Source organism: Desmodus rotundus, chromosome 8, assembly GCF_022682495.2.
Source record: "Desmodus rotundus isolate HL8 chromosome 8, HLdesRot8A.1, whole genome shotgun sequence".
Classification (NCBI taxonomy): domain Eukaryota; kingdom Metazoa; phylum Chordata; class Mammalia; order Chiroptera; family Phyllostomidae; genus Desmodus; species Desmodus rotundus.
This window is the reverse complement of record NC_071394.1, coordinates 6,056,354-6,200,532: the sequence shown is the minus strand read 5'-3', so window position 1 is coordinate 6,200,532 and position 144,179 is coordinate 6,056,354. Positions and strand designations below refer to the sequence as shown.

At 45.1% G+C, this 144,179-nt stretch overlaps 2 protein-coding genes across 3 annotated transcripts; one reads left to right on the top strand and one right to left on the bottom strand.

The window, feature by feature from the left end:
- Positions 1 to 51,397: 51,397 nt before the first annotated feature.
- On the top strand, positions 51,398 to 120,312 carry EFR3A (EFR3 homolog A). Of its 2 annotated transcripts, none has more exons than XM_053929418.1 (23): positions 51,398 to 51,617; positions 71,874 to 71,950; positions 74,584 to 74,711; positions 75,922 to 76,072; positions 78,715 to 78,836; positions 82,626 to 82,775; positions 83,369 to 83,506; positions 86,722 to 86,800; positions 87,670 to 87,805; positions 89,347 to 89,514; positions 93,774 to 93,888; positions 94,831 to 94,882; positions 96,668 to 96,840; positions 97,281 to 97,356; positions 97,990 to 98,151; positions 98,771 to 98,902; positions 99,999 to 100,066; positions 101,007 to 101,134; positions 106,236 to 106,327; positions 111,375 to 111,423; positions 112,540 to 112,643; positions 113,145 to 113,194; positions 117,550 to 120,312. In XM_053929418.1, the coding sequence occupies exons 1-23, from the start codon at positions 51,608 to 51,610 to the stop codon at positions 117,653 to 117,655; spliced, it is 2,466 nt and encodes an 821-aa protein (XP_053785393.1). In that variant the 5' UTR covers positions 51,398 to 51,607; the 3' UTR covers positions 117,656 to 120,312. The 2 variants fall into 2 exon arrangements, with proteins under 2 accessions (XP_053785393.1, XP_045060879.1); XM_045204944.3 differs by having other exon boundaries at positions 71,874 to 72,015.
- A 535-nt stretch (positions 120,313 to 120,847) lies between these two features.
- OC90 (otoconin 90) lies at positions 120,848 to 143,268 on the bottom strand. Its single transcript, XM_024572069.2, has 14 exons — positions 143,223 to 143,268; positions 140,135 to 140,200; positions 138,886 to 138,942; positions 136,767 to 136,941; positions 134,409 to 134,521; positions 132,417 to 132,545; positions 132,219 to 132,260; positions 131,477 to 131,527; positions 129,456 to 129,503; positions 127,662 to 127,715; positions 126,532 to 126,648; positions 125,375 to 125,546; positions 123,904 to 124,010; positions 120,848 to 121,519 (listed from the first exon to the last, which is right to left on the bottom strand). Exons 1-14 carry the CDS (start codon positions 143,266 to 143,268, stop codon positions 121,218 to 121,220), a joined length of 1,479 nt encoding a protein of 492 aa, XP_024427837.2. The 3' UTR covers positions 120,848 to 121,217.
- Between the last annotated feature and the right edge of the window lie 911 nt (positions 143,269 to 144,179).

Sequence of the window (144,179 nt, the reverse complement as noted above, 5' to 3'; positions counted from 1 at the left end):
TTGTTTTTTTTTAATAATTGGGGAATGGAAACCTTGGGAGCACCTTTATTTTGTTTTTTTTGGGTTTTTTTTGTTTGTTTTGGTTTGGTTTTATTTCAAAGTCATTTAAGTTGGCAGTAGAATTCAGGATTATCTTGAGAATTCCACTTACCACAGTAAGGCACCTAACCCAACTGTCAGAATTATGGAAGGATGCCTAGAGGAAGTGGCATATGAGCAGAGTTATAAAGAATTAGTAGGAATGACCCAAGAAGAAAATAAAATGCAGAGTAAAGTTCCCAGCAAAAAATAAAGGAAGACAGAAAAAAAAATACAGGCTGGCTGAAGTGAAGACTCAGAAAGAGAAGAGCAGTGAAGGATGAGGCTGGAAGACAAGAAAGGACTCAGTGGTAAAGGTCCTAGCAAGCCCTGCTCCACCTCCCAAACCTCATCCAAGTGCATTTGGATGGATGAACCTATGTTAGCTGCAGGTATGTCTGACATGGAAGCTTTTAGCTTTCGAGCCTCCACAGGAGAGCGAGGTCTCCTAGGAGGAGGCTGGTTGCTGCCAGTAAAATGCATCCGAGCCCAACACACATCCCAGAATAAAATGTCACCCTTCTCCTTCCCATTATCCTTCTGTGTTCTCTTTTCTCTCGAATCCCAATTCACATACTCATTCTTTCAAAATATATTGATTGAGCACCTTTTCTGCCTGGAGCTGTCAGGTACGAAAAAATACCAAGATAAATAGATTAGCGGTCACGCACCTGAGAAGTCTAGAGGGAGAAACTGATATGTGATGTCAACAAATAAATCACAGCCACCCTGGTCTATTACAATAGAGGTTGTGGGGTTTGGGACATATTCCTCCGTAATTTAAAACCCAACTTGTAGTGTGGGTATAGAATCTAAAATAGTCGCACTCGTGGAAGCAGAGGGGAGAACGGGGGTGGCCAGGGGCTGGACAGAGGGCGAAGTGAGGAGAGGATGGCTGAGGGGGTACAGGGTTGCAGCGAAGGCAGCGTAAATGGGCTCCGAGATCTCCTGTAGCATATAGTGCCTACAGCCTACAGCACTGTATCGTACACTTAAAATTTGCTGAGAGGGTAGCTCTTGTGTTACATGTTCCTGCAATAATAATCATACTGCTACTAATAACCATAGAAAAAAGAGGGCAGGAAGAAACTTTCGGAGGTGATGGATGTTTATGGTGTTGATGGTTTCATGGGTATTATACATATTTACCTGCAAGTTCATCACATTATATACATTAAATATGTACAGCTTTTCACATGTCAGTCATAACTCAATAAAGTTGTTTGGGGGGTATTTTTTTTTTTTGGTTGTTGTTGCTAAAATCCAACTTGGCCTTTTGGTTCTTGGGCCAGTCATTAAACCTCTCCAGACCTGAGTCACATTTTTAATCACATCTTTATTCTGTCTCCTAATCCTATACACCTCAAAACAACAAAGCAATGACTTTAAACTGAATGACTTAGGTCACTTCCCATAGAACACATACTGAGAGTGACTGTTACCTATAAAATCCATCAAGGTAGAATTTAACCAGGAGACACTACACCGCCTGACCTAGAAGTGATGGAATTATCTTTCAATACCCAGTTTGATTGTGGAACAGCTTCACCTACCTGGTCAGAGAAGAGTCAACTTGTGAAGGACTTGGGATGCTCTATCACCTGCTGTCTTCAGAGCTGAGCTATAGCTTTACTTCCTCTAAAGACAGTGCCCCACCGTGCTCCTCACCCCTGCCTCTCACGTGTATGCAATAGGACGGGCAAACACACGACACGTCCTGTGTGGGGAGCACAGCACTCCCCTAGGCTCTTTTGTAATAACGAAAATTGGGTCTCCTGATTCCATTTTCAGATCAGTGCGCCGAGCCTCCGACAGGTCAAGGGTCTCACTGATACCTCGCAGCGTATGCAGAGCTGTGGACAGAGGTACATGTGTTTATCTAGACAGAGACTCACCCAAGGAAGAAGCCTGTCTTGTTCTTCCCCAAATCCCCGTAGCCTGTCACACGTCCTGCAGGTGCTCGGTGTGTGTGTGCTTGGAAGAGAGCTGGCACACCTCTCCTCTAAAGCCTGCCTTAGGGACGGTTTCACTTACATCACCGCGAGCGTGAGCGTGACTGTTATTCCCTTTTCCTGCAGCACAATGCTGTAGCCACTCGTCACGGGGGCCAGTTCAGTTACTGAGCAGCAGGTTCGGGTGAGTTATTTGCCTTGGTGTATGTTTCAGTTCCTGAGATTTATGGGGTGTGCTCAGAAATGCACACAGGGGAAGGAGGGAGCCCTATTAAACTGTTCTGCGGCTGATTGCAGGGGAGAGGAGATAGTTGGAGGTCAGAAGTTGGCAGGGGCTCGATCGCTCCTGAAGTCCAAGGCCCTGCCTCCGTGTCCTTCGTGTGGCTGGGATGGACCCAGGGTGAGTGCCACGCATGGCTGGATGGGACCAAGGGATAGGCAAGTGGGTTTTACTACTACCTTTAGAAATAATCCTTATCTGGACATCAGAGCAGATGCTCCAACTTTGTACCTAACAGACCTCAGTTCAAACCCCAGCTCTGCTGGACATCCTCAGGCAAGTCACTGATCCAGTCTGAGCCTCCATTTTTTATCTGTAAGATGAGGGTAAGAATCCCTTTTTATAAAATGTATCATAATGAAACTTAAGTGAATGACATATTTAAAACACATACCCTGTTTTCATTCATTCGGTATTGGTTGATCACCAGCAATGTACCTGCTGGGTAGCCAGAAAGGACAACCTTCCTTTAGCTGCTCTATAAGTCAGCTCAGGCCATCATAACAAAATGCCATCGATACTATAAATGGCATACAGCCATTTGGCATACAGTATTCTGATACTACAACAGAAATTTATTTGCCCCAGTTCTGGGGTCCGGAAGTCCAGAGTCCAGGTGCTGGCTGATTCGGTTCCTGGTAAGAGCTCTTTCCCTGGTTTGCAGACGACCACCCTCTCACTGTGTCCTTACATACTGGACAGAGGGAAATCCGGTGATGCTCCCTCTTCTCGTAATGACATCAGTCCTGTTGGAATAGGACCCCACCGTAATGACCTCCTTAACCCTTATTTACCTCCTAAAGAGCCTATCTCTAAACACAGCCACATTGGGGGTTGGGGCTTCAACATATGAATCTGGAGGGGATGCAATTCAGCCCACAGCAGCTGCTGTTTGGCAGAGCTGAGAGTGGGAAAGAATGACGCTACAGGTTGCACAGGCAGTTGGTGGGAGCAGTGCCCTTCCTTGTCCACGCGGCAAACTCCCACTCAGCCTCTCACACCCACTCTAGTGTCACCTCCTCCGTGAGGACTCCTCTAACCTCTCACCTCAAAACTAAACGCCTCCTCGTCTGAGGCCCCAATGGACTTCTTTTCCATATTAATTGCATAATGTTTCACGTTGTGCTGTATAACTGTTTACTTGTTTGTTTCCTCTATTAAATTTGGGCTTCTTAAGGGGAAGAACTTCATTTTATTTATTTCTGTGTTATCTGGGGTTATAATAGGGGTTCAATAAATAGTAGGTAGATAGATAGATAGATGATAGATAGATAGAGAGATCGAGAGATAGATAGATGATAGATAGATAGAGAGATAGAGAGATAGATAGATAGATAGATGATAGATAGAGAGATAGATGCATGTATGGATAAGTGGATGCGTAGATGGGTGGATGAATGTTGTGCCAACAGAAAGACCAAAGACAAACACAGGAGATTCTGAGACTTGAGTTTCCCAAGCAGGTAGATGGTGTCAGGGAGCCGGAGCAATGAGGAATTGCTCTTGCTTCTTAAATTGGGTTGTAAGGCAAAGTCTCGATGGGGGAAGGAGTTTGTCAGGCCATAGCACGAGGGGAAAATGGAGACATAAGCTGGCTCACAAGAGTAGCAAAGAAACAAAACCAAAGGACAGGGTCAGCTACAAGGTGGAGTCTTCACTGTGATGGAGCCAGTGCCCCACTGGCCACGCTCGGGGAGCCTTGTCTTGAGGCTCAATGGTGGATGTGGGAGGCCTCCGACTGGTGAGATGCATATAAGAGAATACCTTTTGATTCTATTTAACCCTCATTAACAACTTCGTAAATTTGCAAGACAGGGATTATTATTAACCACAATTTTCAGATAAGGAAACTGTGATTCAGAGAAAGCTAATGTGTTGCTTAACGTTACACAAAGAAGACGAGATTTGAACCCTGGGTCTATATTAGTTTTCTAGAGCTTCCATAACAAAGTACCACAGGCTGGGTGGCTTAAATAACCAAAACTTATTTTCTCACAATGCTGGAGGCTGTGAGTCTGCGATCAAGGCATTAGCAGGGTTGGTTTCTTCTGAGGCCTCTCTCCGTGGCTGGCAGACGACTGCGTCCTCACACAGTCACCCCTCTGTGGGTTCCTGTCTCCGTCCTAATCTCCTGTTCTTATAGACACCAGTCAGATTGGATCGGGAGGCTGCCCTAACGACTTCATTTTAATTTAATCACCTCTTTAGAGACCCTGTCTCCAAACACAGTCACATCCAGGGATACTGGGGGTTAGAGCTTCAACATAGGGATTTTAGGGGGACACAATCCAGCCCACAACAGTCTTTAAGGTTCTAAGCCTGTGCTGCTTTTTGTCTCTGCCAAGTATCTCACAGAATGGCACAGTTACCTCTCTACAAGTAACACCCAATGGTGTGAATCTTCCCAATATCAGCGCCCCGGAGGTCTGGGTCCCTGCTGGCACAGCCAGCACCAAGGAGGCATGGCAGAAAAGTCACTCTGACCTAATCAGCAGAGGACAAGCTCCCTTCTAAAGCAGCGGGAACTCTGTTTTCTGATAAGCAATTTGAATTCAGAAAATAGACCTTCTTCAATGAAATCAAAAGGGACCTATTTGAGTGCCTCCCCAGTAAGGGTTGCTGTCTGCTTCCTTGACAGGTAACCCTGAAGTCAACACAGTGAAGCCAAGTTGAAGGGCTCCCTTCCTGCTAGGACAGTGAGTGAGGTGACAAATGCACCAGCCATCCCCCACCCCCGCCCTGGGTGCCAGCATAGACCTGTCGCAGGTAAGGGATAAACAAACATCCCTTTATATAAATGTGACCCCAGTTTGTCAAGCAATTTTTCAGTTTGATTACGTTTTCAATTAAGTTTTATTCTGGACACTATTTGGAAGTGATACCTGCGGTCCCTGTAAATGAAAAACCAAATTGCTCTGGCAGATTCAGATATTTCCTATGCTGACAAAAAGATAAACACAGCATGTATGTTCTGGATGTGAAAACCATTGCCTTTGGGCAAAGATATTTTACAGTTCTTCTCGCACATCTCCAGCCCTCTTAATCCCAGTGCACACACGGACATATGCTCTCTTCCCATGAACTTAATCCCAGTGCACACACGGACATAAGCACTCTTCCCATGAACTTAAATTTGTATTTCTGGTTGTGGCAAACAATTATTTTTCTTTCTTGAAAAGTTGTTCCAAGTCCTTAGACTGAGAAAAGGACCATAGTAGATTGGTCTGTCTCAAAGACAATGTCTGGGCTTTTTACTAGAAGTATGAAGAGAAGAAAGGAGTAGATTGGAGAGCTATTATTCAACTCTCTTTTTGCACCCCATCTTTATGACCACTCCCGATGAAAGCTAAAAAGAGGATCGTGTCCCAAAATAATAATACTATCTCTAGTTTAATGAGCATTTACTATGTGCCACCATGGCACTAAATTCTTTACACTTTCACATTTAATCTTCACAATTCTATGATGGTTGTGCTGTTATTAGGCTCATTTTTCAAGGAAGAAAACGGAAACTTAGCAACTTTCTCAATGAAGCATCGATTGTGGTTATACCTGGGGTGGGTAGAGTAATCATGCTCCAAAGGTAACTGTTTCTTTATCCTCGGAACTTGCAATATGTTATTTGCAGGGTAAAGGGGATTTCACAGATGTGGTTAAGTTAAGGGCCTTGAAATAGGAAGAGTATCCTGGTTTTTCTGAGTGGACCTAATGTAGTCAAAGGTCATAAAAGCTTTCTACTTGCTTTATCTCATTTGATCCTCCTTGAAAGAGGCAAAAAGGAGGCAGGAAAATCAAGAAAAGGGATGTGGCAATAGAAGTACAGGCCAGCGGAATGTGCTTTCTGGCTTCAAAGAAGGAGGGAGGTACCACAAGCCCAGGGATGCAGGCAGCCCCTGGAAGCTGGGAAAGGGAAGCACACAGAGTCTCCCCTAAAAACACGCCATTAATTTCTCCCCCAGGAAGCACAGCCCTGCCAACACTTTGATGTCAGCTTCGTGAGGCCCATTTCATACTTCTGACCTCTAGAGCTGCAAAATCATAAATTGACATTGTTTTAAGCCACTGAGTTAGTAGCTGTTTGTTGCACAAGCAATAAGACACTAATAAGGTACCTGCGCAGCTCTCTCCTCTCAGGTTTACAAGTTGAACAGAAAAGAACATCCTTCTAGGCTAGTTTGAGGCCTCTGGTCATGAAGGGTTTCCACTTGCTTTATCTAATTTGATCCTCCCAACAAGCCTAAGGGTTAAATGGAAGATCTGCTGGGTCTTCAGACCAGCAGTGATAGTATTATGTCGCTGGCATGGAGGAAGAGGAGGGTTAGTTGGAATAAAAGATGAGAAAGTCTCAAGTTGCTGAACTATGGCTTTCTTTAGAGCAGAGTCTACCCAGACCATGGCCTGACACAGAAGAGACACTCGATGAATGCTGAATGGTTGGATAAGTGGGTGGATGGATAGATGGATGGGTGGATGGATGACAAAGTGGGTGGAGCTATGACCCACCCCATACAATGAGATTCTGGGTTATGTTACCCACCGAGCACTCTGGGAAATGCAGTGGAACAATGAGGAGCCATGGCTGGGCCTGACCTGGGCAGGAAGTGGAGCAGAGGGGCCTTCCCACAGAGTGATTCAGCCCGCTGTAACCATAGGCCATTGTGGCTTGAACTCTGCCTAGTCAAATGATCCAACTTTTCCACTATTAGAAAGAAAATGTAAAAATCTTGGAAGGACACAAGTCGGGCTGAAGGAAAGGACAGTATTATTACTCTTTTTATCATTGCATTACTGGTTATGATGATGGAGAGAAGGAGGAATGGAGCCTCTGATACCCACTGATGTTAATAAAGAGGAAGCACGTATTATCATTCCATTTCAAGGAAAAGCTTGCAAAGCTCATGGATGTTAGGTAAATTGCCCAAGATCGTGCAGCTAAGAATTGACAGAACAAAGATTCAAACAGGCTTTCTAACTCCAAAGACATACTCTTTGCACCGTTCCCAGCAAATTAAGTTGAGGAGGGTTCGGGTTAGGTGATAGGGGCCAGTCAAAGCAGGTCACGCAATAGGCAACCACTCCTCTTGTCTTCTCAGCATCAATTTCTTTTCACAGAAATGAGCTCCTAGGTCCTCCCAAGGTGCAATGTTTGATGCTATTTATGCTTTTGCATCCAGTATATTTCCCCAACTCCATCTCCTCGGAATCTCCTGCTATGTATCATCAGAAATAACCAGTATGGTAAAATGCAGTGGAAAACTTCAAAATGAGATTTTAAAAAATATAACGGTCTACCAGAGAACACGTCAGTAATACCGCTGACTTATTGAATCAGTAGGACAGTTTATCAGGCCCTTCCAAAACCAATCTGAGCATGAAAGAACAATAGACTCGTCTGACAGTGTAGTTTGGACTGTTTTAAGGTCCTGGCCTACTTTGCCTCTCCAACTGTAAGGAGACATCTTCCAACAGTCTCAGGTTGGACCCCTGTGCTCAGGGTCGCCCTCTGGTGGATGGAATGCTTCCCTTCACATGCAGGCTAGGGCGAGGATCTGCCTCTTAGTAAAAAGTCATAAGATTTTCAGCTTTCCATTCTTCTTCATCCAAACCCTCAGTCAGATAATCCAGATTCATTCTGCAATTCATCCCCAACGCATTGCTAGTCCAAGCTGGCCGTAGGGTAAACCCGTGTTCAAAGAGGGTCCACGTGTTAAGGGCAGGAACTGAGAGTAAATTATTTAGAAACATTTGAAGCAAATGAATGTGTCACAGCATCCTAGTGTGTGACCATTTCCCTAGAAATTCATTTTTTTAATTGTAAAGTACAACAGTGTTGGTTCCCAGACAACTGGAACTTAAAAGACAAACAAACAAGCCCAGTCCTACACTACAGTCGTTTAAAAGCACTGGGTAGAGGATACCAGTACGGAATTGTAATGTTATGGAACAATTGCTACAATGCGCAGTTCACTCGGCCAATGTGGTTCATCGGCCATTACAATGGAGGGCGTGGAGGGGGATAGGCCCCAGGCTCTGGAGTCAGGCTGCCTGGGTTCAAATCCTTGCTCTCACACTTACCAGCTAGGTAACCTTGGACAAGTTCCTTAACTGTTCTCAAGTTCGGTTTCCCTACCTATAAAATGGACATATACTAAGAGGACTTCTGTGGTTGTGGGGAAACCCAGAGGAGACAAACTGTCTACACCTAAGGTGGCACGTGGTAGGCACTCCATGGTTCATGGTAAGGAGGAGGAGAGCAGCATTCTGCCAGGTGCTAGTTTGGTGATTGAAGAACCCGTAGCCGCTACCCACTGCAGGCAGAAAAGGTAAGCGAGTGAATGCAATTAGTGGGGAGAGGGCTGTGGGAACAGCACGTGGGCACATGGGGATGAGGGTGGAATTGTTGGGGTTTTTTAGCTTCAATTTACAGATGAGAAAAAAAAATGAGTTTAAAGAATCCAGTGACTTGCCCAGGGACTCAGGTTTCACAGGAGCCAGGTTTGCCTGACGCCAAACTCCACATCCACCCTCACATAGCCCACACAGGCACTGACTATTTTACGTATTCCATCACCACCCTGTTTGCAGCAAGTAGATTTGGATCTAGTGACTTTGTCCACAACTCACTCTCAAGTCAGAGAGATGCAAACACCAGAAAGGAGAAGATGACGGTGATGCGTGTGTGTTTGGTCATCGGAGTGTGGTTGTGCATGAACACATGTGTGTCTGTGGTGCCCTGTGTTTGAACACATCCTGGCAAAGGGAATGGCACCCGGCTGCACACGTTCCGACTGCATGCTGCAGAGGAGCTCAGAGACATGCTGCATGTGCCTGGGTTCTTTTCTTAATGGGATAGAGAGTCCAGTGTCCCCAGAAGAAGCTGAAAAGAGGTACAGACTTGGAAAAGGATGACAAAAAGACAAGCTGGGACACATTCCAAGAAGGAAGTTCAGTCGACAGTGGCAGGGTTCACTGCAAATCCCTGGAGGCAGCAGAAAAATTTTGCGATATGGGAACCATTGGGACCCTGGCTTTCCAAGCTCAACTCTGGTCCTGACTCACTGTGTAAACTTGGAGATACGACTTCACTTCTCTCAGACCCTGTGGTCTTTATGGGTGAGCCAAAGAGACAGGGGAGGACTCCTGGTCCACTGGTGAGCTGTCTGGTCATGACCATGGAAAAGTAGAGGGATTCAGAGAAGGTAGAAACCATTTGGAGCTGTGGTTATCAGAGACGCCTTCTTGGAAGAGGTGGCATTTGCAGGACTGGCAGGACTCGGACACCCAGAATAGAGAAAGAATGCTCTATATAGAGATCACCACACAAGGAAAGTCAGGGAAACTGAAAAGTTGTGTGCAGAAAGCAGAGAAGAGCTAGACCCTCTGGGAGCAAAGGATGAGAGGGATCCAGCAACCCAGGAGACTAGATAAGGTGGAACCGGATGCCAGGCCATTGAAAGGGCCGATGGGGAAATTTGCACTCCAAGAAGAGTGGCACCATGCTGCCCAACCCCAGCAACAGTGTCTGCACTGCAGTCTCTGAATGCCATGCACACAAAATGCAAGGGAATGGTGAAGGTGCCCGCCAAAGCTGCACTGCAGACACCTAGTAACAGACTGTAGAAGGTCCCTGGGGCCTCACTGAGCTCCTACTATGCACAACACTGTGACCCAGGCCCATGTTCTAGACCCTCGCGAGTGTGAGGCACATGCTGCTGCAGCCTTGGGAACCAGGCCCCCTTAGTCCCACCCCACTGCACCCCTTTCATCTGGCTGTCTTCCCTCTTTCTTCTCCTGCTCTTGATTATGGCTTCTCCCACCAGAAAGCTTTGTCTGACCCCCAGGCTGAGCTTACCCTTGCAATCACGTGACAGACTTGTTGTTGCACCCCTGCTCAGTGCCAGGCACTGTGTTACACACACAAGAGCTGCCCTTTGTGGGGGCTCCCTCGGCGCCACGTGGTCCCCCATACTGTAGCACTTACCACACTGAGTTGTGATGGTGTAGTTATCTGTCTGCCTCTTCCAGACTGTGAGCTCCTTGAGACCAGAGAATCTGTTTTGGTCAGCCATGCCCCTCTAGAACATCACCGGGTACGTAGTCGGTGTTCGTGAGATGTTAGCTGACCTAATGAGTGAAGAAGTGAATGAATACATAAATAATGCTCAAACGTGCATTCTGCCGGAAAACGTAGAGGGACAACACTGGGACTGACTGAAGTGGGAGATGGAACGGAGCAGAAGCAGACAGACTGTCACCTTCGTCTCAGGGCTCCAGATTTGAACGTAAGTGAGGTGGAAGGGGCCATTTTGACCTTCCTCAAATTACTTCTAAGATGCACATAAGCCTGAGTGGCAATATAATGCAGTCCTCAGTCTGTGGTGTGGAACAAAGGACTAAAGTTCTTGGCTGTGTGTAATGGGGAAAAGATTATGTTTGCAAATCTGAACTTTAAAAAGCAGATAAATAACATGATGTTAACAGAAAAAGGGAGTTTTCCTGTTGAGGATGGCTGAACTAAGCTCAATTTTTTTCTCTACCGTTTATTACTTGTGGGATCTTGAAAAATTACTTATCTCTCTGTGGCTTAATTCCCTTATCTTCAAAAAGAAGAAGACAATAATGGAACCTAGTAAAGAAGTTTGGCGTGAAGATTAAATGAAATCATGCATGAGAGGGCCTGGCTGGGTGCCTGGCTCCCAGTAAGTCTTCAGTGGATGGTGGCTGCAATGGTGATGATAACAGTTAAGATGGAAAGGGAGGACGGAGGAAGAGGGACAGAAAAAGAAAGGAGGAGGAACAAAAGTGGAGGAGGAGGGTCATAGAGTTGTGCTGACTGTGTAAGATTGTGTATTTCAACGTGCCTAGCACACGCCTGGCACATAAAAGCATCTCAGTACCTGTTGGTCATCTTCTCCTTCCTTCTTCCTTGAATAGGTTACAAGACACCCCTCATGAGACTGGGATCCCCAGAGCAAAAAAGAAACAGATTTGTCAAATGGTTCCATCAACAAAGTACTGAGACACAGGCAACAGCGCCACCTACTGTATGGAGGCACTTCTGTTCCTCCTAGGGCCATTTCTGTTGACACTAGAGGGGAGCTTCAAGCTCAGGGTTGTAAATCAACAACAACAGCAACAAACTATGAATTGATCTATATATAGATAGGGTTTGTAGATAGAGAGAAAATTGTAACGCTGAGCGTGAACATACTGAACACGCTGAAAAAATTGCCAGTAGCGCCCTGGAGTCCCTGCCATGTGAGCATGGTGTGAATCGCCTGCTGGTTCCTCCCCACAAGCCCATCGAACCGTAGGGCACAGTGTGCTCCAGGCCAAGGCCGGCCCTGCGGCTGCTGCAACCCTCGCGCACCCTCCCTGCCCCCATGCCCTGGTGTTAGCCCCGACCTCAACTCGGATTCAGCCCTGAAATTGACAAGCTTCTTGCAATTGCGGAAGTAAATGATATTCTACTGTTCTTGCTTAAACGGTAATGTTTATGTGAACTAGCTTGCTTTTCATTAATATATTCTTTCTTTAAAAAAAAAACCTATTACTGCATTTATTTAATTTATTTCCTTTTCTCCCCACACCTACTCATGTTCACCCAAACACACTCCCAATGGACAACTGTACATTTTTGTCTAAAATTGTTAAAACACATCCTTTGGCATATACGGGTTTAGTCAGTGGACTAAGTGATAACCCACTTGGTCGTTTTTGTTCTGCCTCCCCCTTGACGTCCACCACGAGGCTGTGTGCATCTCAGGAATGAGCCCACCCAGGCCTCATTCACCTTTGTGTCTCAAACACTGTTGAACAACCTCCACATCGAAATTCTCAAAAAAAGAGCATATGAATTCAAATTCTACAATGTTCCAAAGATCTGTAGGACACACACATGAAATGTTTGCAGCACAATTCAAGACGATTCCGTTATGCCTGCTGATGTGAAGGCATTGCCCAAACTCTGGACACACTGGACCCTGAGAACCAATCTGGGCTCGGATAAAAGACCCGAGGAGCACGAGGCAGAGCTTCGGTGCAGCGCAGGTGGATGAAGGTTCGGGCTCCCTTGGAAGGATATGGTTTGGTATTGATGCACACGGAGTAGACAGTTTTTGTAGGAATTGATTTTGAATGAACTCATAGGAGTCGATTTCAAGGAGTCTGGAGCATAGCGGTCAGCCCGTGCAACCTTGCTGAGTCTGAGCCGGTGAGACGCTGGGAGTTAGGCAAAGTCCAGCTGCACCATTTACCGCGTGTGACACGGAGCCTGGTCGAGTCTCTGGGCCTCCAGACCTTATGCGGCAAAGAGGAGTAGGGTTTCCGTTTTACCGGACTGTTGTGAGACCGACCTAAGAGGCGCTGTGAGTGTGGCGGTGAAGACAGTGGGTTTGGGGTCCAGCAGACCTGCACCTCCACTCACTAGCCAGAGGATCAGGGGCAAGTCGCTCAACAGCTTACATCAAACACCCCCTGAGACTGGAGTTGGGGTTACTGGGAAACTGAAGGAACTCACAGAACCTGAGACAAACTTGTTGGGGCCCGAGAGGGACTCTCAGCTGGGAGGACTGGGAAGCTTTCTTCCCAGGGCAGTGCCATAAAAATGTGGATTCCACTCTAAGTTTCCCATTCCCACCAGCAGGCATCTGACAGGCTCAGCTTTGGTTTCTCTTTCCCTAGAGGAATCACCATGGCCCAGGGCTGTGGAGTGGGGAGGGAAGGGTTAAGGAGCCACCTCATCAGAGTCAGTGCTATGGATGCAGATCAAATGACAGAAATCATCTTGCTCACTCCCTGGACATACTGGAATTTAATATATTATTATTGTGCGATGGTGTTTTGCAAAATGTGCAGACAGGAGCTCCTTATTTTTCTGCATGCTTATTGCATCGCGGAGCCTGTGCTACATTCCACAGACGAGACAGAAGTGTAAGAAATGGCTGCCTTCGGGGATCTTACAGTCTTGATGAGAAACAATGACAATACGTGATTAAGGGCTTGTTTTTATGACCCTGATCACAAGCGTCAAGAGAGAAGGTGAAATGCTTTAGAACAGAGAGAGGAATGGTGGTAAATGAAAGATAATTCTGAGAAAGACAAATAAAAGTTTTATAAGAAAAGTAATTTGGGAAAAAATTGATTTTGAGGCTAGACTGCAAAGGGATTTTTCTATTCCATTTCCTGAGCGGTCTCATACCCATAACAAAAGCAGACTTATTTATAAAGCCATTGATCGCCTTGTGTATATAGCTAACAACATAAAATAGGAAGAAGTATACTCCATTTCGACAACTAATAAAGAAAACATATTAATCATACCTCCACTACTCCCTCTGGATCTTTTCTCTTCTCTCTGACTCCCTGTCTTGCCAGGTGATTTCATTTTATTCCTACAAATAAAGCAATTTGCATGGTTTGAGTTTGGTTTTGTTTGCGTTTTACTGAGAAATGTCCTATACCTCCACCATCAATTACCTTGAACAAGATCATGAGGATATTTAAAAATACGTTGAAGAAAAATGAACCACAAACACACACACACACACACATTGTGATCAAACTGTAGTACTAGGAGATAAAGGAACGTCCCCGCTAATCTAATCCAGGCTCTTTGCCTGTTTAGGACGTGGCAATAGGGACATCTGTTACCGCGATGAAAGAGCTGCATTCTGATCATGCACCAGCCTATGGGTTTTTCGCTAGGGCTCTGCCGCTCACCTCCACTTTCTACTCTTGCTCATGTAAGCATTTCAGTATTGCTGCACCCTGATTTCCTGCCATGAGAGGCAATTTCATAACAAATGGCCGTGCAATGTGGCAAGACCGAGAATAGCGTGGACATGACATCTTCAAAGGAGGTGGCTGTTCTATAGTCAGAGACTGGAGGTATGTGTGCACGTGTGTGTCTGTGTATTGCAGTGAGGCTGATTTATAGCTCTTTGTTCACAGAGCTAGTTGGTCCAGGGAGAATAATTCTGACCCTGTCTTTCCTTTATTCTACCAACAGAAAAAACAGCCAACATTTTTCATGGTTTACCCTAGGTATTTCATACCTATTAGCCCAGTAAATCTTCAAAACAACCCAAGAAGGTACATATGATTATTATCACTATTTTGTAGGTGAGAAAATTAAGACACAGAGAGGTTAATAAAATTGCCCAAATAAAACAACTGGTGTGCTTTGAAAACAGAATTTGAGCTCAAGTCATTTGACTCCAGAGTTCTTACTCTTAATTCCTTCCCTACACTTGCAGAAGGGATTTTGGGGACCCATTTGTACACACACCAGAACCCAGGGGATTAGTCTAAAAAATCTAATTTAAAATACAATGACAAATTAAAATATTCACTTGCAGATCCCTGGCTCCAGACAAGAGGGCTACACAGATCAGCTTGATCTGACATTGTGACTCTGAGCTTTGCTTGCCCCCGCCCCCTCACATCCCATCATTTCCATCAATGAACTCCCAGCCACATTGCTGGAAAACTGTTATCCCACCCTATCCGCAGAGCAGTGATCTCATTTAGGGCATAGTGGACCTTTGTGGGTGCTGTAGTTATTATCATTATTACATGTTTATGAAGTGTTCATGATGTTATTCTAAGCGCTTCGCCTGCATGATGTTATTCAAATCGTGCCACAGCTCCACGCGGATTACTACCACTATCCTCACAGCACAGGCTGAGACACCAAAACTCAGTGTTTGAGGAGGATGTGAGCTTGCAAGTAAAGCCCACTGTTCAGTTCCCAGTGCATAAGAAGCACCCAAATATCAGCTGTTGTTATTCCCACTATCATTCTACAATAGTTTTTCATTATTGAACGTTTTTACTGTCGCTTTAGTATTCCTACGAGCTGGTCTTGACACAGCTCATAGAAAGTGTAGCCCAGATTAGAACTCAGATCAATATGCTTCCAAAACCTATGTCCTTTACCATCTCAGAAAGTCTCTGTCCGGAAACCAGCAACCAGGACAATGAGAGTTGGTATATCTGAAGAATAGTTAACAGACAGTGTGTATTCAGTGGGGTGTAGATAAGACTTGGGGAAGGGGAGACAATGTTCTGTGTATTCTCTGTTGCGATGGAGGAACTAACTGTGGCCAGTCGTCAAAACATCAGAGACACACATGTTGAACCTGCTTCGGGTGCATGGTCACAGTCCATTCTGACCACTGATGAAATGGGACATGCTTCCCAGTAGTCCGTGTTCCTGTCCTCGGCAAACCTAAAGCAGAAGACATACAACCATCGTCAGAGACTCTGGGAAGAATTTCCATAAGGTAATGCCACAGAAGAGTCAATGTCAACTCTCCCTTACCAACCTGAAATTCTACAATTCATGAAGGCCCCTGTGCAGACCCCTGAAAACTATGATTCATAAAGACATCGCCTTTGCCCCTACCCAGGCACCCAGTCCTAAGCCTTTGTCTTTGCTCACCTATTCCACACCTTTCAAGTCCTCCTAGGACCTGAGAACTTAACTGATAAATTAGTGGTGCTAATGTATCTGGTTTTCCATGGACCAGTATATCACTCTTTCTAGTGAAAATAAACAAAACCACCAAAAATCTTAATTGAACAAATAAAGTATGTTTATTAAAGAAAATTAGAAAATATAAAGAAAGAGAAAAAGATCATTCACCCCCAACACCTGTGAATATGTTAATGCCTATGTTTCGAGACCTTTACTTTTTAATGTTGTATTTTAAAATATGAATTCTTGAAATACAGACATGGCTGTAAATACAGGGCTATTCTGTAGAGTGACGGGCTGGATGCTATGCACCTTTTCACTGCAATACAGCAAAAACTGAGCACTTAGTTCTGTGCCAAGCATGCTGTCAGTCGCTAGCAAATAAGTCAAGACCCCTTCTCTCAAGAAGCTCACTGTCTAGCACAGGAGACCAGCACGAAAACAGAGCCTAATAAATGTATGCGTGTAATAAGAGTTGTGGTAACAACAAGCACAGTTAGGTTTACTCAGGCTCCTAAAAATATCAATGGCCATGATCATACAAATAATGGCCATAATCAGTAACTAACAGCATTCCGAATTTTTACATTTATTTTAGCTGATTTCAGCCTTAAAACAACCTTGAGAATCGGCAAGCATTTTTATTTTTAGCTTCATTTTTAAAAGGAAACAGAGAAACAGACCAGAAAGACTATGGGCTTTTGAGCCAACCAGACTTCCATTCAGCTCCAGAATCTGGCTCTGACCTCCGCTGTCGCCACAAGCCGGTCGCTTAATGTATTCGATACCTTTCGTGGCCGGTCTCAGGTTTGTGGGCAGTGTCTGCAAGTACTCCATAAAACGCAGCTTTTAAGGCCCATGGAGGCTCAGAATAAGTCAGCGACTTGCCCAAGGTCACACAGTTCGTGAAGGGACTCTGCAGTCTCTGATTCTAATCCTGTCTTCCTCTGCACCACGCCAGATACAGCACTTAGGTAACCATCTATTGTGGGCAATGCACATGCCCGCAAGAGAACAAGTACTGTACCTGTACCTCTATCTATATCCACAGATATAGATGCATTTTACACATTTGGTTTTTCTTCTTAAGCGTCCAGGGTGGGGGGGTGGGGGTTAAGTAAAATTTGTCTGATATTTTCCCCAGTAAAACTTTGCTACCCAGATCCCTAGTCCATGATGGCAACACTAGAGACTACAATTACAGGAGGGAATTTAAGGGGCTCGCCTACCTGCGGCGAAATCTACAAACCCTACAAAGTCACTCTGCTCTTAGGACGTGGCCCATTTTCCTTCTAAGCAATGACTCCATTCTCCCATGGACCAGACTGAAGAGCCCACCAGAGACCTCTGATGACATCAGCTTGGCATCCATTTCAGTTGGATGAGCAGTGAGTCCCTCCTGCAGAAGATGCTCACCTTCCTTAGCCCCATTTAAAACTCAAAACAGAGCTGATAAAAAAAACAAAGGGCAGTAATGAAGAGGAAACTCGGCCGCCGGGGGAGCTGCCTGACGGCCGTGAGTCAGCAGGGTAACGGTGTTGTGTGAGGTGGAAACAAAAGGCTGCAATGAGCCCGAGCATCCGAGAACAGCCACAGAACCTGGAGCTTCATGAGACTGTCGAGCACTCTTCTCACAAGAAAAAAAAATTGTTTTTCTTTTGTCCACAATCAGAAATACATTCTAAGGTTGCTACCAAACACATACACCTATAGTAAATATAACAAAAATTTATGAGATAATTGCTACCCTTACTGCATGTGATACATTCTAATATCACCTATTCTGACACATTCTGTTCTTTTCAACTTCCCAATGAGTTAATTTCTAAGAGGCTAATAGGTCACGAGATGTAGTTTGGGGAAAAACGAAACTGCGGTGGAGAACATATCGTTCAGTCCCCTATGCAATGCCCACACTAACTCTCCTTTGTGCCAGCGTACAGTACTCTTGGAGAATGTCAAAGCCATTCAAGAAAGTTAAGTTTACAAATAAGGTAAAACAACAATAATAATATTCACCAATAAGTTTGAACACTTACTATACACTAGGCCCTATGTCCGAACTCCAAATTCATGTACTATTTAATCCTCACAACAACCCTTCTATGGTCCTATTACCACCTCCATTTTGCAGATGAGAAAACTGAGGCCTCCACCAAAGGTTAGCTCCTCCCCACAAGGGGTCATCTAATCACTTGGAGCTCAGCTGTTTGCAGCTGAGAGGCTATTGGGGACCAAGGTCTTTTTACATTTTGCTTTTCCCCTTAGATGTCATTATGCCCTGGCATGTAAGCCCATTCTAATTTCACCCTGCTTTCTGTACCAGGAGGTTCCTAGACGTACAGACCCAAGGCTGGTCTAGATGACACCCTTGACCTAACAAAACGTCCCTAACATGGTGTTCTGGTTCAGTCCTCTCATCCCTCTCCAGAGTGTTGGCTCTTATCGCCAAGGTCAAAAGTGATACAGCAGCTCAGGGCCTTATAATCTGACTTGGATCTAGAGCAGAAAGAGAAGAAAGGGAGAGAAAGGGTTTCTCTTCATTGTTTGCATTTGTAAAACCTTTTTTTCCTGAAAGATCTCAAGATTCTTCTGTTTATGTCATTGGCCGGATCCCAGTCTCAAGCTCACCTGGGACCCATCGCTGTTATAAGTGCTCATCCCCTGAGGTGGGCATATTGAAGCTTGTACACAACCGTGATTCTGTTCATGGGATTCTGTACCCATGGCTATTGTAAAGGCAACTAATAGTGTCTGCTACATTGGTTTTTAAGGTCTGAATCTTATGCCTTTTCCAACCAGCTTTCTTCTCACTGCCTTCCAGAGTTGAATTTAAACTTTACTGAACTTTTCTAAAGTTCTTTCAGTGTATCATGGACTACTAATCTTAAGTCCTTTACTTTTGCTTTTCCCTCTGCCAAGACCATTCCTTACCTTGTCCTGACCCTCTTATGCCTTCATAATCTCTGCCCTTCTTCAAGGCCTTGCATAAGAAGTCCTCTCCTTCAGGATACCATGCCTGAGTAAGGTCTGGGTTAGGTGCCTCTCCTTCCTTGTTTGGCTGAAATTTAGAGTTCAGAGGCCTGGTCTGCCATTACCTTTCTTGTGCCCCCAGTCTCTACCAAGGTACTTGCAGTCATTGGTGGTTTTATAAACACTTATTGAATGAATGGGTAGCAGTCACAGTTATTAAGTAGAAAAGGCACTGTATTTTAATATCATCCATTTTGAGTATGCACCAGAGACTTTATCAAATAGTCACAACCCGCATAACAAAATGGCAGGATGTATTCATTCTGATTTTACTCAATTGGAAAACGAGCTTTAAAGAGATCATATTACATGTACAAGGCCATGTAGCTTGTGAATGGTAGAGACAAGATTCAAATCCTAGTCTGATTCTAGAGCCCAGAGATTTTCTATGCAACCACACTGCTGCCCAGTAAGAGAAGCATCTATTCAAAGTCCTTCTGTAGCCCTAGTTTGGGATGTGACCTAGAGTAGGGGTTGACAAATGTTTTTTATACTGGGGCAGATAGTAAATATTTTAGGCTTTGAAGGGCGTATTATCTCTGTCATAACTAATCCCCTCTGATCTTGTAGCTGGAAAGCAACCATAGACAATACATAAATGAACAACCATGATAGTGTTCCAATGAAAAAGTATTTACAAAAGCAAGTAACAGGCTGAATTTGTTCGCAGGCTGCAGTCTGGGGACTCCTGAGCTTGAGTAACTCAGTTCCCATGACTTAGTTTTGTATTCTTCGCCAATAAAACTGGACGATTTGGATTTGGTGCAAGTAAGGTGATATTCTACTCTGAGACTCCATTATTAATTACTGTTCTGAAGCCAAGAAAACGTCCAGGTACACTCATTTTGCTAGTGATAGGAAGGAAACAACGTAAAGTTTTATTTAATTAAAATATAAACATAAAAAAGTAATATGTGCTCTGAAAAAAATATTAAAAAGGAATACACAAAGAGTGAAGTGTTTAGCCAACGTAAACTAAAACCACAAAGAAATGAAACAGTTAGCTATATACATATTCTCACGTAAGGATTGTTTGCTTTGGCAACTATACTCTAACGAACAGCCTGAAGCCTCTTTGAAAATACTCCTTCCATGTTTAGCCTCTACCATTTCTTAGAATGTAAGTTTCATAATTCCTCTAGTCCTCGAATGTTGATTCTTGCTTTTAGAAGTTTGTAATTAACACATGTAGACATCATTGTGAATAGGGGTGTTCGTTATAAATCTTTAGAAATCCATGAATAAATATTCATATCATAAGATCATTGTATTAAACAAGATAATGTGCCTGACACAAAACCTGACAGAAAGAAGGTGTTTCACACATTGTGGTTGTTGTATTATTGATATTAACATGGTTTTAATTTGATATTGATGTGAGTGATTCTTAACTGGGGGCAATATGCCTCTGGGGATATTCATTCGGCAATGCCCGGAGACATTTCTGACCATGACAACCTGGGGTGTTTCTGGCATCCGGGGATGCTGCTGAACATCCTCCAATGCCCAGAGCCGGCCCCCATCACAAGGAGTGACCACTATGGTCAATAGTGCCAAGTTGTGCAGAAGTCTTGCACCAGAGCAACCTGTGCCTGGCACAGTTCCACACAACACAGAGTAGGTTGTCAACGAACGCTTGCGATTGAATGAATAAATGAATGAATAAGTGTATGGATAAAGACTGCCACTATTGTGGTAATAGTATGCTTCTACCTTCCACTTTGCTAAAGAAAACTGGATCCATTGAGCCCATTCTATGTAGTTGACAGATACATTTGCCTGCTGTGACCCCATATGTACTGTTCAAAGTTAAGCCTCCGATGCATGACAGGGATGACACACACGAGGTGCTAATAGATAGTGACTGAAGGAATGAGTAATCAAAGAATAAATCGAAAGTAGTTCCCTTTGCCTGTTTTACTAAGTTCATTCTTCCGACCATTACTGATGGAGCCCCTCGAAGTCCTGGCTCTGTCCTTGGTACTGAAATGATAGGGCTTTCCTTCTCACCCTCCATCGCACCCCATCCCTCCCTCAAGGACGGGGTTTGCATGTTCGTGTGAAATTTCATGTCACTCTCAGTTTTTCCACAAATGGGAAAAACTCGTAAAGTAAACCCCAGCAGCAAAGTACCGCCCTGCTTGCTCCACCCTGACAGGTCGCATGCATTTTCATAGGTAGAAATAATATGTGGAGGTAATTATGCTGAAGGAGCTGAGGCCGAAAATGCAAGAATGGCCACTGAACATGGAAATGCATAATAACTAGAGAATTCCCCTGAGCTCCAGGCAGCAGAGGACACTTTGACCCCCCAGGGATGAAATAAGTGTTGTCTGTTGATGGAAGAATTAGTTACAACAGAAGGATTTTGCTTCCTGTTTTGTGTTTTTGTTTTTGTTTTAAGCCATTGCCCTAAAAGAAGAAAGAGACATTTAGAGAATCATCACCTCTCAAATTTACCATCTGGGAGGTTATGTCTTTGCCAGAAAAATATTAACCTTGGATTTATTAACACTTGGGTGCCTACAGATGCAGGCATAAATCTATAAACCCTCGAAAGTTTATGTAAGATTATTTTTCATGTCTCTATTTTTTGATGTACAACTGTGATCAGATTCATACCCCCCCGAATAGTTAGTAACCACTTACCTACCATTCTAGAACACTTCAATTATATCAATTAATGTTTTTGACTACTTAATATATACTAAGTACTATACTTAAGAATTATACATATATTCTCCTTTAATTGGAAAAATAACCCTATGAGGTAGGCAATTTGTTGTATTTCTAGGCAAGAGAGCTGAAGCATAAGGAGAGTATTGAACTTGACTGCGTACAGAGGGCGAACTCCAACCTCAGCAGTTCTGCCTCTAACTCCCACATCAGCTCCTTACCACAGCTCAGTGGTGCCACTGTTGACATAGTGAATTCCACCCTGACAATTATCTGTGTGGCTTTGGGCAAGTTATTTCACATCTGTGACCCTCAAAGTCTCCGCCTATAAGATGGAGTTAGCCATCTCATCAGGTTGTCATGAGGAGTGTACACAGCCTCACACAGTGCGTGGCACATATGAAACAGGCAACGAATAGTAATTATACTTCCATAATCCCAATCTTTAATTTCCTATTACGTTATAGATAAAGAAACCAAGTCCCAGAGATGGTATGTGACTTCCCCAAGATCACAAGGCCAAACAATGACCATTCGAGGACAATATCCCAAGCCTTCCATCTAATAGTTAAGGGTGATTTCGGCTGCACATCATCTCATCCAACATCAGGGAGCAATCCCAAGGCGCTTGTGCTCAACCCTAACAGAGGCCATGGAGTAATAAATAAGTAACTCCAGTTGTGACAAGAAAGGGTGATCCTTAGTCCAAATATCAATCCAGATGTTTACGAGCCTTTTAAAATGACACTGAGCTGCTACATTTCTGGTTCTTTAATTTGTTCACTGGAAGTTGATCTGCATGAAATAATAGAAGGGAAGAGAAGTTGGTAAAGGAGAGACTGAATCGGCATTCTGTCTCTTTGTAGGAACAATCCTGACGAGCTCACTACCCAAGACATTCATTCTCTCAGCAGAACAGCGTGCGAGGATCCAGCAGCCCAAGGTTTTGACAAGAGATAAACCCTGGCTCCCGGCTGAGCAAGGTGTCTGACCTTGAGCAAGTGTTTTAGCTTCTCCGACTCTCACTGCTCTCAAGTGCAAAATGAGGTGAAACACCCACTTGGCATTGTTTGCAGAAGAGTCAGATGAGATTATGAGACATTTTGAAAACAGCTAAAGACAGGCTCTGAAGTTTAGCAGGCATAAGTTTGAATCCCGATTCCATCACTTATGAGTTTTTTGACTAAACAACATGCTTCACCTCTGTAAACCTCATAATCCTCATCTCTAAAATAGGAATAACATTGAGCTCTCAATTGTAGAATTGTCGTGAAGATTAAGTGAGCTAATATGCGTGTAGAAAAGTTGGTGACTTGCCTGGCAAATATTTAGGTGTTCAACAAATGTTAACTCATAAGTATAGTAACTTAGTCCATAATGTTGTACTGAGCAGAGACTACTGCTGACTTCCTCTGAATTGATCTATACATTCATTCGTCAAACATACATTAAATAACTACTCTACGCCAGGTTTCATGCAAGATTTTGCACACCGCCTTTAAAGATGGGAACAAATACTTGGAAACAATACAGAATTTAAACGGGAGTAAGAAGTGTCTTAAATATTTGAAGAATTATCACACAAAAAGAATTTAATTTTCATCTCAACATCTCCAGAGTGGAAAATGAGGGCCAAGTCAAGAAAAATTAGGAGACAGAACATCTTCATTTTGCATAAGAATTTTTTTTCACAGATTAGCTCCATTTAACAATGGGGCAGTTAATCTTGCAAGGTAATGAGCTTCCTATTATTAGAAACAATGTATTTTATTGTCTTCTACTTTCTGCCAATGGATATACTGGGTTTCCAAATATGCTATGACATTCTCAGGTCTCTGAGACTCGCATGTGCTGCCGTTCCCTCCACCTAGAATGACTCTCCCCCACCACACGTAATCATGGCCATTTCCCAGTGAAGGTTTGAAGTGCTTAGGATCCTTCCCTAAACTGATCCCATTCTCTGTAATCCTGTAAGAAGTTGTTCATACTCTATGGTAGCAATTCCATTGTTTTAATTTTTATAATATATGCCATCCTTGTCTATTTTGGGAACCAGGATTGTGTCTCTCTCTACTTTGCATCCCTTTTGGGCTGATAGTCTGCTGGCACATACAATCTTCAGTCAGTAAGTGCTAAGTGATCATCAGTAATTGCTATACCCTGAGAACATCAGAGAAGAAATGCTCTGAATCATATTAGATCTTTTTATATATGGTCTTTAGCAGTCAGGATGGGCTAGCTTCCTACTGAGAAACACACCGCTCAAAATCGCAAGTGTTAAACCCTGTGAGTTTACTTCTCACTCTTCCAGAGTTAGCCTCAGGCCGGTTTTCTCTCCAGAGACGTGTGCTCCGTGCCGTGCCTCAGTGGTCAAGGATGCTCATGTTGTGACTTTACCATCCCAAAGCAAGGCTTCCCCAATCTCCACAGCCGCACACACAGAAAGGAAAATCCCAAAGATACTTTTCCCCCATATTCAGAAGTAACATGCTTCACTACCACTCACATTTATGGCCAAAACTGACTCCATGGCCTCATCTAACCTCAACAGGGGACTGAGAAATATAGTTTTCATTGGTCTAGATGGAAGGATAAAAAACAGGATTTGTTGAATTCATAAGTATCATCTCTTCCACATGGTCATTGGGAGAGAGTATAAAATAATTTTTAGAGTGCTAATAATGTTGACCATTCTTCAAAAACAATATCTGTGAGCCTTTTAAAGAGTGTACTAAATTTTATGCAAATTTCAATATATCTATATCCCTAAATGTTGTGTAGCAGTTAAAAAATTATGTTAGAGAAAGGTGTATAAAATATGAATACAAAAGTGTTATAAAAGAATATATCCAACATGCCTTCAGTTTTGTCAAAGAGTAACAAATATGTACATATGTATAAAAAATAATTATACCACTTATCTCCAGAAGGTGGTATTACATATGTTTCCATTTTCTTCCCTGGTTTTTTTGTACTCCTATTTTTTATGAGAAAGAATGATTACTTTTGTTATCATTTTAAAAAGGGGTTTTTTTCTCCTAACTTACCAAAATAACCTACAAGTTGAGACAAGAAACTATTAAATCACTCAAGAGTGGAATTAGCTTTCAGTGTTTTTCGTCTGGATACTCCTGGAGATTCATGAAATCTGCCCAAAGACAACAAGGCTTTTTGCCTTCTCCTAAAGCGATGGTTCTGAAACTAATGCCCAGTAGAGTTCAGACATCCCATGTGAGAAGTGCCAGCCCTGAAGTTCAGAAGAAGAATGACCAGGTTATGAAAACAGTGCAAGCACAGGCCAGACTGAGCGCTGAGCGAGGGAGGGAGGGGTCCAGCAGAGACCATGCAGTGGGTGGAGAGGCTGTCAAAGCCATCCAGGTGGGCATGTTGAGAGCCACGTAAAAGGTCAGGAGCTCAGGTGTGCTTTCAGACTAGGGAACAGAACACAGCAGAAGGTGGAAGAGAAAGCAGAAAAAAGAAGGGAAGAGACTAGAGAAAAATAAGAAGACAGAATACAATAAGTCATAAATTATGGTAAGGGGATAAAGGGAGGGGAGACAGGAGGGGAGGGGACAAGGGGAAGGAAGGGGAGCTAACAGGTAGGACTATTTAAATCAACTACACCTCAATTCAGATATTGTTCTGCCTCTTATTACCTGACACCTTCATTTTTACACTTAACCTCTGTTCCTCATTTTTATTTGATTTACATACTTGTTTTTAATTCAAATAATGCATAAACATAAAAAATCCAGAAGTTTCACACAGCTAACAGCTGTCCAGCTTCTCTGTTCTGTGCCTAAAGTTCTGGACCTTTAGATTCAGAAGTTCAAATTCCATTTCCAGGGGAAGGAAGCAGAGGGAGAGAGAGAGAACAGGTTATTATTAGCATAAATATAACCATCTTCTTTTTTTATTAACTTAATGCCAGTCTGGGCAGGGTGTGTTGGAACCTGAAATAACCTGATCAATGGCAGAATGGCCTGGATATTGTCCCATGAATGAGCCCAGTCACTTTGGGTCAAGGTACCAAGCTGTGGTTTCTACCAGCACGAAGTCTGGAAACTCAGCAGAAACTTTTGCTACCCTGGTGCCTGGGGATAAGGGTTCCCTGGTAGGCAGGAGACACAGAGAGTCATATAGTATAGGTTTCTGTGAGGTTCTTGCAGAAGGTACCCGAAAGGTCCACAGACCTGGCTTTGGAACAGGCAGTGAAATGGACAGTTATATTAGGGGCAATGTGTTTTTTCTCTGGAACGATGGAAAAATAAATCCCTTAGCAAGAACCCCAGGAAACCTTATTACTTTCATAAAATATTTTTTCTTTCCTTTTCAATGCTTGGTAAAGATTAAAAACAGAAGACAAATTTCACTTCATTACATGTTTTTATGTGTGTGAACCAAGAAATTCTATAAAGATTCAATTTAAAAAATCAATGAGGTTTCTGAAAGTACTATGCAATCTTAAGTCCCCCCACCTAGAATCATAATTTGGGGGGATACACAGAAGGCTTGCAGAATTGCTAATTAAAGAAATCATATTTCCCTGAAATGGTTCTGAATCATCACGTCTAGGGGCTGGAGAAGGGACACAAGAGATCATTTTGCCTTCTCCCAGCTCAAACACTAAACCAGAAAAATCCTTGTCTGTTCTTTTCCATAAGCCTCCAGAAAAGAAAAGAATTTTCATGCTCCCTTGATCGTGCCGCCAGTTGGTGAGTCACTGAGTCAATAGGCATGGAGCATTTTTTTTTTTTTAGCACCCAGTTCAGTATTAATTGGAAAGAAGAAAATTATTCTTGGCATAAGTTGAGCAAGGAGAGTCGAGGCATCTGGGACTTTGGCCTAGTAGCTTCTCAAGCCTCAGTCCTTGCTGTTCCCACACTGAATCATTTCATTAGCCTCCATTCCTTCAACAGAAAAGTGGGGATAAAACACTGCCTAGCTTACATGATTGATGAGAGGATTACAAGAAAGAACAAGGGCTTTGACCAAGATTTAGATCCTAGCTTTGCTCTTTTATGCTGTGGGTGATAAGGTCAAGGCTCTTAATACCTTTCAGCTCAGTTTCCTCATTTGAAAAATACCATGAATGGCTGTTGTGAAAATTAAAGATAATGTACACAGTGTAATGGGCACGCATCTAATAAATGAGTTACTGTTATTGTTGAAAGCATTTCATTGACTGTGAGCTTCTGTATACATTTTAGGAACCCCATGCTCCACCCAAAGCTTCATTGTTATCCCATGGAATTGGTGTGTTGAGCTGTCTCTGTCTGCTTGGGAATAAACACGAAAGTTTTCTTTTTCTCCCATCACAGCCTCTTCCCCACTCCTCAGTTCTCACCGCCAGGGGTGCACCTCATAGTTTCTTGCTGCTGGTTTCTTCAAAGCCTAGGATGGGGCAGCTCAAGTCTGGTTACAGTGCAGAGGAAATTCAGACATCTTTGGATGCCAAACAGTGGAAGGATAAGGCAGCTACACTATCAACTCTCTACCTGGCAGTTCTTTCCCACTCCCTTTCCACCTCCTCAGGTGGACTCAGGCCAGATCAGCAGGTCCACTGCCTAAGCAGGTGCCCAACCAGCCCATGAGATGCTAGTAACTGTAAGTTGACTGCAAATTTCTCAATGGCCTTGTATTTCCTGACCCTTTCGTCTATAATGTTGAATCCATCTAGGATATGCCTGCTAGGGAATTAGGTTCAAATGTTGGTTTTAACCTATTCCCTGCCTTTCAGACCATGTGGGTTTACTTTTCCTCTTCTGACTCAACCCAGAAACAAAAGAACCCTAGCCACTTAAACTGTTTAAACTAGAGGAACTGTTTGTTTTTAGCTAACGACTGTTGTCACAACAAAAATATTAAACACACAGCCAAGCTATGTCCCCACTTGTGACATGAAATGCTGGTGTCTTTGCCCACACGACCAGTTCCAGGCATTATAATACAGGAGGTACAATGTCTGCTGTCCATTCCCCGCAAATGCTGCATGAAAGGAAATGCAGAGGCCAGAGCCCTGGGCAGAATGATAGATGGACTTGCATCCCCTAACACCAACACCCCAGGCAATGTCTGTATCTACATCTTTGATGTCATTTCTGCAAAACTGCCTGGCCATCAAACAAAGCGACCCCCAGCCAGTTATTCCCTGATCATCCCAAACACGTGGCATCATTTTCTCTCATTTGCTAGCAAATGAGGAAGGGGTCATCAGTCAGACAGCAGAGAAGCCAGCCCTGTGGATGCAGACCCAAACCGAAGGAATCCTGTCCTCCTGGGTTCCTAGCCTTCTGCAAAGAAATAAGTTAATATTTACCATGCAGACTGATCATTTTCATGATAAGGGTCAAGCACTGTGCCATGAGGGCACAAAGGAAAAGAGTCTTTGTTAGTTGGGGCTTCAGAGGAGACTTGCTGAAGGGGATGATGCCCCTCAGCACTGAAGGACCAGTAGGCACTCCCTGTGTGAGGACGGAGGCCGGTGAGGGCAGGGAGAGCATTCACAACCAAGACTTCTGAGGCATGCAGCCTACGGCATTCTTGGGAAAACTCCCGGTAGTCGGGTGTTACGGAACTGTAGGTGAAGGATCAGGGAGAGGTAGTGGTGGGAGGTTGAATCTATTTGTGGATGCTAAGTTTTATGACTGTATCTTTATATTTAGTTTAATCCCCAGCTCCAGACCATGAGGCTTTGCATCTTCTGTATGGGGTTTGTTGAAGAAAGAGTAGCAATCCTAACCACCTGTCACATAGATAAGAGATGTTTCTTTCAATTAGGAAAACACTTAGAAAAAAAGAAAACTGAACATTTAGCAAAGATAGTTTCTGTTGTACTTCCTTCTGTCATTAATGAGTCACCTTCCAAGGTCCCTTATGGGCTATTTCTGATGGTCTCTGATGGTTGAGCGCCCAGTCTCAGAGTGTTGCCAAGAAGAACTCAGAGGCCAGCAGTCTCTTGGTGAGGTGACATGCCGATCTCCCGTCTTTGACTCAAGTGACTCCAATAGCTTTCGTGTTTGGTCAGCTTTTTCGTGAGTTTAAAATTGGGATGCCATCTCTCAAGGGGCCACTTATTAATTTGTTAGTCCAAGTACATAGTGTGAGGTTCCTTCAAATAATACAAAGAGGAGGGGTGGCAACATTAAATGCACTAGGACTGACCAAACATTGCAACAAAGGCAAGTCATTGGATTAATACAATAATTACTTTTGCTTGCTCACCTCATAGTCCAATAGAGCAGACAGGGAGCTCTGTTCTACACAGTCATCTATGTATCCAGGCTTCTTCCATCTTGTGAAACAACCATCTTCAACGGTTGGTCTTTAAAGTTTTCGTGGAGGGGAAAGAGAGCATAGAGGATCCCATGGACAGGGGTATTTGGCTAGGCATGGCATGCATTTCTTCTGTATGTATTCTCATGGGCAAAACTCAGTCACGTTGCTGCCACCTAGTCCCAAGGGAATCTTGGAAGTAGGTCTTTCTGTGTGCCCAAGGAGAAAATTAAACAGTGCAGACTGATAATGGCATTGTTTCAGACACATTCAGAAGGACAGAAAAAAGCTAGAGTTGACCACGGCCTCGTGTAAAATTGATTGCTGGCACAAGGGAGCAAAGAGAAAATATGGAGCTATTACTCTTTTATACCTTTGTCCCGAACACTTTCATATTCACGTGGAGGCTGCTTCCACGTGCCGAAGTCAGGATGGACATACCATCTGAGGCATGGAGAGTGGCCAGTGACAAACTTGGGTACCTCTGCACCTCGATATTCATGTGTGTGAGCTGAGCACTGGAAACAGGCCATGCAGAGCTAACTAGAGGAGGAAGTATGGAATCTGGTAAGCTCTAAGAGTCTGTGAGTTTGCTAACAAATCTTGTAGTCTGAGAAATGGCCTTTAATATTTTCCCTCTGAGTCTATACTTTTCAGATTGTTGGCAATTTTTTCCCCATATAACAAGATGTCACTTCCCTAAGAACACTTGGCAACACCCATGTCCAAGGACTATTCCTCACTGGCCAAGGTTGCGATAGAACCAAATTAAATTTGGGAGAAAAAAATGTACCTTTTTTTATCACCCAAGAGCAAATATATACCTAGTGACAGAGCCCGTATAACATTTACACGTAGACCTAAAACATTAGAATCTTGGGTGAAATGATAGCAAATGAAGAAGGAGATTTTGATTCATTACATCAGATTCTTGCAAAGCTTCACAGACTTTTGAGCTAATTCTACATTTTTCATATTTACCGTTTCATTGCCTAGCTATATAAAGAGAAGAATTTTTTCTTTAAGGTTCATTAGAAATGGCAAAACATCTTAATGTGAAACATTAGATATTATACTGGAATATAAAGCAATAGAATCATTTGGGGAAAGATATTATTATATCTCAAAAAATACCTTTATAATGCTGGTTTGGGGGTGGTTTTAAAACTCATCTTACAGTCATCCTTTTGTGTAGGAATCTGGGGTCCCAACTTTTTTTCATTTTCTATGCTAATCATTTTTTTTCATTTCCTGTGCTAATTGTAATTGTTAATATTATTATCTTGGCAAATAGGGTAACACAAGTCACTTTCTGATAGTGTTGGTATAAGGATCAAATGAGGTAACACGTACCTAATTACTTTTACATAATAAAACAGCCCAGCTGTTACATCACGTGGTCTTGTGCAGGCAGACATGTCCCGCTCTCCACTGCCCTGCATGCATCCCCCTACAACAGTCTTCTCCCCTGTCATTGTCTGTCACGCAGTCAAGAGCCTGCTGTAGCCATGGGCTTGTGGTAGGTTGGGCAGGGGATGCTGCAATAACATGGTTAGACATGCGCAATAGATGGGCCAGGCACAGGCGGGGCATGAAGACCAACTCATGCCCCATGTGAGGACAGACAGGATGTTCTCACTGTCTTTCTTCCTTAGGCAGGAAGACACTGAATAAGTACCTCTCAGCCCGCTTTCCTACGTAGGCCCATAGGTGGACAAAGAGACGGTCATTTCCATCCCAGCTCCAGAAGGGTTGGAGACAATGCACCTGATTTGGTCTGCGGCGTTCATTTCACCCATAGGAGGTCATGCGATTAGAAAGAGCATGATATATTTTGGACCATCACTACCTATTTTCTAATGTTCTCTTTCACCCTCTTTGTTCTTTGTTCTGCCTGGGCTTGGTTCATGAGACAGACTTACCAACTCTCCATATACCTGGCTGGATCGTGGTGCAGATCCAATCCAGAGGCAGGCCCCAATGTTTAGACTTAGAGGCAGGGAGGAAGAGAAAGAAAGAGAGAGACTTACTTGAAGGAATTGGCTCACATGATTACAAGAGTCTCAGAAGCCCCAGGTTCTGCAGTCAACCAGCCAACAGTATGGTCACATGTAGTTCCTGTCCGAGTCTGAAAGCACGTGGACTAGGGTTGTTGAGGGTGTGAGTCCAAGTCCAAAGGCAGGAGAAGATGGAGGTCCCAGCTTAAAGACAGGAAGAGAGAATTCTTACTTCCCCTGCCTTTTACTTCCATGTCGGCCTTCTGCTTCATTCAGCCTATGAATATGAAAGTTAATCTCATCCAGAAACCACCCACAGACATACGCAGGACGATGTTTAACCAAACACCTGGGCACCCTCTGGCCCCATCAAGTTGACTCACAAGACGAACCGTGAAAAGTCACAATCTCTAATTCTTTACTGGGGAGTTACCCATCCGACATTGTGAGATCAGTATTGTGAAGCACCTCCTCTTTTATCAAATCCTTAACATCCTCTCCGTGGAGCCTGTGCCTTTTCCTCCAGACAGCTCCTGGCAATCCCCTAGCTTCCCTCTGCGTTTTCTCTATATTGTTATTACAAATGATCACTGAGGTCTAAGAATGTGCTTTGGAGAAGAACAGAACTTAAGACCGGCTGAGAAAAGACAGCCCTGGAAGACTAATGGGAGAGAGGGGAGAAAGCTGGATATGCGCCCAAGAGTATTAGGACTTTTTGACAAAAGTAAGGGAATTCACAGGAAGAAAGAAAAAATAGAGAAGGAAGTAAGGAGAGCAAGGTAGTAGGTAAGTGCCACCCAAACTTGCATGAAATCAGAAAATTATCACCATGGAATTGGTGGATTTTTTAGGGCAAGGAAGGTATGTACAGAGGATGCCATGAGCTGCATGGACATTAAATCCCCATAGGAAGGACTCGAGGGTCATAGGCCACCATTCATTAATTACATCAAGGGCACCAGAAGGCATGCCCGTGTGTCAATCATTGTTTTGTATCCCAGTAGAACTGTCTGCACTTAGAAGGTGAAGAAACTAGGCAAGACATTGGAGGCGGGTCTGAGGGCTCTGCAGCGCGGAAGCAGAGGGACCCTATACGTGTTCACTGATGTCCTGGTTGAAGAGAAACAGTGCCACCCAGTGTTCTAAAACCAGTGCCTGTCTAGCTAGCTGTTTGCATTTGTCATGACTGAATTTGGGAATCTCTTTCAGCTAACACATATTTTGGGCTGAAGTATAACAGTTGATTCACTGTCAAGTATAAATGATGCAGTCATTCATTTTATGCTTTGAGAGAGGGAGAGAGGATGGATTGGGAAAGAAAAGAAAGAGGGTTAAGAGGGTGTTGAGGGTTCCTATGATGGGTCAGGATTCAGCCCTGTGAAGACAGTAGAGAGAGGCAATCAACACCGAGGGCAGGTCTCAAAGGCTTCTCATTCTGCAGAGGGCTATCATTCATTTGGGCAAGGATAAACAGAAAGTAGTGCCAAGCTATCACTTTTGCTAAGGCATATGGGGTCTGGGGGCATCTATGTAACAAACCCCACAATAGAAGCAAATGTCAAGGCCAGTGGGAACACAGAAAGGAACAATTAACTTGACATGTACACTAAAATAAGACGCTGGCCAATCATGGTTCTGATCCCAGCCCTAACATTTCCGTGTTGTGGGTCCCAAGACAAGCAGCCTTAAGTCTCTCTGAGCCTCAGTTTCCTCTGTGAAAATGGGGGTGGTAATAACAACCACATCACACTGCCAGGATTAAATAACTTAAGGTATTACAAGAGCCTAATGTCAGGCTTAACACCCACCAATACTCACCCAAGGTGATTTCCTATCATAGAAGAGACTCAGGGCAGGTTTCATTGGGAAAATGACTTTTGAGCCAGATCCCTAAGAAGTAAGAGTCCCATTTTCTTGCCTGAAGAACTTGTGTCCTCTTTCACTGAAGGACTAGCTCAAGATTGCTGTGCACGGGGCAGTGGGGACCCAAGGCAGCTATCCTTCCAGCCAGCCAGATGAATGACTCATTGCAAGAGGTCAGTGGGTGACAGCTGTCATAGACAGATCACCCAGACAACCCCAAGAATGTGCAGGTCACCCCCAGGAGGAGAGAGCAAGCTCCTTATTCCCAAACACTTTTCTCTGCAGGCTGGAAACTCCAGTCTGAGGCTGAGTCCCTGAGGCTGTTTCATAGGCTGTGGCTGGAAAACTGTGGTTAAGGGAGGTATTTATTACAGAGAGCAAGAAAGGCTATTCTTGTACTTTATCAGGGCAATTGCAGCCTTTCTGCCACTAAGGGATTCAGAATGCATTGTTACTGGAGAAGATTAGGCTTACTGTATCCCAAAGATACCTGCTTCATGGCACCTATTCTCCTGGCTGGCGAGCAACATGCATTTAAATATTGCTCAGCTCTAACGCTGGAATTTGCAGATTCTTCCAAGTCCTGATCAACAATCACAGCAACACTTTAGGTGAGAGGAAATCGTTATGTGTGGCAAAAACAAAGACTTCTTCCCCTATACAGAGCTAAAGGCAGGATGTTTCTGCACATCTTTATGCCTCACTTACAGCGCCACCTGCCGTTTAGAAGTAAGCAATGTCCTACTAGGCGATACTTCCCTTTAGGAGTCTTTTTTAAAAAAAATTTATTTTTATTCAATTACAGTTGTGTGCCTTTTTAGGAGTATTTTGAAATCAATGCTCTATTCACCAGTGGAGAAAAATAGAGATCAGCACTGCACCAGGCACTAGAATATACCAAAAGAAGTAAAAGTGACACATTTAACCAAATAGGCTTTTATTTCATGAGGGTTGGGGAGGGCAGGGAAAGACATCAGAGCAAAGAAATAAATCTGAGAATATGTCAAAATTAAATTTTACTCAGTAGGAAAATAATAATTGAGCCCAGCAATACTATGTGCCTAGCATTGGTAGGTGCTGGTGATACTGCTGTGCTGAAAAGGATACAATTTTTGGCTTCAAAGAGCCAACCTCAAAACAGACCATTGAAGTGTGGAGTGATTAAGTAAGAGATCAAGTTATAAAGAATATGGGAGGGGAGGCTAGGGACCTTTGAGAGTTTGAGAATGGGGTCTAGGGAGTCTCTGAGTGGAACCTTTAGAAAGCTAGCCAAGTAAAGGCAAAAAGAGAAGGGAAGCAGTGTTCAGGTTGAGGAGTTTAATAGATATATTTAGGGTTGTCAGCCAAATCTGGGGCTGACCCAAGGAGCTGCTTACTTCACAGGTGAGGTGGGGCCCCCAGCTGCACGGCTTGTCCTCAACCGCCCCATTTCCCAGCCAGCGCAGAGTGCACTAAGAGGGAGCACCTTACCCACACGGAGCTGGGGATTTGGAACAGGGACCCAGCAGCCTCTGGTGGGGAAGAAAGGTGACACCTTACCTAGGGAGGTGTGGAGAAACTGTGATGTGTCGTGCACAAAAGCGGCAAAGAAATCCAGTCTACAGCAGAAAAACCTAGCTCCATCCCCGTTTACCCGGTCTCTGCTGCCACCATCTCTCTGTCCTGCATTATTGTGACAGAACAGCCTCCTGACACATGTCCCCACTCTGCCCTTGGCCTTCTCGGTCTATTTTACAGCAGGGGGTGATTCCATTCAAACTGTAAGCAGATTGTGCTGCTCCTCTTCTCAACGGTCTACCAGCTTGGGACCTCAGATGGAAAGCTGAAGTGCTTTCAGTAGTTCAAGAAGCCCACGTGACCTCTCCCAGTCTCTGATCTAATTCCTGCTAAGTAATCTTCCCTTTTACCACCCCGCGCCAGCCTCCCTGGCCTCCCACAGTTGCTCAGACATACTGCCTCAGGGTCTTTGCATCTGCTCTTCCCACAGCCTAGAATCTCTTCCCCCAGAGATCCGTGTAACTGACTCATTGACCCTCTAGGATTCGCTCACATATCAAGTTTTTAGTGAAGCCCTTCCAGATTGCCCAGTTAAAAAGTAAAACACTGTGTAACATTCTCTACCCCTTGTTCCCCCTTTCTCCTTCTCCATAGACCTTATCACCATCTGAATAATTTCCTTATTTGTTTTGCTTATTGTCTGGCTTTGACAACGCCGCCACCACCACCAGCGTGGGAAAAAAGATTGTAATAAATTAATTAGCCAATTAATTAACTAGCTACTCCATTGAGACTACTAACTAATTCATCTGGTCAGAGTCCCAGGTCTCCTGCCACCTGGCCTTGGCCTAGCTAGACAGAGCACTTGCCTTTGAAGTTCGGCCTAACTGGGTGCTGGGCCCACACCTGTCATGCACTGTCCACGTGGGAAGCGCTCGGTCAGTCCTCTGAGTGTCACATTTCTCACCTGTGAGGAGGTTCGTGTTCCCTTCCTCAGGTGGTTCTTGCCAGGACTGACTGCAAGAATGCACACACAGGGCCTTGTGTAGGGCCTGGCCCTTAGTAATCAATGTGTGATAAATGATCCCTACTTTTCCACAGGAGGGGACAGACAGGAACAGCTGGGGATTTCTCGGGCCCGCAGTCAAGCGGCTGCCGTCTCCAAGCCCCTGTGAGTGAAGAATGAGTTGAAGGTGGCATTCTCATGCAGCTGCTCAATGGCCATTTCTGGTGCATCCTTTTATGCCTTTGTAGCAGAACCTTGATAAATTGGAGCTATTTGGACCTTGTCAGAAAAAAATGAAGGGCACAAGTTTAGTATTTTGTGCACCCCATGCTAAAGTATCCTGAGTGTGTGTGTGTGTGTGTTTTATTCTTGTTCTCTGTCCAGACTGTTTACACCTCACTGAAGTGGATAGTGAAATTTTATAAATAGGGATACAATGTCACAGCGTTACAAAGACTTCCCTGTCTCCCCCCCCCCTCCCTCTCCTATAGCACTCATCAGTATCTGAAAATGTCTTTTTCAGTTACATGCTTTAATGTGTACCTTTCTCACACACTAGATTATGATCTCCTCGGGGGCAGAGATCCCCTGTTTTTCTTTACTCTTGCATCTCTGGAACATAATCGGTGTTTAATAAACACTTGTCAAAAGAGAAATGTAAAAGGAGACTAGGTATTTCTGAAAAGATTTGACCAGCCAGAATCGGAAGGAGCTACCACAAGGCTCAGGTAATATGCTTTTCTGAAAAATTACCAGATTATTGAACATCTATTAAAATCCTCAATATATGCTTTTCTGAAAAATTACCTGACTACTAAGAATATACTAACTTGGTGGGGATACCTTCTTTCCCTCATTTTCACTCCCCATCATCAAGTCCCCCTCTGGAGAGCAGAAAGAAACTTTTTAAAATCATCCCTGAATCCCAACATGCTCAGTGAATTCTCTTTACGCTTCTGCTGAATTCTTGGAGGTGTTCATTGTTAAACTATGGTCAGATTTCATTGTCATTGTTTACAGTACAATAACACCGTAGCAATATCTACAAATACATGGGCAGCCTAAAATATCTGTGTACATGGTTTGGAAAGACATCTTCAAGAGTATCCTTTGAGATCGCCTTCAGAGTAAAAATGCTGTGGGGCTGTATTCTCACTTTAGTGGTTTTATTCCTTATTTTTATTCACACAAAGGTAAGAACATATTGATGACAGATATCCTTGGGCTTTTGTACTTCTGCAAAGATGTTCCCATTGAGTTCAACAGCTCTCAGTGAATCATTATAAGACATTCTGCTTTTTAACTCCCGGAAAGCACGCTAGGGCAATAAAAGATTTTCAACATCTTTTTAACATTTCAACCATCTCTCCTAACACATGCCAGCTGCCTGGTAAGAAATGCAGGGGTTGGGGGGGAAATCTCTATTATGTACAAAAAAATTTAAGAAGGAAAGCATAGTAAATGGAAGGAGGAGATAAAAATTGCTAAAGACTCCCTGTAAAGTTTTCATCAGACCCAATTTTGTTGAGAAGAGAATAATGAGCTTCTATTTTTGGAGGTTATGATAATCAGAAATTCTGACAACACTGATTTCCTGCGAGGCACCAGAAAGGCGTGGGCTCAGGTGCAGGGATTGGGGAGCATCCGGTTCCCATCCCCATGAAAAGGGATTCCTGCTTGACTAATACACCAAATCTCCCCATCTGAGAGCTCACGACTGTCCACTCTGTAGGAACTCAGACACAGATTACCATTTATTTCCCCCATAGTCTTCGGTGGTTAAAAAAACATCTGCTCACCGATATGATGGGAAAGCCTCTCAGAGGACATGCCGACCACATCCTTCTTTCCATCAATGCGGATGCTGAAGCAAAGAAAGATTTTCCCAAGTTCAATCAACAGGATGGACCCTCAAGATGGCAAGGAGCCTCTTTCTCTTTTAGTTAAAACAAGAGACTAAATTAGCAGAGTACAAAACATGATTTAAAAAATCAAATTCTATCACTGTACGTGGGAGACTAGATTCACCCATACGCGCATACAGAGTGTGGCAGTTAGCATGAGAAGGATGGTTATTTTCAATAGCATTGACCATGGGACTGGATGTGGGGGATGAGGAAGATTGAAGTTGCAGATTTCCAGGAATCTGATAGGTCAACACCTTATGACCTCCACCAGCCAAGAAAGAAGGTGGGATCTCATTTTCATAGTCTCCTTCGCAGCCAGACTTACTCATGTGACCTGTGCTCCACCAATCAGATGCACCAATATAAGATATTCACTCAAGAGTGAGGGGAGGAAGCCACCAGCACATGGAGTTTATTTTTCCAGAGAGAGTTGGGAATGAGGTAGTGGAAGCTCAAGCACACAGAGGCTCGCATCCTGCATCAGCACTCGGGCAGGACATCAGCGGGTTCTGCTGTATCAGCTTTGCACCTGCAGTTTGTCACTGTTCTGAATATATAGCTTCTGTTGATGTAAGCCACGGCCAAGCCTGTAGAGAATTTTTCTGGGCTTACGTGAGCCAAACTGACAACTATCGCCGGAAAGCAAAATCTCAACGGATTGAGAAAATGCTCGGGAGAATGGCAGTTTTGTGGCTTATTTTATACATTAGAATCAAAGGAGGAAACGTAAAGGAGGTTTGCATGAAATCCACTGGTGGTAGATTAAGGAGAGGGAGAAGCAAAGCGGGGAAACCTCTGGGATTGCATAAAAAGACAAAATGGACAGACACATACCCTTTTGCATTGGTGGGCACAGGACAGTTCACGAGGGACATTTGCAGCGCAGCGAGGTGTGCAGGGAACCAGGTCACCATGAGGCCCGCGGTCTGTGCCTGGTGCAGGGCTGTGCTCTGGGGGGCCTGGGAAGGAGGTCGCTCTGACAGGACCCCAAAGGCTGTGCCACCTTAGATACAGAAGATGACAGACAGGCTCTCCTGGGGGAAAGAGTGACCTTTGTCACGGAAGTTAAAGGCCCAGGACGTGACTACCTGCCGTGGGCTGCTTTTAGTGAGGGGTCTTTATGTTCAGACCATCCCGTGTGGTTACTTTGGGTCTCTGAGTTTATAGGGCCTGCCATGCAGGCCTTCCCTGAGCTTATTAGGTTTTATATGTGGCCCGTTTTCTTGTCCACACACCCAAGCCTGATTCTTTGGCTTCCCTGGGGAGTCTCTATGTTCTCTGTTCATCGCACTTTTCTCTTCAAACCTGCTTGAGTGGTATGGCAGGTGGCCTCCAAGGATGGCTGCCCCATGAGCCTCACCTGGCGTTGCCCCTCCCTGGGATCTGAACTAGCCACATGACTGCTCAGGACAGAATGTGATGGACTGATACTGTGTGACTCCCACAGCTAAGTCATAGGAACCCTTGCAGTTTCTGCCAGTGCCTCGTGGATTGCTGGCCCTAGGGAAGCTTCCTCTTTGGAACCCAGCTGCCGCTCTGTGAGAAGCTGAAGCCACACGGAGAGGCTATGCAGTGCAAGGACAAATCAAATTAAAGAGAAGAGACTTTGCATGATGTGCCCACCACTCAAAGTCAGGTCTCCTTCCATCGTCATACACTCGACCCCTCCCTACCCATCATTTCCCCCCACCCCGCTTTCCCTCTGGTAACTATCATCCTGTTGTCTGTATCTATGAGTTTTTGTTTGCTTGTCTTGTTTGTTCATTTGTTGCTTTCTGTTTTATATCCCACATATGAGAGACATCGTAGGGTACAGATGACTAGAAAACTTGTAATTTGAAGTACCTCTCTTTGAAATGTATATAGATCCCTCTGAAAACTAAATATAGGTCTCTTGTCAACTTTATGGTCCAGGAAGGTTTTTCTCAAGGAGCCACTGCTTTAAAATGTCAACATCAAGATGAATAACACCTCTCTCTCCTCCTCTCTCTCTCTCTCTTTCTCACACACACACACTACACACACACACACACACACACACACAGTTTCTCTGAGAGCCTAAGAGCCTAACCTGAGTAGGCTAATCTTGGTCCGCATTGCAAAACAATCTCCTGTCGGAAAGAAATCAGAAGCTTGTTATTTCTCTGGGTGCCAGTTACTAACACTGATGGTCACCCCAATTACCAAACTACCCACTAAAGTTGGAATGAATTATGTGTGACAAATGATGTCCTCACATCCTCTTACCTGAGGACTAGCTATTGTTTATCTTGGGAACGTGAATGCGATAGGTTGCATCTGTTTGGCTAGAGAAAAGGGTGAGCTTTCTTTCCATGCAATCTCTCAGCAGATTGCCTCTGAAGTGCATCCCATTCTGGTTTAGTGTTCGTGCAAAAATGAAACTGGTTTCTTTCTCTACTCTCTTCGTGGATGGGTGTTCTGGGTTGGGAGAAGATTTCTGTTGGAATTCTATTTCTCAAGAGTGGGCATTCTGGTTGTCAACCCCAGCTGAGGTCCCAGATGACAGACAGCACCAACTTCCAGCTGAGGGAGTGAGCCACCCTGGACATCTGGCCCAGTAAGCCTTCAGAGGGCTGCCACCATGGCCAATATCTGGCCACACCACATGAGGGACTCCAAGCCAGAGCCTTCTGGCTGAGCCCAAGCCATCATAGAATCGTGAGGGCTAATGAATTGCTGTTCTAAGCTGCCAAGTTTAGGGGTAGTTTGTCATACATCAAGAGATAACAAAAACAAATTAACGCGGATCCCGGCCAAATTGATGTGGATCCCGGCCTGCAGGGTCAGGTGTTGTGGCTGCAATATACAAATACACATGAACTACCGAGTCCTGTGGAGGAGAGCACCTTGACCCTTGCCTTGACAGGCTTTTATTGCTTTTCTATGCACATTACATGGAGAATGGTCCTCATTTACTATGCATAGGTTTGTCTTGGGTGGTTATCTTTTGCAGACAACAAAGGAGAGGATGTCACTGAATACATCAAAGAAGGATATTTGCAATGTAAAAGGAGAAATGGTCAAACCGGTTATGCTCCATACCTGGAAGGTCTAGCTCAGATTTTAGGAAGATAAAGATACTCAGTAAACATTTGCTGCCTCAGGGTGAGGGAGTTTTAGCAAGAGCAAGTCTCATAGCAGTCAAGGTACAATGCAGGCCTGATTTCCCACTGGAGAACCTATCCATGGATGTGGGTCCTGCCTGCCAACCTCGCTCCCCACTGGCTTTTCCAAGTGGGGGCTGAGACACATTTCCACGCTTGGAATGGTTCCCCATAACAAATGACTTTTGTTCTTGCAAATAACAGCTCTGACATATACATATAAGTTCTCTCCTGTGTGGTGAGTATCTTGGAAAATGGGGGTCCAAACCATCTCCAAACCTCCCTGTTAAACCTGGTGTTATTTTTTGCACAAAGTAGTTACTAGTACATTGGCCTGATTAACTTGCTTTTTGGACAGATTGGAGTTTAAAGAAAATAAAAACAACAAATTGGATGCAATTCACTTCCGTTGAACTAGATTGAATATTTTTTTATCTAACAACTGCTTCCAAAAAGCATTTGCTTCTGTTTGTTTACACACTCCACAGATAATTTCCCCAAAGATTAAAGCCAATACACACAAAATTATGTTTAGGAGGCCCCAGAATGGTGTCATGATTCCAAAACCATTTCTAAGCTCTGCCCTCGGTCCACTGGGCATTTCACTCTTATGTCCACATCAGTTGACATCGTTTTGGGTTCTGTGCCAACTTTCTTCCACCAACTGTAGTGGAAGAAAGGTGTAATGGTGTAGTTAATGGTATTAATGGTATAACTAAGAGCTCTCTGTTAGCTGACCATAGGGACCTCTTTCACAAACATTCACAGAATATTGTCAGGGCTAAAACCGAATGATTAGGCACAAAACGTGCTGTCTGCAGGAACCCACCGTTTCCTTTCTCTGGAGCATCAGCCTGCATGTGCAGCGAAGATTGGATCATGTTTCTGCTGATACACATTGTCTCTTGTGATCTGACTTTCTCATCCTCTCGACACAGTACTGAGTCACGGGTTGCAAGATAAAAGCAATCCAGACACTGTCTTTGTGCTTTTTCCAGCATTGGTAAATGCCTTTTAGTTGCAATTTAAATTAAACTTGGAAATGTGAAGCTGCTCCCCGTAGTTGACCTGGATCCTCCCTGATGGGATTAATTCTCAAAGGAGAAGCTCGGGAAACACGGACTGGCAGCATCAATGTCCCATTCTTCCCCCCATTCATTTTTAAAAGCCTCACGGGGCAGGAATCAGCAGACTACCCATGTACAGAAAAAGAAAAGGAAGGATTGTTGGGAAGGAGACACCACAAGTGAAACCCAGGTGACAAAGTCTGTTCCAGGCCATCGCTTCCTACCTGGTGTGCTGAAATCCCTGTCTTCCCTCTGTTTTCCCTAGTTTCAGGGGTAAAGGCCTAAAGGCGGAGAGTAAAAAGGACTCGAGCAAAGAATACAGGGAGAGGGAGATGTTGGGGAGAAGTCATTCAGTCTCAGCACCTTCAGCTACAGAAAGACACCACGTTTAAGATGTTGGAGTGCACGTCCCAGGGTGCCTGGGAAGCCTGGAAATGTAAGCGAGACTAAGAATGCATAGGTGCACCCCAGAGTGTCGCGTCTGGCTCTTTGTGAAGTGCTCAGTCCACGTCACCTCCGATGCCTGGCACGTCCAGGGCAGTATTGGGAGCAGCACATTCTGTTTGGGGCGCCGTGCAATAGGAAGGACACGGCAACTGTAGAACTACACAAGGAGAAGGAGAATATGTAGGAGGGAAGAGGAGCCACAGAGTAGGGAGAGGAAAGATAGAGGAGGGAGAGGAAGATGACCAAGAAGGTGAGAATTCTGCAGGAAAAAAAAATATGGATATATATCTGTCTCAGGCCTGGGAAAATAAAGCGCAAAGGTCATGAGAACCAAAATGCATCATGGCTAAAAAAACAGACTTTGTTCATTCAACAGTTACTTATGAAACGCTTATCTTGTCTCTAGCGAGCTGCTAGGCACTGGGGATACAAATGTGATTCCTGCCCTCACAGAGCTTACTGTATAGCCAAGGTGACAGCTAATTTAAAAGGTGCTGTGACAGTGGACGTATGGGTGACCGTGGTGGAACAGAGCAGGGACGGGTAAAGTGCTTCTAGTGGGGGAGGGGGAAGAAGGCATTGTCTAGAGAGGCTTCCACCTACCCCACTGGGGGACTGGGGGACTGGAGAAATTACTTCACCATTGTTAAGTCTCTGATGATCATCTGTCAACTAGGAACAGGAACAGTACCTACCCACAGGGGGCGCTGTGAAGAGTAAACTGGCAGTCCTTGAGGAGGACCTCCCTTGGTCTTCTAAGGCACTCAGCCTGGTAGCCTGTGGGGCAAGTTAACCTCCCCGCATGCTGAGTCAGTGACTCGAAAGGAAATGAGGTGGCCATGTTTGAAAATTGAAAAATTTTACAGGATATATTTTCAGATTCTCGTGAAAAGAGGAAAATCTGGCAGCTCTGCTCGCACAGCTCCACATGGCAACAGTTGGCTGGAACTGAGGACCGGCTGCCCTTCTGGGCACAGTGTCTACCCTTCGGTTGGCCAGGACCCCACCAGCCCCCTTTTCTCATGTGGGTTACCTGCCTGGCCCTGCAGGTTTCTGAATTGACCACTCTTGGGCTACTGGATACAATCACCCTCTTCCTCACAGTAATTCTGAAAAACTTACAATTCCTCCATGATCTCCATGCTTCCCTACTCTTTTTCATGTTGTTCTTTCTGCCTGGAAGAGAAAGTATAAATCAACTCTTGCTGAAGTAGATTTGAATTATATTTTCAAGTGTGGAAGGGTTTTGCCTGGACAATGCCATTGGACAAATGGCACATCATCCTCTGGGTAGTTTTAGCCTATTCATGCAAAAGAGAAGAAATGGGCTGACTGTTATTGTTAAGGAGGGAACCTTTCTGCTCCAAACCTGTTGTTTCCTCCCAAGTGGAGGGAGATCCATCCCAGCAACACTCCCAGCTTCATGCAGTCTCCCTAAGGCAAGAGCACATTTCAGTAAGTTTGAGAAAAAGAATTGGAATGCACAATCTAGCCCTTCTGTCTATCCTTTTGCTAGTTTGCCTATAAGAAGCACATATTTTGCTCTGCCTCTGTCATGGGGTAAAAGGAATCTGCCTCAGTAACAGAGAGTTTCAGGTTCTCAACTGCAGCTGTGTCTACATGGGTGGTAGATTATTTGCAAAATGGCCACAGTTATTCCTTGCCCTGAATCCAGCCACTAACTAGTCCATACAGCTGCTTCTGAGGGCAAAGGGCTGGGGGCTGCGGGAGGGAGAGCAGGCCTGAGGAGAGCTGGAAAATCCTCGGTTATCTTGGCATTACCTTTGAGTTCTGACTTCTTGCATTTCTCTGCTGATTGCATGTTTTAAATTCCTCATTCTGTAGAAAAAAATCTTTAGCCTTTGCCAGTCTAGCATCTGACCTCTACGCAGGAGAGGCTGAATCCACCCCCCAGTCTGGAATTAGAAAAAAAGGCCAGCAATTTGCTTTCCTCCCCTCTCCTGCAGCAAGAGAGCCCTTCCCACTGCAGAAATGTTCCTTCTGGAGATTCACTACGGAATCTGAAAATAAGTTTTCCCTGACCACAAACATTCTTCCAGGAGATCCGTGAAATGTCTAAATGCCTTATTCATCATCAGAACATTACATTCAACATTGCTCTGAACAGGAACCTCATTTTACAGTGAAAAGAAAATTAGGTTTCATATAACCCATCACTCAAGGACTCCTGGCCTTCTAGAACAGTAGGGGGTTTCTTGAAAACTTAATTATGATGCTAGTTGGGCTGCTTTGCAAGGCTACACTACAATTATGTATATAAGATGTAGTATATGCTCTGAGCCAGATAGTAATATGCAGGCTATTTCTTCTGTAGCCAGGACACATTGCATTCCATCCCCACAGCTCTAGACTTGAATGGTTTGGATAATTTAGTGTCCAAGAGAAAAATGTTTCCTTTGGCATACACTGCACTGTTTTCTTCCAATGGGGAGCCGAGCTACCACCTGCCTCTTCAGGCTCCTTCATTCAAGGGTCAGGAGGAATAAGAGCTAAGGAGTTGGCTGAGATGATGAATTCTGATCAGCTAGGCTGCTTACCCCACAACGGCAACATGGAAAGCCAGGTCTGAAACCCAGGAAATGTCCTGTCAGGGCCTGTGAGTATCATTGCCTCGTTGAGTGGCAAAAGTTAGTGGAAGATAACGGCAACCCCATGCAGGCAGAACACAAAGGACTTCTTCTCCTCAGGAATGGAAATGGGGATCACTCCACCAGGTAGAGAACCTCAAAGAGCTGAGCAGCTGGCTGAAGTCCAAGGCAATGGGAACTGGGCAGCAGAGAAGTCATAAATTCGTGAATACCAACTGCAGCCTTACCAACAATCCCACAAATTAGACCATTAGTGGTGTGAACATCGTGACTTATTTCCAGAGTACAGAACATTGAGACGGGTGGCGCCCAGAGTAGAATAAGAATGGGAAAAAATGCTCAGACACCCCACACCCAGAGCTGGATCTGATAACTCAAATGCCTTTGTGTTGGATTCTTTGAGAGAGGAGGTGAAAATAGCTTTCTGTTCTATGAGGGATATTTGCATTATATTTGGTGATGTTTTTGTTGAGTGAGTGTGTGTGTGTGTGTGTGTGTTACTGTAAATGTGGGAAAAACACAGTGAACATGTGGATGTTATGCAGCCAAAAGGTGAACATTTGCCGTGAGTTTTGGCTGCCTGGCATCTAAACCTCCTTCCTACGTGTGGAATGCCCACGTCTGGTAAGGCAAACACCTGTCTCCCACTACAACCTGAAAATTCCAGCTACTTATTTTCCTACCCCCTCTTGGTACCTCACTCAGCCTTGCCTACTAGCCACCGAAGTTTGAATCGGAAGGTAGTGATGGAAAAGAAAAACAGGTAAGACTTCACTGGATCTATGTTTGGGAAGAATGGCAGCAACAGTAGCTGAGTTGCCAGAGAAAAAGTAGCCATTTCCAAAGTCAGTGAGTCACGCCAGTGATGATATTACATCAGTGTTAGGAGCAGCAGTCCAGTGGTGCTTCATCAGGCTGGTGTGGTGTGCTTGGGGTGTCGTTCCCATCTGTAAACTCTGAGCTGAAACCCCAGCTTTCCTGACTGCCCTATGAGTTACCCGATTCTCTCTTAACGAATTCTTCTTCTGTGTAAATCAGACAGAGTTGGTTTCCATTGCTTGAAACTTTGAACCCTGACTGTTACATGTCATTCATTCAATGAATAATAATTAAACTCTTACTATGTAAAAGTGAACTAAGCACTACTAGATACCACGGATACAATAGTGAGGAAATGCGGACATGGTTCCTGCCTTTGTGGAGCTTACGGTCTGTAGAGAGGGGGATATTAATCAAATAATAATGAAAATATGTTTGATATTGATTCTGTTGTCTTTTCCACATTTATAGTTCTTTGAAGTCTGTGACATGATTTTCTCTATAGACTGAAGCAAAATGTTATTTCTGAGTAAAAGTGAGCTGAATTAACCATCACTGGTATTTTCTTCTTCCTAATTTTCCAGATGATCTCTAATTGGCATATGTGTCTTTTAAAAACGTATCTTTTCCATTAGACAGATTGTATTTTATTTTCCAACTGAAATCATAGGAATCTGCAAACATTTTTTGTTAATGTAATCAAAAATATTTTCTGTTAGTATTCTGCGCCAGTACACCAACATTTGGAAACTGTATTTAGTTGCTGTGAGATTACACCAAATATGACTTGATATATAACTGGGAAGATATGCTTTATTTTAGTGTTAGTTATAAAATAAGTAAAGCAGGCCAGGTTATGGTAGGAACAATTTTGTTGACTATTAGAATAAATAACAATGGGCAGAAATTACTCTGAAAAGATTTGCAGTTAAAGTAGGCAATTTTAAAACTGACTTATTAAATGCCTAAATGCTGGCACCTGCCTAGTTATGTAAAATTGTAGAACTTTACCTCGACGGTAAATGAGCAGTCACGTCAACAGAAATCAATGACATTTTTCTCTCTCTTTCCCCCACAGCTCATTTTCACGCTGTTTGTTTATCTGAGTCATCTGAACGGCCCCTTACGTTCAGAATTCTACATCCCGCCAAGCTTGCCTGTTCTGGTACCATGCACACGTGTACCAACTCGCTGTGATTTTGGACAACTAGTTTGAAACCAAGTTTAATAGCAAAATGGGGAATTCTACTTGCCCCATTTCATGAATCACTGAGGTGTCCCTTGGCCAGCTAATCCCTTCGGTGGGAGACTAGGTTCCTCTTCATTTTGCTGTTAAATATCCATCCCTATCAACTTCTTTCTTCCTTAGTTTGTTTCTCCATTTACATACAAACTACATACTTGGTTAAAGATTCTCTTTACTGTTCCTAGTTGTTCTTTATCACCACAACAAGGACCTGCCCCTTCCCCCACTGAAGACGCCTGTAAACTAGTAAAATTGACTTCTTCCATAAAAAAGCAAATCCGAAATCCTCTCAAGTTGACCGTTGGAGAGGAAAACTTCCCAGGGGGAGGGAAGCTGAACCTGGAAGCTCTCACCTTTGCCCCTCTGAAGTTCACTTTCCTCGGTGACATTCTTGTTCACGACTCCTTGCTGAGCAGAATTAAGGGCACGTGTAAGACAGGGCATATTACTCAGCTCTAAGCTTCCATGCACCATCCTTTCCTTACCTTCCCATCACACCTCCCATAGGCTGTTCATTTCTGCTCCAACTTCTAGCTTTCTTTGTATCTCCAGCTCAATTCTGGATAAAAGAGGCACATTGATCTAGGCTATGGTGTCCCCAGTGTCCCTTCGGGAGGTGTTGGGCTGCCCACCCAGAGACCTCTGTGTGTTGACAACCTAGGCCACTCTCAGCTGGGGTCTCTGCTGGCCTTGGCTGGACTCACTCTTGAATATGTGCGAAGCTGATGTGTCAGCTGTGGCTGGCCCATTTATGGTTAGGGGATTAGGGTGACTGGGGCCTCTCTCCAGGCTTTGTCACATCTCCTATGTCTCTGCATGTAAAACGTTGGTCACTGTGTCATTGGCCAAAGCAAGTTGCAAGGCCAGCCCCGATTAAGGAGTGGAGAAAGCTTGTACCCCTTTTGGGAGGAGTCACAAGAGTCACAAAGTCAAGTGCAAGTGTATGCGTACAGCCACGGGGAGAAACGAGGCTGGTTTTCCCTCCAATCTACCACAAAGAGCTTCTTCTAATACTTTGATTTACCTATGTTTGCTTCTTGTCTTTATATCCTTTATATTATGTCTCCTTTTCCTCTCTTCCTCCCTCCCTCCCTGTCTTCCTCTTCCCCTAAAAGGTTTACTAAGTACATTTTACATGAACAAGGTAAACGGCAATAAGTAGGGTTTGATTCCACTTGCCATAACAGTCTTGCGGAGGGTCTCACTACCTAGAACGCCGCTGTGTTTAACAGAACTTCCCCCTCCTTTTAGCAGCTTTAACTATACCCCGTGTTAAATGTTAGCGTTTTAGTAAATAACAATGATAAATTATACTTTCCTCTAATTGTTTAAAATGATAGTGTTTCAAAGGAAGTGTTTCCTGCTCTTTGATTTAATCAAGAACGAGTAACCTTGTTAACCCAGGATTTGGTCTGTACCCACTTGTAATTCTCTTTATAAAGCACAGAGGGCTGTGGCACTTGGCTCCCGGCGAAGATAGGGAAAGTGTGCCTCGCACAGTGTCCTGGTTGACACAGAAAGGGTTAGGTAATGATCTTTTGGATTAGAGGCTTATCCTTTTAACTTGTTTTAATGAGTGTCTCCAACTCCTTTGGCTAGCATGTGAGTGAAAAAAATTACTCTACAATTCAGAGTGCAGGGATGTCAAAACACACGAGCTTAACTGGCAACAGAAATGGCATAAGGAGGGCTATGGCACTCTGACCCAGAGCTTCCTTTTCCTTCATTTCTTTCCTAAAGCAATGAAGCTTGACCTTGGCTGCACAAAGAAACTTCTGAGGAGCTTTTAAACTAGGTACAAGCCCAGGCCACGCTGCAGACCAAATTTTATCAGAATCTTGGGAGTGGGATCCTGCTCCAAAAGCATTCTTTAAAGGTTCCTGGTAGCTCCAAAGGCTAACCCAGTGTGAGAACGGCTGCCTTGCACAGACTCAGGGAACATTACCACACAAGGGGATGTCTCTGGATTCTGAAATTGAGGAAAATTAAGTTTAGAGAGGTCAGAGATTGTCAACAGGCCAGGTCAAGGGGAAAGCAGGATTCAAACTCAGGGTTTCCAAGTCCAAAGTCTGCTTTTGATGCTTCATAAGACCTGGAAAGCCCAAGTCACTACTAAGGAATGGCAGAAATAAAATAGAATGGACTGAAACTGAAAGAGCACGTTACTGATATATTTAGTGAGGAAGAAAACTAAGCAATGAAAGCATCCAATTGCATCATGAACTTTTGGGAATAAACTTTTGGGAGAAGTAAATATTCTTACAGTTATTTCTTATCAACTGTGAATTTGTTGGCCATTACCTTTGAACAGTAAAATGTGTGCTAATTAAAAGTGAATCATCTCAGTGCCTGACTTAGAAATTGGAACAAATATTGGACTAAACTGGAAACAGAGCTGTTCCAGGCAATTTGGACTAAAAGCTAATGCTCTAATAGGATGTTGACAATGATCTAATGTCATTTTAATTGATGTTTTTCTGGCAGCAGGCATCCTTTGTGGAAGAGGGATCTGGTGGCCCATCTCTGCGTGGACACACACGATATGCAAGGACAAGGGCTGGGCAGTTGGAGGAGTGACGGAGATGGACAAAGCCCAGCTCCCACCAGCTCAAGTTAAACTTCAAGAGAGGAGCGCTGGCACAGAGGGGATGTGTGTGCAAGGGCATACAGAAGTGGTTGGGGAGAGGCAAGCACTCTTCGATCAAGTACCAACCAAGGCGCTGAACCAGTCCTTTTGGAAAGTGGAGGAGGGGGTACAGAGGGGGAGACACAGGCAGAACTTGATTGGGGGACATGGATCAAGGTCGTCTGTATGGTAACGGTGTTACCAATAACCTATGTGTCCAGCCTAGGAAATCACTTCGGTTTGATATGTATGATTCAACAATTATGATGTTATTATTACTGTATTTCAGCTGTCCTTCCTCACAATCTCTGCTGCTGATTTTATTTCTGGCAACAACACAAAGCCAAAAGATTAAGGTGATTAAAACAATAAGAAGAAGAACCAAATGTATATGGGCCACACTACCTCACAGCCTTTGGGGTCTGTGTTTTTGCATAATGTCATATCCTCCCTTGGCTTCGGGGCACTGTACCCTCTGGATCTCCTCTAACTCTGACTGTCTCTTTGGCTCCACACCCTCCCTCAGTTGGCTTTCTGATTCCTGGCTTCAGCTTCTGTTCCTGGGCCAAAGATTGCAAAATCTCCCACCTTGAGATTTCTCTGCCTAACTTCGGCCTGGCGGGGCCAGGTCTATTCACTTGGATGTCTCCCTTGGATGTCCCCTCAAGCTTAGTATGTCCAACAGAAACTCCTATCTTCTCTTCATAACCCCTCCCTAGAACAGGGCTCCTTCCAACCTGCCTGCTCTCCTCCCAGCACCATCCGTTTCCCTGTTCCAACCCTGGAGTTACATAACTAACAGATGCCTCGCTTTTGCTCCCAAGCAGCAGCCAACAAATCTCAGAGATTCTGCAGTGACATTCAGCTCTTCCCTTTTCTACAGCACCACTGAGAGTAGGCACCTGACACTCTCCTCCGTGTCAGTATTGAGGACTTCCCTCCATGCTGTCCACTCCGTAGAACCCTGCTTCTGATGAATAGTGCTGTTCAGATAAAAACCCCCGAATGATCATTAACCTTTTCTATTTTACTTGTTTTGTTTTCCTGGTTATTGAATAAATATAGTTATTAAATTAATATGTGCTAGCCTCTTACTGTGGGCCAGGCAGAAATACATAAATACGAAGAGAAAAGGGTTTTTCTACTTTCTGAAAAGTATATAGTCCAGTGGTGGAATATAAACACTTAGGACAGTTTAATTAGGGTTCCCATGGAAACGTGCTACAGTAGAGGCCAATCTACTTGGGGAGAAAACTGGGAGCAGTAAAAATTTCAGAGATAATAAAAATAGGCAACAGTGTATTGGACGGTAAGTGTTAGTCAAGTACCTTTTAGTGTGGCCTTAACCATTAGCAAGACACTCCCCTCTGACCAGCTTCTGTGACTCACTCTAACTTGCCCTCCACCCTCCCCCGACCTCTTTAAGAACTTCCCAGCTCTTTGCTAATTCAAATTCTGCTTTTGTCCCCAGTCTACCTCAAGATGAATTGCCCCCAAGCCCTTCCTGGCTTTCTATCGTCTTTCTCTTCTCCTTTCAATACTGCACAGTATCATTCCTTAACCAGAATGTGGGCACAACCTTCTAAGACAAATGTTCTCAAATTTAAATATGTATTTGAATCATCCTCAAGCGTGACTCCGTAAGTCTAGCTTCAGACCTACAAATCTCCTTTAAACAGGTGATTCAGGCACAAAAGAATCCTGAAGCAGTTTGAGGAAGAGTTTCAGACCTCCCTGGCTTCCTTCTTTGTCTCTGTGCAGGCTGCCCACCTCCTAGCAGAGTGTAGGGGCTTTGCTGAATGCCCTAGGCTGCAAGGGTCCGCTTAGTTGGGTGACTATTAGATAAATCAATTATTAATGACACCCAGAAAGTCCAGAAAGGGGGTCAGACAGCCCGCTCTGGAGGAGACTAACTCCTGATGCATAACATCTCTCTGAAGTCCCCAGAAGAGCAGGAGAATGTGACATTTTCTGTCCTCACCAAAAATGCACAGCCATCACCCCAAATGACCTCAGCGCGTCTCAAAAAAGTAAAATAAAATAAACAACAACAAAAATGTGCTATCAGAGACGACAGAACGCAGGGCGAGTTCAATAGCCCATCAAAGAAAAAGCCTACAGGTACCCATGCTCTGAAAGCAATCACGCTCACCCGCTCAAGCATCTTAAAGTGGTGCAACTGTAAGAAACAAATATTGCTAACGCACTTCGAGTGAGGATTCACGAAAACGAGTATTACACAAATCACTAGGGTTTGACAATAAAACGAAGATCGAAGGTGTTCCATGCGCCAGCCTCCCCAAGGGCCCCCACTGCAGTGCCGCGCCGCCCAGCCTCCACGCCCGGAGGTGAGCGCTCCGGGGCGGGGCCTGGACGTCGGCGACGTGCTGACGTCAGGGCGTCTGGACGGCCACCGCGTCGTCGGGCGCGGAGCTGGGCCGGCCGTGGCAGCTGTCGCCCGCTTCGTAGCCTGAGCCGCCGGTCCGCGCCCGTTCCCTTCGCCCTTCGCCCTTCGCCTCGGCCGGTCCTCCGCGGCTCGACGCTGGCGCGTCATGCCACCGTTGGCGCGTCCTGCGCGGCCCCGCTGAGCCTCGGAGCGGCGGCGATCGCGGCTGGGGGTCACCATGCCTACCCGTGAGTGGCCGGGCGGGGGGCTGCCGGGCGGGGGGCGTTGAGCGGCTGAGGCCCGGTGGGCGCGCAGTCCGGGGGGGTCGTCCGCCGGGGCGCTCGGGAAGCCGATCGGGGCTGGGCAGAGCCAGGAAGTGCCCGCGACGTGCCGAGTTAGTTTCGCTTCGCCTTAGTCTTCCCAGGGGGCGGTGGTAAGAGCCCGTTGCACAGACGGGGAAACTGAACCTGGAGCGTTACGGACGCAGGGCTGCTAGTGACATAACTTTGTAGTAACCTAGACCTCAGGTACTTAAAAGTCCAAGATCTTTCCCCAGCTTTCTCTAGAGCAAAGTGGGACTTTATGGAAAAATGAAAATGACGCGGCCCCATCGCCATCACCTTGTCACTTCCTCGAGGACCAGCCCTGGTGGGATGCACCGGCCCGGGGTCCGGGCCCTGCCCGGGGTCCGGGCCCTGCCCAGGGTCCTTCCAGGCGGCACCCCAAGTCCTCGCAGCCTTGACTTGCTCGCTCTTAGATCGTCGGGGTGGTTGAAGTATATGTTCTTTGGGAATTTGTTAGGGTTAGACGTTCCAGAGGGGGCTGTAGGACCACCTGCTTCAGATTCACCTGGCAGGTCATTAAAAATGCCGGTTTAGGGCTCCTCACAAAACACTTCGAATAAGATTCGGAGTTTGGGCCCTGAAATTTGTATATGTAGTAAGTGCCCTATGTGTTACTGAGGGACCCTAAAGTTTGAAAATCACTGGATGTGGGAGGTATTTTGGATACTACTACCCGTGACCCGTTTTAAAAAGTGGCCCATATGGATCCACCCTGATCTTGGATGTAGAGAAAGCATCATTATAATGGATTTGAGTCTTTTCACGTAGGTCTCTGTTGAGTAAATGTTCTATGCTGTAGAATCTTTAAATATTTGTATGTTCCTAATATAGCGCATATTTCTTAGAAATCATAACTCCTCCAACCGTCGTTATTTTGGTAGACATATGGGACCCTGGATTTCCAGGTCAGCCTCAAATGCATGTTTTATCTAGTGGTGGGTAAAGAGGAATTAGTTCCTGATACTGGAAAGGTTTATGTAATGCCGTGGGAAATCTTTAAATAATCTTGATACAAAGATTACTCCTAACTCCTCAAACGTGTGTGGGTGAGGTGGATTTTGTTTTCTTTATACAGTACTGTGTGTCCTTCACTCTTGTTCTGGGATTCTGTATCCAGTAAATATGTCAGCGGTTTATATTTTTATTCCTCTGGATTGGCGGGTTGTCATGATTACTGTCAGTTTAGTCCTAAATTCATGTTGACGTTATTCAGTGAACATTTGTGATTCGCACTGTGCTAATCGCTTACTTTCTAAGAAAGCAAACTGAAGAGTGTAAACGCCTGCTCTTGAAAGGGACGGAATTTATGGGTAGAATGGCAGTCTAAGAGTCCTGTGAAATTAAGCACATTTTTAGTTATGTTCATTGAGTGGATATAGAAAACTTGTTTCTTTTAAAATGTATGATTTGCAATGCGAGCTGATGTAAGGAAGCCATGCTGTACTGGGCAGAGTGAGGAATGCAGATTTCAGGGCACAGCTGGAAGGCAAGTAAGATGTTTATTTGTCGTTATTGTTGTTACTACTCATTATGGTACAGTTTCTGCGATTGCGTGGGAGTGCGGCACTAGCTGGCGGTGCGCTCTGACAGCAGCAGTGTTCCTCTGTCTCTTCGCTGAGGGCGGAGTTTCTGGGGCAGCGCAGTGGACGGTAGTACTTTAAGAAATTTTGTGTGTAGAAGAAAATTCCAGCGTGATAAGTTCATAAGCAGAGATAGCAAAGTGATTACTTTCTTTAGGGATGTTTTTAAGGAAAAAAAATCCTCTCTAAATAAGGTGACCTTTTTTTTTTAATGTCAAATGAATTAAGAGACTCTTTTACGAACCTAACCAGTTCATCCTTAAGGGTTTAATGAAATAAAGGTAGTGCTTTTCTGTAAAGTGAGTGTGGGAGGTGATTACTAGGGTGTCTCGGACTCTGTAATTCTGAAAGTGACCTTTGCTCCAAGCCGGAGGATTATTGTACTGTTGCCATTTTGTTACTTCTTTGGAATGTTGGTGCTCTCAGAGGTAAGCGGAATCCGAGAGAGCATGGAACACCCTTGAAGGCTAAGCAATGGCTTATCTCATGAATGCCAGTAGCTCAGCTGTAGTGATTTTGGAGAGCTGCAGACTCTCCTTCAGAAAGCAGCTCCCCGGAAGGATCCCTGACAGGAAGCTGCTGCCACACAAGAACAATTCTGTGTCACTTACAGTCACACAGTGTTTGCAGCAATCGCTAAGCACAGATTTCAAGACTGTTTCACTAAACGATCTTTTTAAACCTGTGAACCTATAATTTGACACATCATTCTCTAAAACCTTTTATTTCATCCTCCTCCCTTCAAAGGATTGTTAAGAAACATTTTGATCTTAAAGATTTTCAAAGCCTGAATCAGAATTTTGAGTGGAGGAAATGTTAAGGCTTATTAATCCATTCGTTTTAGTTTACTTTGCTCATCGGGAGACTCCAGTACCTCAATTCAGGTCACACGTGCAGTAGAGCCAGGCCTTGAACGCAAATCTGGGCCCTGTGACTCCTGACCACAAGGAGCACAGATTTGCTGGCTGAGGGGCCTTTTGTGTGTGTTCATTGCCGCCCAGCCCCCCCAGCACCTGCGTGTGCTGCCAGAGCTACAGCTGAAGAATTTCCTTTCTCATGGTGACCTTCGGCTTGACCCTGTTTTGGTTACTATCAGATCTCATCTTTTAATCTGTCCCCACTTCTGGGGACGTAGGGCTGCATTACAGATGGTGTAGGTGGTGGGAGATAAGGCCGGAGATGGAGACGGGAGCCAGAATTTGAAGGAAGTTATATGTCATGTAATTGCTTCACCAAAGTTGTGTTCAAGTTGTCATAGTAACAGTTAGAGTGGCTGTCTGTTTTATGGGCACACTGGCAGTTTCCAGCTTACTCTTTACTTTATAGAAACTTTAAAATTTGCTATTGAATTAATTATTGAGTACTGATTGTGTGCCAGGCAGTATGCTTTGTGCTTTATCTATTTTTCATTATCTCCCACTTTAAGAGAGGCCCTGTTTGACCTACCGCAGAAATGGAGAGCGCGAAGCTGAAGTGAAGGAACCCGACTAGGGCAGCGCTGCCGCTGGGACTGGGACGAGATGGTTCCGGCTTCCCAGCCCCACTTCTTCCCTCCCACTCGCTGCTCTGCGCCCGGCAGGAGCTGGACCTGCAGTCATCAGATACTGTCCGTGTTTTTTAACACTGTCACTTTGCCTAGCGCCTGCCTCATTACGTGATGGGTGCTTGGTAAATGCTGAGTAAATGATTCATTGAATCTTAACTCGGGTCAGCGAAGTTTTCTTTGGATACCGTAGCCTGAAGTAACTTTGTTCCCATAGAAACGGTGTTAGGAAATTTTTATACTGTCTGATTAGGTTCTCAGCAGGTATGCCTGTAAAATATGCAAGGCCAGAGACAAGAATGAATACAAATGGAGGCCTGCAAACCATAATGTAAATCAGGGTTTTCCAGTCTTTGCACGGTCGATGTCTTGGACCACCCAGTTGTTTGTGTGGGAGGCGCGGGCCTGCCCCGTGCATTGCAGGGTGTTTAACAGCATCTCTGGCGCCCACCCACAGGAAGCCAGTGGTAACCCTCCCTATCCCCCAAGTGTAACCACCAGAAATGTCTCCAGACAGTATCATTCTTTCAGAACCCTGAAATGAACATTACGCTGTTGCTCTGAACCGGTTCTTGCTTTGGCCCATAAAAGAGTGTTGCGTGGCTGATCAAAGGGTTTTGACCCCGTCTGTGGCTTAGAGAACTGGTGCGTGCTGTTGCTCTTGCTGTCGGGACAGGAACTGTCGAAGTCTGCGAATGACTTTGAGCAGTGGTTGGGGAATTACACGGTTCCTGAGTAGGAAGTAAAATAATGAGGCTTTTTTCTTATTGGTGTTTTACTCCAAAAGGAGAAAGAAATATTTTTCCTTTTTCTTTTTTTGTATCATACAGTATTTGCCTTTCTCTGTCTGGCTTGCTTCACTTAGCGTCAAGCCCTCGAGGTCCATCCGTATTATTGCAAATGGCAGCGTTTCCTTTCTTAGCCACGAGAAGGAAGAAATAATTCCCGAGTTATTAAGTGGCAGTTTCCGTCATGAAACCCTGAAAGGTTGCGATGAGTCATTATGTGTGGGTTTAATTTATAGGGAGTTTGTAGGTTTCTTTTCTTTTCCTTTTTTTTTTTTTTTGAATGATTGTGCGCCGTAGAATGAATACAGTTCTAAGGGAGTGTGATCACAAAGTGAATGTAAGCAGTTCCTCCTATCATTAACATGTCACACGCATCAAGATCTTGTCACACGCATTTGCCAGCTTCATTCGTTCTGAGGTGAGCCAGCGCGCTCTGCGCTCTACAGCAGACAGGAGTGGTGGTTGCTCCTCCGCCTCCTCCCGCATGGGGTGTCTCCTTCCCCCTTTCATCTTTGTTAACTGCTCTCACTGTAAGTATTACTAGGTAGCAGGATTCCGATTTTTTATTAAAGAAGGAGTCACTACTCAGGGTTTTTCCATTGTACCTCTGAATCAAGAGCTTGCTATATTCCAAAATTAGTCCTGTAGTCTTCCAACAGGACTTCGGTCTTTCTAAATGCCATTAATTTTTGTCGTTATTCTTAGTTGGTGAGTTACTCAGCTACATGTTTTTCTTTTCATTACCTGAGCTCCAGGGTATTTCTGCTGTGGTAGTTTTCCTGGATAATGCTAAGTGTTCCTCATACCCCTGCTATTTAATTAGCTTTTCAACAACTGTCTTGGCAATTGGCTGTGAAGTTCTCTGCACTCTGGTTGCACTTAACTTTAAATGGATCTCGCTCCTGCTGGGCAGAGAAAATGAAGTATAAGGTGTTCAAGTTTGCCATTGTCAATTCCTAGGGTCACATAAACTTTGCAAAAAGGAGTCTGCCACGCCAAAGGGCTGGCCTGGAAATGGAAAGGAGTGGCTTATTTATGACACCTGACTTAAACCGATTCATCAGCTTAGTTATAGGTAATTTTACTAGCTGTTTGATTTACTAATGAAAAATGAGAGTATCTTTCAGGGGTCTTCAGATGTAGTAGAATTTATGCAACTGGGTTTTAGAGGTAGAAACACTGTATGAACATGTTATTGGAATCAGCATGTTGTCAGGACAAGATAGTTGCGTCTTGGATTCTTGCCGTCTGCTGTGCTTGGTTCCAAAAGGGCATCTGCAGGGAGGAGGGCACTGCGGGTGAGTGTGTGACAGCTGGGATTTGGGGCGGGGGTCTCAGCCCCTCTGGGTTTTCCCATTCTGTTAGCTGGCTGGACTGTGTGAGCGTCCGGAGTCTCGTTTCCTCTTCAGTTCACAGCCCAGATTAGAGGGAGACTTTTAAGTGACTTGGCTATCCATGCCACCTTTTCCCCTGGTTCCATCTGGTGTTTCGCGTCTTCCCAGGATGGGAACACCTTTGGGAAGCAGTGCCAGGTGTGTCTTACTGCACCTGCTTTGTGAAAGGGGACAGTTCACGTCCAGGAGAGCGATGGAAGAAACGTGGGTGTCCGCCCACATGTCCTGACGTAGCGGCTTCTCACTGCTGGTTCCTAAGGATTCCATGTTGTTCTCGGTCTGCATTGGAGGGCGGCACAAGCGAATCTTGAGTTACCTTTAGAGCCAGAGTTTTCTGAACGCCTCCCTTGGAAGCACAATCGGGACTTCGTGTGGAGAGGATGCTGCAGAGACTCAGCAGGTGGGATTCTCTGCCCGACCCCACTTCAGCTGGTAGATCTGTTTTACTCGTAGGATTCTGCATGTGATCTCAGTTGGGAAGTAAGGTGGCTACTTATAAAGAGTCTGAAAGTTACAGTCTCAGACACTAGAATGTACCCTCTGACAAGAGCATAAGATGTTTTAGCATCAGAAGCGTAGGAACCTAGACACAGAAACCAAAACCGTTGAGCTGATGGCGTCTCACTGGTTTTGCTGTATTGATGTCCAGGAAGGCAGTTGTGTAATTTCTCTTTGTGGTCATTTCTCGGTCATAGGCACTGTCAATGCGCTCTCGGAGTTACGGGAGTTTTCTTTCAGCTTTTCTTGTTTTCCTGTTGGATTTCTCTTAGGAACCGACTGATTCATTCCCCAAACATTTTAGTGCCTGCATGTGCAAGGCACTGCTAGGTGTGGAACACAGAGGTTAATACAGTGGCCCCTAGCTTAGAAAAGTATATCTAATTTCTAGAACCTTGTATAGGTAGGTGGCTACCACGAAAAGCAGGAACTGGCAGGCACCCTGAGAAGCATGTTGCGGAGTTCAGAGGAGAGACTGCAAGGGGAAGACGAGTGGAAGATGCTGTTGTAAGCCTGAGTGGTTTCAGAGACGTTAGTTGATTGGAAGTGGTGATTGTTGGAGAAGTGTGGGTTCGCGGAAGTGTTAGCGGTGAGCCGTGCACGTGAAAATAATCCGCAGCCGGTCGGCATAAGTCATTTGTGCTGGGGAAGGTGGAGACTTCGTATATATGGTAAATTTGTCTTTCACTCAGCATATACTTGTTGCACGCCGTGTGTGCATTCCACTAGACACGGAGGAGCCCCCAGCACCCACATACTGGTCATAACAGGTGCCATCATGGACGTGGTACCTGCTCTCACGCAGCCTGCTCTGGTGGGGAAGACAAGTACTGAGCTTGCAAGTATACTGACCAGACAGGGAGATTTATGAGCCCCTCTGCCTGTTTTCTTGGCCACTGTACACACAGCTTTTGATAACAGCGCTTGGTCCATGGTACACAGTGAGTAATGTGGAGTGACTCACATTACTGAAAGAGTGGCCCAGGTTGCTATGGAAACACATATGAGAGGTTGGAGAACCGTTAGTCAGGCACAGTAGCCTGAGTGGTGGGCTTTGGACGTGGACTGGGGGTGGGGGTGGATTGCAGGGGAGACTGAAGACTGAGGAGGAAGTACAATGGATAGAGGTATTGGATCGGTGGCCAAGGGAGGGGGAAGAGTCAGGGGTCACTTCCAGGGTTCAGGCCTGACCGTGGGAGTGGACTGCTCTGCTTTGATGCAGGGACTTTTGGAGGAAGAGCATTTTGGGGAAATTGAGATGGCAAGTGAGTTCATTTTAGCGTGTGACGAGTGTGTAGCGCCTGAAGGGCATTCAGGGAGCGTTGTTAAGAATACCAGTAAAAAGAAGTAAAGGAGTGGCTTGTAAAGAGAGCAGAGAGGCTTAGGACACAGTCTAGAGGGAAATATCCACTTAAGGATTGAGGAGGCAGAGGGGCGGAACAGGGAGCGGGTGGGCATTGGTCAACCCAATACCACTGCAGTGGCTGCTCAGGTGGCAAGAACTGTGTAAGGTCCAGATGGCAGTCCCTTTACTTGGAGAAGCATTTGAAACGTTCCAGTGTGGCAAGTAAAAGAAAGTAAGCTGGACAGTCTTACTGTTTGATGCTATGTCAAGGATAATTTACAAAGTGTTAGAAAAAAAAATCTTATTTTAAAACTTTAGGACTTAAAGATGATCATGTATCTTAACATGGTGTGTAGTGCCCTCTACTCCTGTCCTTAACTGTCTTGTCACTGCTCCCTAGCAGGCGAAGAGACAGACCGTCAGAGGTGATCCTTGGTTGGGGATGTAAACTCTAACTCCTGGGTAGACAGGCTGAATTGTGCAGTTTGCAAACAGAAACTAGGCGGCTTCCTATATGTAATCTAAAGTACTTCATCTAGAACTGAACTATTAGTAACTTACTCCAGTGCTGTCTTCGTTAAGTCTTATTGTTATGTGTATCCATGCAAGAACTGAATGACTTTCCGGAGGCAGATGCAATGTTTTTGTAAACGTGGGGAGGAAGTGCTTTATTGTAAATGAAGAACTGAGGAGCGTTTAGACACAGAAGGTGTCACCTGAGAGCATCAGTCCGCTCTGCTCTCAGAGTTTTCAGCAGGACTCAGTTTCTCCCCTCACAGCTCAGACTGCCCCCACCCCCCGCCCCCGCCCGCTGGTTTCTGGGTATTGACTCAGTGGAATGCAGTAGACAGGCTCTAGTCTTCCTTCTCAGCAAGTAGAGATACTGCTGCTCTTTTTGTTCCCAAGCTGAGAGGTCCCAGCAGCATGCTGGTTAAGGCCGAACACTAGGGTTCCAAGAACATTAGGGAGGGGTGAGTGTGATTAAGATGGGTTACGCTGTTGAGTTTCTGCAATTTTAGATTAATTTTTTAATCTATAATTGCACTGCTAACAATTTGAGTGTTTGCATAAAAGTGAAATAATTTTTAGAATCAATCATTTAAAACTTTCAAGAGTAAGTTTCTTTTTATAGTTGTAATAATAATATGACAACTACAAGTGTCTGCCGGGTTCCAGGTCCTTTGTGTGTATGCCACAGGAAGTGCTGTGTTTTTTCTTTTTCTTCCATGCATTAGGAGTAGTAAGTGTTAACTTTGAACTTGAGGAAAAGTCAGTAATACATTGAAATCTTACGGTAGCATCACATTTTGGTTTATGATTCATTTAATAATGCAGATTAGAAAAGATTAGATTGCCTTTCTAGACTTTTGATTAACATAAAAATCAATTCTGTAAAAATAGTGTGTGTGTGTGAGATACATTAAAGGAATACTCGAAAATTTCAAGGAGTCTTAGGCTCTTGACTTTGTGCTACCAAACGCCCGCGTGCGGAGTGGATGCAAACGTTTGGAGTTGCTGTGCGTTGGTGACACGTTTGGGGAGGCTGCATCCAGCACTGAACCACGAAGGGCTAAGTTAGTAGTTTCATGTTTTTTAATTAAACCCTTTTACTTAGCTAGGCTTACTCAACAAATTCTAGTTTGCATTTTGCTGTCTTCAAACTTTGGGTAGAGAAATAACTTAATAAGAAGAACTCTGTGTTCCGTTTAGAGACATAATTAGTGTGCCGCCTGTCTTTTCCTCTGCTGCTCGATCAGAAAACTTCATCATCTCGCTGCCGACGAAACTCTCCGACATATGGCATAGACACTGTGGGTGTTGTGAAATCCATAAGAAGAATCAATGCTATTGGTATATTAAATCTATTTGTTCTAAAAATAACTTTGGAAGTTACAAACACCCGCACAGATTTAACACTTTTGTTACTCTCTGACTAATGAGGAAATAAAAAAAATTTTAAATTATGTATCTGGGGAATTTTAAAGATGTTTTGAATTTTGCCTAAAATAACTCATATCCTGCTTGTGAAATATTCAGAGGATTTTTAATTTAAAATAAATCAACCTAGTTAACTGGAAAAAGTCACAGTCATTGCCTATGGCAGATTCTTTATAGTCATAACAGTGACAAATTAATACCTTTTTTCTAAAGATTTTATTTATTTATTCTTAGAGAAAGAGGAAGAGAGGGGGAAAGAGAGGGGGAGAGACATCAATGTGTGGTTGCCTCTCTCGCATCCCCAACCGGGAACCTGGCCCGCAACCCAGGCATGTGCCCCGACTGGGAATCGAACGGGCAACCCTTTGGTTCGCAGGGTGGCATTCAGTCCACTGACCCACCCCAACGAGGGCACAAATTAGTATCTTTTGATTTAAGGGTCTGTTTTCCTGGACTGTAGTGCCTTTTTGTTTAAGCAGGAATTGTATGTGTTGGACCTTTTTAAAAAAATTAAATTTTAAAATTTTCATTATTATTTCTTTAAATCCTCTCCCAAGGATGTGTTTATTAATTTTAGAGGGGCGGGGAGAGAGAAACATTGATTAGTTCCTCTCATACACGCACTGACCCAGGTTGAACCCACACCGCAACCTAGGTGTGTACTGTGACTAGGCATGAGCCCCACCGCCACCCCGCCCCGCCACCTTTGGGTGTATGGGGTGATGCTCCAACCCGGTCAGGGCAGGGCTTTTTATAATTTCTTTTTAGAGCTTTAGCTAAACTGCAGGAACCCCCACCCTTCTTCTTCTTTACAATTACATATCAAGTCAAATAAGTATAATGAAGGAAAAAACTGATTTAAAACCAGCTTTATTGAGGTGTAACTTGTATACCATGAACGTTACATGTGATAAATACATGGAAAGGCCTGATGTTCATGTAACACAAGAGCCCTGGGGCTTCCCTGAGCAGTGATTATAATGGGAATCCCCAGGTGCCCTGCCTTGCCTGCTCCCTATATTTTGATTCAGTGGGACTCACTTTGCTAAATATTAGGAGACTTGCTAAAATTAAAGAGACTGAGTGGTAAGATTCTGAAATTCCAGTTCTTTTTCACCTCTTATTTATGAAGAAGATACTTTTACCTCTGAATTTTTAAACTCACGTGGAGTATTTTTAAGTGTAAGAATCTGAAATCACGCAGTGTCAGATTACCATAATCACGATACAAACATTTTAACCTGTGGAGGGAGAGTCCTTAAACTATTTCAACCTCATATTCGTTTTGCGTTCATTTTGCCTTATGTAAACGTCACAGCCTCTCTAAAGGCTTCTGGAAAATGTCACTTTTTTTTTTACTTTCACAAATTGGAAATGCCACATTTAAGCAACTTCTGAGGAGGAAGGAGGAGTGAAAGGTTGTCATTGTGAGTCTAGGTTTGAATTTTAAACATTCATCGGGTTCTAGTATGAAGTGTTTTGTTTACTAAGAACCTCAGCAGACTTTCCTGTTACCTGCGTGGCAGGTTCACTTGGAAGGAAAGTGTCAAAGCATGAAAATGAGAATAATGACGACCCGCATCAGGCCCATCGCCTGCCTAACCCTCTGCCCGTGTGCCGTGTGGGAGGAACTGATGCAAGTTGCTTAGGAATTCTCGTCCACGGGGGCATGGGGTGGCCTCGCCTCACAGTATGGGGGAGGTTCTGGAGGTCGCTGCCACCAACCCCAGCACTTTGCTGGCAGTGATAGCTCTTTATCACGTCAACATCTTCTTTGAAGTTGTTTCTAAGCGCCCTGGCGTTTATCACCTCCATCACTCAGTTGGGCTCATGGATAGTGCTTTGTGTGACTCATTTATTGTGATGTATTAGATGATCTTAAGGTACAGACTGTATTATAACTTTTTATCTTTTGCATAAATTAGACAGGAACAGTACCCCGAGTACCTAAAACGCACAGGAGGAGAATGTCAGGTACTAGTTGTTTAAGTCCTTGTATAGGGGGTGGCTCTCTGGAGCAGTGGCTTCTGAACCTGGGTGTGCATGATGGTCCTAACAGGAAGGGGGGTGGTTTTTAGAAATAGGAACTCTGGTGTCCTGTCCCTGGAGATTGACGCAGAATATCCTGGTTGGGGCTGGGGAGTGTTCAACTTAAAGAATACTCCAGGGAATTGTTCTTTCGATGGCTCACAGAGCACCGGAAGAAAACGTACTATGAAAACAAAGGACATAACCTTTTCCTCTAAGAGGATAAGCATATTCACACAGGAGAAGCGGAAGGCTCGTGGGTGCTGGTTTTGTGAGGGAAATTAGGACAGGTAGTCGTCCCTGGGGATGTGTTAGTGTTGAGTGTGGTGGGAAAATGAGCGTAATTAAGTATATATAATTCTGCTTCTAATGCCTAATTATACGACTGAGGGTGAATTCAGTTACTTTACGTTATGATTTTGTTTGCACCTGTCTTTTGTTCTTAGTAAAGGAATAGTTATCTTGTTTTCTGTAACATCGATTTCTTATAATTATGTTGTATTTTAAGGATCATGGTGTCAGGAACAGCGTGGTTAATTATTCACACATCTCACTATGCCGAGCTCAGTACCTTGACTATCACAGGCATTTTATAAAACATTTAATTACAAACGTCTAGGCAGTGTGTCAGTTAATGAGCTTTCTACCAAAAGTACTACATTGTATGACATTAAGGCTGTAATTATTGTATACCAGAAAGATCGAAGCTTAGGCAGACTCTACGGTATTATTTTTACCAGTCTTCTGTGTTTCCTCCCCTCCACCCCCCACATCTCTCTTCATCTGTCTTGGCTGGAGGGCCACTGCCTTTCCTCATTTTGTAGCTGGAACTGAAAATTGGATCATTTTGTTTGATGCCTTAGACATGTCCCAGCACTCAGTCTAAGATAGTAAGCAGGATCATCCTAGGCCCTGGGTTACCGGTGACGGTCAAGGTTTGTGCCGCTGGCCCTGGCAGAGTCATTAACAGCGCCCTCAGTCACTCTCAAGGTGCTAACATGTGGAAGCACCCTTGGACCCTGGGGCCGTACCAATCACTGATTGGCAACTTGTGTCCTTAAAGGCCAGACACGGCTCTGCGAGCTCATCTTTTGCTGGGCTGACGCTTGGCCTGGGTCTGCATTGTGGGTTTCTAAGCCCCCAAGTCTGGTCCTGTAACAGGCAGCACTTCTTACAGGGAGATGACCCTCTCTTGCTCTTCGGCTGGCTCTGTTACGCAGTCGACCCCCGAGCAGGCCAGGTTCAACTGCGCAGGGCACTTACACACGGGTTTTCCCCAGTAAATGCTCTAAATGTATTTCCTCCTTCTCGTGATTGTCTTAATAACGGTTTCTTTCCTCTAGCTTTATTTAAGAATGTGGTACAAGGTGGGCAAAAGTAGCTTTACAGTTTGCATGGAGAAAGATGTGCAGGTTTTGATTATTACGATAGATTTATTAACTCAAAAGAATGGCACAGTGGCACAGTGCTCTTAGGTACAGTCTTGTAAATGCTCAAATAAGTAATCAATAATTAATGAGTAAGTAATGCAAGAGTCGATTGTGTTTCATGCGCTCACGACTGTAAGCCTACTTTTGCCCACCCCTGCATACAGTACGTATAGCATGCAGTATATGTGTTCATTGATGGTTTGTGTTCTTGGTGAGGCTTCTGAGCAACAGTCGGCTGTTACTAGTGGTACCAAGTTTTGGGGGGGTCAAAAGTTAAATGGTCTTTTTCTACAGTGGAGGTGAGGGGTTGGTTGGCACTCCTAGTATTGTTCATTAGTCAAGTGTATTGTGTATTTACCAAGATTGGCTCTGAGAAGTGGGAAATACGTTTTTGTAGAAAATAGATTTGTTGAAATGTATTCCAGAAGTGCACACTGTCAGAACCGTTAATGGCTCTGCCAGCTGTTTTCCTAGGTGGGCGTTAAGTCTCCTTTTGAAGATCAAGGTGTGTGTGTGTGTGTGTGTGAGCTCGAGTTTTTGTTAGGTTGTGTTTTAAGTAGGTCTTTAAAAGCCATTAGTGCTTAGTGTCTTACTTTCTCAGTTCCACTTTGAATTCTATGTAGCAGTCTGTTTGCCTTTGCCCCTCCTCTGTGTCTCTCCCTATTCATCACGATACTTAAATTTATCTTCTACCACTGCATAATTCTCCCCTCCCCAGAACACATGAATTATGCAAGGTAAATCTCAATATAGTAATACAGTGGTTTGGATTCAAAAGGAAAGTTGTTGCTCACATACTTAAAAAAAAAACTATTATATGGAGAAAACGTTATTCGTTTTGTAATTCTTAACAGTACTACTGACTTTATCATAAAGGACATTTAGTTAATACTTTATATATTAGATTAAAAAGGGCATCACACACTTATTTCAATTTTCAATTCTGCTTCATCTAATTACTTACCTCTGGCGACTGGGACACAGGAGAGCTGCACTCGCCTTCCGAGACCATGGCCACCTGAGCTCGTTTGAAGGCCGTCTGTGGGTTGCAGGGCCGGGGACGCAGTCTGAGAAGGAGGGATGAGCCACACGCTCCATCCCAGCATTGGTGGGGCAGAGGTGGGAGCGCTTGTCTTTCCTGGTTGCAGCTCTGGTTCCTGTGTCAGCCACTGATGGCTTGTTTGTTTGGCAAACTAAGCCAACATCAGGTGAAACGAATGGAGAATTGGGTTTTCTGATTTTAATATTTGCAGTAATTTTTTTCATAGGATGATTCCAGAAGGTTTTTCACATACAATCTTTCAGGAATATAGTTTCTAAAAGCCAGATTATTCTACGTTTTATTGCTCTTGTCCTTGGATAGTTCTGCTGAGTAATACTTAATCTTTTTCAGTTAAATATGATAGTATACAGTCCAGTTAAGTCTAGGTATAAAATCTACAAATTGACTGTGTAAGTAGGAGACACATATTCTTGGATTAAAAATTGTATGGGGAGGGAAACACACATTGAGTACAGACCAAACACTAGTTGACTCTGCATAAGGCTGCCTTTTTCTAAAGACAGAGACTCAGAGCAGTTTGGGGAAGTGTAGTGCTGTGCCTGTTGTAGAGCCAGGGATTGGGGTGCAGTGGGAGGGCCGTCCTTGACAACAGACCTGGGGCGTTTGGTTCCGGTTGCCCCTCGCTCTTCCACAAGGTGCGTGTGCCTGGGAATGAGAACAGGCAGTGAAATTGAGAATGAAAGGAGAGGAGGGATAGAATTACACGTGGAAAGAATCATGTAATAAAATCCTCCTCTAATGGATTAAAATCTTTTTAAAAGGAACACTTTCCTCAAGATAAGACTGTGTTGTTCCTGTTTCTTTGACCCCCTGTCTAGTTAGTTCCTAAACTCTTGAGGCCGAGTTTGAGCCCCGTCCCCGGCGTTCCTTCCTGTCTAAGCTCCGGCCGTTAGAAGATGCATTTTGGCTCTCCCACCTGCCGTCCTCTGTTGCGGTGCTTGCGTTGTTCCATCCGACTGTAATTGACCTTCACTGTCCCCAGCCTGTCCTCATAGTTCAGTCTGCTCAGTCTTCAGGGAAGCCCTCTGGTCAAGTCCCGTGTCCTGCCTAAAACCACTCTTGTCTGCACTACTGTGGCCCTTAAGGCCGTGGGGTCCCTGTGACCTTGGAAGACCCTTGTCTTCGGTGTCGCCCCTCTATAACACAGGCGTATCAGAGTCCGGTACGTGGGGGGGTTGTGTGCGAGTGGGGCTGTCATGTTACTGAAGCTTTTAGTGGTGTGAAGTGAGCACGCTGTTCTGGCACCGACTATGTGGGTAACTTGACTTGTAGTTTTTACCTTGGAGGGAACGTATGTGATGCAGACTCTCAGAGGGCTTTGGGCACCACGGAGCTAGAATCTTGAGGTGATGAATTTTTGAATCTAACAGAAAAACAGTCTGTCTCTTTCACCTTGATTACTGACGTCCTCTGCTGGGCCTAAAAATAAACCATCAGTGTTTAAAGTGATTCATTGGCATTGGCATCTGTGCGTCAGAGAAATCATATTGTTCTGGCTTTTATTTAGTGGGCAGGGTACTGTCTTTGTGATTTTGATTCTTACAGCACGTATTACCGCAGATCTCAAATTCATTTTATCAGCTCCCTTTGCGTCTATGTTCACTTAGTAAAGAAACACTGTATGTAAGAGCCTGCCCTATTCACATTCTTATTGCACAGCAATGAGGAAGATACGGGCTGTACGTTGGAGTGACTTGTGCTCTAGCTGTAAAGACGGACATGTGTATAAGCAAGTACAGTGAATTGTTACAGGTGCTCCGAGAGACATACATACAGGACTAAACCCAGTAATCACAGCCATTCCCACTCAAAGTGTGAAATTTAGCGAGCCCTAAAGCTGCCAGTGAGTTCCTGATTCATTACAGTCGAGAATCGATTGAGGAGATAGAATCGCTATGGAGGAGGTATAGACACTGGTACTTTCTACTTTACTGATCGGCCTGCTCCGGAGTCATACGGCGGATCCCACACAGGACCTGTGCGTTCCTCCTCCAGTGACAGCGCTAGAGGCCAGTTTCACTCCAAGTACCCAGTGCCCGGGTGGGGCTTAGTGCTCGAGACACTAGTAGATCAATAGTGGTTTAATAACGGAGGCATTACTATTTCCAGCTAGATTTAAATTATCATTGAGTGATACGGTTAGTTGAAAGTATAGTGGTTTATTTTAAAAGGGCTCTTTATTAAGCATCCAACCCCCCAAACTTACTTCATGGGAAAGCAATTGTCGTCACACGCTAGAAGTATGCGCTGCCAGACCAGCCACTTAGAAATAAGTGGAATCCCTCCAGAACCTTTGTGTGTCCACGCACCTGACCCGTGCTGTGCAGATTTCTGTGCTGTTCCTCAAGTCTTTCTGTGAACAGGCTAGGACAGGCTGGAAATCAATTCCCAATCTCACCGTCAAAGGAGGAAGGTGCTGGGGGTTGAGGCCTCTCACTCTGTGTGAGGGGAGGGCTAGGGGATGTGGACGAGTCCACGTGAGAATGGTGTTGGGGCGAGAGAAGAGCTAGTCTTTGGGTGTCTTTAAAGAAGAAATGGTTAACTTAGGAGTATGCAAATTTTACTAAAAACTATGTTGACATATTTTTAAGTGACTTCTGCAGTCCAGGGAGTTTTTATATTAATTTAGTGCTCCTAAGCACTGAGAGGTAGGTAGGAGGATTTTCCTGTCTATTGAACGGATGGCCCCATGAGCCTGGCACTTGCTGGGGGGTCATCATTTTTCTCTTTCCGACTCTTCCCCTGTTCCATTTTCTCGTAGACTTTCTGTTTCTCACCCTGTGCGTCATTATCAGGGTTCTGAATTCCACGGGTCACTTTCTTTATATGCTGGGACTAAAGATAAAGAAGACTGCTCGGACTTGCTGGTTGCTTAAGACTTTTGGTATCTGCTTAGCCCATTTTTTTCTTCGGAAAAGAGACCATTGGGAAGAGATCAGAAAGTGAGGAGTTTGTTGGAAAAGATCAGAAGCAGGGATGAGGAGGAATTACAGGAATGCTTTAAGGAAAACAGGTATAAGTATGTTTATTTTCTCATTTGAACTTCATGAAGACTACTTTTATTAAACTAGCAGTACAGGTACCTTAATGGGATCTTGTTTGAGCTATTTGACCCTGCCAGCAGAATCCGATATGGATATTATCAAGTGCTTGATAGCTTTATATTTGATGTCAACAACGAGTTGGATAAGTTACATTACATTAGTGCCCTCTGCTAATTAATTACAAGTGAAGTGGACGCAGCACTTCCCGGACAGTAGGCGAAAGGATCTGGAAGCAGGAACATCGACGAGCAAACGGTCTCTGACAGCATGAGAGACTATGTCCAGGTCCCTGCCGCTGAGCTGGAAAAGCCTTATGAACTGACCTCGACGGGGGAGCCGGCCGCACTTCTGTGCCTGAGTAGGTCCGGGGACTCCACTGTAGTCCTTCTCGCGATGCGTCTAAGTTCAGTGTCCTCTCACTTGAAAGAGTGGGTAATTATTTCTGTTATGGTTACTATCGCCACAGTCTTTTTAACCTTGTATTATCTTTAATATGTTCTCACTCTATTGAAACCTGAGTAAATTTATCACTTTAAACCTGGCTTTATGTATCTTCTCTATAGTCGGTAGCTTTTCATGTACAGTAAGTGGTCAAGACGGTGTTTTTGTTTCTTTTCATGTGGGCGTTGTGGAGAAACTCGATCCTTCACTTGCTTTCCTACCTGGAAGTGCATTGCTCGTCGGTCAGACTTACTCCTGCAGCCGTGTTCATTGGTCATGGTGTGTGGAATGCTCAAATGTTTAATTTAGGAATTGTTCGGTACTTGAGTTTAGTGTGCCAGTTACCCTCGGAAGTCATCAGATGTGGTTGGAATCTCAGCTCCTCTGCTACCAGCTGTGTGATGGGACATACGGGCCCCCTGAGCCCCTGTCCCCGCATTTCTCAGACAGAGGATAGCACCACCTTGCTGAGAACAGGTACGAGAGAGTAACAGCAGCACCATGCGCACCTCCAGAAGTGGCAGCCCCCCCACCACTGGTGCTGATGTCGTTCCTGAAAGCTCATTGTGAGCCACCCATAATAACGGTTGTGATTTGAGCGGATGAGTTCACAGCAGAGGTTTGCACATTGTTGGGGATGTCGTCTCAAGGGCCCCAGCCCCCTGCTGACCCCTCTTGTTGTACTTCTGTCACTGCATTGCTAACAGTAGCTGCCGTCTTACTGAACGCTTGCCACGTGTTACACCCTTAATAAGAACTCTGCACACAGTTGTACATAATTTCCCAATAAGTATGAAAAGGGCATGATTATATCAATTTGACTGTTGAGGGAACATACGTGAAGGAAGAGAAAGTGACCCTGAGCTGGACAGTGAGAGGCCTCGGGCTCACCCCAGGCCCGTCTGACCCAGACCCCTGCCCTTCACCCCGGGCTGCCTGCTGGCGTTTTGCCTTTTTCTTCTGCCATCTCCCCAGTAGACCTAAGCTTTCTGAAAGCAGGGACTGGATAGTGTATGCATCCCAAGGTCACAGTTTCTACAGGCTCTTGAAAATAAAAGCAATATATAATATCAGACAGGGTCCATGTAAGTGAAGTTTAACAGCTTATTAAGAATCCTTAACTACTGAAAGTAACAGTTCACCATCCCGATGAGGAACTCAGGGACTGGGACTTGCTTTCAGTCCCCTGCCAGCCTCTTCGCCCTGACAGCCGGCCGTCTGAGTTTACTGTTCCTTTGGTCTTGCATTCCTGTTAGCACGGTGTTCGCTTTAGGCTCCCTAACAGGTTGTCCGCTTCTTTCATCATAGGTGTCACGCGCTAGCGCAGTGACCTGTATGAGTTCGTCGCTCCGTACAGGTTTGACCTTAACCTGTTTCACTCGGTGTACTAACATTTGTCTGAAGTGTAGTGCATTATGCACAGTGAACACATCTGACTTTTGCTCATTTTGGCTGTTACCCTTGTTTTTCTTTCTAATAATCAGATCTGTGTTTCAATTTTGAATTGTAAAAAGAATTCAGGCATTTTGGTGTTAATATGAAAAAGTCTCCTAACGGACTCTTTAGCATTGTTTTTATTCCGTTAAAGTAAAAAACATGCTGAACAATAGACAGCATTTTATATTATCAGCCTAAGTATGGACTGCTCAGTTATTCACTGTTTTTCATATCATTTTAAGACTCCTCAAGGCCAAAGAGCGTGTGTCTTCCATACCTTCTTGCGGCTGTGGCATCGAGCATGATGCCACATGGTAGGTGCAAATGAGATATTTGGAGGCGGATGGATTTGACTGGTAGGTAACATGTACTGTGAATCCGGGTCAGCCTTACGTGTTTTGGCCTATGCTGGGCACTCGGTTGGCAGTTGGTGTCCGGCTGCGTGCGTGACTGATGGCACGTACTTCCTGGGCAGAGTGGGATCTGAGGGCGTCTCTTGCATGACAGTAAGAAGGTAGCAGATGTCTGCTTAGATCTGAGTTCTTTCCACTTCTAGCTGAGTGTCCCCTCGTTCCATATTTGGGGTTTAAATGTATGCAAATGCACGCTTGTACAGTGACTTGTATGCCCCGGTTTCCTGCACCCTGAGAATAATTTTATAATGGCTCAAGACCAGTATTCCTGTTAAGTTATTAGTTTGCAGGGCAAGAGAACCGATTCTTCCCACTTACATAGTTCTTTCCCTAGAGCTGAGGTCATGTAGAAACCTAGAGAATTGGAGTGAGCCCAGGTCTTCTGGATCCAAATCCATTGCTCCTTCCAAGACATCAACGACTGAGAATACGTAGAGCAACCTTTGAGCACTTAAAAATAATTCCTGGACTTTCCTTTCAGCCTGTTTCCCCACCTACTGTAGTTTCTTATATGATTATTATATAAATAAAAGTATTAACTGTTCACCAGTGAGGAGTGAAGGGTCATTTTAAGACCACCGCGGCTGGAGCTGAGTGGATTGGGTCCAGCAGAGGGAGGGGGAGTTGGGCGGGTATGCAAAGAGTAGTGTGAGATCAGAGAGGAGGTCAGGGGAGCGGTGATTATGGACTTGCTTTACAGGGTGAGTTCTGCAGGGTTCTGTGTGTGTGCATTCTCACACATGCCCCCGAATAGTTTGGTTTTAAACTTCGGAATAACCCATTAGTACCTGCTATCTTTGGGGAGGGGAGAACAAATTTAACTTTTTCATCTCTTTTTTATCCTTACCTGAGGGCGTGTTTATTGACTTTAGAGGGAGGGGTTGAGGGGGAGGGAGAGAGGGAGGTGGGGGAGGGAAGAGAGGGAGGTGGGGGGCGGAGAGAGAAGCATCCTTTGGCTCTCTTCTCTGCCCACCCTGACGGGGATGGAACCTGCAACCTTCTGGTGTACAGGACGACACTCCAACCGAGCCACCAGCCAGGGCTCACTTTTTCATTTCTTAATCAGTAACTACATTTGTACGCCTTTTTCTGTCTGTGGCAGTTTGAATTTTTCCCCTTTATTTTAAATAACCCTTAACATTTAGAAACTTGAATTTCGGGGTCCATTTACAGTATGAATAATCTCTGTACTTTGTGATTTTGTTCTCTTTCGAACAGGAGTGTGTTGCTGCTGTTCCGCTTTGCGTCCTCGCTACAAACGCCTGGTGGACAACATCTTCCCTGAAGATCCAAAAGTAATTTGATCTGCATCTACCGACCCTTCTCTTGCTGACCCATCCCCCCCGCTGACCTCCCTCAGGTTTCCCTCATTTCATTTCTCTACTGTTACCCCTGAACCTCACCGCATTCTCTGCTATTTGTCTACTTCTCTTTCTTTTGCTTTTAAACGACCAGTGCTTGCTTGTCTAATTTTTAGATCTTTTTCATAGACTGGGCATACATTTGGAATGATGGACAGGTGATGTTCTGTCTGTATAGTTTGTAAATTTAAGTAATACTCACTCATCAAATTTTGTGAACTGCTGCCAGATTATTTGTGTGAAATGCTAAGAATACAGCTGTGAACACAGACCTGGCTGCCTGCTCTCACGCCCGCATCGACAAGTAAACGGGCCGTCACAACCGTATTGTGTGAAAGGGTGCTGTGCCAGAGAAGGGAAGGAGGTCCAGGGAGCTCCTGGGGCCGGTTGGAATGATAATCGGATTTGGGCTTGGGAGAAGGAAGAATAAATAGGACTGGCCACAGTTTTTAGAAGAGAACCTTGAAATGTAAAGAGTTCTCCAGGCAGAGTTTGTTCTCTTTTTATTTAAATTCTTATAAACTTTTTATAAAAGTCACTTTACTTGTGGAAGATTACTGATTTCAAAGCAACTGGGTTTATTTTAAAAGGTTTTGTTTTGACATTCCTAAATTTTCTAAGACTCCTTTGGTCTAGTGTTTGTGGATATGAATAAAAATTATTAACATGGGTTTGATTTCCAGAATTTTCTTTATTTTAAAATGTAGCCATCAATAGAAACCTTTTGGCTGTCTTAACGTTCATTTATATATGAATGTTATATACAAGAGGTATACCTCATTTTTAATCAAATCTGATTTCAACATCAGCTATTAGAGGAGGCTCGTCAATGAAATACTGCTGGCTGCCAGATATCCTACATAATTTGTGGTATATAAAAACCCTGAGATAATGGTTCCTCCCGTTCAGGAGCTTTCCATCCATTGGCTGATTTAAAGCAAAAGCATACAAATATTCATTCGTGGTGCGTAAACCAGTAAGTGAGACGTGAGGTGAAGCAGGTGGTAGAGGTCTTTTCCTGTAAAGCAGGGAGGTGTCCCTGCAGATTGGCAGTCTTTGGGAAGCGCTCTCCGAGGAAGATTCGCTGAGCTTTGAAAGGTGCACACCATCTGGAGAAGCGGAGAGCAGCCTCCTTGTTGCAAGTGATGGGCCAGGCAAGGGAAAGGTTCGAAGGCAAGAGGTACATTTGAGACCAAGAACCTTCAGATTGTAGAACGTGATGGGTGCCGGTCATGCTGGCCATGATTTCTGATGTGCGGTTTCAGAAGTATTACTTAGCAGACCGACTATTCAGATACTCTTCCTCAGTAGTCAGGGACAGCTGGTTCCTGAAGATGGGGCGAGGCCACGCTGTGGAGGAACGTGATGGACGGTCCAGGTGTCTGCCGTGTGCACTTCAGTGGTAGGCGGTGAGGGAGCTGTGGTCACGGGAACGATGGCAGGTAGATTAGAGAATGATCACAGACAGAGTATTTGACCGGGCACTTAGATAAGATTTATGTAAACAGCAATCTGTACAGAAAGGTTAAAAAAGATTTACAGGAACCTTGCTGCATAGCTCAGTTGACCACATTTCCTATTTTTAACTTACTGAACAAAAAGAAAATCTTGTATATCCAAAATGGGCCCAGAGTGCAGAGGTCTTCCGTCATAGGTCCTGCCTTTAAAGAGCTGTTGAGTGAGGGGACAGATAACCCAGACATTCCTTAAAATTACTGGCATTGTGATCTTGGCCAGTCCCTCAGTTTGTTGTTGTGAAGTAAAAATTATAAATAGCACTTATTTCATAGGGATCTTGTGAAGATTGAATGAGTTAACACAGTTCTTTGTTCGCGGTAGTTCCCTGGTGTCCATCACAAGCTAGCACTTGGCTGGCATTTGTTTGAGATGGTAAAATCAGTATGACAGTAGAGGTAAATGCCACGAGCGAAAAGAGCACGTAGGGGGACACCTCCCTCCGACTCAGGAGGGGCGTTGTGAGGTGCAGCGAACGCTTCTCTGGAGGATGCTGGGACCGGAAGGACCAGCAGGAGTTACCCAGGCGAACTAGCCAAGAGTCAGCCCTGTGGCTGCATCCAGCACGCTGATCGATGGCGCTGAGAAGCAGAGCAGGGCCCGCCCGGAGACGGAAGGTCACCGGGGTCTGCGGCAAACGATGGGAGTACTCCGCGTCTTGTTTGTTACTGGTGGCTCCACAGGTGTATGCAGCGGTCGCATTTCAAATTGCATATATTTGGGTGCAGTTGATTGTATAACTTATTCCTCACTAAAGTTAGAGAAAAAAGTGGGTGAGATGCAGTCCTGTTTAAATGATGACGTTAGAGTAATTCATTCTCATGAAGGTGTATTTCAGTGCTTTGCCTACATGGGGCATTTCTTTAACTAAACAATCTGTGTATCCGGAGTAGTGAGTATTAGCACTAAGGAGGCTATACCCAGAAAGGTTCAGCATGAATATGGCCTCATCACCAGTCCGGAAAGGGGAAATATACAGCAAGTAGCACTTAGAAATACAAAACGTTAGCATGAAAATACAGATAACCTACTTATCTTGTTATTATTTTTAGGATGGCCTTGTTAAAGCTGATATGGAGAAATTGACGTTTTATGCAGTATCCGCCCCAGAGAAACTGGATCGAATTGGTTCTTACTTGGCAGAAAGGTTGAGCCGGGATGTTGTCAGACATCGTTCTGGGTAAGGAAAGGCCTTATTGCCAATACTCTGTCTTTGGAAAATTCTCCCTAGGCTAAATCACCCTGTAAATTATTTTGCCATCAGGCAAAGGTGCTTTATAGAGGATAAGACATTCAAGGAACTGTGTGATACCACATAGATGCTGCAGCTTTTCTTGTTTCGTAGGGCTCAGATTTAATAGGCTCCTGTGAGTCTATTAATGGAGTTGCCTTTAGCTTAAGTACCCATTAATTTCTGAGGCTTCTCTAATGGAAATGGTAGAAATTCACTCCCTCAGTCTATTAGTCTGGCCCAGGGATTTGAAAACCAGCCTCTAGATTGAAAACAAAGATCCTGTTAACCAGCTGACTTCTGACGTAGCTCCCTGTTACCTGTCAGCAGAGTGCCACGGGAGAGCTCCATGCGGGGCCTGGGTGTTAGGGTTCAGACGTTGCAAGCATGCTGCTTTGAACTACTTGCTGTAAAACTCCCTAGAAATAAAGATCTTCCACCTTAATCCCTTTTCTGAGCTTGAACAGTAGTAGTTTGTATAATGCGGATTAACTACTCCCCATATTATCATTCTGTGATCCTGGTTTCTTAGAGTACCCTGTTCTCCAAGTGGTGCGTATTGGCTTTCTCTGCTTGCACGGTGTTGTCACACAGAACGTTTTCATGAGTCTCGACACAACCAGCTGTACAGCTGATCACTGAAGCAAAGTTAACTGAAGTCTGCATTTTAGTTTTTACTGTAAGCTTTAAAATTCAATGAATTGTAAGGTAAATTTATGAGACACTTCCTTATAATTGTTGTTGCTGATGTTTTCTATATTTGTGTCTACAAATACTAGCAGATTATGTTGGAAATTTAGGCACATTGCTTATAATAATTATTTTGGGTCAGATACAAAAATATGGCTAAAAGTCTGGGAAAGAGAAAATGTCCTCCTTTACGAAGACCAGTGTCCACGCAGGTCATGTGAAAGGAGCTCTGAGCTCCGGGAAGGAGAGGGATGAGTGCTACCGTCCAGTTTCCGTCTCGCTCACCTGAGGGCTGGTTTGTATCTAAGACCGTCCGTGCTCGGGAGAACCAGGGTTTCACTGAGAAACTGCTGAATCTGCCTTCCTACGTTTTGTGCATTTAAATAAACTTATTTTAACTCTCCAGTGAGAAGCACTCGGAATTTAGACAGCTACGAATGTTCTGACCTTACCGCTCTCTTACACATAGGTATGTTTTAATTGCTATGGAGGCTTTGGACCAACTTCTCATGGCTTGCCATTCCCAAAGCATCAAGCCATTTGTGGAAAGTTTTCTTCATATGGTGGCAAAGCTTCTGGAATCAGGGGAACCAAAGCTGCAAGTCCTTGGAACAAATTCTGTGAGTAAAGCTATGTGCTTACTACTTTTAAGTTTAATTAGTATTAGCATGTGCAGATTTACTCCCTTCTGAGAATGTCTTCACCCGGGAAAGGTAAATGAACGCCCTGGACAACCAGACAGATGTAGACGCTTAATCCCTTTGTCTCCCGCTTTTCCTGTCATGCCTTGTGGAATCTGTGGCATGAGCCCATCATGGGGCAACAGAACGTCAGCTGGCCATACAAGTGCAAGTAAGGGCGTGTCCCCATGCCTTCCCGCACGCTCTGAACCGTTTCTGCTTGCACGTTCATTTTCTTCTGTCCCGACCCGCAGTGGTTAAACCTCAGTGACAGGAGAAAACGCTTAATAACCTGAATAAAAAACATATACTCCGAAGTCTATATACAATATGTTCCTCATTTTCAATTACATATTTTAAGAATAAAAGTATTCAGGGATTACTCTGAATATTAGAATTACAGGTGTCTTGTTTACTTTTACATTTTCTAGCATTTTAGAAATTCGATTGTTTCCAAAGGTATTTAAATAAATTTATGCTGGGTTGGAGAAGGCATATCTGAAAAGGAAAATAAAATACAGTGATAATCTTCTCTTTCCTGTAATTTTATTGTATCAGGTTCAGTCTTCCAGTTCCAGCTTCATCTGTGGGGAAGCTTTTGGGCATCCAACCAATCTGCATGTTCCCATCCAGGTTTTTATGACCACAGATGAACTGGAGCTAAACAGCTTGTCCAGAGACACAATGAAGTGCTGCTGTGTGGAACAGATTTGATACCAGGTCTTTCCTAGGCCAGAGCTTGTGTTTCGCGTACAAATACTCTGTCCTTGCGGATTAAGATCTAGGGGAAGCGTAGGTTACTCCCCCTTTCCTTCCGCAGTATTCACTTTTCTCAAGCCTCATGACTATTCTCACCCTTCTTCTTTGAACGTCACTGCCAGGGGCCCCTAGGGACCAGTCGCGGAGGCCACTCCCTTCACAAATGCAGCGATTCTCAGCCAGGGCTGCCCCCTGGCCCCTGCCCATCCCGAACACTTGATTTTCACTGCGGGTTAGGGTTTGTGGTGTCACACGTGCTGCTAAACATGCCAGAAATAACATGCAGAATCTGTACTACACAAAAAATGGGGGGGAGGGTTGTAGAAATTTTTGAAAAAAATTTTGAAAATGCACTTCACACACAAAAAAACCCTACAAAGAATGTTTTGGGTCCAAAATTTTAATAGTACTTAGTGGAAGAAATTCAACTTCTAAAGAATTTCATTGCTGCTGCTTTTTATTGTACCTTTGAAACAATCTAATTTCTACAATGCTAGAAAATGTAAGAGTAAACAAGACACCCGTAATTCTAATATTCAGAAGTAATCCTTTAATACTTTTATTCTTAAAATACGTAATTGAAAATGAGGAACATTGTATTTAGACTTTGGTGTGTATGTTTTTTATTTAGGTTATTTAGCATTTTCTCATGTTACTTAAGGTTTATTTTTATGAAAAGTATAAATATTTTCTCAAACTGTTCACATGGTTAGTGTGTACTTACGGGAATCTTGAGAATTAGTGTCCAACCCTAGGACTGTAATGCCAGTTTCACTATTTACTGTGTCACTTTGAGCAAGTGATTTCACCTGTGGATTTCAGTGTTCCAATCTGTAAAATGGGTGTAAAGGACACGTTCTTTGCAGGGTTGTTGTAATAATTAAATAAGAACTCATGTGCAAGCGACTAGCACACTATATGACACAACATAGGTAGGGAATTCCAGTTCACTCTCAAGCAACTGTATTATTTGTGGCTTTTTTCTAGGTAATGTGAATTATAAAAACATAATGTAAAACAGATGACTTAGCTCTCGCTGAATCCATTTAAACTGCTAGTCCAGGTTTGTTTCCTGGAGAGTATCAGTAAACCTGGTCGAGTGATTCTTTGAGATGTAGCCTTTTAAAACCGTCAGTCTGTATCCCGGCAGGTTGTCTACATACATGCGGTGCGTAAATTTACAACTAAACCAAGAGTTTATTGCTTTAGGCTGTTTAGTATACAGAGTCACTAAGTCCGCAGGAGAGTACGAGAGCTAACGAGAAAAGGTAGTGCACACTAAGGAATCTGAGGGCCTGCTCTGTGATTCGTGTAGGATATTTAAAATTTCCTAAACACGGAGATTTCCTTTTCTTTTCTTGTCATGAGAAAGGAGGCAGAATGAATTCTACCCATCTCAGTAATTTTCTCAGTAAGTTTCTCACGTGCTAGGTAACAGCTGTCAAGAAATTGTTCCTACCCGCAATCAAGGAGTAAAAGGCCCTCAGGCTGGGGCCCGAGAGCCTGTCACCGAGCCAGCGCCCAGGATGTGTAGGGCAGCGTTAGCGTCAGGCCTGTCCTCCTGCAAAGAGTCAGCTCACTCGCTCAAAAGGAACTGGATTAGCAAGTTATAGTTAATATTTATAACGTTATGTCCTTGATTTCCTGCAGTTCATTATTAAAAAATTATTTTTGTATGTAGGTGGTATTTATGGTATTTCATATATTTCATTTGCTCTTGGATATTTTTTGCTAATGTAACAAGGAATGAATGAAAGTAAATGTGTTTTGACTATACTTTCAAAAAGGTGATTAACACATTTATATTGTTTATTTGTTTTTAGTTTGTCAAATTTGCAAATATCGAAGAGGACACACCATCCTACCACAGACGTTACGACTTCTTTGTGTCCCGCTTCAGTGCCATGTGCCATTCCTGCCACAGTGACCCAGAAACACGGACAGAGTGCGTATCCCTGCCCACCGTGATTCACAGAGCGGTTCCCTGATGCATGCCATGTTTCTGTATGACATAGTGGTTACCGGAGGAAATGTGGAAACACGTGCTTTGTTCCTGAAATACAGCTTCCCGTTGCCGTTACTGTAGTAGCACACTGGAGCGTGGTGTCTCGACTCACTGCAAATACAATTCGAAGTCTTGACGGTAGCCCAGGGCGCCCCTCTCTGCCTCGGCCCCCCAGGGTCAGAGCCCGTCATCCCACCTGTCTTCCTCCTTTTACTCTAACCCAGCCACCCGGCTCTCCTTGCTGTTTCCGGAACGCGTCAGGCACCCTTCTCCCCGAGGCCTGTGGACTAAGTGGTCTCTCTGCACCCACATGGCTCCTCGCCTCCCTTTGTTCAGATTTCTGCAGATGTCAGCTTATCATGAGAGCCCTGCCCCGGCCACCATTTATTTCTTGAATACCCTCCCTCCCGCCCCATCCCAGTCACTCTTTCCCTTCTGCTCATAGCTGTACCTGTTCTGGCCCATCAGGGGAGTGTGACCTCCAGGCGGCCACAGGTTTACTCTGATGCCTGCTGGGCTACTGACACTTTGGCGCTGCTGGGCCGGTAGGGGGCTCTCAGGAAGTGCTGGCTGAATGAACACGTGGATGGAATGTGTGTTCCGGAGTCCTTGTCAGTCTCAGTTCTCCTAACAGTTGGCTTGAGCATTTTTAAACATGTGGGTTGTTTCTCCTAGACTCAGCCCACTCGTAATCCAATCAGATGCTTATCTGGAAATACAGTCCGTAGGTTGAAAGTTAAGAATTAAAGTCAAAACGACTCTGGTAAATACAGAAAGTAATTTGAACTTTACCAAAATACACTAAAAAGAAAGAAACTAACCTGAATTCAGAGTTATTTGGAGCAGTTTAGCAAGATTTAGCAGGCTTTGTAATTTTTACTTTTCTTTTAAAATAAATAAGAAAATGTGCAGAAATATAACTAGCCTTTAGTGTGTAAGCTACAGTGTTGGTTCACACAAACAAAAACAAGTATAAAAGTTATTTTAACTCAGAGAAGGAAAGCTGAGAGGTGATTTAATGATTGTTTTTAGATATGAGATCTGTTTCTGTCTGAGAAGCAGTTAAGTAATTTTTCCTCAGGGTCATTTAGACCCCTGATGTCCGTCCTTGGTTATGGGGGTAAAGCCGTAGAAAGGTGAAGATAACTATAACTGTCTTGCAATAATTAAGCTCCTGTTTCCCCTAGGTGCCACTAAAATCTCTCTTTCCCCCCTAAAGGACATTAAAAAATATTTTATGGAACTGTTCCCTGTTCTCAGGGGCTGACATGAAAATGTTAGTGGGGCAAAAAAGTATAAAGATTGCCTAAATAAAATGGCAATTTTTTTCAATATTATAACAATTTTGCTTTTTTAAAAAATATGTAGAAAATATCCAGAATGTTTTCAGTTTAGTATTATAAGAATTAATAAACTGCACATACATATTTCACAAATTTTGGTTGTGGTGAGTTTCACATATAAACCAATGCAGGTGAAAAGTGTTGATGGTATCCATGAAAATTAATGAAAGGATGCGTTTTAAGAAATACAAAAATGTATTATATAAGTTATCTTATTTTAGGTATTTAGTGCCCCCTAGTGGAAGAAATTCTTTTGAACATAAAAGTATTTTCCCGTGACATTTTTCATTATTGTTTACAAAAAGAAACTTGAAATTGTCTTCTATACACAAATGAAAGGTCTTGTGGGCTTGGTCTTTCCCGTATTATGTGATACTTGAAATTCCAAAATTACAGCATTTCATTTGAACCACTGTAAAACATGAGTAAACTAAAATCCTTTATCATACTTAAAGGGTTTGATTTTTTTTTTTTCCTGCTTTGCCTTAAGTAAAAGTCCGTCTGGTTGTCTTCAGGCATATTTAGATTCCTTTTAGTTTCCCTTTTAGATTTAGATACTTGGTATCAATCCCTTTAATTTTAGCAAAACCCTTTCAGGTGGAACTCGGGGGCATGCCCAGTAGTAGGAAGTGGGGAACGGGTCTGAGCGCTGTTAAGATTTTCTTAAAGTATTTGCCTCGCAGAAGCAGTTCCCACATGTAAAGTCGTACATCGCAGTCGTAAGCTCTAATTTCCTGAGCGGCCCTCAGCTGTGGTAGAAATCCTCCTCCGCCTCCTCCCCCTCCTCATAATGCTGAACAGCATGAGCAGACTGATTGCTGCGTGCTTACTGTGTGCCAGTTTGCCTAGCCCTTCATTGGATAAGCACTTTACATGAATTAACTTATTTAAACTGCACAACATTCCTATGGTAAGACAGTTGGTCGGTTTACTGATAAGGAAACCGTAAATGTTTCTTGAGGTCATGGCTAGAATAATTAGTGAGGCCGGACGCCAGATCTGCACTGGATGCCAGCTGTGTAGCTCCAGGAGCCCCACCTCCCCCAGACAGCGGCAGCGCCCTCTGCCTGCTCCAAGTAGGCCCCTGTGTCACAAGGCAGGAGCCACCGTTCTGCTGTCATCTTGTCTGCCCCACCTTGTCATCTCCCAAGGAGTAGCCACAGGTGCCTAAAGCAAACACCATGCTTGGTGTGGTAGCATCAGGCTTGCCCGCTCGTGGTAGCTGAAGATCTCTCACCCTTGAAATGTTTGAGACAGCAGCGCTCCTAGACACTGCTTCAAAGTGGGCAGGATTTGTCCGTGTCTCCCAGTTCACTTTCTCACCTGTTCAGCACCCTACTACTGCCCCTTCCTTTTCTCCCTCTGCTACCCCTGAGGGCCTGGGTCGTTTCCCCGTGGGTCTGGAAAGCGGATCGTCCCCTTCCCCATAGCTGCCATTCTCTAACCCGATTCACAGGCTTTGTGTCAGAAGACGGTGCTGGATAAGCTGAATAGACTTTCACTGGTGACTATATCTAGTGGTAACAAAAAAGGAAGTAACAGTCAAATTTGGCCAGAAGGGAGGATATGTTTTAGGGTGACTGGGCTACCAGTTTCCCTCTGCTTTTATATGCCGTTTTTTAGCCACTTTTCATTCTTCAACCTATAAATAAATAAATATATATATACACATATATATATGGATGAGTGAGGAAGAGCTTGAGGAAGTTGGGGCTGTGGATTGGGGTGGGAGGGCGGGGCATCAATGTCTCACTGTGGGATAAATTGTAAGTCACAGATATGCATGATAACACGTCAGTACACACGGATACATGCGTGTATCTATGTGGCCAAGGGTATCTGCACTCCGTTTGGTTAGTTCTCATGTGCCACACCCTTAAAGGAACCAGCTCAGCATCCCGGTCTCCCTTTAGGCGGGCTCAGGGAGGCAAGAGTCTGTGGGGAGGAGACAGTGGAAGAGGCTGAGTGAGCACTGAAGGCCGTTCAGACAGCGACATCCCATGTTTGCTCAGCGTCAGAGACCGAGGCAAGAAATGGAGAGAACCTGGCTTGCTCCTCTGAACTACTGCCATTTTCTTAAGGAAAGCCTAGTGCTTTTGATTAAATTCCCGTATTAAAAATTATACTTAGACTGGATATTACTGTATTTTACAGCCCTCTTAGACTTTAAATGCTGACTTTAAAAGGATAGTATTGAAAGTAAGCCTTTTTTGGAGCTGCCTCATCTTTTTGTCCATCTTAGATGATTGAAATTTTAATTTCTCAGACTTGTGTTATTTTCATGTTACTGACTTGAGGTAACAATATTTACTTGGGATTCATTGTTTTAGCTAAGCAAGCAGACTTGTTTGAATAACTTTTTCATGACTCTTTTTTTTTTTTATAGAATTCGAATCGCTGGAATCAGAGGGATTCAAGGCGTGGTTCGCAAAACCGTTAATGATGAACTTCGGGCTACAATTTGGGAACCCCAGCATATGGATAAAATTGTGCCATCTCTGCTGTTTAACATGCAGAAGGTCGAGGAGGTCGACAGGTACTGAGTGAGGACTCGGGGTCGGGGCTACATTGCCTTTGGGTTGGTGGGCGTGGGCTTGCTCGCTTGTCTTTAGTGTGCTGTGAATAGCGCTCGTAAATTTGAGCGAGTTCAAATACGTGCCCTTTCTGAAAAATTGTGCATCTTTGGTGATCACATTAGGCTTAGGAGAGCACAGATTTTTACTCATACACTTAAGGTTTTATTTGTTTTAGAATAGTTTTATACCTTACATGCTGCTTATTATTAAGCACTCAAATTGGTATTTTAAACTAATATTGCTTAAAGTTGCCAAGTGTGAGAAATAAAAATTTTAGCTAAACTGTTGTTTAGGAATCCAGCGTACTTTTTCATAGAGCTAGAAATAACCACAAAAGTAATAATAATAATAGCTGTTTACTTTATAGTGTTTTCCAGTGAAAGGGTTAAACTGTGTATTTCTTGCTCATTCTTCTGAGATACTTTGGGATGAAAAGAAAATGTTGTTTTACCATCTCTGGGAAGTGAAGCACGTTCGGTTTAACTGCCGGAACTAGCGCCAGGATTCCCAAGGTCATGATTGTTTACTATTTATTCCCTGTCTGTCTTCCCAGCCGCATAGGCCCTCCCGCCTCCCCCTCCGCCGCAGACAAAGAGGAGAATCCCGCCGTGTTGGCCGAGAACTGTTTCCGAGAGCTGCTGGGACGCGCGACCTTCGGGAATATGAATAACGCCGTTAGACCAGTGTTTGCGTGAGTAGCTGGCGTTTTCGTGGCTGTTTGTGACTGTGCACCTCCAGTTCTGTGTTCACTCGCTCACAGAGGACAGCGCCCTCCCTTGTGAGAGGGAGTTGTTAATGGAGCCGTGCGGCCTTGTGGGGCAGTGCAGGACTGAGTCACACACCCGCGTCTCGGCACCGGTTCGGCTGCCATACCAGCTGCTGCTCCTCAGCGACCAAGGGCACGCCTGTGCCTGGTGCCAGGTGCATCATTCATGCTGAACTTCCACACACAGACCTTGCAGTACATGTGCACAGTAAAGGGTTAAAACTGCCGCGTGTGTAAGTCCTGTTTTGTTGACTTCTGGGGTCAGTCCCGCCTGTTGCCTGGCTTCCGTGTCCTGGCTGGCTTTTTGCTGTGGGGGGACTGCCTCAGATCACACGCGGTTCTCTGGGTAAATCCTTCCTACTCATAGTGACGAAGTCAGGGCAGGAATAGGAAATTGCATCGTTGGTACTTATGCTCTCTGCTCCGGGAAATCGCATTTGTGAGCTTCGACTTTCTCCATCTTTCAGCCTTGCCAAGGCGTTGTGTTCCAACTCAGTCATCAGACGTAGAGCTGCTAATGACACTCCATGTCATTTCTACGCCGTTCTGCCGGTCTTCCTTTTGGTAACCATTTGCCCTGTCTTTTCCATCCCTGACTGTAGTGTCTTTACAGCATGTGCGAAGTAGTCTAGATGTGACATCCAGAATTCTTCATGCGGAGCAGGTACTGGGTTCAAAGTTGAGCTTTAGTTATAAGAATATGTAAACCACCAAATTATATTAAAAATCAGAGAATGATTAGACTTTCACAAGGATCTGTGATTTTCACCCCCCCAAATTATTATTTAAAGACTCAATGGCCTTATAAAAATTATACTAAGAAATAATGAAAATGATGTCAGTTGTAACTAAAGGCAGATTTATTTCTTAATGTCCAGACATGCTAATTTTTTTAAGATTCTGTTTATTTATTTTTAGAGAGAGGAGAAGAGAGGGAGAAAGAGAGGGAGAGAAACAATCAATCGGCTGCCTCCTGCATGCCCCACTGAGGACCTGGCCCGCAACCCAGGCATGTGCCCTGACTGGGAATCGAACCAGCGACCTTTCGGTTTGCAGGCCAGTGCTCAGTCCACTGAGCCACACTAGCCAGGGCTAGACATGCTGATTTAAGAATTCCAGGTTTTATCGTAATACATTTATGAAGTATTATTTATTGAGAGGTACACTATAAAGCCTTAAAATTCTACAGAGCTTCCCTGGAAGAAAGAAGTTTCCCAGTTAACTGTCCTTGGGCACTTGAGTAACTTCAAAGAGGGCTGCATTCCATGTAGAGCTTAACTTAATGTTAATGAAATAGTTAACTATGTATTCGCTATTTAGTTAATTAAGTACTAAATGTCCTCTGCAAGTAAAGTGTCAGGTACGTTGGGGAATTCGTACATGCATAAAACTGTCATGGTCCTGAACAGAGTCGGGGCTAACTGACGGGCACTTACAATTAAATATGTAGGTTATGTTCAAAACACAGAATTCAAGTTGAATTTGAAATATTGAGGGGTTATCTTTTTTCTTTTTTAAGGTAGGCCTAGGTGGTTAAGTAGGTTTTAGTGGGATGAGATGCGTAAGCAGAAGCAAAGGATGGTGTGGGCTTCAAGCGAGGAGCAGAGATTAGTTGCAGCCACTGGTTGGAGTACTGGCTATAGCCAAAGGGTTAGAAAGATAGTTCAGGCTACACTGTAGAGATCTTACATTTTTATATTTAAGTCTGTAGGTGAGCAATTTGCTATTAGTGCGTTACTTCTGAATCTAGTATATGTCTTTTAGAAGTGAGTTGTTTTTCTTCTTAGACTGTTGTTGACCTTCACTTTGTCTTCAGTGGACTCCTAACCCCAAAGATCGGGGTTTCTCTTGGCCTTTGGTTGTCTTTAGCGAGCAGAGTCCTCGGTTGCTGGCCCCTCCACTACACCGTGTGCGCACTCTGCCGTTGGTCCCCAGAGCTCTGATGAAAGTGTTCGTCAGACCTTCCCCCTTTCCATGTCACGGCTCTTAAACTCTCTTACGTGCGGTTCACTCCTTTTCTTCCCTGTGCCCCATTCCGGGAAATTTCTTCAGATCAGTCACTGACTCTTTATGCCTGATTTGCTATTTTCTCTGGTAGTGTTTCTCCTTGCAGAACTGTATCTTCATGTGTGAAAGTTGTATTTCGTTATTTTTCAAATCTGCCTGTCATCTTGGATGGGCTCTTACTCACTTGTCAAATTTTTAACACCCTTTTTCTCTAGTTAAGCATACAAATAAACTTATTTTAAACTTTGAATCCGTTAATTCCAACAGCACCTCCAGTACCGGGGGATTGGATTCTGCTGCCTCTCGTTGCTAGTGGCTCTTTACCGTGGGTGCTCTGTGAATTTTCATGTGAGCTCACACTGAGCGTAACTTTACTTGGAGGCCTGGATTGGTGGTGTCGCCTCCAGAGGAGGCTTCATTTCGCTTCCACTGAAGGCATGGCCGCAGGGTTCTCCAGGCAACACTTTGAACTTTTAATGCGTTCTTGTCTTCAGGTTTTTGAGCCGCACGTTCTGTGAACTCTCGCAGACCAAGGTGAGAGCCCAGGTGCTGGGTGTGCGGACTTCTGTTCCCTTGCGCTTCCCCTCAGGGCCAAGACCAACACAGGCAGCTTCTTGACAGTCTTCCTTAGCAGAACATTCTCCCAGGTTCGCTGAGGGGGTCCTCCTCTAGGGGTCTGGATTGGAGTAAGAACTTCTGATCCGATAGCCTGCTTTTCCTGGGCGCACTCTAAGCTTTGTCTCAGTCTCCGCGTATACCGCCCTTTCCGTTTGCACCCTGCCGGCCGCTCAAGACCTGAAGCCCCGCCTGGGCAGCTGTTGCTGCTGTGTGTACTCGACTTTGCATGTGCTGCCTTTTCGTGGAGTTTGACACGAGCGACTTTTCTTTCTTACCCGGTTATCTCGGTATTTAAAAGTCTTACACAATATATAGTCTAGCCTTTTATTGTTGGTATTTTATGAAAGAATCTGGCAATTGGGGGAAATATATGTCATATTTCTAGAATTGGAACATTGACTTTCTTTTAGATAACCTTGATCTCAAAGCTCTGCATATTGTCGAGGGTTCTAGAGGGAAAAAAGTATAATAAAAGTAAGGGATGATTAAAGTAATTTTCTCATTGTTAATTATAGGCATTTAGATCATCACAGACTATGGGATCCTAACGAATTTGCAGTTCACTGCTTTAAAATTATAATGTATTCCATTCAGGTAAGTAATTTCGATTCTCTATCGGTAAGCATAGCATTGAAGATATAATATACTATAGGACAGCAGGTTTCAACCTGTGCGCCACGGCACACTGGCGTGCCACAGGAATTTTAAAACACGCAGCACCTGACTGTGTAGTCGGGGGCACTGACCTCCTTTCCCTTAGAGGGTCAAATAAAAAATGACAGCAGCCGACACAATAGCTGTGTGAATGAATCAAAATCATCCCTATATTGTTTTGGCAGATTGGCAAAAAATATATTTTTTGGTATGCTGCAGAATTTTAGTAATTAGTTATGCGTGCTCTGAGATGAAAAAGGTTGATAATCACTGCTGTAGCATATAAAACATGTTCTTAATTTACTTGTCTCATTTATTTTTATTTACCACTTAATTGTTTTTATTTGCCAAGATGGAAAGATATCTAATAAAAAGAATGAAATGATTTTATGAAGGTGCTATTACTGTACGTTTATTTAATACAATTACTGTGTATTTCTATCTCACTGATAAACTGGTATTGGAATTGACATTTCTTTCAGCAGCATAGAGCTGATAGTAGGAACTACCATTTATTGAGTATTTACTATGCTATGTTGCATGCATTAACGCCTCCAGACTTTATAGATTGCTTGACATAGTGTTCTGCAATTTATTTTTTTCACTCAGGGTTTCATAAATACTTTACAGTATTCTCATTTATTCTTAAGAGAATGATTTTTAGTGGCTACGTACTGTCCCATAACGTAATTCCCGTCTCCCATAATCAATCGGACTTCTCTCCAAGTGTCTGCGGTCTCTCATTCTCATGGGCTCTGCTGGATGCATGTGACGGCTCACCCGTCTTTGCGTTATTTCGTTTCTGGTAGGCTCAGTATTCTCACCATGTGATCCAGGAGATTCTGGGGCACCTCGATGCTCGTAAGAGAGATCCCCCCCGGGTTCGAGCTGGTATTATTCAGGTCCTGTTGGAGGCTGTCGCCATTGCTGCTAAAGGTTCCATAGGTGAGTGCCAGCAGAAAAGAAAACCAGCAAAACATTGCTGCCTCAGTCTAGTTCAGAATGTTTTTCAGTAGATACAGCAGTGTATGGAAAACTCCTGGAAAATAGTTCTAACATTTTTAAAAGTGCTGTCATTTCTGTTGAAACTTTGGGTTCAAATGCCAGTTCTCAGAGTTAGTTCTTAGTGTACAGTTCAGCATTTTCCTTCAAACCAATCTCTCCTCTGCTCCCTCCTCTTTTCTTATCAAGATTTTTGGATACCAATTACATGCTAAAGATTTGGAAGGATACAGACATGAGAAACCTGTCATTTACTTGGAGTTAAACAACTCTACCTAATACTGTAACGAAAGGCAGAACTTGATCACACACAAGAAAACCAGGGTTCAGAGAAGAGAGGGAAGTGGGTTAGCAAGAGCAGCATATTTCGTGCAGCCTGTTCATCTGCGATGTTGGTGACCATGCAGAGGAAGTCAGAGAAGTTCAGGTTGTGGCCAGTCACGGAGGTGATTCTACAGTCGATGGGTATTCCTGTAATCTTTATCAGACGTTACAGATGAGTGCTGTAGGACGGTTCCTCTGGCTGCAAAGTGTAGGGCACATTGGAAATCACAGGTGGTTGTCATCGTGGGAGGCGTCAGGGAAGGAACTTGACATTGGATGGCAGCGGCAGGACTGTAGTGTCAACAAGATTGGATGACTGACTGACGACAGGGATAAGGAAAGGGACAGGCGAGAGATCCTGATTTCTCATCTCCACGTCATTACAAGAACGACAGGGTCCTTAACAGTCGGATGTTGGGAGGAGATTCTGGTTGAATTTTTTTACTTCAAAATTAAAGTGGAAATATTCTACTGGTCTATACTCACATTCATTCAATGTCAAATAAGAGTAGGCAGTTGTGATACAGACTTTTCACTACATATCTTGTTACTTAAAGACTGGAAGCAGGTTATATCGTTGGAAAGTTATTTAATTTGAAATACGAAGTGAAATACAGACGATAAATTGAATCATCACACTTACCAATGTCTGTTCTGTGTGAGATTCCATGTCCTAGGCTCTGTACATTCCACGAAGTGTTTAAATGTGGCTGTCTGTCTAAAGATTGAGATAAATTCTTCCTTCTTCACCCTCAAAAGGTGCAAAATAAATTTCCTGTGCCACAACGAGCTATATTATCATAATTGTATGGATTCTGACCCAACAGTCGGGTTAAGTGTTGTCCTCATATACATTATTTTGAGTGGACCAGCTTAGCTGGGTGAAAAGTATTTGGTAATCTTTATATGCACACACACATTTCGTGTGGGTCAGACAGTGATTCAAACACTGAGCTGCTTAGAGATGCCAGGAAACGTTTGCTGGAGTAACTGGAAGGCATTTCTCACTTACTTTTTTAATGTATTGGTTTGTGCATGAAGTAGAAAGTCTTTCCAACCACTTAGAACACTCCAGCAATGTCTGTTGAGGAGTACGAGCACTGGTCTGGAGCACGTGGCAGTGGGAGAGTGGGTCCGCTCACCTCGGTGACCGCTTACAGGGCCCACGGTGCTGGAGGTCTTCAACACTCTGCTGAAGCATCTGCGTCTCAGTGTGGAGTCGGAAGCCAGCGATTTACAGGAGGGATCCGCAGGCAGTGCCGGCTTGAACACAGGCTCCAAAGACAACGAAGAGAAGATTGTGCAGAATGCCATCATCCAAACCATAGGTGAGTGCATTTCTCCTCTCCAGGCTGTTGTGTGTGGCACAGTGGCTGAAATCGCTCTCACGGAAGGCACTTGCCTCTGTAGTGCCTCTGCCGACGGTGAACACCAGCTTCGACTCTGAAAATTTATATTTAGAAAAGAAACCTAAGACTAGGACACAGAGCACTGTATATCTCCACCCAGATTCATCTGTTAATATTTTATGCCATTTATGTCATTTGCTTTCCCTTTCTGTGTGTGCACGTCTGTCTGTCTGTCTGTGTCTGCGTATCTGTGCTTATGTAAGTACAAACATACACACAGAGCTAGATGCGTGCACACACATACGTACATTCACACGTGGACATTGTTTCCATGAACCACTGAATGGTGAGTGAAAACCGTCATGGCTCTGTACCACAGAGCACTTTTCCTAGAGATGAAGACGTTTTCTTATATAACAGGCTGTAGTTATCAACCCAGGGGAGTTTAACATTGATACAGTCCTGTAATCTGTAATCCAGTTTTCATATTTCAGTTTTTTCATTTGACCTAGTGACGCCCTTTACAGCATGTTAGTGTTACTTTAGGTCTCGGGTCCAGTCTAGGATCGTATACTGCATTCAGCTGTAATAGTCCTTCCGTCCCTTTAGTCTGGACATTCTGTTATGATATGGGCATTATTTTAAGAGTACAGCCCCCACCCCTTTTTTAATTTCCTCATTTGGGTTAGTCCGGTGTTTCCTCGTGATTAAATTCAGGGTGTGCATTCCTGGCTGGCTGAGGTGCTCCTTGGAGGACCACCTACAGAGGAGCATCCCAGCGTGCATTTGCTTCTCGTCGGCGGTGTTACGTTTGATCGCTCAGAGTGTTGCTGTTTCTTGGCTGTACAGTATCGATCTTGCCCTTTGTAAATAGTAAGCGGTCTCTGAGAAGGTTCTTTTAGACCAGGCAGGTAATTCTGCTCTTCAGACTTCCCCTAGATTTAGCAACCATTCATAATTCTCACCCTAACCAGTCTTCCCCACGATGACGGCAAAATTACGGTTTTCAGAGTCAGCACTCCCTCCCTCCCTGTCAGGTGGCACTCGGTGCTCTGCTGTGAGCAAGAGCCCCTTTTCTTCCCTATGTGTGGATGTAGAACGCATGCATTCGTCCCTTACTATTGGTATGAGCTCGTGGGTTTATATTCTCATGCTTCGTAATTCATTCCATACTTACTGTCTTTTGGTGCTCAAATTGTCCCAGCCATGGCCAGAGGGAGCCCCTGCCAGCTGTCTGCTACGTCTTTGTAACACACAACCCCCCTTCTTTCGAGCAGAGCCTCACAGGTGTAAGCAGTCCCAGGCTCGCCTCCTACTTCCTGCCCAGCCCGGAGCCAGGCCCTTCTTCAGGAGCTGGGGTTCCTGTCAGTGGGGGTAGTGTTGGAGACCAGGATCTGGGGATGGGTCCCTTGGGCTTTAATGTCATAGGCCTTTTTTTTTAACCTAGTGATCAAAATATGAAGGGTAGAAAGGTAAAGAGCTTCCTTAAACAAACAAAAAGCCATAAGAGTTTTTTGGGAGATGAAATGCTCTGACTGTGTACAGACACAAACCAAAGCAAGCAAACCCTTTTCCTGCTCTAACCCTGCACTCCCATCATGTCTGTACAGTATCCAGATCATACTTCAATGTAACTGCATGATTGCTATGATAGTTTCAAAATCAAGTTGTCTTCCTGGGGTTTGGTACCTAATTTCTAATGGTCACTAACAGTTTCTCTAATAATAGAGTCATGTATCAATTTATTCTGGTGCTCAGTTTATACCTTTATCTGGGTAATTTTCCTACCTGTGAGCTCCTTGTTTATAATAGTCCTTTGGAATATATAATACAAAGTTTTTCTTTGTCATCTTATTTCCAAAGCTCCATGGATGTGCATCCATTGTGCATTCCACACCGATTCAGGTGTGCACACCTGGGCGACGGCCAGGGCTTTGTGATGCACAGGGCTGCCACCTCGTGGAAGCATTTGGTTGGTGCGGTACCTTCTGTTTCACCTGGTTCAGCCTCATCAGATGCATAGGAATTGTCCTCATGACAGCAGATGCCCACGTGTGCCATGATAAAGTTCAGTATTACCAGGGAGTCTCAGTAAAGCGAGACACTCTAGTTATTGCTTACAACAATTAGTATCCATGTATGGTAAACCTAGCTTGTAAGGTGACTCTTAATTTTCCTTTTTAATTTGAGAGAGAGAGAGAGACATCGATTTGTTGTTCTGCTTATTTATGCATTCATTGGTTGCTTCTTGTATGTGTCCTGACCAGGAATCGAACCTGCAACCTTGGGGTATCGGGACAATGCTCTAACCAACTTAGCTACCCAGCCAGGGCATGACTCATAAATTTATTTGCATCCTTTATGGATTTGCAGTGATATTTTAATATGGTATATCAGATCATCTCATCTTGTTTTAACACAGTTAATATAAATTGCTTGTGTGACTTTTAATTAATGCAGTGTTACTGTTTTACTTTAGAATGTTTAATTTATTGTTTCTTAAGTATCTTGTTATAAAACATATATACAGCAGACTCAAGCAGTATTTCTGTGACATAACACATTCAGAAATAACGTGTGAACATTAAAACATGACAAGAAGAAATGCAGTGTAGTACAGAGAGTGAGATTTTTATTGAAATCACACTGCCGATTTTCTCGATATTTCCCAGCAGAAATTCTCAGTTTCTGGCAGTTACCAGATCAGATGGGTGTTTCTGCTGGTGGGCCATGGAACAGGGTTGCTGTAGCTTTTGCCCTTTCAGTTTTGGAGCTGTTGTTGGCCAAGTTCGTTCTTTTAAAATAACAGAGCACATAGCTTCTTGCTCGTTTTTTTGGGGGCAGGGCAGGGTGGTCATTAGCAGTTTTAGTTAAGAAGTTCCACTACAAACAATGGGTATAGAGAATGAGTTACTTTCAGGACTGTCTGCACAGCTGGTTGTGTTGGAGACTTTATGTCCTTGTGGTAATGACAGCCTTGCTTGGGACAGAAAATCAGTGTCCAGTTTTGTCCAGAAAAACAGTGTCCAGTTTTATTTCTAGGAATATTTCTAACTGGGTTCTTGAAAAGTTAAAAGTATCTTGTAAGGAAGAAGTAGAGAGTAATAATGGCATAGGCTTTGGAAACGAGTAGTAGCCCTCATCTCAGGCCTTAATATTAGTTTCCTGTATGAGGTCTTACCCTCTCTTAGCCTCACTTCCACAAAGGAAATTGAGACTAACAATAGTACCTAGTTTCGTAAGGTTGTCATGAGGTCCAAATACAAAGTGGTGTATTACCCCAGAAACAGGTGCTCCGTAAGCGTTAGCTAGAATAATAGATTTTATGTGGATTGAGTAATAGTAAGATCATGAGATTTTTTTTATTGCTAAAGTATGCGATAATGGGAAATTATTTTTAACCAGTGGGATATTATTTTTGACCTCATGTCCAATCAAAATCATGAGTAGAATAATTTGAATTTGTGTAAGTAGATTATTATTAACTCTAATAGTAGAAGCTGAAGAGTTAACTTATTCTTAGAGAAATATTACAAATCAGAAGTTTTCTGTAATGATTATGTTATATTTTAAGATATGAAAAAAAATCATGATCTTTCAGAGAAACAACGAAGTCTGAGGTTTGAGTAAATGTTAATTTGATGTTGTAAATCTTTCATGACCAGGAAGCCGAATATTCAGAAGTGAATATTCATGGCAGGCAAATTGAAGTTGCTACAGAACCCAAGAATGCGTGAGAAAAATGACAAGCAAACAAGTTCCTATTTCCTAACGTCAGCTGAACTGTCTATGTTGGAATAACTCACAGGGTTAAACTATAATCTCGGCCCATGATGATGGCGTTTTAAACATTTAACAATCCTAGGAAACAAGTAGTGACCTAATTATTGACTTCTTTACCGGATTAAGAATCTAGGTTCACAGCATGTGAACAAGAGTTTCATCAGAAATACTACCAAAAGGCTTGTTTCCTTTTTCTAAAACTCCAACTCAAATTGATGGTGGTTTGCCACTGTTAACTGTAAGCAAAAGACTTTTAGACACTTATTTTATCTTAGTCCATTATATGTCTTATATGGTATATGACTAAATGATGTTAGTTAAGTTAAATTTTAATATCATTCGAGTTCAAAGACATTGTTTTACCACATAGTGAAAGCTTTGGGTAAAAATATAATTTTTTACTATATGGAAAAATAAGCTTTTTAATTTGTAAAACGTGTCTCGACTTCTCATAGGGTTTTTTGGAAGCAACCTGCCGGACTACCAGAGGTCGGAAATCATGATGTTCGTCATGGGGAAGGTGCCCGTTTTCGGGGCGTCCACCCACACCCTGGACGTCGGCCAGCTCGGGTACGCATACGTGGTTTCCCTGCGTTTTCAAACTATGAGTTTCAGCTGAATAGTGGTTTGATTTCCTTTTAAAGAAATCTGGAAAGTGTATTTTTTTTTAATTACTAGAAATAAAAACCCTATGGAAAGTAGTATTTTTATGGTACTAGCTTGCTCTGGAATTTAATCAGCACTGTGTGCTTTTAGAATCAGTTTTCAGTACATCGTAAATTCTCTAATTTTCTTATATTGACCAGGTGGAAAGTTTGGTTAGCCTGGACATTGTCTACAGACATAGGTATTTAGGATAAAGCTCCAAGTTTCATGTAAAAAATTAATAATTAATGTCTGTGGCAGGAATATTGACTTATTCCTAGAATTCTAGAACTGAAAGTGATTTCAAAGATCATGTGCTTTGGTCCTCTCATTTTATACATTTGACTTGATTTTACAACATGCTAAAGCTTTAGTTTGTGATTATTTTTGTGTTTTTTGTGACGTTAGTAATGAAATAATAGTCTTACTTGATTTATATTTCTTTGACCATTAATTAGATAACCCATTTCCACTTGTTAATTGTTTTTGAATCATCAGGTTTTACCTATTAGATATGTTAGTCAATTATATTTACAGTGAGTATATTCCCCAACTTACAGTATCTTTTAATCCGTGTTGTTTTGTTGTGTCCTCATATGGTTTAATTTTCTTGTCGTTTCATGCATAGGCCTCTCCTTTGAGAGCCAGTAGCTTTTTTTTTTTTGTTTGAATTTGGTTTTTTTACATATTACTCTTTAATTCATATGAAATTTAGAGCATAAAGTGAGCCATGACTTAGCTATTATTAAAGTAAAATCTACTTCACCGATATGAATAGAGTTTTAAAATCAGTAGCTAGTAAGTCAATGAATAACGTAACTGTTAGTTACTACTGGTGAAGTAATGCTAGTGTGCTGTGTATTCCAGGGATTTGGGAACCAGGAGGATTCAGATCATGTTGCTGAGATCTTTACTTATGGTAAGACATTTCGGACAGGTGAAGAACACACTTACCTTTAATTACTGAAGAGGTTAAAAGGACACTTTCACATTAATAGCTTCCTTTTCTTTTATAGCCTGCTATTTATGGTTGGTTCTTTTCTATGGTTTATATGATTAAGTATTGCGCTTTAATTTTATTTTATTATACTTTTGCTATTTTTTCCTACTTCTCCTATCATCTTATTTGACATTCACAATGATGAAACACACCAGAAAGTATTGCTGTTTTAGATGAAGATGCCCAGGCTCGGAGACCTTCAGGGCAAGCAGTAGAAGAGCTTGACCAGGGTCACGGAGCTAAAGAATAGAACTTGGACTTGAAATGCCATGTTCTGTCTAAATATCATGTTATTCTTTCACATAGTGATCAAATAATGGCTTGTTGTTTGGAAAGTAATTCAGCTATAAACCGCGGAGAAGGAAAGGCATCCCTGAAGTGTGAGGTTCTGTGTTTATGTCATCGTGAGTGTATTCGCTGTTGGTTCCGCTCCGTCTAGCATAACGCCAGAACTGAGCAGGAGCGTGTGCTCGGAGCGTGTCCTTTTCAAGTCAGTACTTTCAAAGTTTGTTCTCAACATCTCTATTAGACATGATCACAGTTTTTAAAAGAAACATTTCATACCAAGGAGAAGTATGAAAATATCTTACGCGATTTCATATTTAATCCTGTGTATGGTGCTTGTCGTAAAGAAATTTTAAATTCCAACATAGCCAGACTTACCAATCCATTCCTATGTGCTTCATTCTTTTTTATTTGTATCTTATTTAAGAACTCCTTGCCTCTTCTGATAATATAAACACACTTGTTTATACTTTCTTCCAAAAGATTTTAAAATTTGGCTTCCTACATCTAGAACTTCGATCTGAAGATTATTTTTATATGTGGTATGAGACATGGGTATATTTTTATTTTTTAGGTGGGTAGCAATTGTCCCGCAAATTTCTTTGCTCCCCTATAAGGTCACCTCCACCCTGTAATACAGGCGCAATATAAATATTAGATGTTCCCAATATGCTTGCAAATGTAAATATAAATTGAAATTACCAACTGAAATTTCATCTGGTCCCAAGTTTTTTATTAAACAAATTCCCTGAGTAAATCATCTTGACTGAACCCTAATTACACCACCTAGTCAACTGAATGCAGGTCTGTGTGGACGGTTAACAGTACGTAAGTATATGCTCTTGAAAAGCTTTAAATTTAGAACATAGCGTTTTGCTCAGAAATATCAAATCAAATACCGAAAAGTACAGCTCTCCAAATTGAAAATGTATTCCTATTAACCTAAACTGCTTAATTTAAAATAAAAGAGCAATTTACAAATTTAAATGAAACATTCTCAGCTACTTGCACCATTTGCTGCCTAATCTCCTTACGTCTATTTAGTGCTGACTGCCTGTCCCATCCATGTGCTTAACCTCCTTGACCCTCAGTTTTCTCGTGTAAAGTAGGGGTGCACCCGCGCCCACCTTGCGGAGACGTGGTGAGGATGCAGCTGATGGACGTGTAGTCTTAGATACGTGGGCTGGCACATCAGAAATGTCACTTGTTATTACGTTTACTCTCTTTCTGAATGATGATTTGTAAATTCAGTAAAATCCTCGTCATCTTACAAAATTCTTTTTTGTTTTTCTTCAGGCTTATGTCCATACTTGTTCCCCTTAGTTTGTGATTCTCATAAAACAGTTTGAGAATTTTACCAAAGGAAGACTCATGCCAAAGGTTTTTGTTTGTTTCTTTGACTTTGCTCCCTATAATCAGGTCACCTCTGGCTACAAAGCCAAGACGATTGTTACCGCGCTGCCTGGGTCTTTTCTGGACCCTCTGTTATCAGCATCTCTCATGGAAGACTATGAGCTGAGACAGTTAGTCTTGGAAGTGATGCATAATCTCATGGATCGCCATGACAACAGGGCGAAGCTTCGAGGGATCAGGTATTGCGCCGTCTTGAAATGGGTTTTTAATGATGATGTTTTTCAGTTTCGACATTCACGTATTTAAGTGTTGTGAATTTTAGGTTTTCTGAATCCAACTTAATTTTTAATATAGTTTAATTTAATTATTAATATAGTTGAGACAGCAAATGTTTGGAGGTCTTTTCAAAAATCTTAACTACTAGTGGTCTCTAGTTACATGAATTTTATTTTAGTTTTGCTTTAAACTTAGAATGGCATTAGGAGTCAAAATTACTTTATGAAATTCTTAATTAAACTTGCTAATTCAGTGGTGTCTTACATATAGGCTGAGTAAATGCTCATTGAAATGAGTGTTACGTAGCTCAAACTCCTAAGTGTAACTATCGATTTGTCTCATAAGACCTGATATTATAACTAAATGTGCTATTCATTAAAAATGATGTATTGATTATCTCTAGAATAATACCTGATGTAGCTGACCTGAAGATCAAAAGAGAAAAAATTTGTAGACAAGACGCAAGTTTCATGAAAAAGGTAAGACGGTCTTCTAAGAAGTAATGCATGGTATCAGTTAAAGCCCTTTGAATTGTTAGGTAGTTTTATATTGTTCTATGACCTTGAAAGGAAGCCGTACTTGGTCAGTATATTCACTTGGATTGGTTTGGTTTAGGGGAAACCTCTGTGCAATCCCTGAGAAGTTTCTGTAACCTCTCCTCTATATTGGCTGTAGACTTCCCTTTGGGGGCTCCGTGCCAACCTGTGGCAGAAACTAGAGAGGCCCCTCCCTGGACGGGTCCGCTCTGCCACATGTCCTGCACCATCGCCGGGACTCCCGGGACTCTGCCGTCCATTCTAGTTGCTTCTCATACCCGTCTTCTGTCTTGCAGATGATTACCAAAAACATTTTCATTGTTGACATTAGAACCGTTTCTTACTTGCTGTTTTTATTTAAGGCTTAGTGTTCAACTCCAATGTTAGTGTTTGGTAGTAGGCTAGTCTACGTGTAGACATTAATGATGGGGACACGGTTAGACCATCTAATTATCCGTTTGAATCTTTCTCCCGTGGTAATAAGCTGGCCACTTTGTAGGTGGTTATAACATGTGAAATCTGCCTTTACTTCCTTTTAAGCAAACTTACTTTTTCCTCTGTCACTACCCTTTTCAGAACGGGCAACAACTATACCGACACATATATTTGGGCTGTAAAGAGGAAGACAATGTTCAGAAAAACTATGAGTTACTTTATACTTCTCTTGCTCTTATAACTATCGAATTGGCCAATGAAGAAGTGGTTATTGATCTCATTCGCTTAGCCATTGCTTTGCAGGTATGCTTTCGTAACCTTTCATTGAAGAAAACGTTTTGCTTCGGATGAAATAGACACCATCTTTAAAGCATTCTTGCCTTTATCCAAGCACGTGCATTTTTAAAGGGAGTTGTCTATTTTAAATTTAAAATACTTGAGAAAAGGATCATAGTCTTTTTTTTTTTTTTTAACAAATGTTAAGTGAGCATTTGACTGTGTGCTAAATATTTTTCAAGGCCCTAGGAAAATGGAAGACAGCATAGTCCCTGTGCTTGTACTTGGGGTTTAGTGGGGAAGGTGGTCACTAAATAGTATCTATATATTGTTTGGTGGGGCTTTAAGTGTTATGTAGTAAAAGCACAGTAGGTAACGAGAATATATAAATATATGTATATCAGTGATGTATTGATATATATGTTTAATATATATGTACTTTTTTTTTTCTCATGAAAGGCTATTTGAGAGATTTTACTCTCCTGTAAATGGGCATTTATTCTCCTTTAAAAATTAGAACAAAAAATAACTTCTTGTAGGATGACGATTTTTTGGTTAGCATCCCAAACCACCTGCAGTTTTCAGGGCCATCAGAGGGAACACTGATGCAGCCTGAGACCTTGTGCTGTGCTTGCTCTGATTCAAGGACAGTGCGGTCGTCAACGAGGACGACCTGCCCATGTTCCACCGCTGTGCGATCCTGGCGCTGGTCGCTGCGTACCTCAACTTCGTGAGTCAGATGATAGCCGTCCCTGCCTTTTGCCAGCACGTTTCCAAGGTAGGGTGTTCGGAAGGTTCAACCTGATGTTTATACAGAATGACTGGTTTTCTTTCAGTGATGATTAGTTTTAATTTTGATGTTTATGTAGCAAATTAAGATGATGCTATAAAAATATGCAGTGACTAAATTGAAACTACAGCTAAAACTACAGGTAATTTTTATATTTTCTTTGATGCCCGTTGTGTTGTTAGAATTTTTTATGTGGTGGTGGAGTGGAATACTCGGTTTACTTCTAGGCTGCTTCGTGTGCCTTCTTAGATAAGTTTTTCCTTCTAAACAGTTGTGAATCTGAGTATCTGAATTTTCTTAAATTATACTGTTTTTGTTGTTGTTATTGTTTTAAACCAGTCCACTTGAGCCAGGTCTCAAAAGTTGAATAATTAATGTGCCTCTGAGAGATTTGTTCTTTGTCATTGAACTATATTAGTTGTTTTTTTCAGCAGTAACTCATTAAATAATTACTTGCATGATTTAATAGCATTTCAGTAGAACCTCATTTTATAGACCTGGAAGCACATCTCTCAGTCCTGGCTAAAATGTCAGATGTTAGTGCATCTGCAGAAAGAAGACTCATTCATGCACTGGACAAGCGTTTGGGTGACTATGTGGTGCCTGCCGTGAGAGACAGAAACACTAGGAGAGCAGGGTACGCCCTGTAGGTGGCTCACCGTTGAGCAGAGGAGCCAGACTTCCCCGTGCACTGACACCTCCCGCACCAGCTGCAGCGGGGGCACGGGAGGGGCGTGGCAAGGGCCTGGCGCCTTGTGAAGGGGTTTCCAGGACAGTGGCCACTGAGCAAGTGTGTTCTTATCCTTGTGTGGCAGCTTTAATCAGATGTAATGTATTATTGTTTTCTGCTACATGCACGACTACCTGATTTTGTTAGCTAACAGATTTTGAAAATAATAAATGTAAGGCAAAGTGAACTCTGGATTTGAGCTATAAATGTAGTTTAAATTCCACAATAAAGTAACGGTATTTCTTATAAATGTTTACTTTTCATTTCTGCTTTTTTAGTTTTCCACATTTTCATATCAAGCTCCTGAGAAATAAGGTTTTTGATCTTTTTGTTTTGTTTTTGGATATATTTCAGGTTATTGAAATTCGAACTATGGAAGCCCCTTATTTTCTGCCAGAGCACATTTTCCGAGATAAGTGCATGTATGTTAATCACTACATTTTAAGAAAGGGGCAGTCAGTGATGACTATAGAGGAGTAAACTGTTGTTAGGGTAATTTTCTGGTGTTCTGTAATAGTCACGTTTGGTGTTTCTGCCATTTAATTCATGTACGTTCTTTTTCTTGCTCTGAAGTTCTTGTACATGATAAATACAGGCTTAGGCACACAAAGATCAATCTTTGATAAAAATTTATCTTTTTAATATGGAGATATATCTCTTAAATATAACGTGTTCTCATATAAATGAACATTCCTTTAAGGGAATGTAATATCCTGTTCAAGACTTTCGATAAGAGATAACAACACTCATAAAATTGTGGGAGAAAGAATGTATTAAGGAAAAATAGTAATTTATACCCTGCATTCTTTCTTGCTCTACAAACCACACACACACACAAAAAGAACAATGTATTCTTCACGCTTTTGGGCTATAAATTGGTTTAATATTGAAAGCATCAGCGTGAGATCAAACCAAGGTATTTCAAAGGAAAATGAAAGTTTATGTAATTGGGCAAGTGCTTGCCATCGCTTGGCTAGCTAATGCTTTTTCACTGACTATCAGTAAACCGCAGTTTCAGTTCCCCTCTCCGTAGAGTTTAGTCAGCCTGACAGTGAGGGCTGAATTAGTCCTCTTCGTCATGTCACATGGGAGCACGCACCTGGGAGCACGCACAGGGGAGCACGCAAGGCTGCCCTCACCGCCTGACGGTGCTGGGGAAGGGAGCGCAGCCGGGCAGTTTCTCTAAGGACCGAGGTCCTCGTGCTTGTAAAGAGCTCGGACCAGTCCTCTGAAATACACTGTCACTGCCCACGGTTTATAATCGTCCTCTTGAGGCTTTGACCTAGAATGTTTGCATGTTGACTTGTTTTTGCTCAGTAACTTAAGTAACACTGACTGGCTCTTGTTTGCTCAACCTGCCAGGCTTCCCAAGTCCTTAGAGAAGCACGACAAAAGTCTGTACTTCCTGACCAACAAGATCGCAGAGTCCCTCGGGGGCAGCGGCTACAGTGTGGAGAGGCTGTCGGTGCCCTACGTGCCGCAGGCCACAGGTGAGGGGGACGCTGATGCTGTGGCTCGTTCCCGCGGGGCTGCGGTCATTTTCCCATCCCCAGTCCGCAGGGGAAGGCGACTGTGTGCTTGCCACACCACAGCGTTGTCAAATGCTGAAGGGGCTTCCTTGTGTTTTGAAGTTTCCCTTTGAAAACTGTTAGTGAATCTCTAAAGATGCATGCAGGAGTGGGCAGAGTGGGCTGGCGGTTGTGAGTACACGAAATTGTTTACTCATTATTATTTATTAATTATTATATTATTTACTGCATTATTCACCTACTTTTGCCCATCCTTGCATATGACTTTGTCATGAACAGATTGAGTCCTCGAGTGATTATTGTTATACTGAATAATAATATTATACTTTAAACAACGAAGGAAAGTGAGAGCTTTCCTCATTAACCAATGTTGAATTTAACTTAAAGCAATTGGTGAAAATTGTTTAATCTGTTGTGTTTATTGAGCTTAATGAATTAGGCAAACTTCTGTCACTTGAAAGAATAGATCGTTTGCTGTGCAAGGGAATTTCCAAACCTTTTAGGTCGAGGACATGTTTCCCTCTGTGCCCCGTACATTTCCTCTGTTCTCCTCGTTGAATGCAGCGATTCCCTTGCGTTTCAGGGCAGAGCTGCGTGGTGGCGTACATCCAGTTTCTACTTTAGAAATTAAAAGCAAACAATTTCTGTCTTCCACTTCCATTTTCACTTGGTGATTGTGTAAATATTAAATTTGGTAGAACTAGTTCTTCCTTAGGGTTGCCTTTGTTGTGTAAGAGAGCTGTTTGGTTTCAGTCGGGTGGTTTTATGGAATAATAATGTGGACCCAAAATGTATACATTCATTACAGTGATAATTGTTCATAATAGTGTGAGACGTTAATGAATTCTTTTGCATTTTATTTCCAACTCTATACTATAAAAGATTTTATTCTTCATGAATTCCATGGGGAAATTAAAATGTTAAGAATAGAAACATTAGTAGAACATTATAATGTAAAAAACTTTTAAAATATTTTATTCTTATAATTTGGATTTAGCTCTCTTTTCTTCAGGCAAAAAACCTCATAAGCCCAGGCACAAGCACAAAGGTAACTCCAGGGTCACTTTGGCCCACTCTTTCGTCACCTGTCCTGTAGAAAAATAGCTTAATAAAATGTGCCTTTTAGAAAATGGAGCCTGTGTAGTTTATATACTTGCAAGTTCAGTTATTGTTTTGCCCCACCTTCCCCATAGCTGTAGTTCGTTTCCACCGCTTCTTCCCTTTACCCTGACCCTTTAACTCGTAACAATTTTTAGTGAACGTTCTGGTGCTTCTCTTCAACAGGTGGTTTGCTCTTTTCCATTTCCTCCCACCCCTGAAAGAGATGAGTTCCCTTTCTTAATGCCTCTTTATCACTGGCCGGAAGAATTCTGAGTAGTTCAGTGCTTAGTTATGTAACTGCAGAGAAGTCGCTCCGTCAGAATAAGACTTTCTCTGATTTGTAAAGACTTGGATGGTTTAGAGCAGCCTGTGGTGTATGTGCCCGAGTTAACGCAGAAGATTCAGCGACACTTGATGGGACAGTCAGTCGGGTTTGACGTTTTTCTTTGCCTGCATAACCGTCAGGTGTTCGTTTTGAAAATTAAGGCATTTAAGGACATTTTACCAAAAGGAAAAGGAAAATGCATTTAGCTCGTTGTGTGTCGTGCATATGGACAATGGATAGGTCGATGGAGACGGAGATGGAAGTGTAGATGCAGATACGTAGATACAGGCGCTGCCATCATCAGGAGAGCAGCTGCCTTTGTTATGCACGAGCTGTGTGCCACGCACTGTGATGTGCACTTCGTATTCACTTCCTCCTTTACCCTTCAGAATAGTTCAGTGAGGAAGGTAGCATTATCTTTGTTTACAGATAAGGATCTCGAGTATGCAATTAAATTAGTTCACTATTGCTGTTTACTCCATGGTTTGTTTTTGTTCTGTAAATATGCATTAATTCTAGATGGCATTTTGTGTTTTTCTGTAGGACCAAAAAAGTACAACGGTGTGAGTACTGCCAGCATTAAACTATGACATTTTGAATTTTGTGTAGATGAGTTATTTTTGAAAGTCCATTTGGCCCCGGCTAGCTTTTTAATGAAATCTGAGGGGTATGGTAACCCTAATTACATTTATGGTTTATTGTATACAGGAAGTCAGTTTCTGTATCTTATTTTCAAGTAGCCATAGACAGTTTACTGAGAGAAATTGAATATAGTTCGGTGCTGCACTCGTATTCCGACGGTTTTCTCTACTCCGTAGCCGTCTGGACGCAGTTCCGTGCTGACGCACCAGGTGGCAGCACAGTGTCCCTGGAGGAAGTTAAGCTCTGCTCTAAGGATTGCTTCTGAAACCCAGGTGCCAGTCCACATCAGGAGAGCTGAGGATTACCATTGCAGACGGCAGATGTAGGAAGGAGGGCGGGGTGGAAAAGGAAAGGACACAGTAAGTGGTGCCCAGGACTACCCCAGCCCCATTGCAGGAGGGAAGCAAGGGTCTCCCTGGGCATGTGTCCACCGGACACTGAGATGGTGACGGGGCATTCTCCGGGTCAGCAGGCAGGGCAGTCTGCGGGGCCACAGTGCTGCCGCACCTCGGTTGGCTTACAGAGCCGCTCAGGCGCAGGCGCAGACGCAGACGGCCCCACGGGAACAGGGCTTATCCCCCGCAAGCTCCGCTGCAGAGGCTCTCCGTCTGTGCAGGTGTTCAGGATGCCGGTTGTCGCCGTGCCTTGGCTTTTCTGCGGGCATCTATCCATAAGCAGGTGACTGTATAAGTCAAAAAAAAGAAAACCCTAACATTTCGAGAATATAGTGTCAGGGTTTCCCATTAAAGTTTATTTCCTTTCCTTTTACAATTTTGAGGGTTTTTTAACCTCTCTCCTTGATACTTCCCTTCCGTTCTCGTTGATTTTTGCCGCTCAGGGATCCCTTTCCTGCCTGGAACCTCTCTTTTCCTTTCTCTCTCAGTCTTCAGTTTGACTCCTTTCTGCAGCCCCTCGGCCTGTGTACACGTGTACACTAACCTAGACGTTCTTGCAGGGCGCTCCTCGTGAAGCAGGCTGTTTATCACTCAGTTTGAGTTCTGGTGGGACCTTGGAAGTTGGCCTTCCAGGGGGGTAAAGGCAGGTGGGCAGTGATGACCACACGCTATTTTGTAGCAGTTCCACTGCTGTCATCGTGTTTGCTAATTTGTATCAAAACACATGATCACCAAGGTGCAGCAGAAAGAAGGCGGTGTCTTAGGTCAGCTCAGTAATAGCCACATGCAGTAAAGCAGTGACCTGAAAACCATAGCGAAACCACACATGGCATGGTTTGTCACCTGGAGTCGTGTTAGTTCTGTGCCTCCAGCCTTCATAGAGCCAAGCCTGAGTGGCTCCTGGGTGACTCGTGCAAAGTGCAGTCCGTCACCGAGTTTCTGTATGGTTGAGGCGGAGGGTAAGATGTTAACTTCCAGGTCTGTAGTTCGAGGCCCAGTACGTGGCTGAAGGGTGCTAATGACCGAAGAAGGGAAAATCAGGCATAGCTGACAGTAAATTTTTGTGCCTAGAAGAAAGAGGATAAGTAGAAATAACTGGTGTTATAGTTAAGATTTTTGAGGAAGTGATGCATTCATTTAGGCCTTGAAAGATACGAATCTTTATAGTTGGGAGGGCGTAAAGAAGGACAGGTAATACCGTATGTCCAGCAGGGGTCTGTGTTTGTAGGTGAGTGTGGAAGACAGTCGTGCTGGAGCAGGGGCACGCTCGACTCAAACACTAGAGCAGTTACTGTACCCTGCCCTGCGTCCTGCGCTCCCGTGTATAACGAGCACCGGTACTTTTCAGCCTGTACTTCTGGGGAAAAAATCTTTCGTTTTAATGTTTTCAATTTTTTATTTATTTATATTTAGATACCTGTGTTTTGTATTATAAAGGAATTTTAGCACTTATTTTTGAACATATTATGGTACAAGCAATTTATGTAACATAATTACACAACACAAGAACAGATATAAGGTATTTCAGGTATACCCATGTATAATGTGCATCATTGTTTTTCTCTCAAAAATTTGGGCAAAAAAGTGAACATTATACGTGGCAAAATACGGGCAGGAGCAACTGGAGTCACTACTGGCGTTGATGGGCTCTGACGAGAGAGCCCGGAATGCCCGTTCAGCTCTGCGGGCAGTGGGGGAGCCACGCAGGAGAGTGGTGTGGCCAGGGCTTAAGAGGCTTGTAGCGTGACGGTGGCACACAGGGACCTTGTAGAAAGGTCTGTCACCAGTCGGGAGGGACTAGGGAGGTAGTTCTCAATCAACTGAGGGTGGTTTTGCCCATCCCAGGGGACACATCAATCCTGGGGACATTTTTAGTTGTCAGCACTGGGACAGGCCTGCTGCCGTCTAAGGGCTAGAAGCTAGTGACGCTGTGGAGCCTCCCGCAGTGCACAGAACAGCTTCCTACAGCCAGTTGTCCGGCCCAAAGTGTCTGTTAAGTGCCAAGGTTAAGAAAGCTGCCTCAGTTGCGCTGCGGTGACCAACTGTCGCAGGTTCTGAGTGGTTTGAAGCGGTAAAGACTGACTTGCGTGCCGTCGGACTGTGCATGTCTGTGTTCCATCCGTATCCGGGATCCACGCTGACGGAGCAGCCATGCTCGGAGACTTTGCTCACCCTTCGTTGGCCAGAACTAGTTCCGTGTCCCTCCTAACCACAGACAGGCCAGGAATTGCAGCCTTACTGTGTGTCCAGAAAAAGGGTAGACTACCAGATTCGATTGATAGCATTAATTACTACCATGGAAGACTGCCTTGGAGGGGAGGAGTAGGCAGTGAGAGAGAGATGGTTTCTTCATCCTCGCCCTCTTCTGTCTAGTTCACCAGTGGACTAAAATCACAGTACACACAGAACGGGGTTAGAAAGATGGAGTAGAGCCAGATTGCACAGCGTGATTTGTAAGTCTGAGGACACAGCGCTTTGTTTGTTTAGAAAGAGCAGAAATGACTGTCTTAATTTTCTGAAATTTTTTGAAACCTGAAATACATAGTTTATAAATGACAATTTCTAACTGTCATATGATGGGGAATTTTTTTTATTTTAGATGAAGATCGACTTTCTAGAAGAAAAAGCATTGTGGACACGGTGTCCATTCAAGTGGATATTTTACCCAACAGCGCCCCGTCCGATGATGTGGTGAGTCGCTGAGAGCTTGTGGCCCAGCACCTTCCTGGGGCAGGCGTCACTGTGAAAGAATTTTCCCTCCGTGCTTCCAAATGGGAGCAAGTGCAACTCCACGTATCCCCAAGTCACCACGTGCTTTTGGTAGCAGGAACTCATCTGATTTAGCCTTGAATCTACTTGTAAATTATTTTAGTAAACTCACTTCGGTTCTCTGTAAAGATTCATAAATGTAACAGGTTTTATGATATTCGATTTCACATTGTAATTTAGTTTAGTAACAGGAACTGTAAGACAGAACCAAGACTTTTTCTATAAGTAAGAAATTTCACATAAGGCTTGGTATTAAATTAGGAGACCTCTAGATTCTATTTTTAAAGATTTATGAAACATTAACTACAAGAATAAATTGAATTAGACACTTCATGTGAAAGCAGATGCTCACGACTTTTAGAAAAAGTTTCAAAATGTCACCTGTGAGGGAAATTTTTTACCATTTTAGATAGTAACTAACGAATCTAGCGTAGGTGAAGCTGTCTCAATTGCCTGTGTACTCTTTAGGGACTGCGACTTACTTGAAACACCACAGATTTAATACTGTCCTCCTGTTTCAGTAGAGCACAGGAGTACCCTCCTGAGTTATAGGAAGAAAAAGCAGCCAGCCCCCTCTGGGACTTACGCTGCACAAATCACCAGAGAATTTTTTGGTAGTCAAGAAAAAGTGACGAAATACCTGCCTGTCCAGTCAGCCTCCTCCTTATGACTTACTGTTTGCCTGCCTAGGTACTTCATTATTTCTCACGTGGTACAACATAAATAGTTAAAAGACTATCCATCTAAGAAAAGGGGAAGGAAGTTGTCTGAATTCATGCTTTCTCGGCCCCCTCTCTCCTACCCCTCCTAAGCCCGCCAGGTAATTTGTCTGTAGGAACTAAAACGAGTTGGTGGCCAGGGCACAGTGACTGGCTGCTGCTCTGCCCAGCTCCCCCTGCTGTGGAAGTAACCAGTTCTACTAAGAAGTTAGCAGCAGCGCATCGAGAGGCGGTTAGTGTTCATTGTGGAGCTTAGTGTATTGAGATCCATCGAAAGTTTCCTGCCAATTTAAGGCTCAAGAAAAATCATCTTCCCCAAATTCACCCCTTCTAAGCCATTTTAATTTCTGTAGTCCTTTCTGGTAAGGAGGATATCTTACTAGCTCTGTCTTTTAATGATTTTGAATTTGGTGCAGTTACATTTTGAAGGAAGAAAATCATCTCTAAAGCCTTAGTTTACACACTTTATCTTATCAAGAGTACACTGTGTTGTGTTGGCTGGTATTACTCCATTTTCCTTTTGTAACCATTTTTCTTTCTTGTAAAGATACACGTAAAGCACTTCAAACTTGCTAACGGTTTATTTTGATAAAATGAACAGAAGAGACATTTGCATAAAGATAGGGTAGGAGGAGGATTCTTGAACATGAACTTTACATTAAAAGCCCATTAATACATGTGCGAGCTTGTTAAAGATCCGTTCTCTTTGCTGTAAGTCCAAAGTCAAATAGGCCTCACACTGGGCGTTTGAGAAGTTACCAGTTTGCTGTAAGATTTCCTGAAGCACGTGGGAGCTTCAGACCCATTCGCCACTACGGAATTTGATTTTGAATACCAGGAATGGTCGCTCAAATGCCAGAAGACAAAATAAATTACCTAATTACCGTCTAGGCTAGGAAACTGATTAATTGCATGGTGTGGGCAGGGTAAGTGTGTGTCAGTTAGATATTCACCAGAGATCAGACTGTGAATAAGCACTTAGCTGACAATGAATCAGGTAAGAAAAGTGCCCGTTGAAAAACATTACTCTTATATTTGGCCGGAATTAGTTGAAATTTTGCATGTATAATCCCAGTTAGTCTTCACATGTATCTGATGTCTGCTTTTAGGGCTATAACTAAAAACAAGGCAGAAGATCGTTTAGATGGAGAGCGTAGCAGACTTGTGCTTTCTCTAGACACAGCTCAGACTGTTAAGTAGGCTGTTGAAAGGTATGTCAGTTTCAATGTTCCCATTCAAACCTTAGCTTCCTATGAATCACCGAGTGAATGTTCTTAAAAATTGCCGTATGTGTACCTTTCTATATGTGAACTTTTTCTGTATTTATAAAACCTTTATAAATACACTCATACTTAATTAAGTCAAGACCATAAATGGCTAAACTGATCTGCCTCCTGAGATGAGAAGGTCAGCTTGAGTGATCAATGGAACTCCACACAGTGGGCGCACTCTTTGGTCCCCGGTGCCCTATTTCAGCCTTGTAGTCGTGATTGCTGTGCGTCACGGGCACGAAGAAAGTTTGAAGTCACCAGCCAGTTCTCCTCTCTAACAGGTGTAACAGTCCGTGCTTAATTATTTGTGGGAATGGATGGAAGGTGATGGAAGGTTATGCATATTGAATTTTTCTTTGTACAAAAGTAGCGACGGTTGGCTGGAAAGGATTGTTGTTTATGCAAGGATATATAACAGATATTTTTATACCTGCATTTTCCTGCCTTTTCCCCAAATGTAAGTGAGGATGCCTGCATGTGTGCTAACGAGTCAATAATTCGAACATACGCGAATATTAGTCAGAGCCTGCTGTGCTGGGTGCTGTACGGTTGCTCAGGTGTCTTTGCAGGGGAGTGACGTCATAGCTAGTCTGATCGGAAAAGGATGAGCAGCAGATTTTAGGCAGGCCCAAGGGTGTTGCACAGTCTAGGCTGGAGCTGTAGATCACAAGGGAGGTGGAGGTCAGAGAGGAAGAGGGGCTGAAACACCTCTGGGGCGATGCCTTGACCCCCTTTTCCTGTAACTCCAGCACACCGAGTTTCCCAGTAACTCGGCGCAGATTCTTGTTGCATAAACATTTTATTTTATTTTTGATTTTAGAGAGGGGCAGGGAGGGAGAAAGATGAGAAACAGTGATGTGAGGATTGCCTTTGGTACACACCTCGGGGGACCAAACCTGCAGCTGGGCCGTGTGCTCTGACCAGTGGTCAAAGCAGCGGTGTTTTGGTTCGCTGGACAACACCCCACCAACTGAGCCGCACTGGCTGGGGAGGAACTGATTCTAGTTTAGTTGAGCGCCATCGGAAGGAGGTGGCTTCTATTTAGCAAGTACATTGTGTGAAAAATATTAATCATTAAACACTATTATAAAGTAACTTCTTAAGAACAGCTTTCACAAGAGGGAATCTTGGGAAACAAGACTGAAGACAGATTGCAGACGGGTGTCGCACCAGCCTCAGGGCTGTGTTTGCCATCGGCAGGAAGTGGGGAGACACCGAGATGCGCGTGGTGTCTTGTCAGACCTGCGCTTCCATAAATGAATGTGAGGAGCGTGACCAGGTGGAATTGGAAAGAGGACACTGGAAGCGAGAGGCCAGCACGAGGACCCAGAGCGGCCAGGCTGGAGATGAGAAAGAGGGACAGGGGCAGGAGTGCCCTATTCTGAAGGCACAGTGGGTAGGACCAACAAGTGACTGAAAGCAAGCTAGACAACGGTTTTTCAAAAAGCACAGGGACGGAATGACTCGGTTTTGATGCTCAGACACTGAATCACAGTTACCGGAATTGAGGAGAACAGGAACAAATAGGGAAGAAGAGTTAAATTAGGTAAAGTACGTTAGCTTTTCGTTTATCCAGCCTGAACAGGAAGTAAGTAAAAATCCCCAGTGTTCTTTCTCCGGTGCTGCTGTTGTTCCTCAGGAGTCTGATGCTCCTCACCAGCTGTGAGAACAAAAGTACTTTTTGTTGGGTTGGTTTTTCACTGAGGCACTAGGTTGCTTCTAGTACAAATAATTGACCAGCCAGAGCCTAATCTTATATATCTGCTCCAAATACCTAGAACAAAGCCACTGAAGAGTTCCAACTTCAGTCCGACTTCAACTGGAAATACGAACCCGCGGTAGGAAAACTGAGGCAGTGGAACTGTTCGCTGCTGCTTGATTCCCAGCTGAGGCCTCTGCATCGCAGAGAAGCTGAGGTGCAAAGCGTGGAGTCTTTCGCTTTCATTAGTCTTGTGGCTTAGACTTAGCAGAGAAGCTCATGAGCCAAAATTAGGGATGACCGGAGCCCCAGGCAAGCACTACTGTATCATTTCTTAATTTTTATTCAGAGGTAACATAGTAGCTGGACATATTATTCATCCTGAAAACGTGCTGATGCCACAAAAAGCATTACTGATTATTTGTATTATTAAGCGTTGGCTTTCGTACCATTTACATACCTCAAAGTACTGGAGATTTGAAAACCCAAGTGGACAGCTGTTTCTGGAGAATAAGACTTGGTGGTTGACCTAACAAGATCCAGATATGACTATTTTAAGCTGTTAATTACACTCATTAAACCCGTCCCAAAGCAGTGATTCTTGCTTTTAGGCCATTTAAAGTTTTAGGTTATTTCATTTTTGATTTGCAAACTGTATGTGGTACCAGAATCTTAGGCTATAGAGTACTTAGTTTTTATTTGCTACATGGTGGAGACTATGTACAATCTCTGCCTTGGATATTGGCAAGCATCGTCGCCTGAGGGAGCAGCTCCGCTGGTGGGGCCCAAGTCTTGCTGCACGTCACGCGGCTGGAGACGGTTCTAACCCAGCACGGGTCGGGGGGCCAAGAGGACGCGAGCTCGGCTGGCCGCGCATCAGTGTGTAGGCTTACTGGGAGCCGCCGCGGCAGGCCCCTGCCACAACCACGGGAAGAGTGGAGATTATATGACACTGTGAGGGTCCTCACAATCAAGGCAACACAAAGGGGGAAAAGTTTGTAGAAGGTGGCTCAGGTGGTTGGAGCATTGTCCCATACATCAAAGAGGTTGCAGGTTCGATCCCACACCCCCCTCTCCGGTCTGGGTGTGTACAGGAGGCAACCTATTGATGTGTCTCTCACATCGATGTTTCTGCCTGTCTGCCTGTCTGTCTCTCTAAAATCAATAAACGTATCCTTGGGTGAGGGTTAAAAAAAAGTTTTTATATGACTTGCAGTAGGTGAAAGTATTATTTATATTGACCTTTCTTAATTATTTTACTTAAAATCACTTTTCTCCAGGTTAGTAACACTGAAGAAATCACCTTTGAAACATTAAAGAAAGCAATTGGTGAGATTTTTTATACTCATTAACTCTGCTAATATTTTGATAGTGTATCTTTATCTTCGTGCATGTTTATATGCCAGAATAAATAAAGGCAACATGGCTATATGTGTGTGTGTGATGTGTGTGTGTGCACACATATACATGTATGTGTGTGTTGTGTATATATACATGCACACGTTGTTGGAAGCATATAAACACATAATTGACTTATTTGGCTGTGTTCTTCAGGCTTTTACAAGTGTAAAAAGTCAGAGGAATGTTTTACACAAGGGTAACTGAGGAGTGCAGAGTTAGTAGTCACGGGTGTGACCTCAGGGGAATTTGTTACTGTCTCTGCCTCAGCGTTTTCTTTGGGAAGATAGCAAGGATTAGCGCGATGCTGTCAGCCTCCTGCCACTCGGCCAGCTCCTCTCCGCCCCGTGACAAACACACTGCTCGTCACGCTACTCTGTGCCAGTTAAAGATCGCTCGGTCCGCCTGACCCAGTGCTTCTGAGAGTGTCCAGCCTGCCTTTCTCGTGGGTCCGTGCAGCCCGCATGCTGGCACGCACCGTGGGCGGCACTGCAACCCCCTGTGCCTGACGTGCCTGCACAGCCTCCCAGAGCCTGTCCAAAGGGAAAGGGCTGCCTGTGACCAGACAGAGCGCACGTCACCCTAAGGTGCAGAGTCGCCCTTCACACTGTGGCACACAAAGGGGAAAGGCTGCACTTCGGGTTCCGATAGGTTCAGAATGACCCTATCTGTGTTGCTATTCGATACCGAGCTTCTCAGACTTCGAATGCAGGGCCTGTCCTGTGCAAGGGCCTGATTCTTGAGGAAAGAATCACCCTCCAGGAGGGAAGCCAGCGTGCTCGGCTTTTTTGGTAGAGAGACAGAGGTAGTCTATAAAAGGGGGTCTTACATAGTTTTAACCCTGAGATTTAAAAAAATTTCATGCATGTGTTGCTTTCTAGCTTTAAGACATTTCAAGCATGTTACACCTTTGCTTTTTTTCATATAAAAGTAGTCCTGTAAATTTTGCTTCTTTTTGGTTTTGAGATCATTTACTCTTATGGACATTGGCAAGGTTCTCTGAAATTCTGTGTTCCTTTTAATGGGTCTTTATAAACACATACATAGATACCAATGGAATGGAAGAACAGGAAAAGGAAAAGAGGCGTCTTGTCATTGAGAAATTCCAGAAAGCACCTTTTGAAGAAATAGCAGCCCAGTGTGAATCCAAAGTGAGTGAATGCATGCTGAAGGGCAGGGGTGGGCTGTGATCTGGGGAAACTGTCTTGGTAGTTAGCTGGTAGGTTCCACGTTTAGGCAGATGAGCATAACACGACATAATGTATCACACAGGGACTGAAAACTGAAGGCATAGATACCGATGAAGCCTGAGTAGTTTAATTTTGTAATATAAGCTGATGGAAATGAGAGATCCTAACTACACATTAATGATAGTTGTTACTTTGATACTTTTTTTGCAGTGGTTTTCAAGGATTTTGCTGTGGGTAGTTTATGTTGTGTATCTATTGGTTTGTTTTTACCCGTGAGACTAGGAAAGGATTAAAAGAGAAACTTTATGTTATGTGGGGCAGACAAACCAAAACATGGAAGCATTCCGTACTGTCAGTACAATAGTTGCCGTTACGCTTTGTCTTTTTAGTTGCATGCGTATTATCGCGTGTGGGTATTTGGAAAATAGTGAGTTTGCTTTTAATGTGTCTTCTCTTTTATAGGCAAATTTACTTCATGACAGACTCACTCAAATACTGGAACTCACCATACGGTAAGGGTTTTGTTACTTGTTACTACAACAGCAGTGACACTACAACAAAATAGGAACTGTTTGCCCCTGTAAATCTGTGGCTGATTATGTTTCAGTAACTGTGTTTTCCATTCAGGACGAGCATGTGATCATATAGGCACCTCTGTATAGTGGTCATTCTCCTTGCTGGACAGAGTCTGATGCCGTTTCTCGTCCAGGTGTCTTCTGCCTTTTCTAGCTGTCCTTAAAAATGTTTTTATAAGGCTGTTGGGTGACCTGGAAGACTCCCATTCTAATGATGTGTTGAACCAGGTAGTTTCTCCTACGTAACCTTGTTGACCTGCAGAGTCCAGGGTTGTACGGTTTGACCTCATAGCCCTTTCCAGGGCAGTAGCGATTGAACCTGCCTTGAGCTCTCCTAAATCGTACCCAGCCGAGTCTGGTATAAGTTGTTTCATGCCCTGACACATGTGGGATCTCATATGCTTTGGTTATTCTGTGTCTGTTGGTTGGTAAGTACTGAAGCCCATGACGGGAGGGAGAGGCAAGCCCCAGGTCCCGTCTAAGGAGAGCTCTTCTGCCTGTTCTTACATTGACGTCAGCGTGCCAGCTGCCCTTGCCGGAGGTGGCACAGTAGAGGAGCCGTAGATTAGAGCCGTGCTTCTGCTCTGCTTCCCTACGTCAGCTTCTCTGTTACATTTTTAACTTGATCGACCAGGTCTGCTCTGCGTCAACCCCAGTGCCCTGGAATAGGAGGCAGGTGCGTGCTGCGGTCTACTTGGTTTTTCACTTCAGCCTTTCTTCCTGCTTCATACGCAAGGCACGCTTTCATCCGCATCACAGCTTGTCCTAGGCACTTCCCCACCACTCCTGCCAACCCCCAGTAAGCTGAGAATCACTCACTCACGAAATTTCAGAACCCAGTGGGGCTGAAACGCGCCGTATGTGCTGTACTTCAGATTCAGAGAAAATTGCTGGATGCGGGCATTTCTTTGATGCCTGTTAGTTGCCATCGTAAATGTCTATTGTGTACTTGATCTTGTGGTACATGCTTCGTGTCTGTTCTTTTGGCTGATCCTCACCACCGCCCTGAAAAGTTAGGTAGATGCTATTTTTTTATTTTTATTTTCCAGGTAAAGACTCTGAGGCTTAGAAAAGTAGAGTAACTTGCCGAAGTTCCTCCAGCTAGTGAGTGGACTAATCAAAGTTCAAATTCCTAGGCCATGTTCTTCCAAGGAATATTGCTAGAGACCACCATGTTACCCTTAATTAAACTGTCATGACTGTGTAGATTTAATATTTTAGAATAAGTGTTAGGACTAATTCTGCTTTGTGGGTACTGAAACTACTACTAATAGCTAGCATCTATTGAACACTTACTGCTAATTTCCAACATTTATTGAACACTTACGGTGTTTTAGGCACCATGATAAGGGTATTACTTTGTTTAATATTTACAGCAGACCTAAAAAATAGGTAGTGGTTGTTTTTACTTCACAAGCGTAGCAACAGAAGCACGTAGAAGTTAAGCAGCTTGTCCGAGGTCACGCAGTTAGGAAGCAGCAGCTCTGGATGGCTGCCGTGATGCAGAGGAACGGAACAGGCTTCTCGGGGCCCCTTCCGAGTTCCCGCTGGCACACGTCCTCCTGTTACTGCGCCTCGCTCTGCTCGCCAGGCAGAGGAAAGAGTCTGTGTTCTCGGGAGAAGACACAAAGCAGTCTTACACTTCCGTCTCCCTGTCCTTTCACTTGCTGCGACCTCGGGACAATAGGAAGGCTGTGAGAAACGCAGTGAAGCGAAGCAGGGAGATCGGGTGTGAAGGCGTAGCCGTCCAGACGCCCGGTCTTTGGAGTTAGTAGACAGGGACCTTAACAAACGCACGCACACGCCCAGAGAATATAAAGGGGAAGGTGCACACATTTTAAGAGAGAAGTGGACACTGAAAAAGAACCACATTGTACTTCAAGAACAGAATGACATAATATCTGAAAGAAAGATTCACTGGGTGGACTCAGCAGTACGTCAGACAGCGTCGAAGAGCTTTCCCTGCGCGGCTCGTGGGCCTGGGCAGACCTCAGCAGTTCCTCAGCAAGTTCCACGTGCTCTCGCTCCTGAGCCTGTGGCCCCTTTCTCAGTACTTACGCAGAGAGTGAAAACTGAGTTCACAGAGAGACGCGAACCTGAATGTTCGGCAGCTTTTCTTGCGATGACCAAGTGCTCCAACAGGAGAGCGGGTAGACAGCAGGCCAAGTGGCATTCTTACTATAGTGAAATACTGTTCAGCAATAAAAAGAAATACATTTTTTTGGATAACTCTAAAAAAACATACTGAGCAAAAGAAATCAGACATAAAAGAGTGTGGCTTCCCTGGAGCATTCCTGCAGACTGTGCAGACCGTTGGAACGACGTTTAAGGACGAGTGGCACTGGTGTCCCTCACAGAGGCCAGGACCTCGTTGCTGGACCTGGCTGTGTGGGGATACATGGGCGGAGGAGGGTGACTGGTGAGGGACACAAAGGGACTCTTTATGAATGATGAAAGTGCTCAGTATCTTTACTAGGCTGTACTTTACATGGGTTTATATATTTGTCAAACAGTGTATTTAATATCTACATTTCACCCAATGAAAATTATCCCTCAATAGAAACATAAAGGGATGTTATAAATACTGGAACAATAATTGCAAAATAATTATTAGTTGCTAAAAATGGGATAATATATCAGGAAAATATAAGATAACCAACTGAATAACTAAATTAAGAAAAGTTTAGTTAGATAATTATATGAAGTTAATACTTATACGTAATTAACGTAAACTTATTACTATATATGATTCATTACAATGAACTACGTTCATAACTGTAAAATACGAAGAAACTCAAAGAGCTGTGTGTGGCGTGCAGTGACTGTAAATCCCAAGTACACGTAAGAGCCTCACGTGAGTAGAAGCGCATACCTTGTCACTGCGTAGGAAGTCGCCGTCCTAAGGGCCTCCGTTCTCTGCAGATTACTCTGTAGGTGTAGCCCAGACCTGCACGGTTTGTCTCATCTGAACAAATGGAGCTGAAGACGGTGCGGGCGAATTCACAGTAAAGCAGTCAGGAGAATGCTGGGGGGGCAAAACCAAGGGAGCGTTTGCCCTGCTAGCTGGGAAAACGTGGTAGGTATTTGGTCCTGACGCCAGGTCGGGCTTGGGTGCAGGAAAGCAGAAGAGAGTAGATCCCAGATTTGGGGGGAAAGAACAGATGTTCAATAAATCTTGTTTGGACCAACAAACGAGGGAGGGAGGGGGGAATCTCCACCTTTACCAAAATAGAAAATTGTAACTGTTTCTAAAAATACATAGAAATACTAGAATTTATGCAGGAGTTATATTTATAATCTTGGTATGGAGAGTTTTCCACAGCATAGTACAACAAATCAGAAATCGTAAGAAAATCCTTGAGCTTCTGTCAGGTTTTGAAGCATTTGGCAAAAAAAAAAAAAAGGTTGAGAAGAATTGACTAATGAATTGTGGAAAGGCATTTGTATCTTATGATAAAAGATTAGTTTCCCGAATTAATAAGAGAAAGACACCTGAGTAGAAATACAGGCATGGACTCAGGTGGATGAGTCATTTTAAAAGAAACGTAAGATGAACCCTAAATCTAAAGGGCATTTACCATTAATGGTAGCCCCAAATCGAAAATAAAGAAAGAATGAATTCCCTTTGCTTGTGAAGTTGTCTGGATTTAAACACAAAATGACCAATTACACCCAAGATTTACAGCGGTGTAAGGGAGTGGCCACGCTCAGACGTGGGGAATTTAAGTGACTGGTATTCTGGCACTACGCATCTTAGTCAGAATTCTGAGGACGCGGTACACTTTGATCCAGAAATTCTGCTTATCTGACAATAAACGAAGGAGACAATCAGGATAAAATTATGTGTGTGTAAGAAGAGACCTGTGAGCATTAATTATAATAATGAACAATGGATATCAACCTGCATTTATCTACTGGGTTAAAGCAATTATGATATGTCCATATAATGAAATACCACACTATCATCAAAAAAAGTAATAGATTTATATTTGATTTTTTCCCAGTGAAACAGCAAGCTTACAAGACTTGTAAGTTGTAATTGTAAATTGTAGTAAGAGGTGTCAGTTGTTATCCCACTACTGAAGTTATGCGCATGTATTTTCAAAGGAGTGACTCTGGTTTGGACTTAAATACAGCCCGCCGCCAGCGCGACCCGTTTTCCGCCTAGCCTTCCAGCCGGCCAGCGGCGCAGGAGCCCCACCTTCGGTGGGCCGCGGGACCTGGAAGGCTTGTGCGGGGAAGCTCTGGGAGGAAAGAGCACCTGCTGACAGTGCGCTGTTCTCCTTTTCCAGCCCTCCTCCGAGCCCATCGGGAACGCTGACCATCACTTCTGGGCATGCCCAGTACCAGTCTGTCCCAGTCTACGAGATGAAGTTCCCAGATCTGTGTGTATACTGAGTGGCTCGGGAAGACCTCGGCACAGGATTTTAAAGCCTAGAAGTCAAGGCCAGGTGGTCTGTTTCCAAGGTTTACTTAACGCATATCAGCACACTTCTTGAAAATAACGGTGGAACTTATCTTTGACCAAATGCTTGGCATACCATATTAGAAATTTTGCAACTATATGTGATTTAGAGTACTTTTGAAGGTAGATTTATGCCATGTTAATTTCTCTTGAAGTTCCTGTCGTCTTTTAAAGTTGAACACATATTGGTCTTAAAATGATTTCATTGTTAAACGGTGTATTTTAAACTTTTCGAAAACATGTAATTTTTTTTAAAGTAAGCCTTCTAAGGGTTGAAAGATGTATGAAGTGTCTACTGTATTCCTGACATATCCGTGTAACTGCTTAAAGTAGGATTGCTTTTGGTTCTGGTCAGCCGCAAAAACAAAAACATACAAATACAGCCCTGGGCTGCGAAACTGCCTGGGGCTCTTTGTCCCTCCGTGTTAGGTGCTGTGGTAGGCATCCCTTTATTCATTCACCGTGCTAGCATGAGGTAGGCATTCCTCAGCCTGTGTATGGTAGTGAATTACATTGAAAATATTCATAGAATGTGACCCTGAAATCTCCAAGCTTTTAAGTGTCGCGTTCTCATAATACTGTATTTTCTGCCGAGAGTCTGATCATTCGCCGAGAGACTTCCAGCTCACTCCCGGAACAGCGGGCTGTGCAGTACTGTTCGGTCACACGACGTGCCAGTTTACAGACTGTGCTTGGAAGTTAGAGTAGTGTTTGGCTTTTGCTTCATTCATTAAGTGAGCTGTCTATTTAAAATAGCTACTAGTTCACCTGTGAAGAGTATACATTTTGATTTTTATTAAAAGCACATTAATTTACACTTCTCTATATTGTGCATTGTCTTAAATCCTCACAGTCAGAAAACTACCAAAACGGACTTTAAATTTGTTGGGTTTGTGGAGCTTGTATGCATTTCTGTTTGGGGTCTGTTACGGGACATTTGAAGGGGTGCCCACGGCTCTCGCTGTTGGTGTGCCGAGGACCATCAGAGGGAGCCCCTGCTGACCGAAGCTGCCGAGCTTACCTGGACTGACACCTCGCCTGTGCGGACGCGCCCACGGCGACTTCGCAAAACGCTGTGCGCTTTAGTGAGTCCCACCACACGGCAGCGTGCACGGCTGTCTCTGTGAGTCTTACCACTTTCGCGTCGAGCATTTTTATAAAAGAACCTGTTTGTAGTTCTTCCTTTTCAGATTTTATTTCTTTACAATTAAAAAAAAACACCTATCAAAAATTGTAGCTCAGAAAAAAAGTTCAGTTTTTGGCTTTTGTTTTTGTTTGGAGATTGTAGTGAAGAATGGCAGGTTACACCTTTGGGTTGAGGATTATTTGGGCACCTGCGTGGAAACAGAAAACAGTAATGAAGCACACTCAAACGTTTTTGAGTATTTGAACTGAAGTACAACATCATGAAACACCTTGCAAAGACTCCAGTTGCTTAGCCTGTCAAGGACACGCAGACGTGCCGGGCACGTCTTCCGTAAACGGCCAGGAGGGCGGCCTTGTCTTCTGAGTTGCGGTGCTGCCACCGCCAGGGTGCAGGGCCCTGTTGCCACCGCCACTGTATTGGCCTCTTGATCAGCTAAAATGTAAGTGTTTCACTATTTAATAGGCCAGGTGTTGTGGGCTTTTTTTTTTAATTTCCCTTTTTTTCTGTATTTTTAAAGAAGGATATTCACGTTTGACAGTTCATTTAAAAAATCAAAGCAGGGGGACGTGCAAAAACCGTCATCCACTCGGATGTCATTTTCTAGATGAACACTGTGCTTTTGTATGAACACACACAGAATTTAATGGTGTAGGGAGAGAAGACAGACACTCGTTTGCACTCGTGCAGAACAGCCTTTGCTGCGCAGAAGCTCACGTCTCTCCGTGATGCGTCGGTGCGTGTGCTGCACGTACGGGACCTCCTTCTCAACCGCTGTGTGCCTGCGCTTCCTCCGCGTCTGTCCGTAAACTGTCGGTCGGTGTTCTGTGGGGGCGGTGTTGTTGTTAAATCACAGTAGACCTCTGTGCACGCCAGGCTGTGGAACGGGCCTTACTAACAGCGATTCCCGAGCAGTGGGTCTTTCTTTTGGTTTGTCCAGGAGACCCTGCGGGGAGCGGGCGTGCACCCTGTATTGTGTCCAGTTTTGAGACTGAAAGCATAGGATGTGTTGAAGTTCACTGTATTGCTATATTTTTGTAGATATGTAAAATTCTTAATAAACTGTTAATCACTTTCTTTTCGCGGTATGCAGATGCTTATAGCGTTCTATTTTCTCTGCACGTGGAACAGTTAACATTTAAGTGTTCCTCCTATACTTGTGTTGTCTTGGCTCGTAGAGTTTCATTGTCATTGCGTCAGCCTGCACACACACACACACACACACACACACTCTTCCTTAACACTTCCGAACTCGCGATCTTGTAGAGTGATGGAACACTTCACCAGCAGTTAACTTCCGCTCCTCAAAATATCTCTCATCTTTCTGTCTGAAACTGATCCATGGCAATATATGTAATAAATGGAATGAAGTGAGCTTTTGGAAATACGAAAATTCACTGTGCAATTCATACATAAGCAATAAAAAATCAAAATACTTGTGCACAAGTACAGTTTTCTAATAGCTGTTATTACATTCATTAAATAAATTTGTTGATTATTTTGCTGACGTTAAACATGAAAAATTTTAGTTAACAATCAGGTTGCCAAATGGGTCCATCCTTGCATCCCCTGGAATCTCGGACCCGTGGCTGCTGGTTGTGTGAGGCGTGGCTCGGAAAGCCGTGTGGGAGCTTGGGGAGCCCAGCTGCCCTCCCTGCATCCCACTCCACGTGGGGTCTTGAACCCAACCTCCTTGCTGTGTGAATTACAGGAAGCCTCCCTCCAAACCAAGGGCTGGTCTGGGGCTCTCTGCCACCTGCGTGGGTACCTGATGGCCCCCGGGACTTCCTTAGGCAGTGGTTCTACATCGTGGGGGCTGCGGCCTGCGGCCACGCCCCTGGTGACTAGGGAGAGCCACCATCTCGGTCCTTGGCACGCGTCTTTGGTGGATTATTGGTGACTGATAGGTGATTTCACACGACCGACTATACATACTCCTTTTTCTTTTAATAGAAGAAAATTAGCTTCCCGTAATTAGGGAGCAGAGACATATTTTTCCTTCTCTGTCTCTGTCATGTCACCTTTGTAATCTGTTCACACACCAGTATCTACAGCTTTTCTTAAGAACACACAAGGCCGAAGGAAAAAACAAAAACATTGATCAGAATGTTTATTGAGCCTCCGGAGTGCACTACAGAAAGTACAGAACCACACCTACCTGGTCTGCCCTCCCCGCATGCACATTCAAGTGTGAGCCAACAAACGTCCCAGTGCCTCTGTGCAAAGGTCTCGCTGCCTCTCCTCCCTTAGAGCCTCTGCTCAGGGGAGGGCAGGGAGGGGACTGAGGCCCAAAGAAGTCACCATAACAAGAGAAACAGAACAACAGGGTGCTTGTCATTTTCTCTGGGGCTCTATCTGAGGCTGTGGTGTGGCCTGGCCTGCTTGGGACTGAGTGACTTCCCCAGAAATCTTCTGGCTCTTCTCAGGTGTGCCACGTGTGGCTCAGCCTCCTCGCTGCTCTCCTCAGAGCTGGAGCCCAGGGAGGAAGCAGAAGGCCCGCCCCGCACGCCTTCCTCGCAGTGGGGTGGGCTGCCCTGGCACTCCTGCCTGCCCTCTGATGCCAGGCTCTGGTTAAAGAAGGCAGTGGCCATGCACTGGGCTGCTGTCTGGTCGCAGGCACAAAGCAACTTCGCGCACAGGCTCTGCCCCGCACCTTCGAGGGGCAGAACAGAGAGCAGACGTGAGGCAGGGCACCATGCTTAAGGGAAGGCCTCCATGGTGGCCTGACCGCCCCTTCAGCCCTGGCTGGACTCCCACCCCCATCTTGAACCTCTTGGCACCCAGCATACCCAGACTCTGCTACCGGAAACATTCCCAGCTTTGTTCTTCCAATCAATTCATACTTGGTGAAGAACCCCCTGAGCATCCCCAGGTCCAGAAACTTCCTTGAGCCCCCAGGCTCGATGGAACATCTTTCCTGCAGGCTTACCTTGCATGAATCCCTACTATATTTCTTTTTTGCTGCCATATTTTTTTAATGTTTTCGTTGCATGCATTGGGCGTGGGGGTGACAGCATGTGTGGCCCATGCAGAACGTGTTTCAAGGTGCTTAGACATAGGTAAACATTCTGCAAATACCCTTGTCTAGTTTTCAAAGATATATTCGGTCTGTGGCATTTTTTTCATCTGATCCTGCCGTGAAGTGTTCATCCACCAGATCAGCCAGGTGTTTTCTCATCTCTCCGACCCTCCAAGCCTCGCATGCTGGCCCTCACATCAGCCCCAGGGCTGTGTGTTTCAGCAGCAGGAAGAGAAGTGTAGAGCGGACACCCACAAGCCTGCTTCCTGGAGCCACTAAGCCCTTCCGCCCCGTGCCCAGTGTCAGGACAGCACCGAGCAGGCTTCAGGACCCCTCATGTCTCATCGCCTGTCACTGCGCCAGGTACAGGACCCTGAGCTCAGAGCTCACAGGGGGTAGGACTGGTTCCCTGAAGCTCTGTGGGAGTTCACAGTACAAATTCGTGTTCTGGATTCTCTGAGACCAGAGGAACGGGGGCCTTCAGCTGGGCAGGTGCGACCTCATGGTGTGATGGCGTCACATGACAATATAATCTGTCACTCGTGGGCTCTCAACCCGCCCCTGCATGGCCCCTTGTCCCCTATAGGCCAGAATGCCAATGTTTCAGTCTTGTGGTCATGACCTGGTACCTGTCCATCTCCCCAGCCTCACCTTGCACTTCAGCCTCCCTGACACCCACTTTCTCTGCCAGCAACACCGAACCACACGTTGGCCCTACACAGCCAGGCGCCCCCAGCATGCCACGATTTTTCTCTTTTCCCTTTTCTTGGAACATCCACCGCCAGCACGGCCATCCTGGTAAGACCTCACCTCACTGCCTCCTCTGACTTCTCCCTAATGCTCCATCCCCACTGCCATACTGGCAGGCTCCCGCCCGCTTCACCCACTTTCCCAGATGCCTGCCCTACCTGTTAGCACTTAGGACATGGATTAGAAAGTCACTGGCTTATCTCTCTTCCCTCCAGGCTATGAGGGGTTGGTGGCAGGGATCGTGCATGCTCACTGTTTTCCTAATTCCTGATGCAGGTTTGTTGGGTAAGTAGATAATTGAGGGAATGGATGGGTGGATGGATGGATGATTAGTGACATGTAAGCGTGGAGCTCTTGGGAAGTGAGAGGCACACATGATCCTACAAGGTGGGACAGACGGCATGGAGGTGCGTGCAGTGTTCGGAGGAAGGAAGGGGGGAGGGGGGCTGCCGGCCAGGGGCTTCCCTAGATGAAAATGCAGACAGGAACCAATCATTGCCAGGCATTTCCTTCTAAACTGCAAAGCATCTGGGAAATGCACGACAGACGAGGAAGAGGAAATGGAGCCTGAGAGGCAGATAGGCCCTGCTGAAAGCAAGCCTGGGTTTGCACTGAGTGGTGAGGCACATGGGATGTGCCTCATCCCCATGCTGTCCCCACCTGAGGCCCTGAATGGTGACAGAGGAGCCTCCAGCTTCCAGGATAGAAAGGGGTCGTGCTGCAGGCCCACCTGTCCCTTCGGCCAGGGCTACTGTCCCCCTTTATGAGGCCCCCCAGATCTCACTTGGGAACAGGTTCTGCTTCTTAGGAAAAGAGAGCCACCGGCATGGTTCAAGGTCTGAGGCAGTGTGGCGTTGTTGCCCCAGCCCAGCTCTGTCACTGACTTCTACTTGAGGGACTTGGGTCCTCGCCCCCACCTCTGCCATCTGGGGAGCCTCCTAGTGCTGTCCGGAAGGCTGCAAGGATGAACCCCACTGACACACAGCAGGAGCTTAGAACCACACGGTGAGTGCTCCCTGCACCTGGGCCTCTGTTCCTGGCCTGCGCCTCACCGGCTCTGTGACTTCAGGCAGCTGACTCAGCCTCTCGAACGTGAGTCTCCTCCTCAGGACAATAGGGGGCCTAGTGTGTGCCTCGAAGTTAAGAAGAGTATTAGGTCACAGGATCGACGAAAAAGTGCCGGGGGAAAGCATCTACACACACACGCTGTGGTCATGGCCTTGACCTGAGTGAAGGAATGACTCACTGAACAGGCCCATGGCACTTACACTTGGGGGCGCCGTCCATGCAGCCCACCGGGGACTGAGGAAGCCTCTCGAGCAGGCAGCCCAGCCTTCTCACCTGCTGCAGACAGCAGTGGTGAGACCAGCAGCACCTACGACCAAGGAAAACCCCTTAGTGCCCAGAGCTCGTGGCTGCCCAGGGCTCCTCACGCCCACCTCTGCGACACGCCCTGCCGCAGTGGGAGATACCGGTGCCCCCTTTCCGGGGTGCATGGGGCTGATGTAACCATAGGCCAAGGGCCACCATGCACGGTGGTTCAGGGTACACACTGCACCAAATGCCACATCCAGGGTACACATCTTAATTCTAAAAGTTCTTTTTTAAAAAATTTTGTAATCCTGTTGACTGCAAAGATGAGTGATGAGCATAATTATTATGATAATTTTCCAACAGATGGAAATAAAGGGCCTTGAGGATGGGCACCAGTTTTAGTTTACACAGGGACAACACGCACTAGCCGCAGCCCCATCCCTGCAAGCTTGTGCATAACAGAACAGTTAATCCCACACCCACAGGGTGCCCCGCTTGGTCCCCAGCCTTGAAAGAGAGTGAGTGGCTGCCTTGGGCATAAACCAAGAACTGTGTCTGGACCAGTGCCCGGCATAGAGCAAGACCTCAGTAAGCACATGGGAAGGAGTTGGTGCCTTGTTCTGAGACCCACGCACTGGCGTGGACGGGGCAGCGTCCACCTGCTGTCCGTCTTTGCACCTTATCAGCTACTCTCAGCATACTCCTCAAACTCCTCTGCAGGTTGAGTTCCGTTTCTCCTCTGTTATTAACTGGGTGGGCTTTTTAGAAAATTGTCCTCTTTCACTGCGCAAGCTGCTTTTGGGTACAGGTCGTGTGATCTGCTCCGTTTAGGTTTCATCATTTTTGTGTCTCCACCACCGAGCCCATAGCTGGCACAGAGCCACAGCTCGAGAAATGTGGGTTGAAGGCACATATGCATGAGGGAATCAATCAACGAATGCATGAGGCCAGTGAAAATCCTCCCAAGAGTGGTAAATATAAAATTCAGATACGAAATTCACCAGTTACATTTAAAAGTCCCTGAGATGCTCATTTCACTGTGGCCTCCGGTAGGATAAATCAACCGGAGACCCTGGTTGTACATGTCACTTGTTGCAAAATAGGCAGAGTTGGGGTCCTCTGAAGTGTCTTTGCTGAGTGACCCCCCTGGGGTGGCTGGAGAGTCTTTGTGGTACAGCTTTAGACCCCCATGTCAAATGACCTGTATCTGTCTGGCTGCCCCTTTGCAAGTAGGTGACCTCAGACAAGTGATACTCAGTCACTCACGTGGAAGATGGGCCTCTGATGGCGATGAGCCCCCCTAAGTGAGACAGTGCGGGCACCATGTTCTTTCTGAGGCCGAAGGTGACAGCCAAGGCAGAGCAGGGCTGTCACCTCTCACTGCAGCGTCTGTGTCACTGGCCTGCCACCCGCACCTGGCCCTACCTGTCCAGGGTGTCCGCTGGTTCGCCTTGTCCTTCTCGCCCACAGTAACAGCCATAAGATTCAAACTCCTCTGGGCACCGGGATGTCAGACAAAAGAGCATCTCTCCCAGCTGCGGCATCACCTGTGTGTTGTCCCCACTCCCCTGATGCAGGAAGGTGACCCTGTCACAAGCTGATGAGAAACAAGGGCTCAAGAGAGCCAGAAGCCCCAGGACAGCGTTCACAGAAGAGGGGGCAGGGCTTGCCATGGCTTCTGACCCTCCCAGGAGCCCTGTGTCCTCCACCTCATGCCACCATTCCTCCGGGAGAGTGTTTTGTGACCAGTCCCCTGTCTAGGATGAGTGCCGTTCAGAGAGAGGTCTTCCTCACTGGGCTTTGCTCTGCCCAGACTCCTTGTGACATCCCCTTGGGCACAGGGACTTGTCAGGAACAAAGATGCTCTTTGGGCGATATTTTATTCTGAGTAGAGGGACTGGCAGGACCCGGCCTCCTGGGGGACCCGGCCTCCTGGTGGTCCTCTTAGGCTGCCTGGCTTCCATCCGGTTAGCGTACTCTGGTGGAGCTTGTCTTCAGAACCTTGATTTTCTGTGTCTGTCTATCTCTCTCTCCCCGCCCCATCCCCACCCTATTCCCCTCCTCCTCTACTATGCAAACCCCGTCTTCATAGGTTTGGTGGAGAAGAACTAAAAAGATGAAGGACCCTGGGCCCAGCCTCCCTCTCAAATGCAGCTGCCCCCATAGCTCTGCATCACATATGTGGAAGGCTGCCCAGGCAGCACCGAAGTCCTCCTCTGTGTCCGGCTGCCTGTGGCCCTGAACAGGAGCAGGACCTTAGGTAAGGCACCCCAAGGGAGGAGAGCCAAGGGAGAGGGTTGCTCAATTCTTTCCAAGAAACCATGACGTGGACGATGCCAGGCCCTTTTCCTCTGGGCCAGTGAGAGCGTGAGAGCGCTCAGTCAGGGGCTTCCTTCCCTGGCCTAGCCTCCCAGCAGCTGCGCCTGCAGAAGCCCATCCTCTCTGAGTCTCACTGGCAAGGGGCTGGCACCTTCTAGCCTCACTAGCATGACAGGGTCACAGGTGATACAGTGGCTTTTTAACCAGCCACCCAGATCCCAAGGCCGGGAGAGGACAAAGCTCCTCTGCCTGCTTCTGCTCACCTTTTCCAGTTGTCAGCTCAGGCCCACGTTTGACAGACGGCACAGCCAGCCCCGAAGACTTAACGCCAGTGGGAACAACAGTTCCCCCTCCAGCTGCAGCAGCAATCTCTGCAGACCCTGAAAATGCGCACCTTTACCGTCCATATTCAAAAACCGACCCGAGAAGAGCAGCCCAAGGCGGACAGATATTTCGGAACTTCGAAGCACCAGGACAGTGTCTTCAAACGGGTTGCAGACGTCAGAGCGGACTCTCAGGGATCCAGGGATGCTACAGGAATCCCGGATTTTCCGTGACAACCTTAAATCTGACAGGAGCCTGTGCTGGGCCCTCAGGACGACATCTCGTGGATGAGAACCGTCCCTGTGAGGCCTAACGTTTGCGTCGAGCTCACTCTCACGTACCTTCGAAGTAAAGCCCCATCGCAGTGTTAACAAGAGACAAGAATGATGGGGACTTAAGCCAACTCCTGGTCCACAATCATGTAGGCAAGCAAAACTGTTGAAACCTTGCAAACACTGCAACAGCGGCTCATCATATTCAGAACCAAGCGCAGGGTCCCCGCTGTGGCCAGCAAGGCTGCCGTGACCTGGCCCTGCCTCCCTGAGACAGGCTCCCCGGCCCGTCGGGATCCCCCTGGGCTCTCCTGTCAGTTGGCCCCACCTGCCTTTCCAGGTGTCCAGCCCAGTCTGGCCCAGACAAAGGGAACAGCAGAAGCTGGGCCCCACCTACCTGCTGACCCAGCACAGTTCTGAGTGCCAGTTGAGGCCTGGGCAGAGTCGCTATAGAGATACTTGGGGGAGACTGGAAGAAAGTATTTTCAAGTATTAAAAGTGGCTGTCTTTACAATGTGAACTTGTAGGTGATGTAAATGAAATGAAATCGGAGCCTTCTGTGTTTTTTTAAAGGCCTCTCCATAGCAGGTAAGCTTCAATTTCTTTCTATGAATGGGTCGATCTTTTCATTTCATTTGTCTACTTTCTCAGGTGCGTTAAAAGTGAACTGGCTTCCTGATTTCTTCCATTTTCAGTCTGGTGTCTTTTCTCCAAGGCTTCCTTGGAGCACACTGGACCTGATAAGCATATAGGAGGCAACAAAGTAGTCAAAAGCAGGAGGAGCCAAGTGTGCTTACCTGGAGGGGTTGTGGTCCTCACGGCTTCTGTGCCTTCCTGGTCTTGGAGTGGTTCTACTCGCAAAAAAGGAGGACAAAGTGAGTATCAACCCCAGCCTGTCCCACCTTGTTCTTCAGGGCAGCTCCCACCCATTGGGCTCAGGAGGCAACGTGGCCTTGGCTCTGCCTCTGGGGGCCTCACAGGGGAGCTCGTGTTGGCAGGGTCACCAGTGAGCCGAAAGGAGATACTCCTCCCCCCACCCTGACACACAGAGGCTTGCTGGGAAACTCAGCTGCAGGTGAGTCTGTTGAAATTATATATATGTATTTTTTTTTAACGGAGAAGAATGAGGCAGAACTGTGTGACTCCCTTAGCTTGCTACATGGCTCTAGGAAGGCAGCTGAGCCTCTGTTTCTCTGTGAAATGAGTTTATTTACTTCTTACCAGTAATTAAGCTCATACTATGTTACAGACTAAACATCTGTGTCCCCCCAGGCCCACATATCAGAATCTTAGCCTCTAATGAGTAGGTGTTAGGAGGCAGGGGCTTTGGGGTGATTAGGTCATGAGGGTGGAGCCCTCATGAATGGAATAAGTGCCCTATAATGGGACCCCAGAGAGCTCCCTGGACCCTTCCACCCTGTGGGGACGCAGCAGGAAGATCACTGTTTATGGATCAGAAGGGCCCTCCCCAGACACTGGGCTGCCAGCCTCCATGACTGTGAGAAGTACATTCCTGCTGTTTACGAGCCACGCAGTCTGTGGTGCTTTTTTACAGCAGCCTGAAGAGACTCAAGCTTACTACACACCAGATACAGCTCCCAGGGCTTGCTCATAGTAACTTACTAGCAACCCCATGGGTGAGCACAATTCTCGCCCCCTTTCAGTGATGAGAAAGGTGACGCACACCTTTCTCATCACTGAGAAAAGGGAGGTCCCTTGCTCAAGGTCACGGGGCTAGGAAGTGGCAGGATGCAAACCCAGGTCACCTGCTAAAGTTGACCCTCCGAACCACTATCTAGGCTGCTGTTTTACTGCTGGCTGACCCACAGAGCTAGAGGTGGTCACTCCGAAGATGCTCCGGAGAGGAAGGAACTGCTTTAAATCCCATGTGTCCGAGGTCAAGATTACGATGGCATTGTGTGAGCACTTACTGAGGGGACGGGGAGAATCTGAATCGTTCTAAGCTGGGGCAGCTGCTTCTCTTCACAGGCAAGATGTACAGATTCAGAAGTAACAGAATACGGCCCTGGACCACCCCAGGCAAATGACCCTGCCTCTCAGAGCTTCTCCTTTAGCTGTAAAGTGGGGGTGATAAAGGGCCTCCCAGGACCAGGGAAGAATAACTCACAGAATGTTGGATGTAGGGGCTTAGAAACACGCTAGCACATCGAGGTCCTCAACAATGTCACCACCCTGTAACCATGTGTAGTAATTGGTAAACAGTTGTTACCCATGATTTATACTTATTAATGTAGTATCATGGTTATTCATCACCACAAGCAAAGTAAATGGTTAGGTTAATTCTTCCGATGACGTCCTGGCTCAGATACTTTTAGGCAAGGGGTTGTTCTCAGTGAGTCACTATCACATAATGGTAAGAAAACAAGTCCTCCAGCCTCAAGTCTGGGATGAGAGACCAGTCCAACAAACCACTTGCTGAATGACGTGGAACTTTCCTACATTATCTATCTGCAAAATGTTACAGTAATATTTCCTCAGGGTCCTAACAAAAAGTGGTCACAAAACTGAACACTAATATTTATTTAGATGGCATTTGTCCTCTGCTGTCTTCTGAAGTCCCCTTGGCTTACCTGTCCTGAAGAGAGTGGTCAGTTGGTCGCCTCTGGTCTCAGCAGACACTGTGAAGAGAAACCACCCCATCATCAATCAGTTATAAATGATCAGTCCAGTCCAGCACCTTAGCCAGGCCAGGGTCACCTGCAAACACAACGGGTTGGGAGCAGAGGGACTGAGGAGAGGAGGCCACGGCAATCTGATTGGGGAGTGAGCGTGTCTGGGCATTGGGCTCAATGCAGTTCCGATTCAGTGACCAAGGGGCCACATCAGGGTCAGTCCCACGTTCAGGAGAAGAAACCAGCCAGTGGGAGAAAGAGCTAGTATTTACCCTGATTGGATCAGATCCTCGTGGGAGGGACTTTATTCCAGAAGGAAGCAAGGACCCATTGGAGGCCTGATCCCAGCCCTGCCACTCGGTGCCGCATCTTGGACAACAACTTTTTCCATCTCAATCTACCACTCAACATGAAGGTTCGTATGGCTGGGCGGGCATTAAATGACATCATGTGTTTTCAGCTAGTCGTCTAGTGTCCTGCGTGTGGTTTGATGGTATGTGCTACTTTGGCAGTTCTGCTAGAGTTTCTGGAAGAAGATGCTGGTCCAGAATCTGCTCATGCTCTCTCTCATTTAATCTTCTGCCATCCTAAAGGACAAGTATAATCACCCCCTTTCAGGGGTTGGTAAACGACGGTCTGGCCCTTGGCATGTTTTTGTAAATAAAGTTTTATTGGCACACGGCAACAGCCATCTGGTTACGGATCGTCTACAGTTGCTTTCCTGCTACAATGGCAGAGTTGGGTCGCTGTGACAGAGATCTTCTGTCTGAAATGTTTGCTGTCTATCCGGCTCTTCACAGAAAGCTCGCCAATCCCTGCTTTATGCTTGGAGAGGTTAAACTACTCTGCCAAAGACACACAGCTAAAATGTGGGAAAGCCCAGATTCTATCCCAAGTCTGCCTGCCCCCAGCACATAACTGCTTCATCCCATGGTGGTGAGGACACTTACAAGCCCTACAGCTTTTCCTCTCAACCCGCCCGCCTGCCCCTGGGTGGGTGAGTGTCGACCCCGCATCAGGCCACCGCCTCTCGGGAGGGCATCTGTGTGCACAGACTAGGTCTCGGTGTGCATGCACGTGTACTGGGGGCAAAGCTGTGTGACCCACTGCCCATCCCCAGTTAGACTCTAGACTCCTTGAGGAAACCCGTTTCCTTTCCGTGTTCCCCAGGCTCATGCCACAAGGGGACGGTGGTTCAGGCTGAGGACAATGGACAATGTACCAGTTGGGGATTATTCGGGGATTGTCTGGTGGGCTGTGAAGTCTGCAGCATTTTCTTTAATTTAGTATGGAAGCCACTGGGCATGGTTACTGCTTGGGCAGGGCACCCGGTGAAGCTCTGGTGGGGTGCAGGTGCCACTTCATCTCTTTTCTAGACCTGGACCCAAAGGCACAGGCTGTGCTGGAGCTGTTGAGGATGAGATGCCCTTGGACATGGACATCCCGGGGGTGAGTCACACCACAAGACTCTGCTTCTCTCCTCACTGTAGCAGCAGCAGCAGCCTCAGGGGGGAGAAACAAACAAACTTCTAGGGAGACCTTGGACACCATAATCCCCTGAGGGCAGGGTGACCAGATTTAACACCTAAAAATACAGGGTGCCTAGCTAAACTGGGATTTCAGATGAGGAACAAATACTTTCTTAGTCTAAGTATGTCCCAGAATTTGCATGGGACATACTTATACTTAAAAGTTATTTGCTGTCCATCCAAAGTTCAACGTCAGGTGGTTGAGGGTGGGCATTCTGCAGTTTATCAGACATGAAAACCCTACCAAGCTGGAGTCGGAGTGTGGGACAAAGCTGGACGAGTGGAGATTTGGGGTCAGGAGGAAGGAGGAGTGGTTCTGGAATGCACTGAAGCTGATCCATTCATGGCAGGCTCCCGCAGGGGGCATTGAGAGGAGATAATTCCAGCAAGTAGTCCGATAATACAATCAAAAGGGGCATTTGGGTTACACACCTGTCCCTCTGAGCTCACCTTCTCCTGAGAGGGCCACCAGGCTGCTGTCGATGGGCTCCACAGGTTCCACTGAAAATAAGAGAGCCGCCAACAGCAATGAGTGATGGATGCAAGGTCAACACCAAGGGTCTCAACCAAGAACAGGCTGGGCAGGGATCAAGAGCGAAGGGGTGCCGTTCCTCTATCTTAGGGTTCCCTGCCTCTCGTACACCTCCCAGAATGCAGGGGTGCCCAGAAGCCCTCAGCTCAGGAGGGACCCCAGGTGGCTCTGGGTTCTGGTGGAGGAGGTGACGCTACTGAACGCAGAATGTGGCAGTGGAAGGGCTGCAAACCCTGAAGGATGGTGGCTGTGGAGTGCGGCATCCTGACGAGAGGATCACTGTTCTACAGGGAGGCAGGATGGCAGAGAGAAAGGGTGCTGGGCTCAGAGAATACCTAGAGATGCAGCACACACCCCACACGCATGCACACACACATACCATATCACACGTGCACACACCCAGAAATCTACCACACACCCCCACATCAGCTCCCTCTTCACCAAACACTGCAGGACTATTTCTGGGAAAGAGACCCCAGCTCAGGAAACAAGGCATGCTCTGCGAAGGTGCACCTTGAACTTCCCACCCCAGGTACCCATGGTGTTGGACTGAGAGATCGTGGGAACTTTGGTGAACAAGAAATAGCAGGCATATGTCGCACGCCGATCCACCAGCTCCCATCAGGTCCGAGTGAGAACAACCTCCCTGGGGGGCCTTACCTCTGGGCACAATGGTCGTCAGCTCCTTCCTGCTGGTTGTCTCTGTAAAGGAAACCCACAGAGAGCAGTGGGTGTGTGGCCTGTGAGAGGGAGATGGCCTTGGCACCTGAGGACACACAGCACCCACACCAGGGTCCCACAGCAGCTCCTGCCCCCACCGTCAACCCCACCAAGGATGCAGGGCTGGGCTCTTCCTACCCGGAGGCTGAGCCAGGCAGAAGGAGGGGTCCAGCAGGTTCAGGGAGGAGTTGATCGTGGACTGGGCCAAGCACTCGATGGCAGCCTTGTCACAGGAACACAGCAGGCGCTCACAAGGGTCCCTGGACTCTGTACACGGAGCAAGGGCAGAGCCAGCTGGACGAGCTCACTTGGAATTCCAAGAGGTAATGCAAACCCTGAAGCTGAGCTCCCGCTCTGCCCAGCCCACACCCCACGCCTCCCGAGGTCTCCTCATCTCTTGGGTGTGCTCCATCTCTTCAGGGGCTGGGTGGGTCCAGTCTGGACCCCTACGCCCTCCTGTTCTCACACACTCACACCCCACCCATCGAGCCGTCTCATGGGCTCTGCTTTCAACCTATTTAGAGTCTGCCACGTCTCCCCATCTCCTCTTCACTGTCCCGGCCACCCCATCGCCTCCTGTGTGGGTTACATCGATGGCCTCCTAACAACTCCCCGTCTCCTCCCTGGCTGCTCAGTTTATTCTCAGTCTGTTCTCAGTCTGATCCAGAGCAGTGCTTTGTCACACCATCACGCCATGTTTTTTGTGTTCAGAACCTCCCAAAGCAAAGTTAAAGCCACTGATCCCGCTCCTTCTCAGACTTCATCTCCTTCTCCCTCCCCACCCCATTCCTGACTCACTGGCCCCCTGTTTCTCAAACACACCAGGCACCTCGAGCCTCGGGGTCCACACATGCCATTTCATCCATCTGCATGGCCCTTCTCCCCGATATGCCTCGTCTCTTCCTTTGCTCAACTGTCATCTTCTCTGGGAGGCTGCTCTTGACCTTCCTATTTAAACAGGTGCCCCCACCCCAGGCTCCCTATGCCCTTCCCTGATTGACTGCCCTCCACAGCTCTCGTCACTATCTAACAGACTGTATCATTTGTTTTTGGTATTTTCGGTGTCTGACAACCATGGTGCAATTACAGAACGCCGGGACCATCAGGATGTCCCCAGTGCCTAGGCACTTGTCTTGGACTTGGTGTAGGATCTCGGCACATTTCTGATGAATGAATGAATGAATAGTGCCTTCAGTGTTCACTGTGTGCCTCACCGAGTGACTTACACCCGTGCCTCTCCTCACATCTTTCTGGAAGCTCCTTTCTCCAGCTCATCCTTGTCACCTGGCCTGTAGAGTCCGTCTCACCTGGATTCAAACCCTGGCTCTGCCACTTAGCAGCTATGTGACTGAACAAGCTATTTAATTTCTCTGCACTTTCCTCCCCTTGTCTGAAAGCTGGGAATAATGACTCCCACCTAACAGGATTCTCTGGAAGATCAGAGTTGCGGTGTACCAAGTGTATGGCACATAGTAGGCACTTCTACCGGGCGGCTCGAAGATGGCACCGCCAATGCGCCATGCTCATCCTCATCCTCCCTCTCTGCCTTTGTCTACTCTGCTTCTTCTGCCCGGAGACATGAAATAAAACTTCTGGAGTCACACCTCGAGCAAGGTGGACAGCTGATTCTTACAAACAACGACCAGAGCCTTCTTCATGCATCACAGCTTCTCCCTCCACTTCCACCGTCGCATTCTTAACATACACCGGTCACCATGCTAATTCTTTTATGAGCATTATTTATCTTTCATAACAAGTCTTGAGACAGGTTTTCCCCTCCCCACTTGAGGTTCAGAGGAAGTAATAATTGCCCCTATGTCACATGATACGTGAGTAGCGCACTATTTGCCCTTCCCAAGTTCCCAGGGTTGCTACAAGTATGAAAATTGTAAATCAAATAATCTGCGGATTAATTATCGTGTTAACTCAAAAAAGCATGTATTGCACACCTACTGTGCGAGGTATAAGTGCCATAGAACCGGCTCTCGTGGGGCCCTAAGTATAGATGACAATGATGTCAGGGGTGGTGATGATGAACTCGAACTCAGGGAGCCCTTGGCCTGGTCCTGTCTGGGGCCTCTGAACGGTCAGCTCTCACCCAGCTCCCCGAGGACACCTGGAGGTGCTCACCACATGTGATCTTCTTGCTGACACAGTTGACATCTGTGCTAATCTTGGTGGGGTCCTGGAGACAGTCCATCTCCGCAGCCTCCTCGTAGCACCTGCGGTGCTGGAAGCAGCAGCTGTGGCGGGAAGGGGAGGCGTCAGGAGGGAGGCAGGCAGCCTGCGATCACCCCGTGTCTCCGGATGGTTCCTGGCGGTGGTCTGGTTCAAACAGTGCACTCCCACCACACACATGCACACACTCACACAATATTTGAATTATATTGCCTATGCAACAGGTGCTCTTATTATTGTGAGCCTTTACATATGTGAGGGCTGAGACACGTGGGGCTCTGGAACTTGCCAAGGCCAAGGTTGATCACAGAGCGTGGCTGGCACTGAACGTGGTCAGGCAGCAGCGGCACAGAGGAGGCCAGTGGAGACAAATGGAAAGAAGAAAAAGTATACAGGCATCTGATGACCTTGGGCAAGTCACTAAATTCCTCACATGACATAACACATAAGAATTTGGGGGATGGCGTTCAAGAAATCATCTATATAAATCCTACCATGTGATAGGTGCTCAAAAAATGGTAGCAATTGCTTTTGCAATCCGGTGTGCAAGTTCAAGGTGGCACCTCCCTGCCCTCCAGGAGCTTGGAAGTCCCCACCCCTATCAACTGAACAGTGTAATGTGATTGAAGTTGAGTGTGACCCACAGTCCTGCCAGTTTCTCGCCATCGACGCTTTGATCTTTCTTTCGGGGCTGGGGACTGTGATGAATTACTGCTTCATTGCTTCGACTTCCAGGTGTTAAAGGCGTTTTAATAATTAAAGGAAGTGGTAAGGGAGGACCCGAAAGGAAAACGTTGCCAGAAATGGCCCTGGCACCATGCCCCTACAGAACCAGCCCCTCCCTTTCCGCAGGTCAGCGAGCTGTCTCCAGGAGTCGGTTTGCTCATGGTCCCAGAAATGGGACACGGCCCTTTTGGTCCAGAGGTGACCTATACCTTTTCTCAGAGATTTGGAGATGGGACAGATCTGTGTTTTAATTCCAAAGCCATTTGTCCTTGTCAGTCAAGGACATACCACTTTCTAATCAATTCATTTATTTCTTTTTCATCTCTGAAAAGCAATTGGAAGTTGACTACCTAGTCAACCAGTTAATTTATTGAGCTCCCTGTGCCAGCTGCTGGGGTCTGTGCTGGGGCTACAAAGAAATACTGCTGTGCAGACCCTCCTCAGAGGGTGTTGAGTGGGGTGGGAGACAGGCGTGTCCACCTGGCAGAGGATCCCACGTGGTAGGAGCAAGAAAGGGGAGCCCAGATGTTTGGGGGTCCCAGAGGTTGCCCTGATGCATTCGCAGAGACCCCGCCACTGCAGCTCGGCAATACTGTTGCTGCTGCCGCTGCTGATACAGCTGCCATTCGTTACTGTCACCACTCCCACGCCAGCCCTACTGCAACTCACTACCGCTGATTCACTCATACTCTCAAATACATAATAAGCCAGGCAGAATCCCAACCTCTTTAACTTGTACTTGGCTATTTAATCCTAAATAGTATCTCTATACGGTTGGCATTATTATTACCTGTATTTTATGGGTAAGAAACTGGAGCACAAAGCAGTTAAATAACGTGCCTCAGGTCACAGAGCCCACAGGACCAGAGGACTGGAATTACTGGGTCATACGTGATATGTCAAAACACCCTAACAGATTCCACCGATTTCTCCTAAAGGACCCTCCAGCGGCCAGTGTCTGTCTGGCGTGTCCTTGCTAACACTTGATGCCTCTACAGGTGCGATCACCAGGTGGGTGGTATCTGGTTCTAATGCACTGCCCTTGTTTGTGGGGAGGGAGGGCATCCTTATGGGGCGCTTGTTTTTACTTTCTCTGTATTCCCCACTAGACACGTACCTCTCTGAGGCAGGGATAGTGTTCGGTTTATATAAAGCACAGTGTTTACATGTTATTGGTATTTGGTACACATTTGTGGAAAATTGAACAGAAACCTATCCTGAATTAAAGGTAGTTCTCAGGATTTATTTTGCTTAGGAGTCACCTGGACAGAATGTTTAAAATCCGGACTCCCAGGGTCTCCCTAAAGGTCATCGGAGTCACTAAATCTGGAATGGGTCTCTAGAACCTGCATTTTAGCATGCCTCCGGGTGGCGGACCGGAACTCTGAGAAACTAAAATAGAGTTTAGCGTGCTGGCCATAACATAGGATCTTGACAACTTCCTAGGATGTGAGCAGATCTCAGATTGCAGATTAACTGCAATTTAAAGGTGAGGAGAGCAATCACCCAGCAGGGAGCTGTCTGTGTCCCCACTCTGCTAAGCACCAGCCAGCCCTCCACGGCCTCCCCTGGGGTCCTGCTCACCCGTCAGATTCGTCCACGGGCAGCCCTTCCATCTCAAACCTGCAGGCACAGCCGTAGTCTTCCAAGTCTCGGGGGCAGAGCCCAGCCACGCACCTCATGCCATTGACGAACTGGAGCAGCGCGGGGAAGTTGGTGAAGACGGCCTGCAGCCAGGTGAAGTGGGAGCCCAGGCAGTCTGAAGGAGGAAGAGCAGGCTGGGCGCTGGGAGCCAGAGCCCAGGAGGGAGCCCTGACCCGTGACTTCCTACGGCTTGAGTGGCTGGTGCCTCGTCAACCTACTAAGCACTTACTGTGTCCTCAGGACTGTGTTGGATTATTAAAGTGGAGTAGGTTTATAAGCCGGGGGCCCTGCTGATTGCCCACCAAACAGCCATTATCCCTTCCTCCTTACCAAAAAGAGTGAACAGTACTCAAGGAAGGTGAGCCTTCTCCCCAAGGCCCTGGGGAGGTCACATGGTCACTCCCAGCTGGTCATGGTCATCCTGTGCTTCCATGATGGTCTAGGGCTGGCTATGGAACCCAGATGTGTCCAAAACAACTTAATGGAAAGTCTATGAGAGGCTTTGGAAAATACTTTTTCTCCTAATAAAGAATAAAGGCATATGAGGAGATCCTTTTGATCTACACCATTCTCCTTCCTTGAATGTGGGTGAGGACATGCTGGCTGGAACTGCAGCAACCACCTTGCAACCATGAGGTCCACGCTGGAAAACCAATATGGAGCAGTGGGCCAAGACAGAATGAGCCTGCTGGGTCTCAGACCGGCATTGAGATACTTACTGTGCCAGACCTGGTGGTGCCTGCAGATGGCTTATGCGAGATGCTTAAAGAGCTTTATTATTTAAGTCACTGTCAGCTTGCCGAATGGATCCCAAATGATAGACTACAGACACTAGAGAACTGTAAGTCAGTGCAGGAAGAGAAGGGTTACAGATGGTAATAATACGGGGCACCTACTATGTTCCTGACACTGTGCTTGAAATAGCACAAGAGAGTGACTGATGCTTTAGAAAGCATTCACCTCTTCTCTTATCCTGTAAACCTCATGTTAATCCCACAAGGCGCATGTTATTCTGTCACCTTCTTTTCACAGGTAAAGAAGCTGAAGGTCAGCACCACGCCCGAGGTATCCACCAGTGACAATGACTGGCCCTAAACAAAAATGCTTGTGCAAACAAAACAGACATGAAAACAGTAACTAGTTGTTTGGCTCTCACCCTCATGCCCTCCCCCTCTCCACGGCTGCCTTCTGACCGGAGGGCCAGTGGGGGCTAAGTGCAGGGACTGAAGGGCACAGGGTCACCAGAGGGAGCTTGGGGGGTCCAGAGTGGCCTGTGAAGACCCACAGGACCCAGCCCTGACTATTCTAGTTTCTTCCTCATGGAAACTTCCTTCCTCTGATTTCTGCATGCTCTAATCCAAAATGTGAAGAAATGACTCTACGCTCATGAGAAAAGCCGCTGTAAGATTTGTGTGTGTGTGTGTGTTTATGTAAACACGTGTTTGCACTAAAAAATTTACAGGCGCCTGCCCTCAGTCACGTGTGCCGTTAGACGCAGCCCGTGCCCAGTGCTGTCTAATTCAACAGCAGTTGAGAATCTTCTGGCTCGCGTCCATCGTATTAGTCTTCCATCTTGAGTAATTTAATCAATGGTAGAGACCATTCTGGTAGTTAATAGTTGCTTGATAGATATGTTATTGATAAATGCCATTAGAATTCTTAGGCCTTACGTATAGTTATTAGTCGGGGAGAGAAAATAAAATTACTTCGGTGTAGGGACACTAAGCTCTGGATTCAGAGGAGAACGTCTTTCTTTCAGCTGTGTGGCCTCAGGCAAGTCCCTTAACTTCCTTAGCCCCAGTTTCCCCACCCTAGGATGGGGCTGCCATTCCCCTCCTGGCTAAGCTGTGGTCAGCACTAACCGGTGAAGTCACTGGGCAGCTTGGTGAGGCACCCTGCACCAAAGGCGCTGTGTGCCTGCTCGGAGCCTGGATCACACTGTTCGGGGCTGGCTGGGAAGGCCGTGGGAGTGCGGGGGGCAGAGACCAAGGTCATTCCTGAGATTTGCCCCCCGCATGCCATGCTCTGGGGGATACAGCCGCATTCAGACCGAACTTACCGAAAATTTCGGTTGCACTTTCCACATTTTTGAACATGCCATTGAAGAGTGTGATATCTACGTGGAAGGAAGAGACAACAAATTACAGAGCCTGGTTCCTCCCCTTCCCTGTCCACCCCTGTCTGGTGAACAGTAAGTACAAGCCCTTTCCCTTTCTCTAAGGATAGATTTGACCTAGGGCTGACTTTCTAATAACACAGGTTACCATAGAGACCGGAGAAGATGAAACAACAGCTGTGCTACTAGGCGACACTGCGCAATGGTTAAAAACACAAACACAAACAAAACCCCTGGGTGGTGAGGGGCACCTGGACTGGCAGGAACTGTAGGTGAACCGTAAATACCAGGTGGGTTGACTCCTGGGCAGGTCCTGGGCTTACCAGAAACTGCAGCTGTGAAGGTGTTACTAGAGACACTGATTCCTATGGAGAATGAAGCTTCTAGGCCAGGGAGGGTCCCAGGGCTGCTCCACAGGAGCAGTTACCTGGGGCTCCTGGGCTCTGTGTTGTCACTGCCAGGCCACTGTCACTGAAGAGGCTTGGCCGCCATGACTGGCTGGTACACTGTTTCCTGGCCTAGATTCTTCTAAGTGCCAAGTGTGGCCTGTGAGTTCAAAAGTCTACTTAGGACCTCCTGTGGGCCTTAGCCTTCCTTTGGGGATTATGCCATTTGGAGAAAGGCCACTTGTCACTTGGGTCTGGGTGGGACTGGTCACTTTGCAGGAATCATGTGCAGATAATTCAGTCAACTCAGCTCACCTCCCTGAGAGGTCGGATCTGAACCTTGAATTCGGGGCTAACAGGCAACGAGTTCAGTATGCATTAAGTTCTTCAGTGATATCCCTGTGATCCACCTCTACGAAAGCATCCCCCGCCCCCCGCCCCGGGAACATTACGGGTCCTCTAATAACTGCACATCATCATCTGTCTATTGTTGCTCTGCCTTCGGAAGCTCAGAGCTCAGGTTGAAGCTAACACACGAGTTACCTCTGACCCTGTGATCAGACCAGTCACTTCCTTCTAGTTTCCCCTTCCAGCTGCCATTTCTCTTTCGATGGGAATGTTTAGTATTTTGTCTCGAAGGAGAGACAAGTGGTGGGTCGGACTGTTGAGGGAGAGGCTTTTGAATCCCTTTACCTACAAATGTCACCACAGTAAGTGGCTTTTCAGAAGGGGGCATTTTCTCTGCCAACATCCTAGCAACGTCCTGCCCCACTAGGTCTCCTAAGAAAAGTTCAAAGAATACCTACTGATGTTTTTTGAGAGTCCTGGAGGCAGCTCCTGCGGCCGGTTGGGGGTGTCCAGAGGGTGGCCACCTGAGAAGGAGGAGGTGGGATTAGTACGAGCAGGGCCACCACCTGCCAGCTGGGCCAAGGCGGGGTGACAGGCCGGGTGACAGCCGGGGTGGTGGCCGGATGCACATCAGTTCAGCCCTGTGCATGTTTCCGGCACCTGCCAGGTGCTAGGGCTCGGGGGTAGCTCTTGAAGACAGTAATGCAGACTTTCCCAGCAGGAGGGGACTTCAGTTCCATTTGAGATCTTATTGCAGAGTCCAGGGGATTGCTAGGGCGCATTTGGCCTCCCTGCCCCAGAAACTGTTCAATAGCACACCAGCCAACAGCTAAGAATACTTCAGCAGCAATCGTAAACTATTTCCTGCTCCTCGATGGTGACTTTGTGTGTATTCCTGGTGCAGCGGGTGAGTAAGTTCCTGCTCTAGAGGTTGGAGACGGTCCTCTAGCTGAGATGTGCTATTAGGGGCGCTGGGCCCCTCCACACTCCTCCCTACCGTTCAGAATATGGACGCCCACACACTTCCATTTGCAACCGACAAAGTCACCCTGGCTCTGAAATTGCTTATCTCAGAGGACTGGGTTAGCGCACTCCCACAGTGCAGAGGGTAGCAGGGGTGGGGGTCAGAAGAAACATGAGGATAAACTTCACCGGAACAAAACTGATTCCGATTCGGTGGAAGAGGAAGGTGACGAGCATTCCTACTGTTCTTGCTTCAGTTGGCATGCGTCCCTGCCTCTCACCCTCTGCCTGACACTGTGAGGCACGTACTATCACAGCATTTTACAAACAACGAAACAGACTCACCGATGAAGCTCCAGCAGCTTCTGACTGGGCACCTGGGCTTTCCTTGCCCTGGTCCCCGCCTAGCACCCCTGAACCACCTCCTACCTTGACTCTTATCTCCTGCGATGCTGAAAAGCTTAGGTTTTCTAGACACCAAGCTACTTCTCATCATCCTGCCTTTGCTGTGCCCTAGGCCTGGGGTGCCCGCTCTTTTGTCTGCTCTGCTTTGCATTGCCGACTCTTTCCAACATTTTAGGGCTCCACTCGAAGTTCAAGGAGTTCCACCTGGCCCCCGGCCTGGGCACTCCAGGAACATTTCCCTGTGCTCCCCTAATGCCAGGCTTCCTTCTCTCATTGCCCTTATAACCTTGTGCTACAATGATCTGTCCGTGTAACTGTTTCCCCACTAAACTGGGAACTCACTGAGGGTAAGCACGCTGACGACGGATGCACAATCGCTGTCTGCTCAGTGAATGAATGAGTATACTATGGTTGGACCAGCCACCACAGGGCCAATGAGTGATGCCCACTAGGATCACAGACTCTTAGTCCAGTGAACGTTTAGCAAATTTAGGGGACGTCATCTCTAGATAGCAGAAGGATAAGGTCCATTAGTGGTTACGAGTGGGATGTCCTAATATTAAGTATTGTACCCAGAATATCAGTCAGGAATACACTCAACCTGCCTTTGCCCACATCCCCCCTCCAGGGGTTCTGGAAGGAGAGGGACCCTCAGAGGACAATGGGAAGTGAGAGCCTATATCTCCGTATGCTGTGGGGCTGGTGCAGTAGACTCCATCGCAAAGCTCCCCGAAGTGCAGAGCTTACAGTGCATGTGGGAGGTCCTCCTCCTAACACCCATCTACCGCCACCCCGCCGGCCAACTCCTGCCTTCCCAGAGAGGAGAACAGAGAGACCAGCACCTGCCCCGCTGTGTGGAGGGGCAGACACGCTGGCTGCACCCAGCCCCACCCCAGGGATGGCAGACACCCCCCAGAGAGACCCTGTGAGGCACTGAGACCCTCCCTATGGCACGCACACCTGACGCGTTGTCTTGAAATCTGACTCGGACCGCACTGGGGGGCAGCCACGAGAAGGCACAGAAAAGCTGTTGAGTACTTCACATTTTCGTCACCAAAAATGAGGCAGGACAAGATCATGGCTGGAACTTGATCCAGTTGGGTTGAAGTCTTGGTAAAGTTTGAGTGGCTGACATACAAGCCCCAGTCTCACTAACAATCGGGTTCTGATTCATCGTAAAAACAATTTCATAAGGAAACAAATTACACACAGAAGAAGTAATGAATGAATAGGAGCCCAGCAACTTCTAGAGGTGGCTGGTCCACTATGCCCTGGAAAGAAGGTCTGGGCTGGTGTTTGGAAGCACTTGGACCTGGCGAGAGACTTCAAGTCTCATGTGAAGAGGTTATACTGTGATTTTGACTTCCAAGCTCCTGGGTAACAAGCAAACCTCTTGTACTGTCCACTAACTTGGATCATAGTCAAGATTAATGGTCAGTACTATTGTGGACCCATTTGGCCTCACGCTTACTATTGTGTTTGGAAGGGAAGCTTACAGGGGGAGAATCCAGAGTGTTGGTCCAGAGTTCACCTGGATATGAGAAGAGAATAGAAGAACACCTGGCAACTCATTACTCCAGGGCCCAACCTTCCGCGGGAAGGAGCGCAGTGTGCTGTTGGAGAGCTGCATCAATGAGCACGCAAGGAAGAAAAGTGGATGGCACCAGAAGACTCAGAGTTGAAACCAAGACTCCAAGGGACCTTGAAATGACTATCCCAGGCTGCCAAGAAGTGTGCTTCCATGACCAGGTTTTGGTGGCATGGGACCCAAGTTTAGAATACGGGGGTTGTGTGTTCACCCTTCATACTGGCCATACCTACAAAGGGGACAAGAGCTATGTGGCCTGTCAGGAAGGCCACTCCAGGGTCATCGGCAAAACAAGGGACAGTGGCCCGTGAGCAAAGGGGAGGGGGTGCTACCAGGTGGGGAGAAGATTGCTTACCTGCCTTTGTTCTCCCTGGCTCCCCACCTCGTCTGTCATGCATTATACAGCATGCTCAGAAATATCCATTGCATTAAACTTACAGTTTATCATGAATGTGTGACTTCCATCACTCATCAGGCAAGGGGGTAAAACAGTCATGAGCAAATCAGATGAAGTTTGGCAGTATGTCCAGTGCTCAGGTTAAGGAACTATGAACTAAGCCAGAAACACAGTGTAAAATACCAGTACTCACCCACACCTGGGGCCACCAGCATCCCTATGAGGAGAAGCACAGCCATCGCCGAAGAGCCCAGGGTGGGACTGAGGCGTCAACAGGAGCAGCCTTCTGGGAGAGAAGCCAGTGGAGTATGACAGGTATGCTTTCAGAAATGCTACAGGACCCCTTGTCCCACCAGTCAGTGAGCTCAAGAAGAAAGCCTGCAAGGCTTTCTGTCCCAGCTTTGCCCCAGCTAACAATGTGCCATCAAAGAGACTCAGTTTATCCATCTGTAAAATGGAAACTTCGCTGGGTGCTCCTCCAGGACATGTTTCTTTCATTCATTCATTCATTCATTCATCGGGCATGTTGCAGGGATCTGGGAATGCATGGTGAGGCACGCACACTCCTCACCTGTGACTTGTTCACAGACTAATGGGGAAGGGAGGCATTTAGCAAATGACCTACTTTGACTTCGGCCAGTTGAATTTCAAATAACCCATGCATGATGATACAGCAGCATTCCGAATACCTAGTTAGCCGGCTGACTTTGAACATTCGTCCATCACCTGACGTGAGTAATTTGTCCATGGAGTGGTGGTGCTGCCTGCTAGCAAATTATGCTCCATCCTGCCTCCTTTCCTTGGCTTTTCAGCAATTAGAACACTTCGTTGCTGTCCCAGGGGTTAGAGAGACGTGTCTCGGGGGCAGCCAGGGGGGCGGGGCAAGGTGGGCAGTGTCCAGGAACCCACCACATTTCAACTGCAGCTGCCCTGTGCCTGGATCAGCCATGTTAACTGCAGCAGGCACTCCTGTGCTCAACTGTGTATTCCACAGGGAAGGAAAGAACTTCAAGACCAGAGGGATTCTGGAATGATGTTAGCTTCCTGGGAATGTCACTCCATAAGGAATGCTAGATGGATGGTTGACTGGCCTATTCTACTTTCGAGCATGTTTTTAGGACAAAGTGTGAGTGATAGTGCAGTGGGACCG

Bases quoted from the DNA above. Each gene is read 5' to 3' on its own strand.
- OC90 (XM_024572069.2), bottom strand. From the start codon at position 143,268: ATGGCTGTGCTTCTCCTCATAGGGATGCTGGTGGCCCCAGGTGTGG. The intron at 134,522-136,766 runs GTGAGCAGGACC...TTCCCGCCACAG, and splicing joins CCCGTGGACGAATCTGACGG to CTGCTGCTTCCAGCACCGCA. The intron at 132,261-132,416 runs GTAGGAAGAGCC...TTTCCTTTACAG, and splicing joins CTGCCTGGCTCAGCCTCCGG to AGACAACCAGCAGGAAGGAG.
- EFR3A (XM_053929418.1), top strand. The intron at 76,073-78,714 runs GTGAGTAAAGCT...ATTTGTTTTTAG, and splicing joins AAGTCCTTGGAACAAATTCT to TTTGTCAAATTTGCAAATAT. The intron at 82,776-83,368 runs GTACTGAGTGAG...CTGTCTTCCCAG, and splicing joins AAGGTCGAGGAGGTCGACAG to CCGCATAGGCCCTCCCGCCT.